General features: G+C 39.6%; 1 protein-coding gene across 1 annotated transcript; it reads left to right on the top strand.

Moving 5' to 3' along the window:
* The first annotated feature begins 35,410 nt into the window (after positions 1-35,410).
* Positions 35,411-117,936, top strand: MINDY4 (MINDY lysine 48 deubiquitinase 4). Its single transcript, XM_075144285.1, has 18 exons — positions 35,411-35,629; positions 37,636-37,755; positions 38,959-39,167; positions 42,785-43,043; positions 44,110-44,528; positions 60,069-60,127; positions 60,485-60,594; positions 61,695-61,811; positions 65,306-65,394; positions 70,049-70,150; positions 71,148-71,211; positions 72,586-72,651; positions 72,906-72,973; positions 90,698-90,761; positions 92,674-92,835; positions 107,515-107,695; positions 112,520-112,592; positions 117,393-117,936. Exons 1-18 carry the CDS (start codon positions 35,567-35,569, stop codon positions 117,439-117,441), a joined length of 2,274 nt encoding a protein of 757 aa, XP_075000386.1. The 5' UTR covers positions 35,411-35,566; the 3' UTR covers positions 117,442-117,936.
* Positions 117,937-144,179: the final 26,243 nt, after the last annotated feature.

The following is a 144,179-nucleotide window of genomic DNA, read 5'->3' on the forward strand; positions in this document are numbered from 1 at the left end:
CTAAAATGATTAACAAGAAGATATGAAAAAGGAACCACCTCTGCCACAGCTGCTGCCTGAAGGTCCCTTCCAAAGTGCCCTGCAAAATTAAACACTTCCAGGGAAGGCTGTGATGATTCCTCATCATATCAATTATTTCTATTAATTATGTCAGCGTCAGGGGTCTCAGTGAGATGGGGCTTTGTTACGCTAGTTGCTGTAGCATGCTTTAAAGAAGAGTCTGGTGCCAAAAGCTTGCAAACTAAGTAGCAAAGAGTCAAGGAGAGCAAGAAAGGGACAGTTATTCTTGTTTTATACTGGAAGACTTGAGGGGCAAAACGATTAAAGGGCTTCCGCAAAGGGTTGCAAAAAAATCTATCTTCAAGCTGAAAACAGAGTCCAGATGTCTTTGGTCTCTTTGGAGCACAGCTGCAGGCTATTTGTCCTCAATACCAATCTGGTGAAGCTTTTTTGAGTATTTTTGCTCAAGTCAGACAGAAAATTCCCTCTCTTATGTCTGCACTACAGCCTGAAGCCTTCATACAATACATGAAAGTGTCCGACAACAGCGCTTCAGCCACAACGAACAGATTGCTCACCATCACAGTCACAGCAACGTTATTACACCAGCCGTACTTACAAACCAGCCGCCGCCTCATCTAAAAGCCTTCTGCAGAAAGGAATGGCCACCCACCCACCCACCGACCATCTGAGTGTTCAAGAGGACTGGAATAGCAAATGAAGGGTTTATAACTGATTCGGTGCTAATCCTGCCAGTAAATGCAAACTGCAATGGAATTAGCACCGGTAATTTTGTCTCATCTTTACAGTCATTGTTCTCAGGGCAGCCTGAAATTTGATCTTCCAAATTTGATCATAAATTGGCCACCAATTCATCCTTGCAAGAATTATTGATTTTTCACCCCTTTTTTTCTTTTAATACAACCTGGGATTTATCACATTTCACAGCTGCAAAATTTTACTGAAATTTAAGTTATAGCAACCTATTTCCACAGAACCGTACTAAATATCTGATTCTTTTCTCTCTTATCAGAATGCTTTAAGCAACTATACTCAGGGCCTTTACAGGAGAATATCTAATTTGTCCGTTGATGCAAATCCAGTCATTCATTTTCTACATCTACATTTTCTACATCTACTCAAAAGTGACGTACAAGCTCTATAGCAGAATGAAGGTCCACGTGGTATCAAGAGAATTGTGCTTGACCAAACATTAACATCTCACTTGAACAGATCCAACATAATTAAAGTGTCCTTTTGTTTTACACTAATAACACAAGTAGTTCATATGTATTGTAACCCTCTCTACTCACATTAAATCAAAATATAAAATATGCAGGAAACATGTATTTCACAAACAGAAACGTCACGCTTGGGAATGAAACAATTTACTGCTGGCAGCTAAAGAGAGTCACTTCTCTCCCCAATGTCATTAAGCCTCCTCTACTAATGCTGCCATAACTGAATCCTGAAGATGTGCTTTGCTTTACAAGAGAGTCATGCCCTTGGTAACAGACAGGCATGCTCTGGGCTTTTAAAAACCTGTGGGTTTTTTTTAAGAATTATACCCTAGTTTGGAGCTGCAGATCCCTCCCTTACAGAAGTACATTAGGAATAGCCCACTGAAGTCAATGGGGTCCAACCAGTGAGCAGGTGACAAGATAATGGAAGAGCAGAAGCAGTTGGTGTTATTTGCACTGCAAAACTGTTAGGAGCCTGTTCCCGGACTGGAGAAGGCATAGCACATGATAGAAAGCATTTCCCCAAAAGCCTACTTTTGAAGTGGGGGAGATGACAAAAGGATGAATGATAAAATGGAAACCCAGAGGGAGACCAGGCCAGGCTGACCCTGAACAGGCCTGACATCGGACGCTTAACTAGGAACATGATCTTCTTTTCTTCTAACCAATGTAGAGATGCTGGAACCTCCTGAGGTCTCGTGTATCCTGTTGACCACACAGACCCAATTTCAGTCTCCGACTTCGGTGCCTATGTCAGCTACCAGAAAATCAGGCCAAATGACTTCCCCATATGCATAAAAAGAAGTCACTAGCAGGATGACAGGAACCTCAGTCCAGTGGATTGAAAACTGTCTGAACTGCCAAACTCAAAGGGTTGTGATCAGCGGCATGAAGCCCACGTGGAGGCCAGTCACTAGTCTGTATCCCAGGGGGTTGATACTGGGGCCAATACCGTTTAATCTATTCATTAGTGACTTGCATGTTGAGACAGAGTGCACCTTCAGCAAATTTGTAGACAATACAGACCTGGGAGGAGAAACTGGTACACCAGATGGTTGGTGGTGCGGCCATTCGGAGAGCCCTCCACAGGTTGGCGAAATGGGCAGAAAGGAATCTCATCAACTGCAGCCAAGGCGAACGCAAAGTCCTGCTCCTGGAGAGGAAAAACCCCATGTACCTGGGTGGGCTGGGGACTGGCCAGCTGGAAAGCAGCTTTGCAGAAAATGCCCTGGAGGTCCTGGGGGACACCAACCTCAAAACGTGCCAGCAATGCGCCCTTGCGGGAAAGAAGGCAGGCAGCATCGCGGGCTGCATTAGGAGGAGCATCTCCAGCAGGTTGAGGGAGGTGATCCTTCCCTTTTACTCAGTATTGGTGAGAGACATCTGGAGTGCTGTGTCCAGCTCTCCTCAGCGTCTCCTGGTGTCTACCCAGCTCCAACAGCTCTCCACCGACAGTTGCCCTGGGGAGTTTTTCAGTCACCCATGCCTATACTCAATTAGATTTTCAGCAACACTTTTGTTCACTGTGCTGATGAGACTATCGCTTGGGACATGTCAAGAAGCCTAACCCAGAAAACACCTCCCTTATCTAAAAAGGCCTTTCTCCCTCTCAGAAAAGGGCATCACTGTTGTGCATAAATGGTATTGACAGAAAAACTTTACAGTGGAAGAAAATTGCTACAACTGTGATGAAACCTGATGTTTCAAAACATTAAAAATGTAATTTCAATAATTCATAAGTTCCAAGGAACAAGTTTTTATGTTTGTGACAAAATCGGTGGTAGTTATGCCTCACAAAAGAAATAATTGATAGGATGAAATGGTTTTACACCAAGTTGTTGCTTTCAGTGGAGTGCTTGAAAATGAGATGAGATCCATCGAGACAAAAAAATAAAATCATTACACGGCAATGAAAGTGTAGCTAAGTGGTTATTTACTATTAAAAACTTCAATACTAATGACAGAATGAAAAAATTAAATTCAGAATGAGAGAGGTTTGCTACACTCTAAAGCAGCATACCCCCCTCCAAGGCTCCCTTTGCCGATGCATGGGTTAACATGCTGCTTTTTTGCACGTGTTGGTAGGCTGGGACGCACAACAGGTTTCTGCAAGGAGAACAGCGCTTGAAAGGGATGCCCAGCCCCAGCCTGTCCAAAAGGGCAGCTACAGACTTCAAAACAAGTTCTCCCAGGACACTGTGGGAGACAACTGCCCGCATTAGAAATCGCCCAAGGGTGCAGCTCAGTCTTGGCTCCCTGTTCAAGTGTGTCACAGCCCTCCCAAGCATATCCTCGTGCTAGGCCCATCCCAAAGAAGAGCACAACCCAGGGTGATAAACGTTCCAGCCATGTTTATCCAGGTCCCACGCCTGCCCCATAACCACGGGTGACAAGTGCAGTATGAAGGCTATTTATTTTGAGCACAAGGCACATAGAGGCCATCTGAGGTGATAAATTCTTCTCCCTCATTTCCCCTGCATAGGGATGCATTCACACTCCAGTTAGTGTGAAAAACAACAATCTTGCTCACCCTCGCACCGTCACTCGGGGTGAACAGTTATATTTCTGAAACCTCCCGTGGCCTGCACGGCCTCCCAGAGACTCTGCATGGCGCAGAGCACTGATGGGTCTGGGGGAAATAGAGGCAAACATCATCCAAGGGACAGAACTATCCTCAGCTTGGCTGAGAGAAGAGCAGTGTGGAAGGGGACAATCCCTCTGCTGGGGCACGATGACAAGTGGAGGGAGAAAGAGACCAACAGGCTGTACGTTGATAGGTTGTGGTCCTTTCAGCTCCTTAACAGGCTTGAAGAGCATCTTTCCGCATCCTGCCCAAGCTTCAGGGAAAGCGATGGTGCAGAATCCATTCCATTCTGCTCCGGCAAGCTGCATGTTAGCAGAAAGTTCATTTAATAGATTTTTCTTTCTGCACCTGCCTTTTCCTCTTTGTTCCCACTGAAAAGTCATAGGAAGGGCAAGGGAGCATAATCCACAGTATGACTTTCTCATGCAGGCCTGAGAACTTGTTCTACCAGTGAAACCTAATCTTACAATTTCTAGTCCACTATGCCATATCACAGTTTGAGAGAGTGATAAAGAAGTGCAGGTCTCAAGGAGAGAGACTTTGTATTTAAGTTAGTGCATCTGAGGCTGGTTTATTCTTGCTTTTATTTATTCTTTTCAATTCACTTGCTTCCACCTCCTCCAGCTCCCATTGCGATCACCGTGCTCTGCTGTCAGCTCCATGGGGCAGGCAGCCCTGAGTCTGGGCAGTTTTCACACCAAATAACAACACATCGAGAATGAGAACACAGTTCCTGAGGCAGTGACTGTTTTCTGTGTCAGGCCCTCCCAGAGCTTCTCACCAGGGCAGAGATTGGAAATTCTCCGTCATCCCAGTCCCAATTATTATAAAAGAGTGGCAGAGAGAGGAAGGCCAATTCTGATAACTGAGTCAGGAGAGCAGAAAAATTAGCTGCTCTGAGTGATTTATCATCTCAGACCACTGTTGTAATCCTTTCCAAATTCAATTACAGCTAATTAAAAATAATTCTCTCTTCTGAGTTGATCACTTACAGTTCCAAGTTACAGTTAAATCCTGCTGTAACAATGACCATAAAAATTAACACTCTAAGGAAAGTTGCAAGGTTTGCTACTGATGTAACGCTAGGGTTATACCATAATATACTTGGTTGGTAGCCCTCTGGCACGCTGGTTGGTTTTGAGTTAAGCAAGACTGGATTACAGTCCTGAGTATCCTAATCTCTCTCCTGTTGGTTTACCTGTCTGCCCAGTTGATGTCGGATTGCCTGGGAGAAGCAATGCTTGAGAAACTGCTGTTGCACTTCACACACAAGCTTCACTTGGAATTACATTATCTCATTTCTAAAGAAGTGGTGTACTGGCTCCTGTCCACTCATTTTTTGGTCTAGCACCAGCAGACATATGAATATATTATTATTAGCACACACTTAGTCCGAGGTCAAGTTCTGGTGACCAGCTCCAGCATTTGGTCTGGATAAAAATGCTCTGTACAGTCAGCAATCTTCCTCTGACATTTGGGATGCGTATAAAGCTGCTTGTTAGAACAATAATAGTGAAAAGAGAGGTAGTAACTTGGAGCCATAGGCTCAATTCTGGAAAGGGTTTTAAAAGCCAAGCATCTCTGTTCCTCGCAGAGCGTTCAGTACAATTAGATCTCATCCAATTGTCAGGAGTTAGACATTTGTAGTCTTCGATCAATCACTGTAAAACAAGGGCTCGGGAAGCAGCTACAAGACATAAAGCACCTTCCTCTGCTTACTGCCCTATAGCAATAAGTGCTTAACTCCTGGGATTCTCTATTAGCAATTCTTTTATCGCGTTATCCGGATAATAAACCAACTGCTTACACAGCTTTTACTGACAAGATCAACTACGGGATTTGCAGTAGCAGAACAAAGTTGCTGTTTGTTTTCAAACTGCCAAGGTCAACACAAGCCAGAACACCAACCACAGCAAATGTATCGCACGCAGGAAGGACGTGGTTCAGGAGGGAAAACAATTCTCTGGTGTTTTCACCCTCACCCAAAGCAAGACTTGCCAATGATTGACCCTATTACAATATTTGGAAATGGATGGTTCATCACACAGGCTTCAGAACAGAGGCCAGCGATCATTTTCAGAGTGTATCACACCCTCTGTGTTCATCAGGGCACAGAAATGCATGTCAAAAATATGATTTGCCTAGGAGGATTCATTCCTCTCTGATACATCACCTCTTGAAGGGACCAGAATATGATACTTTGAAGAAAAACAGAATACCTGACTAGACCTCCAATCCAAGAAAATAACACTTCACAGGGGAAGAAATTTCCTCTGGCTCTTGCAGAGAACAGTTAAGCCATGTTGCACATGATGTAATTATCCACATTTTTATTACCTTTTCTGTCTTAATTACTATTACAGTATGCTTGGCAAACTGGCACTTAACAGCTCACAATCACAATCTTTGACTACATTATTTCATTCATTAGATTATAAAAGCAGCCAAAGAAAGCTGCAACACAGATGCTGGTTTCTGTCCAGCTACAGTCCTCTAAGCTCACACAGCTGACTGTATGGACAGGCCTATTTACTCATTTTAAATGAATTGCCCTTCAGTTAGGCTGCACTGCATCTTTTTGGCACATTTCTACAACAGCTGAGAAACTGCAAGTATTAGTCCCTGGGTAGATAGTTGTTTTTTTTTTGCATTTTGAGGATGGGAAGAGAAAGTTACTGCACAATCTCAACATGCTGTGTCTTCACAGCAAACTTCATCCCAAAAGAGAAACAAATAGTTTGCAAGCAGAGGGTCATAGGAAGCCTCACTCGGTATGATTTTTACATCTTCTGTTCAGGTTGCCCTGCTCCAAGCAAGGCTCAGCTCTGACCAAAGCTCTTCTGCTGTCAGGGCATTCATAGGGTTCCTCTCACACAGGCTCTCTGGAAGCTAGTAATGGAGCTGATCTCCCACACCAGCACTGGGGATAGCAATTGATGTGGGCTAGGTCGTTGCCACTGACTTTCACAGAACTTGTGAAGTGAAACGCTAAGGCTTTCAGATCTCTTTCCTGCATCGTGTTCCAAATCATGTAATCCTGTTAAGGGTATTAAGGATTAACAGATAGGAAACTGAAAAAAAAACCCCATTAACAAAAAATTACCTTTCCCAAATTACATACAAAATATTGTTGTATAAATTATAGAATAGAATAGATTATTTCAGTTGAAAGGGACCTACAACAATCATCTAGTCTAACTGCCTGACCAATTCAGGGCTGACCAAGATAAAGCATGTTGTTAAAGGCATTGTCCAAATGCTTCTTAAACCCTGGCAGGCTTGGGGCATCGACCACCTCTCTAGGAACACCTCCAGTGTTTGACTACTCTCTCAGTAAAGATATGCTTCCTAATGTCCAGTCTAAACCTCCCCTGGCGCAGCTTTGAACCATAAATCACTACTTTATCACTAAAAGAAGCATAATTCTCTCAAAACACTTGACAGTCTCTGGCACGTACGGTCAGATGAGCTCTTCTCCTGGAATCACACTCATTCATCCACCCTCCAATTACTGTCAGTTTATTGTGGTGACAAAAAAAAGCAATGAAAAGAAATTCAGTCAATGCCACTGTGATACAAAAAGCATCACAAAATGAGCTTGAGCCAAAATTATCATACTTCTGGAATACAATGAAAGAAAAGATGGTACCTGGCTGCATCTTGCCTACAAAGTATATATAATCATCTCACCGAGAGTCCTAACAGGGGTGAGATAAGGTAATCCAGAGAAGGACATAGGATCAGAATTTTGCGACATATTAAGATTCCATGGCTAAACCTTCCGCCAGGTTGCTGATATTACAAAATATTTTCATGCCTCAGAGAGCAACCTCAGCTAACACCTGATATGTGACCTAGGAAACACAAATTTAAAAAAAATGCCTGCACTTTCTGTCATAGCTTTTTACATCTCTCTACTGTCTTCAACCCAGAAATCAGTCACTGGGTAGTTTTACCTTTCCTTCTTTTTTGCATCATTCAACCAGGTAAAAGAAGGAAAGTGCAGAATAAATGCACTTGTTAGAACAATAATAGTAAAATTATAGTATTATAATGCAGTTAGGGACAGATGAGACTGGGAAGTCCCAAGCCTGCACCGGCCCATGGCTGTGACATAACTACCATGTGTATAGATGATGCAACTGCCACAAGCATCCAAGCCAACCTATATGTGAGTAGTTCAGAGGGTGAGAAGCCAACGGAACAATTCATAAGAAGTTATTATCTGTTGACATCTTTCAAAGGAGGTAAGAAACCCAGAACAATGGTCAATGGACAGACTGGCATCTCCAAATAGTTCACCCAGGTCCAGTAATGCTGGAGGCAGAACAGGTGGATATCTGCTGCCATATCTCATTAATTTATATTTAATTAATTTCCGTTGCTGGATGTAGTAACTTTTGTTGTTCAAAACAGTAACTAGTAACAGGATGTTGTTCTTTCAGTGGACCAGCAGGTACTTGTCAGCAACCCAACAGTCAGATGAAGCAGCACTCTCTCATGACACACTAGTGAGAAAGTTGTTGAACTCAGACTTACATAAATGTTCTTTTGTAGTAATCATCTCGTTAAAAAGTCTCTCTTTTCTGATGGATGGAGCTTTACTACAAGCCCAGTGGCATGTGTCTGATCTTGCCATTTAGATTTACAACACTCCTTGATGAGCGTGTTTAATTTTGGATGGAAGGGTCATTTCATTTTATATTGCACCTCAGAAATAGCTGCTTCTTCCACTCTCTGCCCAGCTTCAAAGCATCATGGAAAGCTTCCTCCTTTCCTCCCGGAAGATATTTTCATAGCAGAAAAGGCCCTGTAAAACCAAATCACAAAATTATTCCATTCTTTGTTCCAAACTGTGTTTAAGTATGGTATAAATTCACTTTCCAGTAAACACACAGGCCACCATCATTGCTTTACTGATTGGGCTGTAAACTACAGGAGTTTAGACTCAGATTTCTGAGATGCATTGTCAGAACAGAGATTCACTTGTAAATAGGGAAATTTAACAAATGTTTCTTAATAAATAGTTGAGAAAAAATCCACAGTTATTGGTCTGTTCACATGCTAGAAGTGATTGATTATGGATGTATGATAATGGTAGTTCATCTTAAGAGTTTCCACAGAGACACAAATCAGCTTTAATTAAAAGATGATATGAAAAATCACTTGTTGAGATATAAGTTTGTTAATAAAACAGTGATAAATTACATGGTGGATTTAATTGGAGAGAAAGTGCTTTACCACACTTAATTCAGTTCTATTTATTTTCACACAGACTTTCTACACTTAAAGCATTTTAAGTATACCAATTTTAAAATGATTTAAGGAAAGAAAAGCCTCTAGACTTCCATTACCAATGATTCAGTAGTGGCATTCAGACAATATGGGGTGATTTAAAGGACTTAAAGTAGCACTGAGGAAGAACATCTAAAATATAGTAGCGTATTTTGAAGGATTGTAATTTTAGCAAGAGCACAGAATTTATACAAAACAAGTCTTCTGTTTAAACATTTGCACTTGAAGAAGTTTGAATACACCAAAAGGTGTCATTTTGGGTGGGTTTTTATTGTTTTTTTTCCCCTGTTGTTAATTCTATGTTGCTAAATGTACATACACTGGGAAGCAACCCCAGGCTCTCAGAGAAGCTCCTGCCGAATGGGTGGGTTCACTTCAGGAGCATTTGACTCAACTGTGTGGCATTGCTGGGGCTGTTAGACAATTCCGGTTGTAGTAAACATCTTTTCACCACTCAAAATATTGATGGTAACAGACTATGCAGCAGCTGACCGATGTTTTTAAGATGTAAATTAGAAGACACATGATGCAAGGTTGAGAACGCAGAGCTTGCTGGGGCAGCACTGGAGGACAGGAGGAGCTCAGGCCTGTCTATACTGATCACGGAAATCCTGGAATGAACCAAACCCAAGCTTCACTCCAGAAGGAGCTGATTTTTGACTCTTATAAAGGGCCTGGGAATTAACTAGCATGGTAAGTCACAGACCTTAGAAAGCAGGGAGCCAAGTTAGCCGACAGTGTAGACATGTCCTAGATTAGTACAGTGGAGTCTGTAGTGATCTGTTTTCCAAGAAAGTAAATGAGCCCATCAGGGACTGAGTGGCTGGTTGTCACTGGAAGGATCCGAGGTTTTTGAAAGATGTAGAATACCTACTTTTTGCAAGTCAATCCCCTCAGGATAACTGGCCATCTAGGGTCTGTCATTTTGTCATCCACACTTTTCATATCAAACACAATTTTTTTCAGTTCATTCTGTTCTGAGACTGATACCCCAAAAATATTCATGAGAAAGTATGCAGTTGAATTAGTGTGGGTAAATAAACCTTTACATGTTTGGGAAGGATTGTTTTTGTGCTTGATTTCTATTGCCATAGCAATTTGCAGTGGGATGGTTGGTACTGAAAAAACACTGGTTTGGTAGGGGAACTGCAACAGTAAGCAGAATTAAAAGAGCAGCAATGTCAGTATCTTAATGTCTAGACATATCAGCACCCTGTACGAGAGCAATAGCAAGACGGCATATGAGTTAGTAAATCAGAATGGTTAAATCAAAGCTGTTAACTTCTGCTTTTCTCCTTGCCTTTCCCCACAAAGAGAGGGCTCTGCCAATGTTCCTCAACTGCCCTCATCTTCCAGAGCCAGGACTGAGGAGAGCTCAGGTTCTCTTGCTTCCACAGTCTTTTGAAAATTGCAGGAGTTGTCAGACCAGACAAAAAAAGACGTGTATTAGAGAGCCACAGTAGGAATAATAATTAAAAAAAAAAAAAAAACAACTAAGCAACATACAATTCTCTTTTATGGGAAGCTGTCACTTTGAATTCACTGGTAAACAGTAAAAAACATGGTACGAACAGATACTGCAGACCTTTGTATCTCTGAGAGTTTTGTCACTGTAAGGGCTACTAATCACTACTTCAACATAAAGACAATCTTTTCTTTGAGTATGACAGGAGACCAGCTGTTACTGTTACTTCTGCAACAAGCTTACATTCTTCCTTTAACCTTCAGTAGAATATCCTGTTTGTTTAATGGTTTAATTGTTTGATCTGACCAGAGTTTGCTAAGTAAACTAAAACGAGATCCAAGAAGGAGTAATTTCAAAGTGGACAGTAAGTTCCAGCTGCTCAGTTGGTATGGTGAATCTGGCTATTGCGTCCCAGCTATTTTTCTAGACTTCCATTACCAATAAATGGAGAGACTGGCACCTCCAGGAGATGACTTATTCCACCTATTTGAGATACTTCTCTGAAACAGATGGCACAAATCACTCACTAAATGCCACCCTTCTCATGCACTGGCAAGGCAACCTAGCTCAGCCACCCAGAAGTTCAGCACCTAGTTCAAAGTCAGATGATCCCTGTTGCAAGAAGAAATCCATCCAGCTCCTTAAGTTATCTGATGTATTGTGGTGTCCTCAATCCATTGGATTCACTTTGCAGAGAAACTGCAGCACTTGCTTTCAGGGTAGAAGCTCTTAGTATAAAAGCCCTCTTATTTTGAAGGCAGCTTATTTTTGGTGCAGATTTAGTGGACGTGGAGAAGAGCCCATTATTAGCTCTCCCAGCATCTCCATTCTGCAAACAACATGAAAAAGTGCCTCCGAAGTCATTAAATACAATAAAATTATAATAACACTGACTCAAAGCTAAAAACGCCTGGCTCCAGAATCCATTTCGGTTGAAAGCAGTTTTTTGTTGAAAGCAGTACTGAAGACAGCAAGAAATTTAGCTGGGTGCTATTCTGGCTTGGCATCATTTCAAGGGGAGAAAATACCACATGTAAGAGTAACTGGGACTTCTGACTTGCCCATCAGGTTTCCCAGGAAGGGACAGATAGGCCAAAAAACCTGCTGTTTGATTTACAACTGCCATTACAACATTGTACGGTTAGGAGGAGAGTCAGAAAAAATTTTGAGCAGAGTATGACAATGGCAAGAGACAAATTTTCTACAACTTTGTATTTTATTATCTTTTTCCAATATAGGCGCTTCTAGAGTACCCTAGCACTTCAATGGTCCAAAAGTGCCGCCAGTCAACATGAGAGAGGACAGAATGCTTTGCACTAGCTACAGTAGATCAAATTCATCTCAGGGTCGACACTGCTGGAACGAACGGAGTTGTTTTGAATGACTGGGAGTGGAGAAAAAAAAAGAAAAGAAAAAGAGTCTCATTTAAATTGAACTCGGCTTGCTGACTGGCCCGAAGGATTCATCAAGGCCTTTTAACTATTTTTCTGGACCCCCTTACTTGTGCCCCCCCAGTGGTCCTTCGCTTCCCCCATTTCCTTCTCTATGTACCAAGGGGTCTTCTGCTTCATGCATCTCCAGTTCCTCTGTGCTGCTTCCCAGGAGCTGGCTTGTCCAAATGCTAAACTGGCTCTTCCTCAGTGACCAGCTGTACTTTAGATAGTGTATTTCTCAGCTGCTATTCAAACATATTCAGCAAGACTTTCCTTTTCAAGACATGATTTAGATCAAGTAATCTTTGTTTTCAGTAGTGCTGTATCATAAAATTAGGCAATTACTCTTGTAAATCTGTCAGGGCTCTAAGTAATTATCTAATTTAGAACATTTAAAATAAAAGGCAGGAAAATTCCACTCTCCTGTACGTGTTGCTTAGAGGAATTAGACTGGGGGATATGGGCATGCTGATGACGTCTATTCCACTGGGTGAGTTGGGTCAGCAGTCAAAAATCCATGAATGTATGGTCATCTTAAAATGAGTTTTTCTTTGGCTGCATTCATCCTCCTTTTCTGATCCAATTGCACCAAGTAGGAAAGATTATTGCAAGGAATCAAATTTCTGCCTTCAGCTATCTACTGGAAGGTTACAGGGAAGACAAACCCAGACTACCCTCAGAGGTGCATGGTGAAAGGACAAGAGGCAAAGGACACAAACTGCAGCAAGGAGAATTACAGGAGGATGTCAAGGAACAGCTTTTTTCAACATGAGACTGGTGCAGCACTGGGACAAGTGCCTGGAGTGTTTGTGGAATCTCTGTCCTTGGGGATTTTCAGCACTCAGCTGATGAAAACCTCAAGCCACATGATCTGACTTTGAAGTGAATCCTGCTTGGGGCAGAGGTTCAACTAGAGACCTCGAGAGATCCCTTCCAACCTAAATGGTTCTATAATTCTAACAAGCAGAGACATAATTCTGGAATTCTGTATTTCTAACAACCTTGCCAAGTAGAGGCAAGGTTGACTCAAGCAAGATCACTTCATCCTGTCAAGCTGAAACCATGTGAACAGGGTCTCTAGTGCTGTGATCACAGAAGCTCCTTCAGCATCAAGGGGGTGAAGCTAATGTTGAATCAGAATTTATTAAAAACCTGGGTAGAGCAGCTCTCCCGTGACATTTTGGGCTTAAAGGCATTGTCCTCTTAAATTGCTAGAAAATGAGGAAGAATAACTAAAAAAGCTTTAAAACAAATTACGCATGCAAACACATTCTCCTTATTCCCCCCGCAGTTATATCACTCCGAGAGGACAACACCTGGGCTCAAATCTCACTGCAAATACAGCATCTGACATGACTGAGAGCTTGTCTTCAACAGCGAAGCCTGCTGTTGCAGGAAGGCTGCTTTCTTTCCCCATCGTGGAAGCTCCATGCCTAGCTCCACACTAGCATCCACACATATTTCAAAACGTCCCCATTTTTCACGAAGCAGATGTACTGTTTCCCAGCCAGTTCTACTTGAGAGAGTCCCTATACCTCCCTCCATCTGCTCCCCAGGCCTACGCAGGCAACAAACTGTGCAACCTTGTAATGATGATCTTGGCTTTATGCCTCCACAAAAAAAAAAAAAAAAAAAAAAAAAAGTCCTCCACTTCAGCTAGTTTTAGTATCTATAATTAACTTCTATCAAAAAACATGAACATAAGACTGTAGATATTTTTGATAAAGTTTGAGTGATGATCCTAAAGAGAGCACAGGAATATTTCAGAGCCACAAATGTTTCAAAGCTACCTTATGGACGTTTGTAATTTATAACAAGCTTCTAATATCGAAGGCATGCCTTCAGTAAGAACGGAAACAGAATGATAAGCCCTTGCTAGGGCTGCTAGAAAGGCAGGATACAATTTCCATTGGAATTTTACCTTTCCCTTCCCCCAGTGAAAAATTTTGATATTTCTCCAGAACAGCAAATTCCAATACCTTTGATGGTTGGACAGACCTCAAGGTCTTCATTCGAATTAGATGAACAGGTGAACTAGGAACAGCCCTCAGGCACAAAACATTTTAAATCTAAATTTTAAATACCTCTGAATTTTGAAAGAGATTCAAGTTCAGGGACTGTCTGTTACAGAGGGAAGAACAAAACTGACATCAGAGTCAAAATACAAGTTTGATGTTATAGAAGATGAACACTCCTAACATCTGAAAGTTTTAATTGTAGGTTAACTGTAAATTACAGACTGTCTGAAGTGGAAAGATTTGGCCTTACTTTTTCTACACAACTCAGTTAAAAATCATTTTTATTTCCCCAATGTTCTCCTGAATTTCACTGTGCCTAATTTCAATTGAATGTTCTTGTTGTAATCAATTATTTTAATCCCTACTCCACTTTCCCCACTCCAATGCCACTTCTATGAAGGTTTTCACTAAACAATCCTGTAACACAAACAAAACCTCCCCACACATCTGGGTGAATGCTGGGGGAAGCAGAGGCTCTAACAATTAGACATTATTGTTAAACCACATAACGCTGATGAGAACAGTTGTTCAAAAAAGGAATAGCATTGTTAGAGGGAAAAAAACGCCCCGAAAAACAGAGCAATCAAAGGAACTGACATTCAAAGATATGTCAGCAACAACTGTAACCTTATAGCCTCTTCTCCATGCTGGAGTAAATAGATAACTGCTCATGCATAAACATAAGAAGAGCTTAGGTCTCAATAAATAAAGGATTAAACTTTGAGAACACCCACAAACAATAGGAGAAAATACAAAGACTATAGACACCTCTTTGGAAACAAGTACGCAGTATTATGCTCTGACCTCCTGCACTTACAGCCCAGTTCTGTGAAGACTCTGTCATTGAAAGCTAAAGATCCACTAGGCTTTCTCCCTCAGTCTGATTTAAAACATGGGGAAAGTAATTGGTAAAATGGTAACATCCAAACTAATCGTCTCTTCCTGAGGCTCACTTGTGCAGCAAAACCTGTGTGACCCAGGCTGATGCATGCGAGATGTAGATGAGCTGTAACTTACTTCTTCTCCGACTCAAAACACTTGCATTTCATGGACTTCACTAAACTCACTCCTTACTGAATTTCTGTGAATCTTTGTTTTTAAACTCTTTTAGGCATGGACAGATTTCCCCACCATCAGAACTGTTTTTAATATAAGAGAGAATCCAATCAAAGTGAGGTCTGCTGGGTGCCATTAAAAGTATATTTAAGAATAGAAATAAGGTTTTGCCAGACATGTCCACTGCAGATTTTCTTGCACTTTCTTTTGAAATAGCCAGTGTGGTCTGGATAGATCTAGTCTAAAAAACATCATGATTTTATCCTGTTGGTACTCCAAATTATGGAATTACCTCCAAAAGTTGGACCCCAAACCCTGCAGTAGGATCTGGATCAGTTAATCCCAATTCTGAGTCAAACGTATCTAACAAGACCGCTTGGGAGCTTGCCATAATCCACGGTTGTGGTGCAAATATCCAGTACAGTTGCCTTGTATTTGATGGTAGCAATGCTGAGGACTGAAAAAATGGCCAGGACAGCAGCCACAGAAACCATATGATTGTTCTTAACATATGCACATACACATGACTCTAAGTAAATGCCTGCAAACCTATGGCTAACTTCAGCCTTATTTTTCAATCCAAACATTAACCATTTTCAATTATTGTGTAGTTTCTGCAGATCTCAATAAACTTAATTTTTTACACAGTCTGGGTATAAAACCCAAACAAGTTTGTAAGCTGCTGGACTGGAAGTGATTCAAATTACAGTGTAAGAAACGCAATTAGGCTTGAACTCCTGCAGGAGCTTGGGACAGACATCCTTTTACATTGGCTCTCAGCAAATACCCAAGCATTCCTTTTTTAGCAGAAATACACATAAGAAATTAGTTTCAAGATCTCATGGGTACATATTTGAGGCTCCAAAGACTATATCTGTACACACACAAGTATGTTATTCATGCCAGAACTGCTCATCCAATCAAGGAACGGAAATGCTACTACTGTTTGTGGTTCATTTACCCAAATGCTCCCAAATACCACAACGGAAATTTAGAATAGTTGGGACCACTACAACAGTGAAAATATTCAAAAAATGCATGATAAAAATTCTAACATTACACTAAAAATCCTGTGCTGCTCTCAGAGGGGAAGAAAAAAACCAGGAAAGCCTATATCAAATGGGTTCCAAAACACCTGGAACTGTTCCTGGCAAAAAAACCCCAGGTTTTGGATAAGAAGTGGATGAGGATGTGTAAAAAATAGAGTTTTGCTAATTCATTATTGAGAACATTATTTAAGTCTTGTATTAAATTACACTTCAACTTCAATTAGCGAAAAAAAAAATTGCTACAATATGGAGTAAAAGGCAATATTTTGTTTAAAGTTTCTCTTTTATTTATGGTTAGGACAACATGAGGAGGCTCAGCTCTCCAAACAAGCCTCTGGAAAAAAAGAAACCATGAATCATGAGCTCGCCCTAGTGTTTTAAAGTAAGACTGCAGTGAGGAACTAAAAAATCCTTCATGTTATAATTAGCATTTTCATAAATCATTTTCCTTGTCTACCTTTTCCATAATAAAGCCAAATATTATTTGTCTAAACTCTGATTTCTTTTGTTAGTATTTAACAAATGCTTACTCATCCGGATCTCCCATTTTACAACAAACTGAACATACTCATATGTTTTGATGTGCATTTTGAAGTCAGTTATTCAATTAAGGCCAAAGCAGTAAATTACTGTTTATTTTGCAGACTACAAGTATTGCAGCATTTACCATGGAGAATCCCTAGCAAACTGTTAGTTAAGATTTTCCTCTATAGCTTCAGCATAAGACACAAGACAGAAGAAAGGAGAGGAAAAAAAAAAAAGCAATAGCTAAAAATCTGAAGCATTTCATGTGGGATTTATAAGAAATTCCCAATTCATTCATGACCTGGTTTTCAGTCCATTTACATAAATACAGTCTGCATGCAGCTACATGCTGTCTTTCTAATTTTTCCTCCTCTTCCTGTCTTTTTTATTTTTAATTCCCAATAAAACAATACATTTCAAGCACACAGTTTGAGGCCATTAATGATGATGCACTCCAGCTTAGAGGAAAAAAAAAAAACAGACACAGGGTTTTTGCAAAGCAATACTCATCACCTGTGAATTGGCAAAACGACCCTCTTCAGTCTGCCTACGAACAGGAGGACAGAAAGTACCATGAGGAGTGGGATGGCGTACGCTTCAATTTCAAAAGAAGTGTGCAGTGGGCCGCAAATTGTGGGAGAAAAGGAAAGGAAGGAGACGTCAAGCCTTTGAAAACTACAAAACAAGCCTTTGAAAACTACGGTAGGAAAAGCTTTTCAAGGACAGATGCAAAACCTTCTGCAGTTTGTTCAGTGCTAAGAAAAAAAACAGCGAGCACGTTGCCCACAGCAGGTGAATTCCTTAATAGTTAGAAGCTGGTTGCACATTTTAGGGGAAGAAAAGAGTGGTTTGCAGCGTGCAGATGCTCTCAAACAGCCACCCTGCAGAGATGGGGGGCAAACATTGTAATTTCCCTGAGACAGAACTGTGCTCCAAAGACATGCAGTTATTTATATTATCCCTTAAAAAAAGGGACAATAGGATGACACCAAGAAGAAAACTGCTTGACTGTGCCAATGTGTCACTGTCACTGTGTATATAAGAAACAGAATAGCAAAATTTGGTATGAGATGATGGTGATCAGTTCATACCTGAAGTCAAAAACCACTGCAAACACATGGCAGGAGGAAAAGCTTGAGACGGACTGAGAAATTTGAGGGCAAAACTAAACTTTAAACAAAATACTTCTGTTTGTTCTTAACAGCTTTAAAGATCTGTGAAAGGATGCTATGGTGTCCTCCTGGTTGCTCCATCTTCTTCTTAACCCCTTCCTCAAATCTCTTTCCAAAGGAAAAAAGAAAGAAAAAAAAAAAAAGAAAAAAAAAAGAAAAAAAAAGAAAAAAAAAGAAAAAAAGAAAGGGGATCTCAGTCTCAACTCAAAATCCCTTATTTCAATCTCAATCAGAACAACTGGGTTCTGCAAGAAGAGGCTGCTTGAGGGTAAAGGTTTTACAGAGGAGATACAAGACCAAGGCTAGTCTGGAGAGGAAGCCCTGCAGAATCAATAAAAGCAAGCAAAAGCGTGATGGAGTCAAGGCAACAATTTATTTTGCTGACAATAATATGCACAGAAAAATGAAACATCTCCTGTATTGTTTTGATTCATATTCTTGCATTAAACACATGTTGTATCTGAAGGGAAAAAATCTTAAAAGAGAAAAAGGATGTTTGAAAATCGACTTGACAGTCAGAGCATGTATTTTGTTCCTATAATTTTACTCTGCATTTTGTTTATCTCTCAGTCTATGTGCCAAAGCATATTATTGTTTACTACTGGTCTTGAGTTAATTATTTTCCTGACAACAGTGCCAATTCCTATTTAAATAACAAATATGCTCTTGATTTTCCACACAGACATATTGCTGTTACTAGAGATAATTCAGAAGCAGTGAAATCTTCCCAGAAAGCTTATCAGTTTCTCTGGATCTTTGAGAGCCAGAACATTCTAGAAAAAAAATTATCGACCGAACTTACAGTGCTTCTGTTAAGGTCTGCAAGTAGCTGACTGGGCACTGGCTTGAGGTTTAGTTAACTGAACAGACCATGAGAAACTACTGGACGCAACATTAGAAACCACTGAACATAAATAACAGAATGTACAGCTGAAGAAAATTATACATAGCACTGTGAAGGATGGCTGGATTTCACACATGATGAAGGGGGAGTTATGTCAGAGATGGCCAAATTCCAGAGGTAATCAGGGGGAACCGGGATCTTACAAAGCCAACAGGACCCAGGCAATGTCATATCACGTAAGGCCCAGATGACCTAGGTAACAGTATAAGAAATACCAAATTTGGATGCAAACATAGTAAAACCATGACCAATGGGGAAAAGGTAATTAAGGACGGGTTGTTCATTTAGGAGGACATAGGAGTGGAGAAAGGAAGAGGTCAAAGTGATGGGGAAAGGAAAAGCATGGGAAAATAGAGAAGGGGGAATAAATGGGGTTAGCAATGTGTAAGCAGGTCAGTACCCCTGTCTGACTGACCCTGTACCCGACCACTGCAGTCTATCTCCTTGTTAAATCCTAATCTTAACTATTTTATGTGAGCTCTCACTCTGTTCTCCGTGTCTGAGGGTGATCTAAGTGTCAGCAACTGAAGAGCAGACTGTCAGCCCCAGGAGTCTGCAGGTCTTGGTGCAAGCAGCTGGAGGCACCGGGGCTGTGGGTGCTTCACCAGGGACTGTCAATTCTGTGTGCATGTTGAGTGAGATTTGCGAACAAACTTCAAGCTTGACTACTCGTCCTACTCAAGAGGACAAGATCCACATCTGGCAAAGCCCAAGGTCTCAGCCGACAACTTGTTAAGGTCCTTGGGAAAAGCCCAGGCATGAATATTAGGTGAAAGAGCCTGTGATAATATTTGAGAGATCTGCCAAAGTGGTGTGCTTGTGAATCTAGAGAGGCAAGGCATATAAATGTCTTTTCACTAGTGGACTTCAATCCAGACCTGATGGAGAAGGGTAAAAGCACTGGGCCATCTACGTTCACGTCTATATGAGCGCTGTTGGTGTTCCTGTGGGTGCCGTTAGGAGCTCACATATACTGTCTTAGGGTACCCTAAGATGCTTTGTGCTTATCACCTTCTATCAGCTGCCCTCTTCCACTGCCATTCTTCTCTTGATGGAATCCCAGAAGAGGGAACACCTTATGAATACCTGAGTATGCCTTGGCAGGAAGAGCACCCTCACTGCTGCTTGTTGCTTAATCCCAAGAAGAATGTATAGATTTGTTCAGCAGATCTGGTGCCCTCTGTATAGCAGAGCGATTTGAGTTCAGAATGGCACATCGGACACAGCAGCCCCTTAACTCCTGTCCAGAAATAGGCATCAGCAGCTTCACTTATTGCACTGTATGAACTGCTAGGAGAGACGAGATGCCTGTTCCTTTTGGACAGAAAGAGTAGCCCTATTCTGATTATTTGACTTTTGGGATGGTGGCAGGTGGACTCAGCAAAGGCAGAATGGTCATCGCCAAAGCATTTCTATGCAGGAAAGTAGCAACAGTTCCTATGAAGGGTAGAGAAAGCACAGAGAGTCTTGCAAAGGGGTGGGAAAGACGCATTTACTGAAAGTGCAGCAGCCACCTAGATGAATATCCTTTCATATGTACCAGAGAAATTGCTATCTTTATGTGTTGTTTACATAGCCAAGAAAAATGGGCAATGCTTTAACATAATGCACTTTGTAACAGGCACTCACAAACGCTGCACAAGAGCTTCATACTTTCAGGGTCCTAAGCAAGCCATCTAAGTTACCACAGTATCAAGCCAATGGAGCTTGTTTCCATGGCAGTATGGGCTCAGGAGTACTTCTATGCCCACACAACTGCTCCAGCAAAAAAAAAGAATGCGTATCACAAAAAGGAAAAAAAGGTTTGGTTGAAGTATGTAAAATAGATGGCAGTGAAGAGAGGTTGGCTGATACGAAAAGCACCCATCCATGGCCTCTGTGTTCTCTCTCTTCTCCTGCTTCATAAATTGTAGGACAACAAAGTTCTGTAAGAGTCTCAGCAGACATCAGGACAGTTATCTAGTAAGACAGGATGAAATAAAAAGGGAAGAATACAAGAAAAATAGGCTATCAGCTACCATGTAAGAGTTGCACAAAGAATGAGCACAAAACCTACTGTTATCAGATGCTGCATGAATGCTCCAAGTACAGTCCCGCTGTTAAGCTGTATTGCTTCCATATTTCCAACAGGATAATGACGAACATTTGTTTATAACTATTTTCCAAGCATTAAGGTAAGACTACTGTCTGACTTCTGCTGCTTAACACCCTGCATTACCAAATAGTCCCAGAGATTTTGACTAAATTAGTTTTTAACTATTTAAAATGCAATATTCACAGGAGTATGACAACCTGATATTAGGAAACTAATAGCAGCATCATACCCAAAAGATACACATGTCATTACACACAGGTGCAAACAGTGAAGTATGCTTCAGGATATCCAGCAGTCTCTTAACAACAGGGCTGATGAAGAACAAGGCATCCATCACATTCCTATATGAAATATTACAACAATATTAAAAATTACACATCTGCTTACTCTCAAGGCCTCAGATGCAATTATAAAACTCAGTGGTAGAAAAGTACATATTGTTTGCTTTCATTAGTGTGCTTCTAAGAAATTTAATTCTTACCTGTGTTTCATACCTTTTCTACAACAGAAAGCTGAGGTTCCCATTAAACCAGTACTCCTTTTTCAGAGAAGCAAGACAAAAAGATGGATGAAGTTCCAAATTGAAACAATGCCATAACTCACACTTCATGAGTTATACAACGAATTACACTACTGTATTTCAAACTGTGTCTGGCATCTCTGTGATTACTTGCTCTATGTTTGTAACTCTGAAATATGCGGAACTGCACAGACATTTAGAGAAACAGCCAAGGCTACCATGCAGTATAGAAATAAAGGCTTTTTTGAAGCTCTATCGTTTGTTCCCAGTCCTTAAATTGATGGGGAGCGAAGAAAAAGCTGAAAAAAAAGCATGGTGCCCATGACTTTTCTTTTTACAAAATGAAACAGCTTTTCAATCCCACATCAAAAAAGTTCTTAAGAAAATATTAGCCAAACCACATTGGAGGAATCCAAACCACCTCCAACAAGACAGTAATTAAAACAAACCTTTTGATTTAATATACTTGTTAAACAATACCTAGCAAGATAAACAGAATCCACTTGTGGACCAGGCAGATTCTGCTGGTTTCAGTCAACAAAACAGCAGAAAGCTACCTTGACACTGAAATGTTCAGAGGGTGGTATTTTAGCATGTTTTTTCTTAAGAGTACATTCTTCCTGTATCATTTTTGACAGGCTAATTTTTGCAACACTGATTTACAGCAGTAGTCCTGAGCAGAAAAGCAGCTTTTAAGCATCAGAATTTAACATCTCATCCTTGAAAAGCTTTTCAAAATTTCTTGCCATTATTGTTTTACTCCTCCAGTCATTTCTACCTTTGATTTCTAACAGTTAAATGAAGATAGTTCCGATAAACAAGATGACACTTGTTTCAAGTCTCCTCTTTAAATGACAGATACTCAGTTGTCTGGAGGGAGATGATAGAGCAGGCTCCCATCAGACCTGTCTCTTAACTTACACCTACAAATATAAAATGGCCAGGGTGTGCAAACAGGGACTAACTGGTTAGCATAGCAGGCGGCCCAGAGGTGCAGCCCAGGAAGGTAAGTCAGTGCAATGGTGATGTTCTACATGAATGGAAGAGATCTTGACCTAGATGGGAGCCCATGAGGAAAGATGTGGCTGCATCGAGCACTGGGTCCCCCTTCTTGAGTCCAGGGCTGGGACTGCAGCAGCCTCAATAAGGCAGGTGTGCTCCGGTCAAATTACTGAATCTGGAGACCTGGTGGGAGGTCAAATGAAATGCTTGACATCTAATGACCACCCCAATAGCAATAGACATCCAAAAGACCCAGTGAAAACAGGCTCTTTCAACCATGGGATGACTAATGCGAAGTTATCAACTTTGCAAGAGTAACAGAGCCACATGTATGGGTGGGTGTGTTCCAAGATATTTAAAGAATTATATATGTTTGTAGTGTATCAGCATGAAGATGTTATAGGAAAAGAGAAGCACGGAAGAATCCTTGAGGTGAGGAATCCCATATCTAATTCCAGTTTAGCACTGGAACTGGACACTACTGATCCCCATCAGGGCAATGACAGTGACCATGAAATGCTGAGCACAGAAACTGTAAATTTTGGACTGGTAGCAATGAGAGGAGTTAAATTACCTACATACAGAATGGGTTGGTGATTCATCAGGATGAGATGCAGAAACAAAACTCCTAGAAGAACCTGCATAGGAATCCACATGAGAGATGCTATTTTGGATTTAGACTCAAGTGGTGCTTGGGAACCAGTTCAAGTGGAATCACTGGAAGAACTGTTCTTTAGCGGTGATCACAACACAATTAGGTTACTGTAGAAAAGAGCAAGTGAGTGAAGAAAGCACTAGATAAAAAATGTGAAGAAATGGAACAACGTAAAAACAAGGCTATTAGTCAAGAAAAAGATGAAAAGAACAGCCCCAAAAGCAGGAACAATCACATCTATAAACAATCTAAAAACTATACAGAATACTGGATTAGAAACTGAGATAAAACATGGACCAAAAGGGAAAAAAGGAGAAAAAAAAACCCCAATTAATTCTTGCTTGGCTCAACAGGGAGTTAAGAAGGCTGTCAGAAGGAAAAGGTCAGAATTTAAAGAAATGGAAAGCTTGCCCACATGCAGAGAACAAAAAAGCCATACAACATGGCAGGTCAAATGTAAACAAGAAATTAAGAAGATGGAAATTAATTTGAACAGCACCTTACGACGGATATTCAACTTCATAGTAAAAAGTTCTTTGAAAACATTAAAAGCAGGAGGCCAGCTAAAGAATCAACAGGACTGCTTGATGAAGAGAGCGTAATAGAGTACTTGGGGGTAGGCAAAACCACTCAGTGAATTTCTTGCACTGGTCTCTTCTGATGAAGACCTTGGGAGGATTCCCACATCTCCGACATCCTTTATAGTGAATCAACTTCAATACACAAGAAATACTGGACCAAACCAATAATGCTAATAAAACATCAGAACTGGGCAGCATTCTCTCAAATGTGAATCTGCACAACTGCTGGCAAAGGCATGCTACCTACCCTTACAAACAGCTGCTCTGCCAGAGGCCTGCAGCACTGCTAACACAATTCCCATCTACAAGCGGTCCAGAAGATATCTTAGAATTATGGGCTCATGAGTGACCTCCTTGGCAGTGACAGAGTCTGTAATAAAGAATAAATTTTGAGCACATGCGCAAATACACTCTATTTGGAAAGAACTGGTACGGATTCATAAAGGGAATATCCAGCCTCGCTAGGCTGCTGGACCTGCATGAGTGTTACGAGACAGTATTTGGGTATGGACATGATATATTTGTATTTTGAAATAACTTCTCATTAATAAGCTATGTTGCCTCAGGGTTGGAAAGAAGATATCACATCCAAGACATGACCAAAGAGCACCCACGCTCAGAACATGCTAATGCCACCTCCAGGTGATGATCACAGTGCAATACTGTGCTTCCTACAGCAACCACCCTGGGGACATTTCAAAAGCCTTTCAAGTTTCCTTGTGCAAGACTGGTTCCTACTATGTATTTTAATACTTTTCCAGCTTATCAGCAGTAATTTCCTATATTCCTGTTCACAGCAGCTCTAGAATAGAATACAGTCAACACAAACTACTTTACATTTTTAAATAAAATGAACAATTGCAGAACTGAAATGGAATTATTTCTAATGAATATCTCCACTAACAAGCCAAGTTCAAGCTAAATGCATAATTTTGCTCAAACACAAATTCTATAAATTGAAGTGGGTGTCATAGCCTTCAAGAATTTAAGCACTGCTTTAAAAGAATCTGTCAATTATTTAATAGAAATCCTTTCCTAGTACAATATTGCTGATCTATGTCTCACATCCAAGGTTAATTTAATGCTTAAAATGTAGCATTTCAAGTAGTGTTGCATGAAATAATTTATCTTGGGAAAGATGTAGCAAGGAAAGACAATTATTCATGTGAGTAAGAGAACATGAATCACAAAGGAGAGAAAATTATATCTATATAATGCAGACATGCAAAGATCAATCCATTATCCTAGGCGACACAAAGAAAGGAGATTTAAATTGTAAGGTAAAATTATAGCTACATACTGTACTTTTTCTTTTTTTTTTTTGTTTTTTTTTTTTTAAAGCAGAAAGGAATCTGGTTCAACACAGATTCTGGTCAAGTCAGTCAAGGTGCTACCATGCCATCCAGAAAACTTTTTTAAACCCACTCAGGTACATCTGTACTGTCAATACACACTCTTCCTTCCAAAGGTCTCAAATAATTGAGAACACACACACAAACACTTGGTAGTTCCACAGAGGAACCTGCACCCGTGACATTTAGACAAAGGTTAGTCCCAAGGCAAAACCAAAGAGGGTAAGTATCAGAGATAGGAGCTCCTTTCTCAGCAGGAAGAGGACCAGACATCTGACTTTTTCTTTATCAGTGAGCCTAGACGATGATTAAAAAAAAGAAAAAAAAAACCAAAACTGAGACCTCCCATGAAGTCTCAAAGGCCAGTTTCATCCTGTTTCCAAGGACATTTCAGTAAGCGGCCAAGAATCAAACCACTCCTCTAGAGTAGGCTGGTATAGCTGTCCACATTATTTTGACCAGGACTCCAAATCATTTCAGAGCCCCTACCTTGGGTTCCAGCACCTTAATGTGGAGAACCCCAGAGCCAGATGACAAGACAAAGAACCACCTCCCTATCCAGAGAGATCTGCTGCTTGCCCTAGGCTTGGATCAGGGATGCTGAGAAGAGACTGCCAAGACTCATCCAGCGCTTGGACAGTTGCTGCTCATTCACATGGGCAGCAATGATACAGTCAAGGGAGACCATGAGCACATCAAAACAAAAGGTCTGAATGACCAGAGCTCTGTGATAGATTACAGGTTACAATGGAGGAATTTAGGAACACTGCCAAGGCATATGGAGATGGTGTTAGAAAAGCCAGACCTCACCCACAGTTCTTTCTTGTAGGAGACTTTAAGGGCTGACAGCATCCTGGGCTGTATTAAAAGGAGCATGGCCTGTTAATCGAGGAAAATTGACTGAGAGAAGTCATTAATCCCCTTGGCTCTGTACTCATTAGATCACATCTACATGATTTATAGACATTTTTGGGACCCCTGGTACAAGGAAGACATTGATCAACTGGATTGAGTTCAGTAGAGGGTCACCAAGATGGTCAGGGGCTGGAGCACATGTCCTGTAAGAAGCGGCTGAGGGAACAGGGCTTGTTCAGCCTCGAGAAGAGAAAGCTGCAGGGAGGAAGAGATCTGTTAGGTTTTGTGAGAAAAGGTTCATCTTCACAAACACAAAGAAGCAGAGAGATAGTGGTAAATGGGAGAACCTGAATAATACCCTGCCCTGACTATTCTGGGCTAACACAGAAGTCATCAGCTTGAAGGAGCACAGAGGAACAAGGGAATCCCAATAACTTACCCAGACAAAAAGAGTCCCTGCTGCAGCTCATCCCAGGGCTGTCACAGGAGAGCCATCAAAGAGACAATGAAAAGGCCCTCCATCCCATCTTTCAAACTGAGGGGGATGCAGGGAAGAGCATTACAGGGTTGTTCAGAACTTACTAGGGATGTTTAGGGAAGGAACCAAAGGCAGGGGAAGGTAGGGATCGTCATTTGGGAAAGATTAGATACGTGAAGATAGAAAGGTAAGGAGTTAGAAGGGGCTGGATGTGTGTTAGCCAGGGCTGGTCAGTACATTTGTCTTTCTGCACCTGGTCAGCACAGTGTGTCCTGTCTCCTCATCAAACTTCAGTTGTAACTACTGTCCTGGGCAAGTGTCTCTCTATTCTGCAGCTGTGTGTGTATACGGAGGTCTGAGTCATCTGTGTCTTTCTCATGCTTTTAACTCATTTTTTCCCCCACACCTCTGATTGAGCTAAGGGCTGAAAAAAAGACAGGCAACAGAAAAAGAAACAACAGTTGACCTAAAAAATACTTTGGCAACAAGGAGCTCAACCAGCCTTCTTGTTTAGCACCACAAATACCAGTCAAGCCCTTTTCTGTACAAATCAGTCACTCTCCAAACCCCTTACTTAGAAAAATGCCTTTTGTTCACAAAAAGTTTATGCATTTCACATTTAGAAAATCTTTATACGTTTTACTTTCTCCTTTAACATACAATGAAATATTCTGCATTTTTACAAAAAACACAGAAACATTAGACAAGTAAAGGTCATTTTAAACAGCATACAGAACATCAGGCTTAAGTGCAGTTACGTTCTCCACAGCACAGAGCAGAGAACAAGGGGAGTCAACAAACTGCAGCACATACATAATTGTGTGCAATTATACAAGCAATACATAACTTGTTCTAATTACTTTGCATTGACATCAGACTCTATTGTATTCCAAATTCTGTACCAAAAAGATGTCAGCTAACTCCAGGTGCCTTTTAAAAGCCAGATCTATTCTACTCATTGTGCATTACTCACTCTGGAAAATAATTTACAGACACCACAATGTTCAAAAAATATTTTAAGAAGTCTTTCCAGACCTCACATTTGCTGGATTGCTGAAACTGTCACTCACATTACTGACAGTATTTCCCTTAGCCCCTAACCAGAAGAATGTTTCCGAACTGCATACATTCAGTAGCTAGTGGTGCTGAACTAACCGAATTAAACTACACGCCATGCTACCCCAGCTGCTATCTGAACAGTCGGTGAGCTCAAAGTGTCTGCCATGATTGTCACCGACTGGGACCCTGGAGCTAGTGGTATTTGTGAGTTTGACGACTAATTAAAAACAGAAGCCTATACGGCAGCCCCAGTTACTGTTGATTAACAGACCTTTACAGACAGGCGTGCCATTTCCCGAGAGTGTGACCATTCAGCAGCCCTTTGCTCAGAGACTAAGGATATGTGGGGAAGTTGCAGTTAACAGCCGCAGGAACCCCTCTGCAGCAGCTGTGGAGATGACGCGAAACTGGAGCAGGTGGGATGCAGCTGATGGCTTAAGAAAGAAGTAGTTAGGTGCACAGGCAGAAAGGTCAGAGCTCAGATAAACCACTGGAAGCTGGTGCCCCATCTAGGGGTTACATAGCATTCTGCTGCCGAATTGGACCTGGCAGCATCATCACTGACCTGGCAGCTGGTGATGATAATCAAGTTTATGGGACCATATAGATGAGGTGGCCAGGCACCCCTATGCCTCAACAGCATCACACCCTGGCAGACACTGTCACTCAATGCAACCAAAAATCATTCTGAAGACCTTGGGGAAACGGAATCTCAAGGAATAGGAATCTCAGCTGCAAGAAGCTATGCAGTTAGTTAACAACGAAGCCTGTAGTCCACCATAGTACCTCTGCAGAAAATCAAACACCCTAGACTCAGCCAGGTCATACACTACAGCCAGCCCTGGGTGTGCTTGGACCAAGAGCTGAGGCTGCATCTCTCCATCTGCAGCAGTAGGAATCCCTAAGGAGAGAGTCCCTACAACCTGAGGATCAAGATTTACCTATGGGTGGCATTTGACAACAATGAAATGAATACCTTTACACATTACAAATAGAACGGAGTACCAATAAAGTTATGTTGATACAGAAGGGAAACTACTGGTGGTGAAATGCCTACACTGTAATGAATGGACATTGTTTACCACCCACTTTGGTTTCACATGTAGCCTCAGAGCTGCTAGGCTTATCAACCTAGGGACATACCCCATAATGGTGTTGCTCTTTGCCTGTATATTGCTTACTTTGCTGTACATTGCTACTGTAGCTCTTTGGTTGCACAAGTTATGGCAAATGACTCAAACTGTTAGGATGAGTCAAGAGAACAAGTCGTATGAGGAGCGGCTGAGGGAACTGGTGTTGTTCAGTCTGGAGAAGAGGAGGCTGAGGGGAGACCTTATCGTGCTCTACAACTACCTGAAAGGAGGTTGTAGCGAGGTGGGGGTTGGTCTCTTCTCCCAAGTAACTAGCAATAGGACGAGAGGAAATGGTCTCAGGTTGCTCCAGGGGAGGTTTAGATTGGATATTAGGAAAAATTTCTTCCCTGAAAGGGTTATCAAGCATTGGAACAGGCTGCCCAGCGATGTGGTTAAGTCACCATCCCTAGGGGTATTTAAAAGACATGTAGATGTGGCACTTAGGGACGTGGTTTAGTGGTGGACTTGGCAGTGTTAGGTTTATGGTTGGACTTGATGATCTTAAAGGTCTTTTCCAACCTAAATGATTCTATTCTATAATAATCTCCATAATCTAGTCTTCAGTATGTAGTTCACAGGGGGAGGGATGCAGTTTGCAATGTTGTAGGCTGTAAGAAGCAGTGGGCCACAATAGTGACCTATGAGAGAGGACATCACAAACCACCGTGTCTCAGGCAAAATCACTTCCAGGCTGCCCTAAGACAAAACAAACAGCAGTGGAAAAACCCACTATGTGCCAAAACTTAATAGAATCAGAGAAGTACTTGAGCTTAAATACATTTAATGAAACATCTGGAACTCTTTAGGGAACTCTCAAGGGGAAAGAATACACCATGCCAGGTCAGGTATGCTTCTGAGAGAGCTCCAGCCTGTGGCTGACACCATGCTGGAGCAGAAACCACTATGTTTATTGCCTCAAACTCCCACATTGCCCATCTATTCATCGGACAAATTTTGATGGACTGAATATATCACTTGGTGAAAATAAGGGAGTATGAGACTGGGAAAGGGGAAGATGAAAGTGTTTCTCTAATTGTATTCTCTTCCCCGCCCCCTCCCCAGTGCTCAAATCACGGTCAAAGAGTGGTGGACAACAAACCAGCTCAAGTAAAACATCCCAACTATAGACTGCTTCTCCTGCACCACTGTTTCTCAAACCTGAGGAGCACTGGCCATGCAGAGCTCCAGACTCTGTTCTCTGATCAAACTGGATTGTAGAGCACACCGTGAGCAGTGGTGACACAAGATACTACACTGGTAACACTAGGGATGACTCAGCTTGTCCTGCTGTTGCAGAGAAATATTTTGGCATTATCACTACTAACTACCATGGTCAGAATATGCAGTTACAAAGATCCAGAAGGCTGTGGCTACTGTACTCCAGACTTGACAGTAAGTTTGGAGAAACACAGTAAAAATAGTCTAGCCAATGCTTTGAAGTAATTCTTTTTCGTTAATATAGCATTTGGGAACAGGACTTCCCAATGTCTGGACTATCTGTCTAAAAATAGTGCATTTTCCAGATAAATCTGCCCCGCTCGGGCAATGTGGGACTGCACCCTTCTGGTGATGTCACCACCCCTTACCCGTGATGTGGTAACCCTTGGCACTCAGCTCACCTTCCTATGAAGAGCAGATCTGCTCTTGCTGCTGACATTGGGAAAATGGATAACATCATCAGGGACTTCTAATTAAACGTTCTCCCAGCTATGCTCATGCTGAGCATAAGATACACATCCCTAGCAGGTGCCCTCCAATTCCTATTGCTGCTGATGAAGAGGAACCCAAAAGACAGTGAGGGCTTGACAGCCAGTGTCCCATGTCTCTCCATGTTGCACAGAAGAGATCCTGCCCAGACCACTTGAACATACAGGTTTTGGTGCTTCTGATTATGTGGGTAACAAGGTCACTAGCAGAAAAAGTATGTAAAGCAAGAAAGATTTTGCATAGTATAAAAATCCCCTTCCATATGATTTCACATTGAATTTCCTTACATTAATTTTCTATAGAAATAGCACATCTCCTTTCTCACTGCCTGATGCAAACTTATTCAGCTGAGGGACCCCATGACCCCAGGGGTGCTTACTTCGGGCTGCAGGGAGGTGGAGCATGTCATTGGCACCTAATTTTGCAGTGGGGCTATGTTGGGAGATCTGCCATATGCCAATGCGGCAAATGCTTTAGACCTAACCGAGCCTCCTGAGTACTTCTTAATACACGTGGATACCCAAGAAACATTGTCCCATGTGCTCAACAACTACCCGTGTAACAGTTATGTTCACTGGGTACTATAACCACTGCAGTGGACACACTAAGAATGAGACACTTCACGTAGATTATGGTGAATAAAGGTAAAACTCATAAAATCAGTATTACAAGAAGGATGTTACAGAAACTATGTTGCAGAAGCCCACTATTCTTTGGCATAACTTAATAGTAAACTCTCACCAGCACTGAAATGCAGTTTCCTGATTTCCTTCTGTTTGTATCCCATCCGAGATTGCTTTCTGTGTCCTTGCGAGACCTTGCATTGCAGCGCATGTGAATACCCACTGTCAGGATGACCCTAAGAGCTACTTCAGGGAAAATCGATCCCTGCATCACCACCTCACGTAATCTCTTTGTCAGGTTATAATCAACCTACTTTCACTAGTAAGCGTTAAATGAAACCTCAAGAACACTGTCACTGCAACAGTAGCAGCAACAACCAGATGGTACGGAGGGTACCAAAGTCACCCTCTCTGTACCGAAGTCGGTAGCTTCATCGACAAGAGCTTTTCTCGGTGCTGCAATACCGACCCACGGGCGCCAGAGTGCATTCCTGGCACTCACATTTCAGCTTGGGAAAATTAACTTCTAAGAGCTGTTAACAGAGGTATCAAAAGCTGGCTACAGGTAAACAGTGCTGTACTTTTTGTATATGCGTACCAGTATCCATCTTTTCTAAGAGAAATGGAGGGTAAAAGACTGTTAGACATTCAGAAGTAAAAGCTCTTAAGACCTGAGCTTTGTCATTGTATTTTATTACGCTATCTTTGTATTTCATTATCTGCACCTAGATTTTTTCCCCTGCACGCTACCCAGACTCTTGACGTAACTTTCCCCACAGGCTTCCTGCGGCTTCCCACTGCACTAACACCTGCAGGACTTCCTTCTGCAGTCTGTTATCCTGATCTGATCAACATGGGTTCCCTACCTCTCTCCTCCCCCCCTCCCAGGAATTAGGGAGTTCTTCCTGCTCTACAAAACCAGGTCCATGTGGAATCAGCTTGTGAGCATAAATTCTGCCATTTTTGCAGAGAACATTTAATTCCTCATAGCTAAAAATATTTTGTGCAATGTGTTTACACGGTACAGCCAGAGCTGTGCTGCAGTCACTGAGCAGTGATTATATTACACTATCCCCATGCCTTCAAATATTTCAGTGATCAGTGTATTGGGTTTATGCGGCAAGGCATAGGTATCAGGAGGGTGGAGAGTGGCTGCAGGGGTGGCCTCTGTGAGAAGAGATCAGGGGCTGCCCCCATGCTGGACAGTGCTGGTTCCAGACGGCTCCACAATGGGCTGACTGCAGGACACAGCTGAGCCCACCAGTGAAGCTGGTGGTGCCTCTGTGAAAGCGTAATTAAGAAAGGATAAAACGTTGTGCAGCAGAGTGTGAGGTGTAAGGAAAAAAAGTGTGAGAAACAACCCTCTAGACACCAAGGTCAGTGAAGAAGGAGGGGTAGGAGGTGCTCCAGGCACCAGAGCAGAAGTTCCCCTGCAGCCCATGGAGGAGACCACAGTGAAGCAGGCATTCCCTGCAGTCCATGGAGACGACCACGCCAGAGCAGATATCCACACTGCAGCCCGGGGAGAACCCCATGCTGGAACAGGGGAAAGGAGCAGCAGAGAGGAGCTGTTATGGACTGACTGCAACCCCCATACCCCATCCCTGCCACGTCACTCGATGGAGAGGACTTAGAAGAGTCAGGAATGAAGGACTGAAGTTGAGCCTGGGAAGAAGAGAGTGGGGAGAACATGTTTTCATTTTTCTCACCATCATGCTCTATTTTTTAAATTGAAAATAAATTAAATTAAATTTCCCCAAGTTGAATCTGTTTTGCCCATGATGGTAGTTGGTGTGTGATCTCCCTGTCTTTAATCTAGACCCACAGGATAGCATCTTTACTGCTAAATTGTTGTTACCAAAATCACGTTCCACTTTCATTTTGGAATATAGTTTCCTGGAATGAAGAGGGAGACAGGGGCACGTATACCATAGCAAACATTCTTTTGCGTGCCGCATCATGTTCCAGGACAACGTAAACTGCCAGTGAGTTAATGCACAGCAGACAGCCAGACTGACAACAGTAATGAACAGCCAGGCCCTTTGCATGTCCAATTTTCTGAATGGGTGGCAAATTACCTCCCCGATATCCTGAAGGCACGTGATAGTTAAGGTCCACCGCAAGGCTATCTTCATTTCCCCAAATGTCCCCAAAAGACATATGGAGAAACTAACCAAAACTTTTGCAAAATGCCATTTCCTCAAGCTGTCCAAGAGCTTATCAGAGTTCAGTATCTTCTGACCACGTTCTTTTAGATATTCCACACATGGAGAGTGTAATGTTTTATATCAAATGTACTTATTTGAAGATATTTGATGTTACATGAGATTTTTGATTTAGCAGACTGGTATAAAATATACTAACACCACAATACAAACGTAAGTTACACTTAGCAAAATATAGCAATTGCAATACGCAGTTCAATCACAATACCAGTATAATCCCCATTACCGGTCTCTATAATAATGTTCATTGTTATGACACTGGGCTACCCCGGTAACTGGGAAGAAATACGTGGGTTGAAGCCAGGTCAAGCCCGTTGCTCTCTTCAAAATGCTTTTGCTGGTTGTTTAGTTTTTATACTCTCTTTTGGGCTGAGCCATGTATACACCCTCCCCCTGCTGGTCTGTCTAACTCAGGGAGACATTCACACTCTTTTAATGAACTCAGGGAGAAATATTTACACCACCAGTTGATCCACTCAACTGTTGATAGCTGTTTATCTAAAACAAAGGCCACCCTCGCTTCTTTGCATTATTCTCTAAGCTTCCTGGGCACACCACTCTTGCCCATCTCCGACGACCATTCTTCCATTGTAGGGGTTTATTCAGTGAGTCACGTCCCACCCTTTGTCAGTCACAGAGCTGACATGCATGTGTGGCAGACTTAAGCCTGAGATTTCAGCCGATGCCCTACAAAGGGTGAAAAGGATGCCCTACAAAATTATACAAAAACCAGTTCTTGCAGATATACCATTTGATACCTCTGGACATGAAGCTAACCCATAAGCAAGCAAAACACCAGGTCTAGAAGTAGCTAAAAATAGCTCACCTGACTGGATGATTTCAAGAAAAGCAAAGCAGGGAAGAGGGAGGAGAACTGTGCTGTATGCAAAGCCTGAATGCACAGAGATCTACTCCGCAAAAAATGATGGGCCAGTCAAGAGCTTATGGGTCAGGACCAAAAGAAAGGTCAACAAAAGAGCCACTGCTGTGAGGATCTGCCACAGTCTGTTCCATTGAGAAGAAATGACTTCAGAGAACTGGAAGAAGCATCACCATCACCAGGTCCTGCTTCTCATGCAGGACTTTAAGCACCTTGACATTTCATAGAAGAGAAACGTGGCCTGGCACAACCACCCCAGGAGACTTCTAGAGTGTGCTGACAATAATGTTTTGATGTTGTGCTGGATAGACAAGTTGATGAAGTGGGGTGCTCTGCTTGATCTGCTACACATGGATATGGAAAAACTGGTGGGTGATATGAAGGTCAAATGCAAATTCCTGCAATAAGAAAGAAATAAACCCACTCAAAAATCCAGCCTAAGCGTTGGTTGTGCAAGAAAGCAACTTCACAGAAAAGGATCTTAGGGAGCAGGTAGACAAGCTGAAGAGTCACTAGGATGCACTTGCAGCAAAGGCACCTAAGCACATACTGGCATGCACTAGTAAAAGCAGAAATGGCCCTCTGTGAAGAACTCCTGAGGTTGCATATGGAATACCATGTTTTATTTTGCTTCCTCCACTACTCAGTTTAACAGAGAGACGAATGAAATGGACCAAGTACAGCAACGTATGAGTAAGGCAACTAAGGGGCTGAAGCACACGAGACGCAGGGAGCAACTGAGAGGGCAGTGTCTGCTCAGCCTTAAGAGAAAAAGACCAGGTGAGGGTCTAGATTGAATTGAATGGGGGTTAAAGAAAAGATGGAGCCAGATTCATGGGCACGTTAAAGGGGTAAGAGAAAATAATCAGAAGCTGTAGCAAGGGAAATTTTGACTAGATACGGAAAATAGTTTACCCACCCAAGAGCGGTCAAATAGTGGAAGAGGTTGCCCAGGCTGCAGAATCTCCATCCTGGGACAATACCCTGCTTTGAGCAGAGTACCCTGCTATGTGACCTCTCCAACCTAAATCAGCTCCCCAAGCCCAAAGTGTTATTCACCACAATCCCTCCCGTTAGCATACTGTATTACTTGCTAACGTAGGTGCAATCTGAAAGGAAAGATTCAATTGATGAATGCTCCCACCCTAGAGGTTGCCAGTATGAAAGATTAAGCTTAATTTAGCTGCTGCATTTTTTTAATACAAGAGCGCAATTTTACTAACACAACATATGTGTTAGAAGTTGCATTAGCACAGGAGTAATAGGTTGCAAATAACTATGTATGCTCCTTAAAAAAAAACCACACAAAAAATCCATCAGAAAACTGTCCTCTCTCTCAGATTTGAACATTCCTTTCTCAAATGTTATGATTTAAAGCAATTACCGAGAGGCTTGCTGCAGTGTTACACCATGAGCTCTTTCAATTCTAAGTCTATGATCGGCTTCCTTCCCAGGGGGAGGAGTTCTCCCTGCTTCCGATGACATGGGTCTCCACAGCAACACACCTCCAGCAAGAGCCCTGCCGCTGCCATCCCGCCCGCCCCTGCTTCAGGACTGCAGTGGTTAAAAGCCGCACCGAAGAGCTGCAATGTCGGCAGACTTGAATGATTTGTTAGATGAAATAAAGAATACGCCCCTTAAGCACACTTTGGGCTAAAAATGGACAACTCCTTTGTGGAAGAAGTGGCTGCATCACTGGTGAGAGAATTTCTCAGTAGAAAGGTAACTTGTCTCAATTTTCTCCAGCTAGTGCAATTGAGAATGACACATGAAAAATGTTAAGTGCTAAAAGATTGAGGAGGGGGGACTTCTTCCAGCCTTAAAGCAGCTAGACCTGAACCGTAACAAGCCTGTCGGGTAAGTATCTGCACTACATTTCCCACAGTGCCTTTTTATTGCTGAATATGGAAGCCAGCTTCCTCCTTGTTTGAGAAAGCCTGATTCTTACCCACACATGCGTGCAACACCCAAGATTAAATCAAGAAACGCAGTTTCAGGGTTTTTTCTCGTTAATTATCTATCATGCTATTGTCCTTGTGTTTACAAGAGGCACAAACAACTTCCCAGGACAAAGACTTTAAAAAAAAAAAAAAAAAGGCAAAATGTGTTTGTGCTAGAGAAACCGGTAACATGCTTTTTTTCCGGTTTTCAGTAATAGCTTGGCAGACAGGAGGTTTATCTGGGGCGAAGGGGACAGGGAGAAGGGGAGGAAAGAGGCCATTGTGCTTTCACAAACTTACCGCTGTAAAGGAAACTTTGTACTGTACATAGGTGTGGGGAGTGTGGGATTGAGCAGAAGAAAAGGCACCTTCTCATTTCCAGGTGAAAGTACCTACCAACTCGTATTTATGTTCAGCCCTAAGGAAATATTGCTGATCTCCAGCCCGGTCAGTCCCTCAGTGTCAGGAATGAGTTAGCTTGTATCAGAAACTAAACAGTCACTGTCTTATTAAGTGTTACACAAACTTCAATTTTCTTCATCTGTTTTGCATCCAGTCTCTAAATGCACATTTTCAATGTTTGTGAACAAAGTTGAAACATTTACCAGATGAATTTCAGATGCAGAATTCATTATTTGCCATATACTGCCAGAAGTATGAGGCTCAAGTCTGTTTGTTCAATTGATTGCAAAGATTTTTCAAATGAAAGACATTTACATTTCTGAGTTAGATACGTGTAAATGGAAAACTGAGTAAAAGCATAAAAGAAAGGGAATGCCCTGCTAGTAAAACAGACCATACAGCTTACAATAGTAACTTATACTTGAATTGCCGCATCTATTTCATACTACATACTCTGGAGTAAAAAACAAGAGGCACCGATAATCCTTTATGCTTCTGCACAAGTGTTCCCCTGCTTCCCCCAAATCTTTAACACACATCACAGCCAACTGTGAGAACCATCCTTTATTTGCCACGACTTGTCCATAGATCCCTAAATCTGAGCTGGATCTTTTCTTGTAACAATAGCCCTTCAGAGAAAAAAGAAGGACTTTCTCTCTCACAATGGTGGTCTGCTGTTGTATCACTTGAATTAGTTCGGGATCCCGCTCTGACATTTCACGATAAATCAGTCACTCCCTCCAGAAAGAGAGATGCCCATACATTTTGTCTCTGAAGTGCCCATGTATGCTGACTACAGATACAAAGTAGTTGAGGGAGTTTGAAGACCCCAAACCAGCTGATGCCATGGAGATCTGACTGATTTCCAACCTGAGACTGATCAGAATAACCTCATGATAAAGATTCTGAAACCTGTTCTGAACCCACCAAGAGATAGTGTACACCTGATATTCAGACTTTGTAGTTACCCAAGTCAGAATCACATTTATGAAAAGCTGTATCACATCTTGATGGAAAAAGCAAACTCTATTTCTGGAACAATTTGAACCAGAAGCCCAGGTATTAGCAGGGGCCTTCGTACAGACCGGTCAGTCTTATGAGGCTGTTTAGCAGCTGAAGTCACCTCCATGGAGGTCTTTTTTTTTTTCATGTTCGATAATTTCCACTTCACAGACAATATTGCCACCTCAATTATCTTCACATCTGTGGGCTATAGTAATGCAAGATTGCACCATTAAAGTATACGTTCTAAGGGTTAGCTTGTTACTAATTACTGCCATTTTAATGTATCCAGAAATTTCGTATTACATCCAACAAAGACAAGAATAAAAGCTTTGCTAAGTTGTACTGTCTCAAATACTCTGAAATCTGACACTTTCTTCTCAGGGTTTGAAGAAAACCATCACTACCATGGACCGAGAGCTTCCACGTTCTGCACTTAGCATCAATAACAGGAATGAACTTCGAAATGTCCTACATCTGCACTCCTTGTACAAACAGAACAAGGTAAGGAAACAGATCGTGCTCCCCAAAATGTGGTATCAGATACCATGAAACTAGGCCAATGAGATCAAGACTGTAGTGTATGTCCAAACCGCACAGAACTCAAGCTCGTGTCTGGTACTGCATTGCTGCAGACACACTAAGTTCCCTGAGGAATGGAGAGCTTAACATTTAGGTGAGATTGCAGCTCATGGGATGAAGCTGAGAACTTGGCAGTTCATGAACTGCAACCTCCAATAAACCAGGAGCAGTTAGTCACTTTAACACCGTTTCCATCATTATGGCCAGATTATTCAATTTTGGAAGTACCCTTACATGCCCATTTCTATTTGCAACTTTATGACACTTGGCAGATAAAATTACACTTCTAGCATTCATTATTCTTTGAAATGTAATATACACAGCAATATTTGATGACAGGGACATCAATGGATAATTTCCATTTCCAGTTCACTCATGAATAAAGGCACCATGATGCTTTTGGTAAGTGTTAGTGAAAAAAAATCTCCCAGTGTAGTTGCATCACTATAGCAGACATTGTAGCTTTTTTTTTTTTTACTTAAGCCCTAAACTTCTGTGGTGTTTTTCATTTTTGGGGGGTTTGTTTTGATTTGGTTGGTTTGGGTTTTTTTAAATGAAATGCTCATGTACACAGAACACATTTTCCAGAGTACTGTTGAAAAACAGTGTAACAAGTGGGGTGGGGTGTTGCCCTATAGTTAAGAGTCATCACAAGCACACAAATGGAGTTCTAGAGCCCACGCTTCTCATCAAGTTCTGATAAAATAAACTACACAAATACTGAAGTCAGGTACTAAAAATACTTGCTGTTCATTCTACATTCTTCTGAAGTAGACCAGGTAACATTAGAAAAAGTATATTCTAGCACAGTCACCATACTTTGCAATGCTTAGCTACAATGAGAATAAGGAATGACCGTAACATGTTGTTCGTTCTATATCATGCTTGCTTCATTTAACACAGCAACACCTTCGAGCTCTTGCCATTCTCCAGATGACATCTTCCAGTTTCCTGCATTGCTTGTACAGTCACATCTGGGATACACCCATAGGCAGCTAAGTCTAGAAAGCAGTTAATGTGTTCAGCTACTGTACAGTGCAAAATGAATATCCTATCTTAGGCCGCAGCAAGACTAACAAAGAGTTTCAGCAGTCACTGATAACTTTATTTTTTCTTTTTGGATAGGCAAAGGAGAACCCACTGAAAACACTTCTTGAAATTATTACTAATTTCTTCCTTGAGCACTGTGGGACTTCCAGAGGCATCAGTTCAACTTCTGCTCTGTCAACTCCTCAAAGCAAGAGCTCAACATCTCATCCACCCGACTTCTCGGATGAAGATCATGTGCGTGGGAGTGCCATTACGCTCGATGAAAGTGAAACTCAAGCCTACAGGTACAGCCTTATTTCCTTCTCTTTGCCCTGTCTAGTCACTATTTTCTTTTTAATTAAGTGAAATAGTGTTAGACGTTTTATCATTTGTACCTTCAGCTACACTACCTTTTATTAGTTATCCAAGCAACACAAAGCTTGAACTTCCCGACTATTAAAATCTCCTATGCAAGCCACCCTTCAAAAATGCTTTTATGTTCCCTACCAATTATGAAGATTGATAATCTCAATTACATCCTTCAGTCACTGAAGCACATAGAAATCTGAGCTTTTATGCCTTGTAAATTGGAAATATTCAAATTGAAGCATAATCTGATCAGAAACTAACCACCTGCACTCAAACTACAGGTATATTCATGCCTTAGTCAAAAGCAAGGCCTATCTTAAATTCAGTATTGTTACAAATAGTATAGGTTCAGTTATTTCCATCTTGCAAAATGCCTGAAAACAGCATGTAACCAAGTCTTTCAATTGCATTTATTAGTGCTTCAAGGTGGAGTAAACAGCCCTAACTGTGCTTCAGTAGAAAGCTTCTAAAATGGGCACAAACGAGTAATTCACGTTCCCAGCCTTGACTCTCAGGGAATTAATCTTATTCCTCATCCTAAACACAGCATGCTCAACGTAGCTAAGTCTGAGTGCCAGTGCTCGCAAAACCCTAGCACGCCCTTCCTTATAGAGAAAGCAAGCCAAGATTTTGAAAGTTGATGCTACCAGCTGAGAAGCAACACTTGAAAAGGAGGCAGTGCAAAACAAGACTTAGCTGCTTCTCTTTGTCAGATACAGGAGCTTTTGCCAGTGACTTTCTCCCTCCGTCTGATACTACCCCACCTCACGCTGCCTCAGAGCTCGTACCTGCCCCATTTTCCCCCCTTGCCCTAGACACTGCAAGTTGTTTCGTTCCCCCTGCGAGCCCCTCCAGTGCCTGCAGACCCTTCTTACCACAGCAAAAAGCTTTCTCCTACAGAGGAATCCACTAACACCCCCCTGTGACATCGAGTAGCAGCACCCAGCTGAGTTAACCGGGCAGTGCACCCCCCCCTCCTCCACCCACAAAATGGCGACCCCGCCCCCATCCCGCCGCTACTTCTAGCCGCCGTGCGCATGCGTATTGGCAGCCGAGCGCTTCCCCGCCCCGCCCGCCGCGCGGAGGCGGGAGGGTGGGGGAAAGCGCAGAGCGAGTGCTCGGCTGCTGGCCCGGAGTGGCCGTCGTTGCTCCGGAAGCGGTGCGTTGTGGGGCCGCTCTGCTTTACACCGGAGGGCACTCTATGGTCCTAGTCCTCCGCTGGCGGGAAAGACATGCGCGGTGCCGTGGTTGAGTTGACCCCCCCCTTTCCCTGCCCGTACACCCGCGCACACGTACACGGTCATTATATACACACACGAACACACAACTGCAATGAGGCAAAGTAAAGCCCCACACGCAGAAGCAACGTGTGTCGGCGACGGGAGAGGGTGGGGATGGCGCGGTGCTGTGAGGAAGGGCCCCTCGGCAGCATGGTGCGGGCACCGTCCCTCAAGGGGCGAAGTATTCCCCGTCGCTGCCCCAGCCAGCGGGGCAGGGGGGAGCCAAAAATGGCAGATTAAAGGAAAATAGGAAAGCGAAAACCAGAAATGCGCAACCTTTTGCATGTACGAGCTTGGAAACGTTACCCAGCCACACACTGAAAGCTGCCAGCTCCGGAGAGGGCAAAATCCTGTATTCCATCTAAATCCTGTGTGATTTCGTACCGATTTTCATAACTTCATATGCACCAAACTCACCGGTAATGCCTTCCTGAGGTGGGGGAGACTGAAGCTGGCTGGAAGTGCAAGGAAAGAAAAATGGGTCGACTGGGTGTGACAGGGGAATGTGGGTTTCGGGGCCTGTCCTGATACAAACCAGTATTTGTAACTGATTTTTCTTTCAAAACCAGCCAAGCACCTGACCCTCGGACACGGGAAGGCCCTCCTGGATGGGTGGCTTCATTTTTCCCTTGGATCAGGTCTTGTCCCAGCCGTGCAGTTGGTCTGCGCTTCCGCAGCGTGGCCGCAGGAGGCGGCTGCAAAGCTGCCGCAACAAGGACTGTCGTGGGCAGGTTGCCGGTTTGGTTCAGCCACGTCCTATTTCAGCCCACAAAATGAACGGGTGAGAGAAACACCATGGCAAAGCGCAGCTCCGTGATCCTGCTAGCCATTTCCATCCCCTCCGGCCACGGAAAAACCAGGCGTTACCAGGTCAATCAGCCAATGCCTGAAATTAGTTTTAATTTCAACTACCTGGATAATTTTTAACAATGCTTTCAGGAGTAGAGAGTATAATTAGATAGGTACTCTTCACTGGTTCCTTATTAAAAAGTCTTCTTTCCTTTTAACTTACCTCTTGAAGGTTTTTTGAATGTCTGTAAATGTTAAAACTGTCTCTAAGCTGACACACTGTGCCCTTTGGCAATGAGGGGTTATGTGGTCCTCGGTCAGGAGTAACAGTCCTTGGATTTCCTAATGGTCCCAGAGACTGATCATGCTCCCTTCAGTTTACGTATGCAGCGTGTCTTCACCACACGAGACATACTACAAAAACCAATTTTTAACTGGTTGAATAAAAGGAATGTTTTTGTGGTACAAGATGCTTCAACTCATGGAATTGCTCTACTATGAAATAGGATGGAGAAGAACATCCTAGAGTGAAAAACAAGTTCAAGGACAGTTATTGTAAAGAAGGCTAGCATTTTCAGCTCACACAGAATATAAATTTATCAACTGACACAAAAGAGGTCTCGGTGAAGTGGGAACTACTCAATAAAAGAACTTCCATTTAACAATGATCTAATATTATGCAGACAGTGAAACAGATCCTGATGAAGAAAATCGGACTCATCATGATTTCTCAAATGATGACTTTTTTTTTAGTAAGAGCATGATTTGTTAAAAGATATTTTTAAGGAAGAAATGCATATAGTGTTGTACAAGTGGAGTCACAGATCACTGTGAATCTCACTTGCATTTCAGAAAAGCTTGTTTATAGCATTATATATGTGTAGGAAAACAGATGCGAACAGTGAACTACACCTTGTGTTGCTACCTGGAGGACCAGGCTGAAGAATATGGAAGAGATCAAATGACAGCAACCTATTATCAAGGAAAAGCCCAAATACAAAAGTACCTGTCTTTTTGAACTGAAATAAGTGTTCTACATTTGAACAAAGAGTGAAAGGGGTCAGTAGAGTCAGTCTAAGTTACATGATAACAAAGGATATTAGCAAAAGTCTTAACAAATTTTCAAGCAGCCTACTGAGCAGATGGAGAAGGAATGGGAACTGCTGGTGGTAGCTTAGGACCTGTCTGGTATGATATATACAGTTTTCTTTCTGTTATGATATTGTACATATCAAAATAAGTAAGCACAAGATTAAAGTTTTGCACATATTATAACCAATTGTGACACATAATAATGATATTGAAAGTGTCCTGAAGACCTACATATAGATGTTTAAGTGAAAAGTGATTGTATTTGGGTACCATTGCTAGATAATAAGTAACTTAATTTGACAGCAGTGCTTTAATTAGCCAAGCAGATGTTTTCATTGATTTCATTGTGCATTATTTTGCTGTTTGAAGTTTTGCCTTTTTCTTCCTTGTAGAGACGATGTTGAGAATCCACTAGATAAAATCCTTCCATCCAGAAAACATCATCACAAAAGTGAAAAATGCCACACAGGGACAATACACAACAGCCACTTACCCTCTGATGGGGATAAGAAGTTAAAAGATAGTCGAGAAGATTTAAAAGCAGCAACGATTTCTGAGGAGCTGAAATCCACACTGAGGGAGAAGCCGAAGCCCAGGTCTGGTCTCATTGTCAGAGGAATGATGGCTGGACCAGTAGCAAGTTCACCAGAGGTGATTTTCAACACTTACAAAAAATTTGGCTTGGCCATGAATTTTATATCTAACCTTCTGCGATAAAGTCATTTGCAAATAATATTAAAATGACTTCTGCATGCTAATCCATTATATCTGCAGTCTGAGAATATGTGGTAAGTTAGGGAAGTGGTTCTGGTTAATTTAGAAATTCAAACTGTTTCAGATATAACCACTACACGCAACTACCCCCTGCATGTCTGTGATGTTAGGTTACAGAATTTCTTTATAAATCTTCTCCATTCTTGATATATCTTGACAGATGGGATTTTCCACTTTCCTAGGAAAATTGCTTTTTTACCTTAGCAACATCTACAGCTTTCAAAGTTTTCTTAGCCATGGGTATCTGTTTTACTCAGGTTTTTCCAAAACCCCACATTTAATCCGTAGCAGTTTGGAATTGAAAATTACTTTCAGTTAGAAATACGTTTCTAAATTGGTCCAATCAGACCATATTCCATCAGTAAGTGTTTTCAAAACAGAGTTCTAAAATTCTTGCCTCTTTTTTTTTTTCCTTCATGCTGCTTTTATATAGCCAGGAAATTTCCCTGTGTAAAATTAGGCTTATAATAATGAGAAGTTGAAATATTTTAAACATATCCTTCAGATAATACTGAAGAGAATATGGAAGTTAAATGAATTAGTTGGATTTTTCTAAATCTCTCTGATTTGGAAATAAAGACTAGATATCTGTAGTGGGCAGTCTTTCCAGTAAAATGTCTGATATGTCTTGGTTTCCTGAGTTGGGTACAACCCGAAAATTAAGCTTTAAGGAGGTATTTTGTTGGTGTTCTTGGGTAAAAAAAAGCAGTTTTTAGTGGTAGATAGCATCTTTAATATTGTTCAAATTTTCAGTAAAAGTGTATGTCTGTCCTATTTATTATCAATTATTTAAAAATCTGATTTACTACTAATAATAAACAAATTCGTAATAATAAACAAATTGCTTAGCCCAGAAATTAGTGATAGAGCTTTCCTTTGCCTTTCATGTTTATTTAAAGATGCTCAAATTTTAATCCATGGTTTTAATGGCACTTATTTCTAGGATCTGCAAAAAAGAAGGCTTTCAAAACGATCCACTAGCATAAGCAGCACAGCACAGTTCAAGGGTGAGGAACATGAAGAAAATTACCTGACTATCCCAAGTACTGATTTTCAAGAAAGCAAAGGATCTTCATTACAAGTGAATATGGAGTTTGCATTAAGGACTATGTCAAGCTCACACACAAGTTCAGCCTCTGAAAAACTAAGAAACATTCCCAAAGATACAGATGACTCTTTTGCCAAACTGCTGTCTGAAAGAGAGAGGACCAAGACAGAAGAAAGAAAATCAGTTCCAAGCTTTGGTACAGACAGCAATGAAAGAAGCCTTAAAGTGAGTGCCCCTCACAGACATTCAGGGGCTGGAAGAGAGAAGAGAGAAAGATCCCTCAAGAAAAATGAGAGTCGGTTGTCAGGCCACAGGTAAGAATATTTCTAAGAACATTATACTAAAACATTGAGGAAATCTGGTGGAGGACTAGGAGTGACTGATACACCTTCTGATTTCATTGAGGGGAAGTAGCTGGAAGATGTGAAGATAGTGAAAGGCAGAGAAGTTTTAAGATTTAACTTACTCACTTTTGACATGCCAAACCATTCAAGATTCCTTTCTTGATCAGTGGAGAGACCCTGGAGGTGCTGATTTCTCTTTACTGCTTCAAAAGGGAGCTAGTTACTAGTTCAGGCTTAGACCACTTAGACATCTAAGCAGTACAGGTGACTCCCACCTGTGGAGGTCATCTACAGTGTTCCACGGAGACATTGCTTGGTCCTTAGGAAATAGTGTTGATTAAATATTGCAGTAGTACGTCCAAAAAACCTCAGAGGATAGAATTAAGGAGTACCAGCCAAGTGCATACATATGTCCACATGGTTCAGTGCAGTGCTGTGTTGAGATATCCAAGCCATGCCCAAACAGGCTGGTTCAGCTACCAGCACAGTGCTCTACCATGTAGACACTGTGGTGTGTCTTTGAAGCAGGATAGCCTGTGTCATTGCAGTATTTAGACTGAGCCCAATTAGCATCCCCACGCACCATGATGCTGCAGCCACACAGCTCCTGTGTCTCAAAGTATTTTACTCAAAAGTTAGCTCAGATTTTTTTTTTTAATTGTACTGCATTGCTTCACATTGGTATAAAAGGTTTAGAAGAGCCTCCTTTAGAAGAGCTCCAAATATGTGGTTTTGGCTTTTTTCTGTTTTATACTCTTAATTGATCTTTTTTTCTATGTTTTTTTTTTATTGTGCAGAATTTGAGAGGAATGGGAGGCAAGGGATTTTGTTTATTTGAGGGTTGCTAAAGCAGTAGGACCCAGACTGCCACATCTCAAAGCTGGCTTCGTAGTGGGGCTGTGACTTGGGTTGGGTTTTGAAGTGCTTCAGGTTGAGTCATCCATGAGAGTTTAACCAGCCTGGAATTCTGAACCACCGAAGAGGCTCTAGGTTTGAGCAGTGCAGGGCAACTGTGCCCTGTCCGAGCATATATAAAATCTGCATAATAAAACTTGCTGCCTCCTTATGTAGCACTTCTCGTCAGCATCTCTCAAACAAATTTAAGCAGGAGGTGAGTATCGCTCTGCCCATACCACAGATGGGAAAACTGAAGCAGGTAGAGAGAAACCTGCATGCTACATGACAGCGTGTGAATAGTAAAGTCATGCATAGGGCCTAGGCACCCTGAGTGTTGGCCTTGTGGTGCACTCCCAGTACTAGAGGTAGAATTGGTAGAAATATTTTTGAGTTTATATCACCTGCTGCTCCATAAACTAAGGCACATGCCAATATTCCCTTCTGTGGGCCATAAAGCAGTATTTCTGTTTTACTAAATGTAACAGCAGCCAGGTTTGTTGCTATTTTTTAAGTGCTGAAAAACCTCATTAATATGCTAAAACTGCAACCACAGATTTGTTTTTAATTATTATTACTATTTTGTTTTCCTATTTAATTCTTATAAATCTTGAGACACAGTGTATTGAGGTCCTGTTGAGAACATGAGGAAGCAATGATATATTAGGTCTCTCCACATTTATGTTAGAGGCTGTGAGAGTTAACAAACTGGGGATCTACTGTAGCTGCAAATGGGCCACTTGCTTCCTGTCTGGAACCAAAAAGCAACTGAAAATAGCCACCCGCACTACACAGTTATTTACCTGTGTTAGCTAATTTCATTTGTAAAAGATTATTGAGTAACAGGTGAAAGTACTACAGTCTTAAGCCTTCAAATCCACAAGACATCAGTTCTCCATTATGTACTGTCCTGGAAAGCTGAGCTACGTCAGATAATGGCTGAACGCAGGCAATACAAGTCCCACTGTTGCTGAACTGGAACTGGTGCCTGCAGATCCATCTTTGATATTCTGCTTCCAGAAGGATTTATGAAGTCTTGCAAGACTCCATGTGAATGCAGAGAGCCAGCTCATAAGTCACTGTGGAAGCAGAAGCAACGGGGTCTGACTCGATACAACTCTTGTTTCATACAGCTTGACAGAGCGTATAAGGTAGTGCTAACCCATCACTTTGTCCTTTCCAGTTTCAGGATGGTTTATTACTTCACGCTCAGCATTAATCGAGGTAGAGAATACAGCTTCAATGGGCTTTTGACAGCTCCCCAACAAAGCTGTGAAGAACAAGTATATTCCTGGTATTTGATAATCAGTGAATGTATAGTACATTATTTATGAATGTCAAAGGCATATTGGACTGGATAAAATTCTTTTGAGAAGACTGTGTCTGACCAAGAAATCTCGTGTGCTAACTCCACTCAGCTGTAGTTGGACGTGCTGACACTTCCTAACCTTATGCAGTAATTGTGGAGTGAGCTGGGCTGAAAGGGGACTGCCCCAGTGCACCATTTTGTGCGATGTACTGTGGTACTGTGCTCCATTGCATAGTAAGTCGTTTGAAATAGTTTCCTTCCTTCAGAGGACTGGTTTGGTTTCAGCAAGAACAGAAGAGGGAGCTATTTCCTAAGCAGAGTCCATGTAATGTTTCCAAAGCAAAACGGGGACATTCCTGCCAGATGATTTGAGTTAATGCCAGTAGAGCATTCGAATTCATGCCGAGCTCTGAGCTCCTGAAATCTCTCACTGAAATCAGCAGGACTGCTGATGCTCCTGAAGTTAAGTGGAAGTAACAGAGAGTGGAAGTGAGACTCCAAATAAACATTGACCATTACAATATAAGGCTGGCTCTTGCAAGACTTTTATATCCCTTTGGCCAAATCCTGCAGTGTTTGAGAGCCTTTCAGGATTTGGCCAGAATGCTTGAGCATTTTGAGGCATGAAAAATTACAATGTAGGAGCAGATATTTGTCTGGATCCTCTTCCATTCTCTGTTACTGCTACCTGACACCTCTGACATAAATGCTAATCTAAGTATTTAGACTAGTAGCTGAAAATCTATATAGGATTAACCACATCCAGTTCATTCACACGCATCTGCAATTCTGTTTTTGTTTCCCATAGAAAACTAAAGACATACAAATCTCATTTTTCCTTCCATTTGCTGTACTTTTTCATTCTCTTTTCTCATATTAAAAAAATGCTATTGTTGCATACAGGCTGCAGGCATCCATTGTCTACATATGAGAAAAAAATGAAGGAAAACCACTGCTATGCTTCAAAAGACAAAGCTGAATGTTATCGAATGAATGCTTACAATCTGAGTGGGCAGAAATACCTAGCTATAAAAATATCCTGGGGAAGTACAGATCCACAGTATTTTGGATCATTAATGAAATGATTATTTTAATTTTAATGAAATAAATTATTGTGCTTTTTTTTCATCCACTATCTAATTCTTAGCTACTGCATGAAGTGTGTGCGGCAGTGTAACGTGTTGAGAGGCCAGATTTGTGACTTGATATTTCAGTCTTACAGTATCAACATGAAGTTAGACCTCTGAGTACCATATTTCACATAAAAGTTTGTCCTCATTAAGAATTGGTGGTTCTGTCTTTGTTCAAATAGATACCGTTTAGCTATCTTGGCGGTGAGGAGGCATTTGGATTTCTGTGATGACCCAAATTAAATGCTTACCTGCAAAGAGGGCTGTGTAATTCAAGAGTGAGCACTAAGTTTTCCAAAATGACAGACCAACACATCCACCACAGATAGGAAAAAAAATGCAAATTCATTTATTTGCATTGCTATTGCTGCAATTCCTTGTTTCTTTTTAGGAAAATGGAATCAAGTTAGTGAATCAATCAAATGGCAACTAATGATACAGATGTAGTCTTTGCTTGTTTGTTGAACTGCTACTGCTGAGAGCATCTGCTTTCAAATTCAGGTAACTGTACTGATGGCTTAAAAGGCCAGTGCTTAACTGCAGTTATTACCTAATTGCTCATAACTGTAATAAAATCCTGACTTTTAATAGAAAACCGCTTGTTATTTTTTCAGTATACTCTGGACTTAATGTTGATCACCTTGCAGACATATTGTCATTATATAATGAGCACACCGCATTCCTTTAATCACAGAAAGATAGAGGTGAAGAACAATTTGTTCACCTGGATCTTCATTTATCTACATAGTACCTGGCAATATGATGTCTAAATCCTTCCCCAGAAAAGGGAGAATCATGATCGCAAAGAATTAGAACAAAAGGATTATTTTCTTCCTTGTATTACAGGGGGAACAGAAATTTTTGTTCTGTTGGGTCAATGATAGCTCTCTATGTCTTGATTGTATTCTTTTCCATGTCACTAGGAGTTATTCCATAAAGAAAGTATAATATGCTGTAGAGTTTGCATGCCTACTCAGATGTAATTGTGAATGCAATCTATATGTCTTTTTTTTTTAGAATTCCCTTATTTTTAATTAATCCAGGAAAAAAGCAATATACGTGGCAGCAAATCTTCATGTATCCTCAGCTGTAAGGAAACAGCAGCTAATTTAATTTCTCGATTCATAGAATCGTAGAATCATAGAGTACCAGGTTGGAAGGGACCTTGAGGATCATCTAGTCCAACCTTTCTTGGCAAAAGCACGGTCTTGACAAGATGGCACAGCACCCTGTCCAGCTGAATCTTAAAAGTGTCCAATGTTGGGGAATCCACCACTTCCCTGGGGAGATTATTCCAATGGCTTATTGTTCTCATTGTGAAAAATTTTCCTCTTGTGCCCAATCGGAATCTCCTTAGAAGTACGAGTACCTTGTACCCATTACCCTTTGTCTTTTCCACGTGACTCCTTGTAAAAAGGGAATCTCCATCTTCTTTGTAGCCACCCTTTAAATACTGGAATGTGGCGATAAGGTCTCCCCTAAGCCTTCTTTTCTCAAGGCTGAACAAACCCAGTTCTCTCAGCCTTTCCTGATATGGCAGGCTTCCCAGTCCTTTGACCGTCTCTATGGCCCTTCTCTGGACCCTCTCCAGCCTGTCCACATCTTTTCTGTATAGCGGGGACCAAAACTGAACACAGTATTCCAGGTGTGGCCTGACAAGCGCTGAGTAGAGTGGGATAATGACTTCTTTATCTCTGCTGGTGATGCCCTTGTTGATGCAACCCAGCATCCTCTTGGCTTTCTTTGCCGCAGCAGCACACTGTTCGCTCATACTGAGCTTGTTGTCCACCAGGACCCCCAGGTCCTTTTCCACAGAGCTGGTCCCCAGCCAGGTAGATCCCAGCCTGTGCTGTACTCCTGGATTATGTTTTCCCGGGTGCAAGACCTTACATTTGTCTTTGTTGAACTTCATAAGGTTCTTGTTAGCCCACTCTTCCAGCCTATCCAGGTCTTCCCTTCTGAAGTGTCTACTTCCCCACTCAGTTTGGTATCATCAGCAAACTTCATCAGGGTACGCTTGGTCCCATCATCCAGATCACTTATGAAGATACTAAACAACGTTGGGTCCAATATCGATCCCTGGGGGACCCCACTTGTGACGGGTTGCCAGTTTGAAAAGGAGTTATTTACCACCACCCTCTGGGTGCAGCATCTTGTTTTGTTTATTGTACCGTATATGTTGTGGTGTTGATAATGGTAACCATGCTGGTCCCTGGAAGCTGTAGGTACAGGAGGTTGTTATAAGGACAGTATTTCAATCTGAGTTTTAAACTTACTTTTCTTGGGAGGTGGATGTCTGACTTTTCATATTCCATGGCTTTAACTTTTAATAGTTTAGATATAATGCTTCAGTGGCCACAGTACATTTCTTCTTTTCTGCCTAAACTAGTAGTAGTAGTAGTAGTACAATCATGAATATATGAAGTAAATAAGGAAGGGTGAAGGTTTGCTTTGACAGAGAAATCATGCAGCAGAAGTAATTAACAGTGAATCAGTTTGTGATACTTTCCTATGTGACTTTATCATGCAAATTGTTGATGAGTTTTCTTGTTGTATAAACTAATACAATGTATACAGCACTCCTGTTATTTTACTGTAGAACCTTCCATTTTAAGGAAATGAAAAATGTTTCTCCAAGAACATATGGAGACACATAATCCAGTAATTGTATGTTGATACCAAACTACACACACATGTGTATACAGAATTATGTCGGTAATTCCTTCGTGCTCCTTCAAAGCAACTTTATTTAACTTAACAAATTAAAAATGACATTTATGTCTCAGTGCCACTTCAGTGGAGAATTTGAAACCCCATCTATCCTTTCAGGTCATTTTGATGCTGTTGTTTATAGTTCCTTCTCAGAGGAGTAGTTCTCACTGTTCTTGTTATTGAGTCCTTGTTCCTCTTAGTAGTGTTAGTTGTGTGCAAGGCACGAGCAAAATATGGATGACTCACTACTTTTAACATTTTTTTATTTTGAGATTTTCAAGGGAATGAAAAATTACGTTTAAAGATACACAATTCAAGTGAATAATCCAAGATTCCAACTAAAAAGTTGCCATATCTGTAGTTATGATTTTGTTAAAATGCTGCAAGTTCCACGGGAACTTGGGAGAGACAATATTGAAGGTAACAAATTATTAAAAGACTTCCCCAAGTCTTTTAACCTGGGCAGAGCTTTAATGGCAGTGAGGAAAGGTTCTCTGCCACCTTTAATATCTTGAGGTGGGGTCAACCCTCCCTTGAGCAGGGGGTTGGACCAGATGACCTCCAGAGGTCCCTTCCAACCTCAACCATTCTGTGATTCTGTGATTCTCCTTAATGCTGAATCCCCTACAAGAAGGAAGTATTTCGCATTAAACTGAGCACACAAAATAAAGAATGAGGGTCTATAGTGGAATGGAATTAATGATCTTTAGGAACTGTAAAAAAAAAAACACCTGTTGAAGTTGATGCCTGACCTTGGATTAAAATCTTTCTATTGCTTTTCCACAAAATCCATGGTGATTAATGAGTTATTTGGGAAGGATAAATGGTGTTAGGTCGAGATTTCCCCATGTTTCACAGCTTGAGCAAGCAAAATTGGGGAAAGGCGAGCAAAACCACTTCACAGCAGTTGAGAAACAGTTCTTTTATCTCAGCTACAGAGTCATAGTACAGTTGTTGCTTATGCAGCCTCTAAAGTTGAAGTGCTCTCCTAATTTTCCATGCCCCTTAATTCTATCAGTTCTCAGCTGAAGAGTTTCTAAATGAGTAAATCTGAGCTGGCCAGCTGCATTCTCAGTGGGTAGTTCTGTGTAGTGGAACCACCTTATGCTGAGTTAGATGGGCAGATACTATCTGTAGACCTCAGTTTCACTTCTGGTAGTTAAGAAGAAGAAGAACATATTGCAATGTTTGAACTTCTAGTTTTCATGTATAAAGCCAACCACCCTCCCTTACCCAATTCCAAGAAAAATATCATAGAAACTAGAATCAGAGCAAGGAAGGAAGAAAAAAGTGTAAAACTGGAATCAAATACCCAAGGGAACAAAAGGACTTAGCAATCAGGACCTGAAGTTAAGGATATCTTGCCAATTTTGTAGAAACTAAAAGGGAATGGCTATCAGAAAGGCAAAAAGAAATGGGAATATTGTTACATCAGAACAAAAATTTCCTCCTGCCATTAGTGAGCAAAAGGATACAGCAGTGGATCCCATTGTCCAAAGGCAGAGATCCATAATACAGTTTCAGGAGCGAGGAAGATAATTGATTCTCCACTCATCCTTTCATTGTGAACAATCACCCTACTTATCCGGTTCTTCTAATTGCGTCTGCCATACCCTCCTTTGCCTTGCCATCAGTCTTGGCTACAAACTGAATGTGAGCTAGTGGTTTCCTTTCAGAAGTCTGCCAGTACAGATGGATATTTCAGACAGTAGGGACTGTTTTATGACTGTGTAGCTTGGCTTCACATGCCTTTTCCAACCAAAACCTAAGTATTTCTGATGCACTTCATCTCCACCACCAGGAGAGCAAGTGCCAGTGAGTTCAGAGCCAGAATTTCTCTTCCTGCAATAGTCTCTCAACTGAGTTCACCTTAGCTGGGCACTCTTTAGTGGTTCTCAAAATATCACTCATTATTTGGTAATAGGGATTTTCTAGCAGTGCTCTGCATTATAACACAAATAGGGTAGGGTTAGTGAATCGCCATGGATACCAAGTTCCTTAGTGGAACATTACTCATATTTCATAGAATCTTAGAAATTACAGATGGAAAAGACCTTTCAAGGTCATTTGTTTCTGTGGCAGATTATTCATTACTATATATATATATTTGCTGTAACACTTTTTCCAGGGTTTTGTCTATTCCAGTCTTAAACGACTCAAGTGACACCTCTCCCCTGAGAATATATTCCAGTCTTTAGCAGTCCTTAGTCTTAGGAATTTTTCCCTCATATTCACCTTGTATTTGCTTTTTTCTGCCCTGTTATCCATAGTTGAAGTTGATTTTTGACTGATCTTACTGTTCCTTGCTACATATTCACCTCTGTTAAAATACTTCTAAATATTTTTCATGTTCCTTTAGGCATTTTTTTTTTTCTAAAGCTTGTACCGTCTGCTTATATTTTTATCTTTCCTGCTCTGGAATTTTTCTGTTGTTTTTCTGTTAGGTTTTATTGATTTGTTTCATATTTCTTCCATGTATTTAAGGACCACTCTAACTTTGTGGCACTGTGACTTTCACTAATACAGGGTAAGAACAGTCACCTGCCTCTCAATGGCATGATTCTCAGCATTATAAAATCACATTAGTGCACTTGTCACTGCAGTTTACCACAGGCATATGCCTTCTTACATTGAGTTTCAAGCACATTGAATGCAAAATGTCTCCTCAGTGTTTTAGTGAGTTTTCCTCCAAAATGGCCTTTATAGTATAATTATGAAGTCAGTCTAATCTTCTGTGGTAAGGCAATATGTGTTTGTATAGAAAAGGTACCTTCCTTCAACTTCCTGCATCTCTATGTAAGACTGACAAAGAGTGAAAGACTTGGCTTTGCTTTCTGAACCACCTATGGCTTTCTTCATCCTGAATGGAGACCAGTACAGGTGAACCCATTGCGTTACTGAAAATCCCTGCCTTTTCCCTTTCATAGTTCCAACAAAAAGTCCCTGGAAATTCACTTCTATGGAGCTAGGAGATCCTTAGAGGAAACCAAAATACTAATCTTCTTCAAATAAATCCTTTAAGTCCTTTAAAAATATATGCGGGTCTTTTGTATTCTTTTAGGTGTCTGAGGCTTTCAAAATAATATTTTGAAAATGTTATGGTCCTTAAAGGATGAATATTCATGCTTTCTGTTATTAGCAGGAATAAACAAGCTCATTTTCTATGTGAGGACCAAGCCTATACCTGTCAGTTATACATGATTGAATGCCTAAAACTGCCAAGATTCTGTCACACATTTTTATCCTGCATCATTCCTGGCCACAAACTGTGCTGATTTACATTAGAATATTGGCAGAGAATGTTGGCCATGACCTTCTGAGCAAGTCCAGAGCAGGATTTGGTATTCCTTCCATCAGCTTAAGCAACAAAGCAGAGCACAAGCAATCCAGGAGGTTTCTGGACTGCACTGATGATAACTTCCTGACACAGGTGATCGGTGATCGAGGAATTTTTTCCTGTGAAGGTGGAAATGCTGGAACAGGTTGCTTAGGGAGTCTGTGGTGTCTCCATCCTTGGAGATACTCAAAACATGGCCTTGAGCGACTTGTTCTGGTTGAACCTCCTCTGAGCAGCGGGTTCGACTAGGTGAGCTCCGGAGGTCCCTTCCAACCTCAGCTATTCTGTGATTCTGAACTCATGTCAGAAATAAGAGAGCTGAAGTAGCTGCCCTCTTTTAAATATCGGCTGTCACTGAGACAGGAAAATACAGTGCCTAATGGAGGTTAGTATATGAATGTTAGATTTCGTAAAGAATACTGATCAACATTCCAGTTTTAATTGTATTTTTTAAATAAAATTGAATTTCCAACTCAAAGGAAAAATATTTCCAGCAAAGTTATGTAACGTACATTATTTACCCAACAGTAAATGATTGGCTCCAGTCTTTTCTACTATGCATTTGGGTGTAAAAATAGGTTTTCTGGGAATACTGAATTCTGTACTGTGTGCCCAGTGGGCTGTAATATTTTACTGTTATCTACAAAATCGGTGTGTCAGATGAGATTGCTTTGTCTAAAATAATACCTGGCATTTCGGTAAATAATAAAGTTTTGGTCCTGTGAGATGTTGAGCAGTTCCTAAAAGTACTCATCACTTTGATAGCCTATTTTGTGAAATGGCCATATTGTTATAAACTAGAGCCTGTTTAAAATCAGTCAAAAAACCCCAACTGATTTCAGTATATGCCAGTGTACTCAGTGACATGCAGTGTGTATGAGCAATGTCTGAGGAATTGATTAAATTTTTCCCACTATGAGAGGAAGAGGATGTATTGGGCAATGGTGGCATCTCTAGGAAATAGGAGTTTAATCAGAATGCAACATTTCAGATAAAAGAATGGAAAGGAATGCAGAGTTGAAGCAGCCTAATAGTAAGTTACCTTTGCCTGTTTCCTTCCATCTCTGTCTGTTTGTGACCTGTGCATAGCACCAGGCATTGTCCTTAAGCCACACGAAGCAGCACATGGCTTCAGCTCAGGTTTTTGTCAATGCTTCGGTGTGGCTTTGTAGGCAGGAAGCACAGTAAGAATAGTGCAGTCGGCACCTTCCCTGAGAGACTAACCAAACCCTCCTGGAGAGTGCTCAGCTGCCAGCCAGGCAATAAGTCTTTATTTGACTCTTGCAATTGGCAATCAGAAGAATGGCTGCCAAACAAAACGGGGTCATCTTTGGGGAATATGGATTTAACTAGCCCATATACAAAGAGAGAGAGAGAGATTGTAGTTGCCAAATCACTCAGTAGTGAAAACCTTCAAGTATCTGCAGTTGCATAACACCTCTTATAACATAATGCTTGGACCGGAAAAAAGAACCTAAAATAAAAGTAATAAACTATTGTGACTTTTGTTTTGTGCCAATGGATTTATGGCATCGGAGCATTCGACATAACATCTGTGTGTGCTGCCATTTGCCCTTTTAGTATTTTTCCAACACTCCATAGGAAGAAGCACTTTGCAATTACTGGAAGTGACAAATGGCTGCTGTATCATTTCTTTATTTTTGGAAAGGATGTAAAACTGGAAAGGTCCAGCCCATTGCCTAAAATGCTTTCAGTCAATTGAGAATTTGCCTTGTTCATGCAAACATAGAGGGACTCTAGATCTTCTCACATGTAAAGCAAGAACAGACAGTATACATACTATTTTGCTGGTAGAGCTTCACATCATTTCCTTTCACTGTGTCTACATACGAGCATCGGGGGGAGCACGGTAGGAAGCAGCATAAGAAATTACCTTCTCCTTAAAAACAAACAGTTGTTTGCAGGTAGCACAAGGAATTTTTGTCCCCCTATGTGTTACTCTCCCTAAGATTACTTTACCAGGAGGTAAAATCTCTCTTTGCAGTACGTGTGCTCACCAATAGGCTGTTATCTGTATTCACCTTTTTTTATAGTTAAATGAGATAAGAGAATTACCCCACTCCTCAGTGTAAGCTTTTGTCTTCTTCCAGTTTAACACTTGATATTAGCTTTAAGGAAGATAATTTATTTTGCTAATATCTGTCAGGTTACAGTGGTTTGGACGGTTAAAAATCTGAGGTTTCTGAGAGGAAATGTAAATCCACAAAAACTCCACATCCTTAAAAATAAATGGCCTAAAAGTCGAAGGCCGAAACCAGACAGAGTGGGTACTTTATGTATGACAAACAGAATGGAGGGTTGCATTCACCTCCACTGATGTGAATTGATTGAGTGTTGAAGTCTGGGAACCCTTCTCAATGCTTTACATAGTGTCTCTTAGGTGGTGTCTTGCAAGCATCTTTATTTAATGAAATTTTAGCTCTCTGTTTTGTTTTACTGATACTTGCTTATTTTGCTGGCAACTGTTTTGAGGTGCTGAATGTAATGGTCAGTTCACATGAGTGATACTGTGCTCCTTGAAAATTCCAGTTTGGGGGCGTTGCACTGGAAAATCTTTGATAGAGTACAGTATGAAAAAGGAGCTACACTTTTATTATATTAGGTCTGGTTTTATAGCTGGAGATAAATATTCAGTCATTACCTATGAGAGGGCATTCTGTTCAGGTGAGCCCAACTCATCATGCAGTTCAAACCACCTTGTAGCTCAACCCGTGATTATCATCATATTTTTTTCATAATCAAACCTTCTCAGCAAAGATGTAGTTTTTTCCTGAATTGTCACTACAGTTAATAAAATTCAGCAGGAAAAATGCAGATTCGTGTGCAAGCTTATTAGAAATGACCCTTTCAATGACAAGCTTTTCATTTACCTTTTTTATATCTGTCAATGAGCCATCTGTTCATGAATTAAGTTTTCATACTGCTAATGTGCCAATCAAATCAGATGCAGGTCAAAACTAAAAAGGAAGTTTGGAGAAATTAAGTGTATGAGCTCTGTTACCTTTGTCAACCAGACTTGCAAACATGGCAGAATTTATATTAAATCTTCTTGACAAGGTCTTTTTCCCATAGAAATATATTGCCTGGTATTGATTATGATCATTTCCTTTGCATCTTTACAATTGCTTTTAATAATTCTGTTTTTATAATTTTGCCCCAAAGCAGTGGCAAGCTGCATCGCATATAATGGCCTTGTTTACCCTTTTGCAAATAGTAACAGAGTCTAATTTTTTTCTTACCTACTCTCCGGGTCTTACTCACTATACAAAGACTGTTTTGTATGTCTGTATGTGGCATAACAGAACAAGACCAGAGGATTGCATTGCGACTTCTAGGCATCCTTCTGACACTAAATTATTATGCAGAAAAGGTATATGTCCAGTAGAAAAGCTGTTGTAATCAGGCAGTGAAAATAAGTTTTACCAACACAGTCATCTTAAAGCCACTGATGATCAGTGTTTATTTTTTAAGCGCCTTTGTTTATTTGACCTCTTGTGTATGGTAGTATAAATAGGAAAGAGTGGAATGTCCATGCATTATTGTGCCGAGAAGTGCTTTCTCTGCGAGTTCAGCTATTCTGCGCAAATTCAGTTTTCTGCAATGCATGAAGATCGGATAGGAATGTTCAAATATTTAGAGAAAGTACTGTATAGTATGTTTATAATGAAACATATTTTCTTCCTGTCCCATTTTTCTGCCATGACGGATGACTTCCCCCTTCCTAAGTATTCTAACTGTATGGGTTTACGTGTACAATAAATTTTCCTGGAACAGTAACCATCTGCTGAAATGGAAATTGCAATAAATGTCCTGACAATGTTTTGAGAAACACAAGTTCCCCTTAAGGAGGGATCCTACACCTGGAAAAATACCCCACTTAACCAGAAAACACCCTACATCAATCTTTGATGTCAGCACTTTCCTCAGTTTGATGGGAATTTCCTTGTGCCTTGAGAATTCAAAGCACTTTGCATCCCGGGCTTGGTTCTTCCTGGAATGGGTGTAGAAACAAAATCTTTTAGACTTTCCAGAAAGCAGTAATGTTACAAAAACTGGTGCCGGGTGAACTATATATGAATTGTACCATAGTGGACTTTATTTTCATTTATGGATCTTTTCAGATGAAACACTACCAAGGAGAAGTGTTTGGGACAACAATGAATCAAGGGTGCCAATTTGATGTAGGGAGTGATCTATGTGCCTAAACATAGGCATATAGGGCTATTTCATACTCTAAGGTATCCAAGATATCTAATGAAGCTAGGAGATATGATACAGTACCTATAGGAGACCCAAGCCCTTCTGAAGCAGCAACTGAGGTTGGATAGGATGCTGTAAACTGTAGTGCTGCATTCTTAAGTGTTAAGAGCTCCGTTCTTGCAAAACTAGATGGAAATGGGTTGACCTAAGAAGAAACACATTATTCTCTAAAAAACAAGAGACAATAGTGTGCAATATCAGACAAAACAAAAGTGTGGATTGTGGTTACATCTAAGTGCAGTTAAGTGACATGAATACTTGGCTGAAAAACATTTTATTGGCAAATTTAGTGTCATTGACATCCTTTCCCTGACCAGGAGAGATGAAAATACTAGCAAGTAGCTAGCAGAAAGAAATTTCAGCTGAAATTCAGTATTAGCAAAAAGCAAGGGGAGATCTGATTGTATTTTAAAATATACCACAGTCAACTATATTAAACTCTATATCACATTAAAAGTACTGTTATATTCAGTGAGAGCTCAATACTACTTTTGCCATTATACAAATTTGCTCTCAGTCCTCTTACTTATATTGACCTGCTGGGCATCCTATTTATTTTTACCTCAAGTCCCTAGTAACATGGGTGATTCATTTCTGTTCTATCTTTTCTGAATTGTGGTCATCCACATTTCATTGCATAAATCCTTTAACTTGTTTATAGAGAAAAAGAGAAGTGTTTCTTTTCTTATAGTATCAAAGACTATCAGTCAGAAAGGTGCCAAAATACTTTTAAACTGGAAAAGTCCTGAGTGTGATATGTCTGTGTTCTGTTTTTATTCATCTTTCACACACTGAAAAAGGAAATTAAGTTAATGGAAAGTATGTGATATGACAGAGGTTGTTGCTATAATAATATCGTCCATACAAAGAATGTTGCTGAGGAAATTATTCCATACTATTTTTGAAAGGACTGTCATGCAATACCTTTTTTCCAAGGCAAAGGCCAATGATGCAATATAGCTCTTTTGAAAAAAAAAAAAAAGACCATCTTTTTACAGTAGTTATTTGAAACTTTTCCTTGGTTCTGAATTCATTTTGATACAAATTCAACAGGAAGAATAAACCCATCTCATCTCCAAAAATCTAACTTTCTATTTAAGTTCTGACTTCAGAGCCAAGTTTAAATGTTTAGTCCTTTTAGTAGTTGATTATATGAATTTTTAACCTATTATTTATATAATATACAATTAAATCACAAGGGCAGTTGAACAACTGCTACCTATTAGTGGATTAAAGAATTACCCTGGGATTACAGAATTACCCTGGTAAAGGAAGCCAGTCTAACACCTATTTTATTTTATGTTCTGATAGTTTGAACTCAGAGGCAGTCACATATACATGAATATCCTCACTTAAAATTCAGGGCAGTATAAAATCGACCCCTGTATATGAGCTTGCAGGACCTGACATAGACTGAAATCACACAAATGAAATGAAACTGATGTTGACACAGGACTGAAATCCTGAATCAATTGCAGTGTATTGCTCTGTGCTGGCTGCTTTTCCTGAAGTTCAGCTTTCTTCCACTGAAAAAGTTTTTGCTCTAACACCATTTTAGTTCTTTATACAAAAATGTTAGTGAGACTGAGCTCCTTTGTTTTAAAAGCTAAAGGTGAAAGCCATTGAATATGTTTTTTATCTATCTGCATCTTTTATTATCTCTCTGTCTCTCCACACACACACACCATGTGTGTGTATATATATATAAAAATTATATAAATTTTATATTACATAAAAAATTATATCTTGGTGTGGGCATACTCCATATTTCTTCTTGTTTATTCAAACAACTTTCCTCATTAAAAGTGAACATTTTGTCATTTGTTTTTTGATTAATTTTAATGTAGGAAGTCTCCAACATCCACTTACTATAAAGAAGACCAGATGAAAGATGTCCTAGAATTAGGTAAGTTACGTCAAGCTTCAGTTTGGCTTTTGTCATCATATTCTTCAGAGCAGCTGTAACCAAATATGTACGAGTCACTTCTTTTGTAACTCTTAGTTGATTCAGAGTAATTGCATTTGCTGTTAACTTCTTGGGTAAGACTGTGTAAAAGTCTTAAGTTTGATTAAGAAGTAATCAAACAAAGGCTGGCTCATGTATTTTTTATCTGTCCTTTCTGGCTAAAACTATATTTTCTTTCTTATAAAGACGGATGACAAGAAAGTGTTAATTGTCATATTGATGACCCCCTGGCACTGAGCCTGCTGGGGGAAATAATTTTTTTCATCCAACACATTATATGATTTTTTTTTCTTTCAGTTGATGTTGAGGATGAAGAAACAACTGGAGAAGTTAGTAAGAACCCGAATCTTTCAACACTGTATATGCGTCAAGTAGTATCAAAGGCAATTGATATTTCTCTTGCAAAAGTAAGACTGACTATGATGGTAAATACAAATAGATGTGTGTGAATGTTATTTCAGTTCAGTTAGCCAAAGCTGTAATGGATTACTCTGTGTTGTACGTTTGTGTGTGATTTAACACGTGCTGTATTCATTCCTGAGTATATTCCTTATTTGGTATTCAGGTGAAAAAGTAATGTAAGGATGCCTGTCCAAAATTCAGAAAAATACCAGAAGAGCATGCCAGAACACATCAGCCCACTTGAAGCACAGATAGTAGCTTTAATTAATGAAGTTTGTATTATTTTGTTAATGCCTCTAGTCAGTTGTTCATGTGCTTATTCTCCAGTCCTTTAAATTGACAGAGGATCAGAACAAGTTTATTATTCCCCTATCACTGTTTCTCCCTTGCTTATCTTCCTTATTTTGAGCAGAGATGAAACTTTTAACATTTTCCTTCCCATTCAGACAGAGGGAAAAAAAAAAACAGAGAAAAGATAATGAGGGTGTCTTCCAAATTTATTTCTAATTCAAAGAGGTCTGAGTTACTGTACAAACACTGAGCAGTCTGTTCTATTTACTCAACTTTACTTCAGCATGAATGCAATTTCTTCAGTTTAGCTATTCCTGAACGGCAGTTGTTCAGGGCCAAGATCTGAATTTGGCATACAGCAGTCAAACGTTTGAGCAACATTTATCTCATACCAGCAACTTTGACAGGCAAAACAGGCTGCCTTTTCTCCATACGGTGTCCAGCAGGGTCCTTTACTCCCTAATGTAACCATTAGTAGGCATTGCTCTTCTAGCTGTCAAATTTAAGGCAATATTCTGTAATGCTTTCATGGGAAACTGTGCCCCAGACAATCTGCATAAACAGTTTCCTATGCTGAGCAGCACACAGCATTATGAGTTGAAGGAATATTGCAGGAAAAGGAAAAAATTGCTCCTTTTCATTTGAGTGTTGCTATTTACAGTATGTATAAAACAGAAAAGGGTGGTTATAGCGAGTTAGTCATTACCCTTCCACAGTCCTCCTTTCTTTTCTACAAATTACTGCAAGAAAATGTACCTGTGTTTTGGATTTGTTTTTAAAATGAGAACTTTTTTCTTTCTTTTTTTTTTTATAGGAATTAAAAAATCTTTTGTTTGGCTCTAGTCTTTGTTGCTTCAGTGAAGAATGGAAAATACAGAGTTTTACATTTAATAACATACCACAGTTAAAATACGGCATTGTGCAAAAAAAGGTACTGTAAATGACTTCCTTAAAGTGATCTGTGCTTTTTACACCGAGTTTACAACAGCTGTGTGTTTCAGCAGTAAAAAAAAGTCTTCTAAAGACTTGACTCTTTCTTTAACTTCTCTGGTTACCACTGGATGAGGTCACCTTGTCAAGTTTTGTTAGGAGACTTGAGATGGATAGAATATTTCTGAGGGAAACTTAAAGTAGCTAGAGAAAGTGTGCATATCTGTGTGTGTGATGGGGAGTTATTCGTCAGGAAGAAGACAAGCCACTTCAGCTGAAAGCTAGTGGTGGTAAAAGAATAAAAGGGCATAAATCAGGGGTGGAGTTTAAGAGAAAAAGGATATGTGGGGGCAATGTTTAACAACGTTAAGATGGAGCTTGATCTTCTCAAAATGGGGGGATGTAGCAAGAATTTCCTGCAGTGCGTGGGAAATCACAAGGAGATTTTTGCCTCTTAAAGGTATGGAGTTGACATGATGAGGCTCATTCCTAAAATAAAAGGAAACAAATGCCCCTGCAGTGTCACTGGCACTGGGACACTGGGACTGCTGGTGGGACCACCTTTTTTGCAGCCATGTTTCTGTAATTCTGGACTGCAGCCACAAGATGCCAGCTCCTCCCTAAAACAAGTTTTTCATCAAATCCTAAGCATCATCTACCGAGTGGCCCTTTCTAAAATCCCCTGTGGTGACCAGAGCTGCCATGACTAGGGTCAGCCTGGAAAGCATGTACCCAATCCCTAGAAATTTTGGTGCTAACAAAGATCTCTCTGACCTAGGGCATTCAGTGGGAGGCTCACTCATCTGGTGTCTATCTTGTCAACCTTGCCTGGGCACCTGACTCCTACAGACTGAGACTGCAGTGCCTCAGACTGTCCTTTTGCCTGGCCCTGTATGCCGGATGCAGTCCGTCAGCCTGGTTTCTCAGCTGGCCAATGCACAGACTCAGACCACACGTAGGGCACAAGATATGTCGCTGCCTCCAAAATCAAACAGATCCATCGTAAAAATGCATCCTCCTCAGCTGCAGCTTAATGCTTTTGTCTCTGCCCTGTGACTCTGTACATATGCTTCTGGGATAACCATGCACCAGGTCTCTCCTCTTAAGAGCAAGGATCTGAGGACTACAGTAAAGATGGAAAGAAGTAGACTCCTCTTTACTCCTCTTTACTCATCAAGCTAATGCGCTGATGCAGAAAATCTTTATCTGGCCTGAGAGAAGTAGACCATTATGTACTATACAGAAATGAGAGGAAGAGAGGCTTTGGGGCAAGGACAATGGCTAATAAACATGTCATTAGGTGTTTAATTAACTTACCTTGTCTAGTTAAATATTTCATTAGGCTGATTATCTCAGAAGAAAGCTGCTTATGTTTACATAAAACCTAGTAGAAAAAAGTTATTAAATGTTAATTTAAAGTCCAAAAGGAACAATGGCAGTAAAGTTCACTGGTCCACAGTAAATGTTACTTCGGTGTTTCCAGACCCTGCTGCTAGAGAAAGGATGTCTCATCACTTCCAGCGACTCACTGGCCGTTAAATTCCCTATCATAAATTCCACAACAGGAATGGTAAACCGGAGTGTTTTGCTTAGATCTGTTTATTTCAGATAGTTGATATACTCCTCCTCACTTCCAGAATTCATTTCAGCTGAACAATTGTTTGATTCTCTCCTACGTTAATTTTCTGTGGTGCTATACGAAGATATTTAGAATAGTTCCTATAATTTTTTTGACTGGGAGGCTTTCCCTAGTGGACTGAAATAAGCCTTGGTTTTTTCCTTAATATATTTCAGACAATTCACTCATTAGTTATCTAAGTAATTACAGAGAGGTTGTGTGTGTGTGTAATATAAATGAGAAACTGGAAGGTGTCAATATCTAAGCTATTTTCTGATCAGAGGACCTTTATTTTCTGGGTTGCATACTGTGCATACTCCATGTACCTGCAGGTCCCGTTCCCTTAGGCTTGATGCTGTACTTAGGACAACCTGAGAATTGAACTGATCTCTTTGATCACATTGCTGTGTGAAAATAGCACCACTGGCTGCACTTTTCATTCTCCTCTAGGGTTTTGAGAGAAGTTTGACAGATCCTAAACTGATTCATCACAGCCTGGTCATGATCTACAGAGGAAATCAGGGGTGCAACTGTAGCATATGACAGCCGTGTCATCCTGGGTTAATCTCAAGCTATTGAGAGTCACAGCTGTATGGCATGGGTTAAAATCAGAACACAGACTCTTCAGAAAACCTGCTGAAAAAAAGTGTTCCACACTTTCTTATCCTCATTGTTGTTCTTACTTTACCTGGGTAGACAAAGCTAGCACTAATATGTCGGCCTATATGGGATGTTGGTTTAGGGAGGACCTGTGTTAAAGTAATGGACTTACTAGTGTTGAGAATGAACCCATTTCTGAGAATGGCAGCATGTGCTGACAGACACATGGGACAGCATCTGTGGGATGTAATGTGCTGAATCCTCTGTTAAGCTGCAGTAATTCCCAGTACTACCAATGTGACCTGTGGTATTGTGGTATCTGTAACGCTAGTCTTGTGTCCTGCATAGCCTGCTCCGTTCATGCATAGATGTTCCAGACAAATGATGGCTTTTCTCTGTCTCCTCAGCAAACTACTTGAGTAAATAATATGATATGAGGCACCTGCGAGAGAACTGAGTGACAAGGGAAGGAGAGTTATGCGGGATGAAGTTTTCTAGACAAGAAGAGGGCATACCATTTACTTCTCAGGACAACTTGTGCAGCTGTCTCTGCCATATAGTTAACCCGTAGGAACAAGTCTTGGTCATGCAATGGGGTCAGGTGGGCTAGATGGCAGGGAATAAGCGAGGAGAAGGAAATACATTGCTACCCCATCCCACAGTCTTTCAAAACATCTATAAATCTATTTTCCATAAAGTTTAAACTTAATGTGGTATTTGTTGGTATTGTGATTTTTTTCCAACATGAATCATTTGAAAGATTCAAACTTCCTTTGTTTTCTTTCTCTTCCCCAGTGAGATAGTTGCCTGGTGCAGAGGGCTATACATAAAACTGAAATCTTTGTTTAGCGATATAAGTGGGAACTTGAGGGGAGGCATAGTGCTCAGAGGAGTTAGGCTTATTTTCACCCTTCGGAAAAATCATATTTGATTTCTCTCTGGAAGTTAAGGTAGACTGTGGCTCAACAGGGATCAGGAGATCTTTCATTTGTTTGCATAATCATAGAACAGATTTTTAAAAAATCTTTCCTTTGACGTTATAGATGCTAGGAATTTTCAGGAAAAAAAGGTGGGAAACACAATACCAGTTAGTAACACTGATTTTCATTGGCTTACAAAAAATTAGAGCACAGAGAGCACTAGAAAGTCATGGATGGAAAGAGAGGGATGAAAGAATGGCTTAAGCCTGAATGGAAGCACATGGCTTGCAAAAGTTTTCACCAGCATCAAACAGTGCAAATTGTTTTTCTCATGTTGTGTGCCATTATTCCCCTCAGGGTGGCCCATGTGGAGTACTGGCTGCAGTTCAAGCTTGTGTCCTACAACAGCTTATCTTTGCAGACAATAACAGGAATAAAGACACTCGGTAAGTCAGCAATTGACATTAGAAATATGTTCCATACAGAAGTAAAAAATTTTTTTCTCTGCTGCAGCCACTCAGGAGCCTTTTGAGTTTGAACTTATGGAACTTCTCTTTGTCTCTGAGAGAGAAAGAAAGTAGCGTATGATTTGCTTGTATTTACTTCCCTTTCAATCGTAGGAATTTAGAGGTTGGCATTTTATTTGTAGAATTACTTGCTTGTGATTAACCCAAGAACCTCTAAAAAAATTCAACAGCTTGAATTGAGGCCAATGAAAATTATTTAACCTTGAGATCCCATGGAGATATGGTTTCAAGGAAAATGTAGTCAAGGTTTGAAAGACCATGAAATTCATGCAGTTTTTGAGACTAAGAATCTCAGGAAGGGTGAAAAATTAAAGTTATAGCTATTTTTTTTTCTTGCTGCTGTGTTTGGTCTTTCACAGTTAAACTCCTTAATAGAATTTGAATTTAAATTCAAATTCTGTGTGTGTAGTTTCTACTTACTTTAAAGGAATATTGTTAAGTATTGCCAGTGTCAAGGAAAATTGCTTGGACTGCTATAATATTAACGTACTTGTCATTTTGTTAGAGGAACAGGGCTTATTCAATGAAATGCTGGAAAATAATGTCTAAAAAAATTACTTTATTACCAGACTTCTTGTATTCGCCTTTTGTTTTCAATAAGAAATTAAGTCCATTACAAAAGAAAAATTTCACAAAGATTTCCTGTGCTTTATAGGTACAGTTTGTTGCATAGGGATAACAGTATTTTACTGGTTTATGCTGCCACCACTTTGTGTTATTTGTGGGTGATACATTGACCCCAATTTAGTCAGAAGAAAAGCTTTCACGCTGAGATTTTTCTTGAACTTCATTACCTTACAATGTAAAAATGTTCATCATGTATAAAAATTTGGCCTTAAATATACACTTTTCTGCTTGGAACTGTTAAGGAAAGTGACAGGGTCTCTGTTGATTTTCCTTAGTTTTGTCTGACTGGCACTTAATGTGAATTCATTGTTTGGGCTGTTTTCATCAATAATGGAAAGAAACAGGCACCTGTAGAACACCATTATTTGTCTGAAGCAACCAGGATGGGAGGTGACAGTTAATCAAAGGATTACCAGGCCCTAGGGGGTCCACACAGGTGCCCAGGTCCAGGAGTACTAATGGGTAGGCAGTCCTGTTACGAGACACCTAGTAAGCCACTAGAAATGTTGAAAACCAGGCTTAGCAACTAAATACAATACTGAAAGTTTTACCATTACTACTACTATTGCTGTTGCTAGTCATTATTGGCACTGACCGCTTGCGGACCCCAAGCCAAGGGCCAAATAAACAAGATGCTATGAATTCATCACTTGAAAATTGCCTGTTTCTTGAAGTCACTTAAAGGCAATTAGCATGGACTGATAAAGAGGTAGGGTCAGTGGTATAATACATGTGCAGAGTGTAATGTCAAGTTAATTCTACAATGTTATGCAGTTTATTTTTTTTCTTCTTCTGTTCAGTTCTTTCAGTACATCACATCTGTCTGTAATTCATATCAGAGCCTGTAATTCATATCAGAGCACACTTTTTAAAAGTGCAAAAATTAGCTAGCAAAAATTTATTATTCTAATTCAGATTATAATAACAGTAGACTTTTCAAGGCAGAATGAAGCTCTTGTCCACATAAAAGAAAAAACTTGGAAACTTCCATTCAAGAGAATCAGTACATATTTAGATTTTATGACCAGGAATTCACAGAATCCACAGAATTCACCAAAGAATTATTTCTGGTTGTGAAAACCAAGAATTTGTTTCAGCTTGGAGGACAGCCTTTGATCATCTGCTCCTTGGTCCCTTTGAGTCTCAGTTCATCCTTAGTAAAAATAGAGATGTTAACCTTTTCCTCTTTCAACATGGTTCAGTGATCGTAAATGTCATAAAATTATGTGGCACCCAGATAAGTGGATTGAGGCTAGATTGTTTAAACTATAAGTGTTCTAACACATGCCAACTATAATCTATCCTGTTTACTTGGCAATATTTGGCTTTCCTATTTTTCCCCTCCTATTATCCACATGATTTAAAAAGATTTTGGTTTTACATATTTTGTATATGAAAAATGCTGCTGAAGTATGCAGAAAATCTCCAAGGAATTTCAGGTTAGCAGGTGAGCTCCTTGTCTTTACGCACAGAAATGCTAAAAGCTTCCAGGCTCCTAAAAATGAATAGCAAGATGGACTGTTTTATTCATGAGATAAACATATTTTTCTTATGATGTGTTTGCCATGGGCAGAAACTCTTAGTCAGGCAGAAAGAAAGCGAAGTCTCAGAGCTTGAAATGAGAGGATTAATTCTCTTTTCTAATTCTAACCTGAATTTTCAAATTATTAGCCACTTCACAGTAAGTGTTTGACTTCAGGCTTTTTCGATGTTCAAGAAATAATTATGTCTCCTTCTTACTCTGCTGCCTCTCTCAATCACATAAATTAGTTGCTATGCTTCCCATAAATTTCTGAGTGTCTATATTAGAACACAGGCAGAGATAAGAGAAAGTTGTGATTATATTTTTTTTTACTTGAAAACTCTTACCAATTATTTCCCATATCTCACATCCTTCAGAGAGGGAAACATTCCCTAAATGAACATTATATCCAGGCAGACATTGAACTTGAAAGTCTGTTTAATTTTTTGATGTTTGGTGTTTCTTGTTTAGTCTTTTGAATTATTAGATCTTTTACTCAAATGCTGGGAAGAGGTTCTGACGTCATCTCCCATGCTAGTAACACTCTAAGACTGATAATATCTGAATTTCAAAGACTGCCATTCTTGAAGCCACTGGAGAAAATTCTAATTCTGTGCTTCCCAGGGGCACGGATCTGTTGTCCACTTCTTCAGGCTCATGGATGTTGGGTTTTATTCTTAAATCTGCCAGTTTTCCATTATGTGACTTTTGGTCTCCTGGTCTTTTCTTTCTCCGTTAACATTTTGGAAGTTAGAATAACAGAAAGTATTAGAAAACTTCACAAAACACAGTTTGTAGGAAATGTGTTGACAGCATTGTTTACATGTTTGGGATCAATAGACTACTCTAAATATTCTGTAGTTTTTCACATCATTGTGTAAGTTCCAAGCCAAGCATCTAAGTGAAAATATTTCAAAGAAAGTGGAGCTCCACAGACCAATACTGGGTCAGTTACCATAATGTTTTAGGTCACCGCGTTGGGGCATACCTTATTAAAAAAATGCAAGCATAGTGTTTATTGAGATGATACTTTAGATAAAGTTTAGTAGTAGGTAAGAACATTATGGTGTAGATTTGTTGACAAGAGTTAAGAAATAAAAACTTAAGAAAGAAATTAAGTATGAAGGCCTTTATAAACTAAAAATCATATTTAATATATAAAACAATCCTGTTACAGAATATTAAAACAATTTTATTACAGATTTAAAGATGAATTAGCTTCTCTTGTCCATTATTTGCCAATACAGTATTGTTCCCTAAAGTACATTTCCCTGTTTTTTTGTCCAACCAATTATAAATATGTATTCTGAAAGAGCATCCACTATTTCTTATAGAAGATTAGTTTTCAGTGTATGATTATAGATCTGTGTATAATCAGTTCCTCTTGTTGATCACACCCTATTTAATCTTCTCTTGATGTTGGTCCATTGCTCTTAATAATAGTTTTGTTTTAATTGTTCCTTATAAATCAGACACCATCTTTAGTATTAATCTCCTAGAAGTAGAAATTGTGCATTTCATAGCTTAGATTCACCTGTATTACAAGGGTATTGTCATATAACATATAGACATAGGCTAGCAAGCTTACAGTTGCTTAGCTTACGTACCCTTAACAGCAGTCTAACCAACATTATGAGCAACATAAGCTCAACTAGATCCCCCAAATGCAACACACTGCTGTTAACACTTGACCTAGGTGAATTAACTTCCCTCAAATTTCTGTTTTGCTTCTGACTTTTAGAAGAGACCTACCTATTGTGCCAGAGCTACCCAGTTTGTTTTAGTAGCAATCTAAAGAGGAAGTTGTTCTAGATACAGCTCTATTCACTGGATCTGATTATCTTCAGTAGGATCTAAGGTACCTTCTTAAATGCCTAAAATGAGATTTAAGGTGGTTCACCTCAAATAATGGTTCCAGAAAGCCCATATTCCAGTGGTGACTTCAGTTGTATCTCCCTCTTTAGAACTCTTTAGGTGCTGAACAGCAGCACCACATCTTCCTGTTACCTGTTCAGTCCAGTTCTGAGAAGTCTTCAGTGCACAGTGAGTGCTCTCATGGCATTTCATTCAGATGCTTAATCCTCAGAGAAAGGTCGGATTCAACTGTACCTTTATACCTGGCATGTCTTCTCAATAATGATACTAGCTCCCTGTTCCACTCACAGTTGGCCATCCAAGTTGTCTCTTTCTTGACTATAGAAGGAACTGAGATACCTAAATGATAATTTTCTAAGGCAACTTGCCAGAGCCTCATTATTAGTTATTACAACACCTAAATAGTCTCAAAAAAACCGCTTTTGTTCTTTTAGCTACAAACCTGCTATGAATCTGTGTATATTGTAATTGGGGCAGTTTGCCCTCTAATAACTAAGCTTCCCAACACATTTTCGTACTTGTCTGTTTCTTGCATTTCCCGGACTGCAGTTGTCTTCAGCCTTCAGAAGTTCACAGGACCAAATGCCTCACCATGGCTATTGCAGACATATTGTGGCGTGCAGGAGGCAATGAAAAAGCAATTGTGGCACTGTAAGTAGGAGAAGCAGTTTTAGTTATTGTACAATGCTCCTATACTTGTGTCTGCTATATATGTACATAGTTTACAGAATGAAAGTTTTGTAAGATGTATTTAAGCAGTCTAAAATGGCTTTTGGAGAAATGCAAAATGTCATTTCTGCTGTCCCAGTAGCTGGGACAGAATAGTCAAATTCTTTGAAATTGCTGTGACAGATCCTGTGGATTTAATTGAGGCTAGGATTCCTCCAAAATCTTTACCAAGAGTTATTTTTCTAGATGCAGCATTTTATTCCAACAATTTTATATTGGAGGATATTCTATTATGGCTGGGATTAATTTCCTCTTGCTGTAGCTGCCTACTAGTTACTTAGTTCATGCTATGCAATTAGGCTGCTTGTACAGAAGACAACTAACTTTTAGATTGCTAACTTTGGCTGTACTGGATCCTACACAATATTTTTAAGTGAGTCAGGTTTTGTGAGAATAGGTCATTTCTTTTATCAGATAACTAAGATAGCTGAAAAATAACAGAGAAGCTTTTGGGCACAGAAGTCCTTCTTCAAACCTGAAATAGAAGCAGCAAATTCAAAGACATTTCAAATGATATTTTGTATATTTCCCATCTATAAAATGCTTCCTCTGTGATGATATTGTACATATGTTCTTCTGCTTGTTTTAATGTCATTGCTTTAATATTCTTTTCCAATAAAAACTGTCATTAACATCTTAAACCTTTATTTATCCTCTTTCTGTATAGAGAAACTTGTAATTCATATTGAATAGACTGAGAGAGCACAGCACAGCTAAACTATACGGTTCATTGATAAAAGTTTGTTTAATATGTAATGTGACCTTATTATGCAAAATGTCCTTTTTTAAAAAAGTTGTTAAAAATAATAATACAAAATCTTTGGCTCATCATTCAGTTCATATAACATGTTGGTTTCTCTTTAATGCCATTTTATTCCTTTTAACATGAGTTTTGGTTTTGTCTGAATATCTTCTTCAGGCCATCAGGAAGACAGCAGTTCACTCCCATAGGAAAATACAAGGCAGATGGAATCTTAGAAACTGTAAGGCTCTGTGTAATTCACAGTAACATTCTCCATATATCCTCTTTCTAGCTTTTCCTATTTTAGTACAGTGAATCTGATTTCCATTGCTCTCTTAGTGTTTTAAAGTCTTTTATGTCAAATTAGTTAGTTGTGATCCAAAAACCAATAGCAAATAACAAAATCTTGTAGTCTGTCTGGCTGTGAGTCGTCCCAGTGTTTGTGGGGAATTGGGCGCTCTGAAGTTCTTTTTGTTCCGTTCACCTTTCAAGCTTATAAACTAAGCCTACTTTTATTGACATGCATTAAAAGTGAACATGGATCCTTTCAAGTTGACCAGCATGGCTGTGAGCATCAAAAGGCAGTATTTTCTTCTTGTCTTACACAGAATTCTTTGCCTTTTTTTTCCTCCAGAAGCTCCAAAAGGCAAAATACTTTCCAGTTATGCCTTTATTTCCATCTGAAGCTCTCAAATGGCTTTGCAAACAGTGATGCCATAAGCCAGGCTCTAGTGGTTTAAGGAAATATTACTGACCTCCTAAATGGAGGAATGGATGTGTCAACAACTTTTTAGAACCAGACAGTTTTGGAACAACTGGAAGTGAAAACCTGTATAAATAGGGTGAATGTAGCAGAAAACCTTGGCTATAATATGCTCTTCCAAAAAACAAGAGAGATTATTTAATTAATATGTTAACGTAATTCTGAGCTGCTGGCTATTTTAGAGTGCAACTAACGCCATTATGCTGCCTCTAAGTACTGCTTATCAAAGGTCATGTGGACATAGCCACAGTGAGAATGTGATGGAAAGGAATATAATCCAGACTGCTTGATCTTTTCTCACATAGTATCTGCAAGACCATCGTTTTTGTCAAAATCTGGAGCTGGAAAAATAGACAAAGAATGTTGAAGTAAGGGCCTGGATCTGTGTACTCTCCTGAACTTCATGTGAAATAGGAGTATTCATGGGAGTATTCTCTGAGTATGATAAGAAGTGCTCTGATACATGCCTGCTATAGATAGCTCACCACATAGGTACAAACTCCTGAGATACTTGCCCGTTCTATGTCTTTTAAAGCTGCAGTATTCCTGTATTTCTTCTAGGAATTGTTTTTCATTGCATAAACAATGCTTAAAATTGAATCAAACTGTCTAATGAACTTAAAAACAAGAAGCAATATTTAAAAATTCAGAATATACGAAGTGCTGAGATACGATATTATACCAAGTAACAACAGTAAGAGGAAGGTCTCAGTAGATCTTTATTCCATTTTGTGAGTTCAAATCTTTCCAGTCAGATTTAAAGTTTTGGCTACTTTAGTTCAGCTTTCAGGTTATAAAAATGAGTTGTTATTGTTTCAGTTACTTTTTTTTTCTTCTTACATTTCTTCCCAGCTAATACTACATAGTGCTACAAAATATGAAGATCTGATTGTATTTCTTCAGCAGAATATTCACCAGGTACTGTGTATAAAGATATTAAACCTGTTATAGTTCAGCTGCCAGTCTTTCTGTGTTTATGAGTTTCATATGATGTCTTTTGAACGTTGTTTCAAACACTATATGAACATGTCTTGCATTTTAACAAACAGAACAACAAATTCAGTTTTAGAATACAACAATTTTTTCTGGTTTCAGTTCGACTTGCATTTCTTTAAGATTGGGCAGAAAATGTACACAACAAACAAAATAAAAACAGTCCTTTTCTTTTTCAGTTTGAAATTGGTCCCTGCGGGTGCATCCTTCTGACTGTGTCTGTCATCTTATCAAGATCTATCAATCTGTGAGTGTCTTTGTATCCCTGTTTCATAAACTGCAAAGCTAACAAGATGTGCAAAGTGAGGAAACAACCATCATGTACTTAACTCTCTGGCCTTTTTAATCTATCTTGGTGTTTGATAAATATAGGGAAGTTATGCAGATTACTCACCTAATCTTGGCTTTTTTTGTTGTATACACACACACTTGTATATGTATATATGCTATTAAAGTGGCAGTGATCAGTCCACCATATCTGATATAAATGACTTCATCTAAACATTAGGCATCATGTCTAAGGTAGTTGCCTATACTCCCTGTCTTGACAGTTGAAAACAAGGCTCGTTTAGAAGGTTATTTATTTGACATACCTTGGATATTTGTCTTAGGTAGGGATAAATAACTTGCTTGTGATGCCCCAATCTCTCTGTCAATTATAATGTTAAGGAAAGGCAGCAGAAAAAATGGATTATGCAGCTGATTTTTAGATGGTTATAAGTAAGGTATGGCAAATCTGGTCTCAGTTTATTGGTGTAATTAATATGCTGAGCTCTATCTAAGGGGTAGTCATTATAGCCTCTTTTAAAAACTCATTGAGGCTCGCCCAAGCACGGTTGCAGTTAATTGTGCTTTTATAGAGATTGAACGTATTTCTGTGGTACTGATTTCTTTGAATATCAGAGTGGGTCAGAATATAAAAGCTTTCTTCATTTTGTCAAATTCCACTTTTGTAAAAATTTCCTAGAGTTATCTGCAAGTGAAAAGAACTGTTCCCTGACAACTTGCAATAACAACTGACATGAAGAGAGCAGCTGCACTTGAAAGCAGCACGGGTTTGATTTGTGTAAGCTTTTATTTCATATATCTTTGCATTGTCTTGAAAATAAATAGAAACTTAGTCCAAATTTGTGATATGCATTCAGTTGCTCACCTACTGAGATTCCTACAAGCGTTTACAGATTGGGTTTTTTTGTTTTGTTGTCATTTCTTCCTTTCTTTTGATTACAGTAACACTACAGACCATTGTCTTAGCTCCACTTTTGCACTCTAACAAAAATGACGTGATAATTTTATAGCCTATGTCATTTATTCTCATTTTTCTGAGCTAGTTACAGCAGAGAGGTCCAGATTAGTAAAGGTATTTGAGCAAGTAATGATATATTTGGCATTTGGTAGGATCACCAAAAGCAAGCAATGATCCTAATTGCTATTGATTGCATTGCTTTACTTGCTATAAAATGGTAAACACTCTTTAATAATATAAGTAAGGAGCTTATTTTTCCATCACCTCTCAATTCTTAACAGATGGATTATGACAAGGCCAATCAATCATCTGTGTTTGTATTTGGGGGAGCTAAGTGTCTAAAGTGAACATGAAAATTCCTTATGGTGCCTATTTGCATTTTTAGGTATCTAAATATTTTTACAGTTCTGGTCCACAATGTCAGAATTGTTTATAAAATATAGCTGTATTTTGAGGAAGATTCATGACTTTCTCACAGAATTTCCTTTTAAAGTACCATTACTCTTCTAGCTTGGTACTGTGTAATACATTGCATTGGTACCTATCTTTTGTTTATAAGAAACAGGAATTTTTCTCTGTCACTAGATACAGTGGAATGTGTTTTCAGACCTTTGCATAAATTTTTTTAAAGTGCAAACTAAATTTCATTTATGTAATTTTCAGTAATAGATTTGAATGGCTGTGTCATAGTACTTCTCTTAGGATATTACAAATATCAAGACAAATAACTCACTGCTCATATCATCAAGAAATATGTACCATTTAGTGAGTGTAACAAGCATTGTAAGTAATTATTTACATAACTGGCATAGTTCTGGATGAATAGTTGAAGACAAATAAGAGTTGTTTTAGGTAATGGAATTTTCATCCAGGAATAGATCTCCCTGGGATTTTTTTTTGTCCCAGTTTTTTAACAGAAAATCAGTGGGTTTTATTAAAAAAAAAAGAAAACTCTGTGGAAGTTTGAATTGTCCTGATTTTTGTGTGCATATTCTATTGAAAAAGCTAGATAGATTATTTAATTTTAGTTGAAAAGTTGACATATTTTAGTTTCTCAAATCATGTTGAAATGCTTCTGTTTGGGTCAGTTCTTCACCATGTGCCCACAATGCTCACTCTCTGGGGTCCCTTGGTAAATCTCTCTTCTACAAATAATTGACATTTCTTGCCAGCAAGTTGAAGACTAGGGATGGAGTAGTCTTGAACCATGGTTATCATAAAACAATGTGTAAGATGCAGAGATATGTCCAATGAAACCAAACCAGAGCATTTACGTTTGGTTCAACAAAGAGAAGACTGGCATTTTGATTAACGAATATTGAAATGTTTTTTTCAATCAAAAATATTCTTCCCAATGTTTTCTGTTCCTTGAATAATTCCAGTGTTTACTGAAGCTTTCACTTCAGGATATAATTAGAAGAAAATAATAATACCTTATTTTATATGGTGGGGGAACCTTAAGTACAAATTAAAAGGCAGAGCACTGAATGTGGACTAAATGGTGAGATTGATTAACTGAAGGATAAGTACCACTGTACCAAGACCTGTGCAGTTCAACCCATCCAGAACTGATCTGGGAGTGCAGGATAATGAGACCACAAAGCTTACAGGCTTCCTCCGAGCAGTCACATCTGTGGACAGATGCTTCCCATGTCCGTACAGATGGAAGATGGCATGCAGTTGTGACCATGTGACCATAACTCGGTTGCGGTTCAGAATGATCAAGACCTGTTCGCACCTTCTTAAATCTGTGACTAAGTTCTAGCAGTTCAGAAGGATCTCATAGTGCCGACAATGGAGTAATCTCATCTAAGTTTTGCCTTCTGGAAATTATGCCAAGTCTCAGTCCTCCCAGCTCCCTCTGTAATTAGTGAAAAGAGAGAAGCTTCTCTAAGAGAGAGTCATCCAATCTGAAAATAAGTGTCAGGAAAGGTGAAGAGAATTGCTGTGGGCAGAGCCTATCTTTTGTCTTTGATTTTGGAGGGAGAACTACTAACTAAGACTCGATTTCTTAGATGTTTGCTATTTTGAGGGTAATGATCTATCTTACTTATCTTTATTTACTTTCTATGAAAATATTTGCACCTAGGCTTCCTTTATGCTCAAAAAAGAGAAAAAGATCATGATTCATTTGACTTATTTTGAATGTCCACCTTAGAATGAGATAAATCATCTCCTGAAATGCTTACTTATCTCCCCTATATGAAAAGAAAATCTAAATGACCTACTCATGTAGATGCTTTACACTGTAAACATCAAGTGGTGAAATGAATTCTGTCTTATAGTGACTGGTCAATAAAATGGGAGATGAAATTCAGTGTTAATAATGCAAAGCATTATACATGATGAAAAAACAGTCTCAACTATACTTACCTAGTGATGGGCTTTAAATAAGCTATTATAAAAAAGGAGAGAAGTTCTGGCACCACTGCTAGTAATTTAATTATCTGAAGATATCAGTTCAATTTTCTGTGATAGACAAAAAAGAAATAATGTGTTGGAAGTTATGGTGATAAGAAATGAGAACAGAATAAAAACACTGTAATGTCTTTGTATAAATACATGATCTTCTCATGTCTTTATCTTGCATGTAGTCTTGTCTCCGTAGGTCAGTAAAGACACATCAGAACTAGAACACGCTGGAAGACAAAAACAAAGTTTCCCTTTAGTGTGGCCTAGCTTCTGCATGAAGACAGATGAAATCTTTCCTTTTCAGCATTGAAGAGGAATAACTTGGATGTGATAAAAATTTAGACATGCGTTATAAGGTTGATTAAGAAGTGATTATACATTATTTCTCAGAGTCCAAAAACTTGGGGGTTGTCATGCAAATGCTCAGGCTTCGATTTTAAAACAAACCACAGTACTTTTTTTCCACAGCATAATTAACTTTCAGTATTGGGAGATGAGGCCAAAAGTATGAAGAGGTTCAAATAAATTTAGACAAATTACTGGAATGTACATGTTTCAGTACCTTTAAACCCACCTGTCTAGATGTAATCTCCATGTGCCCTGTTTTTGTGTTCTGCCTTGATGTTTGCTACTGCTGCTGCTGACTGGATGCTGGGATAGGCTGACTTTTGGTCTGGCTCCATAACTTTTACATTGTTACTGATTTTTCTTGTAAATGGAAATTCCAGATTTCATGTAGGTCTATCGGGCAGTTGTTCGAAATCACTGACCATCTAAGTATTTTTATTTAATGGGAACGCATGCCAGGAAATGCAGGGTTTTGCACTGCTTTGTAGATTTTGGTAATGAGTTTATCATACTCCATGCACTAATGATCATCACTGGTAGAACTGATAACAAATGGCCAAAGACAAGTGAGAATTCCTGAGGAAGTTGCTGAGAACGTGTTGTTGCTTCTGGTACAGGAAGGAATGCTAGTCGCTAACAATTGTAATCTCTTTTTTTTTTTACAACCGGTGAAAAATTAAAAAATAGTGGGCGTATTGTACTAGCTCAGGGGACTAATTTTCCTGAATGTGCAAAATGTGTACTAAAATCTTCATGTTGTTAAGAGCTACAAGACATTTTCCATGCACCTGGGAGAGACTGAGCTTAAAGGTGGGCTGCAAGCCCCCATGTGGGCCTCACCGTTGCATCTGAGAATGGCACATTGCATGTAGGAAAGTTATGAATACTCAGGAGTGGTTTACACTGACCCAGGAATGGCAGCTTCAGTAAACTCCACAGTCTTGCTGAAGATACAACATATACTGGAACTGCATCACAAGCTTTCTCTACTAGATGCTGTCTCATCACCTCTAACACTTGGCACCTTCCTCACTGTGCTTACTCACGCAAAACCATTGCTATATTGGGATGTGGCTGATTCTGATCCATTCATTGAAAAGCCTTCTTTAAATTTCAGCTTCTAACCAACCAGTCACACTGTCTGTTTTCATTGCCATATTTTTCTTAATCTGTGCAATAACTTTATTGTATAAAACCATACTAGAACCTGTTGTAGCAAAGAACATATTGAATGAGAAGATTCCTTAGGTCAAATTCCTTTGTGGAAAAGCAGTGTATTGCCGTTTTCAAGCTACCTGGAGAAAATAAATAGAGCCTCATCTGAATTCATTGTGTTACTCACAAATTTGCTGTCCAATAGAATCAAAACACCAGGGTTTGCAGTCTCTTTTGTCGACTTAGGGATACTTTATCACTTACTGATAGCAAATCACAAATGTAATTCTGCAGTCAGCATTGGTCATTTGAGTATCTTTTCAATTTTTTCTCTGAAGTGTTTGTGTGAGAATAAAGAAAACAATGGCTTTATCTGTGGGAAAAAAAGGAGAGTGATTTTGCAAGTCAAGAGGAGGCTGTGTACTTCATTAAGGTTGGCCACTTATAAACATAGGAAAATGCACGTCAACACCTTTTTCCTTATTGTGATGCCACAACTCTAATAACTATCCTTCTGTAGTCTTTACTGCTCCAGAAATGTGTACAGCCCTGTTTCAAAATTATTTGTGCTGTTTCCATTTCTGAGTTTGGGAGTTTTGGTTGTTTGTTTTTTTTTTTCTTTTTTGTTATTTTCAAAAGCCAATGCCTTTTTATTAAATGGAATAAATCACATTTTGATTCCTTATCAGTCTAGGACTTCTCACACCAGATAAGTCTGCCCTTAGTTATTAGTAATTTATCTAGTTCTCTGAAATCTTCTATCAATTAACAATTTTTTACTAAGGGGAATCATATAATTAAAACTATGTTGTTCTCTGCCCTTGAGCACTTATTCTTCATTCCTGTGGTACCATTTAACTGAACTAGGGAAGTTAAATTTCTTTCATCTTTCATTCTAATCCATCCTTGAAATAAACACACACAAGCATCAAATCATGTTAATAGCTGTCCAATATACCTATTCCATCTCAAAGAATATCCTTCCTGTAATAAATGAAGCTGAGCTGCACTTGGCATGTTATAGGGGAGAGAAGTTTTGACTTGTTTGAACCTCATGTGAAAGGAAAGCCTGATCACACAGGCTAAAGGATCAGTGGCTACAATCCCTCTCTGGCTATGCAGAGCATCTATCTTCAGCATTTACAGAACTAGTATAACTTGAATGAATAACTTGCTCACCTGAGGAATCTGATTTTTAAGTGCTCCGAGGATGTTGGACGAACTGTGCATTGTTATCATTATTATGCCCCGTACTATGCTCAAATATATCTGTTTGTCAACTTGGTTTTACTTCTGTAATTATTTGTCTGGTTGCAAGCCATATTCCAAGAATCTTCCTGCTTTGGTCCACTGGCAAACTGTTTTTATCAATTTTTTAAAAAATATAACAGTTCTGTCTTTACTTATCTCCACAGGACAGCATATCACTGTGAGACATACCGTTATATATGTACATTACGTATTTATAGTACAGTAATACCTATGGGCTGTAATAAAGATCAGAAGCTCTCCTTGCCAAAGAGTCAGAAAGAGTAAAGCCACATCCAGAGTCACCTCAGCATGCCACGTACTACTCCCCAATATCTCTGACCATATATGCACTAACTTACAGGGCAAACAGATGTGTTCATCCTTGTTTCACACAGGAGAAAGTTATCTCAGATTTGGTGCAGGGTAAGAGCACGTATATATGCCATTACTATGGGTCACACTCTACCTGGCCTCAAGATCAATTGTTTGCCCATAGCCACACAATTCCTGCTCTGCAGAGTTTTTGTAGAACAGAAGGGACATGTGACAAATGGGAAGCAGAAGCCTGTGGGAATTTATTTATCAGAGAGCTTCCAGATATGCATAATTTGTAGGGCATGTGCTAGAAGCATGTGAGCACATTGGTTTACTGTGGCCAGAACGAGGTGCCACAAATCGGAGAAGAAACTGTAAATTGGCTACTGAACTTTGGCATCTCTAGCCATGATGTTACCTGCCTTTCAGACATGATTTGATGGTCCATTTTCATCTGGATTATTTCATATTGCTGCAGGGACAGAGTAAGCACTTTTAATTAACCATACACTTCATTACGATAAATAATCTTAAATAATCTCAAATAACCATATTAAAATTATAAAATATTAGTGCAATTAAAACATATTGAAAGCCAAGCTCTGGGAAGACTACCTTTACTCAATAAGACAAGTTTTTATTGAGATGTGTAACAGAAAGTAGTCATCATTGTAGTAATCCCTATCAAGCCATTTTTTCTGTATCTTTTTCTGTATCTTTCTGTATCCTTTTCTGTATCATTTACTGTGAAATAACCCTGATTCTGACACGTTACTTGACTTTTAAACTCTTTCAGTCACGTAGGAAATTGAAAAAGAAAGTGATGCTCTGTTGGCGCATGAATTGCGGGTGGAACAATGGGTCCTCCACCCTCAGTCCACTTTCCTTAACTGACACCTTTTCCTGTCGCAGAGCCAAACTCTAATTTATAGTTCCCCTAAAATGCACCTACTCTCCTCATGCTATTTGGCTGGTGAAGAAAGGCTTTCTGTGAAATGACCATTTGGCTTGTCCAATGGTAAAAGCAATTACAACTTCACATAAAAGATCCAATCACGTGGGGCATACTCAGTTCTTGATGGAAATATATTTTTCTATGAGCCAGTTTTCTGGGAAAACTTTTTCAGAGGTAGTTCCCCCCAACCTTGAGAATGCCTGGGAGACCAACAGCAAGGGGAAATTACGTGTGTGTGAGCAGTTTTCACTCAGTGTTTACAGTTACGTAATATAAATACGTGTCATCATGTATTTTACAGCTTAGTCTTCTGGTGTTTGAAAAAGATAGGGAAGCAGCTATTTTAAAGGGGAAACAGCTGTCAATTACGTTACAGTGCTAAAAAACAAGCAGCTTTACCTAACTGAAAAATCCATATTTGAGAGTCTCAGATCTCTCCAAGACCCATTTGTGATTTTACAACATGGAGGAAGCGTGAGATTAGATTTACCAAGAACAGTGGGAGGAGAGCAAATAGGAGAGTTTGTGTGGGATCCAGTCCTTGGTAGGGAAGAATTGAGTCCTTGTTTGTTTGGGTAAGTGAACTTCTGTGCCTCCTGCTTGATAGGTTGCATGCAATTCGTAATCTTCAGGATCTTCCTTGTCTTTGAGGCTCTGTTGTGTGAATTAGAGGCCCTTCTAGCTGGAGTGTTCACTGGGCAAGAATTGCTTGCTACATTAATAAATATATTAATAAATGTAGAATCTTAATGAAGCACAGATTGCAGCTTCAGACGCTAAAAAGCAATAAAGAAGGGAGTTTTCTTGAAAGAAGTTAATGTTTTTCCTTCAAAGAGAGACAAGAAGACAGGGATAATAAGTGAGACAGCCTTAGCAATATTCAAAGGAGGGTGTGAGACCAAGATTTGAAGCTATGAGATTTATATTCCTTCAAGAGTGGATATGCAGTGGAATATATTGATGTATAAAATGTCACCTTATAACACTTGAGAAAGAGGGGACCCAGGGGCAAAAGAATAAAACTAGAAATGATGGTACAATGGGATTTTGAAGACAAGATACAGGAAAGGAGAGTAGGGTCTGACAGAACACAAATATGTAGACATCTGTTAAATAAGATCTGAAGATAAGGAAGCTACATAGCCTGCTAGATAAGGAATGTGATCCAGGGGGAAACATCACCACAAAGGCAAGGAAGAGGAAGAGTTGAATTAGGTTTGAAGAAGTTTGCTGCACTGCAGAACAAGGAACAAAGGTTAGTGGTAAAGGAAACCAAAAAAATGAAACCAAACTCAGCAAAAAAGGGAAGAATCAAGAAGACAAAGAGGTTGTTACACTGATTCTGTTTGACATCTTGCTAGGTAAGGGACTGGTATATTGGGAAATAATGCAAAAAAAAAAAAAAAAGGGAAAAGAACTGGGATTTGCACAAATAATGGAGAGAGATGTGTGATCCTTGTCTCCCTATTAAGAAAATTCAGGAAACCTGTTACCGGCATGGGTCCACAGAACAAAGTGGACTATATGCTGGGCAATAGCAAATTTGGTGTGGATATGAAACAGAAAGATTTCTTATGACAACAACAGAAAAAATCCAGATTGTTCCCCTGACACATCCAGTTCCTTCTAGAACAGATCAGGATAAATCATAAAGCTGGGGAACATGCCTGAAGAGAAGGAAGCTTATTAGCTCATTCTCTGGAGAATTTCTGATCTCTAAAGAAAGAGTGCAAAGGAATGAAAAAAGTGTGGTGAACAACAAATAGCTGTAGCGCTAGTGGTCTGAGTCTTGGTGTTGGAAAACACAGAAATAATGTGATTCAGATGAGGTCAGACCCAGACCTTGAGTCACAGAAATTAAACAACAAGCAATTTCCTTATCATATCAATAAAAAGATACCAGGAAAAGATGTGAAGCTTCTGTGTAGAGTGGATGTGGCTGATACTAGGAATAATGTAAAGAATGCTCCAAATCTAAATTAATATTCTGCCTTACATTTCAGTAAGGAGAACAACATGGTGCAAAGTCAGGATGGATAATTGGAATCCATGCATAGAAATTGAATTAATTGTGTGGGAGGTAGAACTGAACCTGAAAAGGTGATGGCTACACAACATGAAGGAAAAAAAACAAAGTATCTTTTTGCCTACATCTCATTCCTAAGCTTATGCAAAACTTTCTGAGCTCTCTCTTGCTTTGTCAGACTTTATGAATGGACTTGGTCCTAAAAGCTTACATGCTTTGTCATAATAATACCACTTGCCCCATTAAAACATACAGTAACCTTGCATCTCTGGTGCAGTAAGTCTGGAGAAGTGGATGCTCTCCATCTCCAAATACTGAAATAACTAACATCTAAAATCACAGATACAATGATAATGATGTTTAATAACTTTTCACAACAGAGGTCACCGTATAGCTGTGTAATTGCAAACAATACTTACATTTAAGAAAGGTGGAAAAGCAGACCAAGCAACTTAGCCTTTATCTCAGCAGGTTGAAAAGCTGTAGGCAACATTCTGAAGAGAGAGTAACTAACTACAGAGGTAAATGGAAAATGGCAGGGAATGCAGTCTGATTTTAGTGAAGATAAGTTATACAAGACTGAACTAATATTCTACTTTGAAAGAGCAGTTTTTTTAAAGTGGGAAATTAAATAGATGAATTCTACCTGAACTTCAGTAAAGCATGCAATTATAGTACCAAATGGAGAATTGTTAGTTAAACTGAAAAAAAAAATAGAATAAAGTTAGTTAATGGAGAGGTAATAAGAGGCTTTTGTATTTGATATCACGCCAAATGAGAAGTCATTTTCTAATGTGAAAATAAGAGATCATTTAAGAATTGTGATAAAGGAAAGGTACTCAGAAGAGAGTTATCAGCGTGGGGAAGGTTCCGAGATAGAGTTCCTCAGTGACCAATCTGGGATTAAACTTAGTTTTTATTCCCCACAGTAATGTTGGAAAAAGGGAGTGGTGTGCTAATGAAATGTACTGATGACTCAAAAGTTGAAAGGCACTGTCGATACAGAAGAGTAATCGTGTTGTACAAAGAGAGTTGGCTCAGCTTCATGATGAGGGTAATAAAAAAAGAATTTCTTATAACTGCAGAAACTACAAGGTCATGCAAACAGAGACTACTCACTGTTGCACTGTGGGGGTTCACAAGTTGTAAATGGCAGGATGAGGAGTTCAGAAGAGTAGTGGAGCACACAGTGACTTTGAGCCAGCATTACAAAATAACATTGGATCTATTCTTAGAGTGTATCGGCATAAATAGTTTTAGGAGGTGAAGAAATACTAACAGATTGTGCAAGGCACTGATGTGTCCTCATTGAAATACCGTGTCAAATTGGGTTCATCCATTAAAACTGGGAGAAGTGTAGGGAAAGGGAAGACCAGGGAATGAGAAATCTGTCTTGTAAAAGAAAACCAAAAGTTTTTATCTTTTCTAGTCTAAAAAACAAATTTTGAGAGGGAACATAACTATTATCTAAAAATGGGAGGGTAGCAGTTGTAAGTAAACAAGAAGGACCGAGATTTATTTAATTTAAAGAACAATATTAGTACAAAATGAAAGTGTATCACTAAACTTGGCATGTGACCCAATAAACCTAGTCAAAGTGTGACTAGATTTCCGGTTCCTAAGTTATGACTGAGAAAAGTATGGAAAGCCAAGAAAGCAACTAAGAAATAGAGTCATCTGTGAAAGGGAGTAACTGGGATGGCTGGGTTTTACCTGCCAGGTTCAGAGAACATCATCTTCCTTTCTTCTGCCTCTCCACAACTCTGCTTTATCCCATATGCGATAAGGCTGTAGTCCACACCATGGCTAATATAAACACAGACTGTTGTTCTGAGAAGTATCTGAGATATGTGGATTTAATTGCCTCTCAGTTCCATAAGACCATCCGTATAGGATCAAAGGAAAGGTGCATGTAGCCTGTTAGCCTGTATCTGAGAGTGGAAAGCTGTGGCTGCTGAAGGAAACTGCGTATAAAATGGGGTGAATATAGAGCAATTATTCTGCTGGTATATTCTCCATGTTTCCGATAGTCAGTAATTCAGAGACTTCCTAAGCTGTCAGTTGTATCCGGACCATTGAGTTTATTAGCTCTTGATGAACCTATCCTCCATGAATTTTTCTAAAACCTTTTTGAACCATTTAATTCTTTTGGCCTTTGCAACATCCTGTGGCAATGAGCTCCCCAATGTAGTTATGTGCTTTGTAAAAGAGTTTTTCCTTTCGTTTGCTTGAACTGGTTGCCCAGTAAGTCTACGCAGTGTTGCCTAGGTCATGTTATAAAAAGTAGTGAGTAAATGTTCCTTAATCATCTCCTTACCATTGAGGAGTTTTTGAACTTCTGTTGCAGTCCATCAGTTGTGTCCTTTTGTAGTGAAATGGTCCTCATCTATGTAGTCTCTTCTCATAGGAAAGCTGCTTCCTATCTTGACAGTGGTTTCTTCTGACCATCTGAACTTCCTCTGGTTCTACTGTATCTAAATGCTCAAATTCTTTTACTGTTGAGTTAAAATTTATAACAAAGTTACTATTTGAAACCAAGTGTTCATGCATTGCTTTTAATTGACTTGTCCAATTGAGGAGTCTTTTTTCAAGGCTGGCTACAGTGTTGTCATTTCTATAGCAACCTTATTTCTCAGTTTGTAATCTAAAAAAAAAATACTCAACTTGTCTGCAGTCCCGTATATTTGTGAGTATGATTTATCTGTCCAGTCTCTGGTATATAGCAATTAGATGGCCGTGCCCTAGTCATGGCAGGCTCCCTTTACTTTATGTTCATCAGATGGAGAAAAGGCATTTTCCAGTAGTTCCTTCCTCTACTCTGCAAATTATCTAAGCAAGGTCACATAAATTACCTTCAGGACGTACAAGTTTCTCTCCATGTACAAAAATGTAAAGAAGCCCAGAGTGATTAACCGATGTTTATGTGTCCATCTTTAGATATAAGAAAATTAGTGATGTGAAGCCCATCCCTAAGTGATTGATTAGCTTTGTCATCTTCCCAATCTTGGTTTTTCCCTTTTCCTCAGGAAATCAAAGCATTTCAGAAATGAACTCTTTTGATTTTAGAGGCATAAAGTATATTCATTAAAAAGACTCCAAAGATGTGAAAGAATAAGTGTGATTCTACTACAAAATAGAGTAGTAACAAAAACACTGCAATATTTTTGCCAAATTTCAGCCAGTGTACTGTCATAATGTGTACCATTCAGCTGTTTGCTAAACATAAGGTCAACATGGTTAAGCAGATCCGGGCTTAGTATTTTTGCTTAATGTGTTGCGCTCAGGAAGACATATTGCATTCAATAAGAAAGATAATTTATTTTTAAAAATGAAATAGCGGGTTGAATGTGCCAATAGATTAATCACTTTTCACATCAGATCTATCCCTCTGAAATATAAGTACTTCCTATAGTATGTTAGCACCCTGTAGTAGCAGAGCTGATGAATTAAATGTGCATGATTGCCTGAGTACATGTCCATTTTAAGAACTTTGTGAATTTAGCAGGTACGTGAAAAAAGTGATTAAAGAATGAAGCCACTTCCTTGCTTTCACTGGTTTGAATCCCAAATAGCAATCTTTTTCTTTTTTTTTCCTTTTTTTTTCAGAAGGGCTCTTCCCTTCTTTTTTGAACATTCATTTGAAAGCTTTGCAGTGTGCCAGTATAGAAAAAAATATTATGGAACATTTACACAATAAGCCAGTCACCCATCCTGTCATTTTCCACATCCCCATTGTAATTATTTGAAATCCTTCTGCTTGAAGATGAGTTTTTCTCCCTCCCAACCCAAATTCTATTTTCGGAGTAGACTTGTAATTGTGTGTTTGTTAATATAGCTGTCTGTTGCCATGAACAAAGTGAGGTCACCAATTTTCTATTACAGCTTTGCCACAGAGTTAAGGACTGTAAAACAGCTAGCACTTACTTTTTGTTTGTAATGCACCATTGTAAAATACACCATTTTTTGTTTTATATTGTTTTATTTTGTTCTGCTATCAATCCAAACAATATCTAGGGTAAATAACTGACATGAACTAACTCGTATTTTGATAGTCTGGAGTTATTCCTAATGTTAAAGTTTGTATGTGACTTTTGTATTTAATATTCAATGCTCAGGTGTTCTCCATTTAAGACTTGGCAAGAATTTTCCTGGAAGCAAATTGAAAATTAATGTGCATGAAGCATTTTTAAAATGTCTTATTTACCTAACTCAGTGTTATTTGCTAAGAAAAAGTTCACCTATTACAGATGTGAACACCTATTATGTTATATGGTAGCATCCAGTGCTCAAAATATTTATATTTTGGATTTGTATTTATGCACTTTCAAAACTTTAGTAGAGTCCATACAGATCACTGTAACTTATTTTATCAATGCACCATCAGTGCTAAGGTTTACACTGCTGTTACAATTTCTTTTAACTCTGGTATTTTTGTCCATCTGTCTTAAACCCTTAGGATAGTTTTTTATAATTTGTATATCCCAGAATGGATGAATGAATTGAAAACAAGAGGCAGATTTCTAATAAGAACTGTCATGGCTACCTTGAAGTCAGCAAGTTATGTTAGTATGGCTGTGACAATTCAGAGTAGTCAAAGATTTGGCTCAAAACATCTATACATCTTCAGTACTTTACATCCTTAACAAACACATTATTTATAACTTGAAATTAACAGTTTCAACAAGGCTGAAGATTAACACAGAAGCACCAACAGGAGCATAGAGAGAAAGTGAAATTTATAATATGTAATGATATTTTTTGGAAAGGCTATTTCAGGCATTCCTGCCCTAACACCAGCAGCATTATAAAACATGAAAAAATATGTATAATTCACACCAGATGTATTTTGTTGATTTCTGTCATGACAAAATTTCTCCAGTTGCTATAAAGGAGATATTTGCTTTGAAGCCACCTTACACATCTTTTGGTTTTGCCACATAATGACGTTCATTTTATGCAATAATAATGTGAGAAAAAAATGTTTGGTTGCATGCTGAATGAAAAGACAGTTAAGCCCCAGGATATAGATACTTCACCCTGATCACCCTGTTATGGGGGGAAGAAAAAAAAAAGATTTAAATAGAAATATTTTTAAAAAGAACAGTACAAAATTAATCAACTATGTGGAGATGAGCTTTGCCATGTTATTTAGATTCTGTGAGCATATAAAAATGCGTCCACATTTTGTCAAGATATCACAAAAGTTCTACTAAGCAATTCCAGCACTGCTGTATAGAGGATTCAGCAATTCAGGGGTGCCAGGGCTAAAACTGAAACACAGCAGGAGCTGAAACTATGACTTTAACACATTAGGAAGCATGTTAATCTGGGTGTATTCGCTGCTGTCTATCACTCGTCTTGACAGGCTGCTTCTGCCTTAGCAGGAGCCACAGCTTCACTCGCTCCATAGAGAATTCAAACTCTCTCCTCCCTGGTTTCAGTGCGGACCTAAGCCACATTACACACAGTACAACTAAAAATAAAAATCAAGCTGGGAGATATTACGGAGTGATCTGAAATTTGGCAGATCTCATTGTCACCTTTTTGTTTATGTATCAGGAAATGATTCCTGCTCAAGATTTCACTTAAGCATATTCGAACACATGCTTAATTTTATGTATTTGTCCAGGAGATTTTAAAAATCAGTATCTTGCTCTCTGATTGAATAGTCTTTTTCACAGACTTTACGGTATTACCAGGTGAGGCAAACACCAGCATTCTGCGCCAACAGTCAACATACTCCTAGCTCACTCTCCAGTTAGAATTATGTACTACCATGACACTGGAAAATACTGATAATATAGCATGAGGAAGAAATATTTACCATTAACACTGTTCTCTTTGGTAGTATCTTTTTCCTGACCTGTGATTCTGTCAAAGCAGCATGCAGAGCATTGGGTTGTAAATTAAGAAGGAAGGATTCAGTAGAGTCAAGCCTTTAACTCATTGTCTGATGATGACTGGGATACTTAAGTGTCTTCAGGCTTAAAATTAATGGGATTTTCTGTTTTAAAGTGATTTAGAAATTATAAATGGAAAATTCCATGCAGGGACAAAGTAATAGTAGTAGTAATGATTTATTCATTACATCTGTTTTGATATCTGATAGCCAAGACTCCAGAATGAACAAATGCTTCAGATTTGCTTGTCATCAATGAATGTCTTCACAGCCCAGCAGAAAACATAACACATTGTTATCGTTATCTGATATTTTTACAATGCATGAAGTGTACTTGCACTTAAAAGCTGATGCCTTTTATTATAACACAATAAATACACCTGCACAGAAGCTAGTAAGTCTTTGGCAGGTATGAATAATAATCTTAAACCCATTTAGAATAGGTGTAAATCTCGTAGCTATATGCCTGATGTTTGTTTCCTCATTAGCAGAGATGATTTGAAAGGCAGATGTTCTTCTTCTTGAAAATCTGAGATACACCTCTAAACTCCCATATTGTTTGTACCTACAGATGAAATTAGAACTTCCTCCTATTGTCTTTGTCGTATGTCCCATCGTCCCTAACTGACGCATATTGTATAGTCTACTCATTTCAAACAAGGCTATGGCGTTTTCAAGATGAAACTGTTTCTAAAACTAAAAAATGGCCAAAATCCAAAGATTATTATCACCTCATCCATTCCTTGCAATGTTGCATGAGAGAATTTTCCATATCACAGGCACACTTTCTGTGGTCTTTTCTTTGATTTCACACTAGCAAGAGATCTTATGATTGAGACTAACTTGTAAATTATCTTTAAAATAAATTTTTAAAACAGGGAATTGTGATTCAATGGCTATGACTTGATTTGAATGATTTTAAGTATCATTAGGGCTGGAAATCTTATAAATTATATATTACATTCTGATTTTGGCGTTCAAAGAAATCCCATGAGAAAATAATTATGTAAAGTTTGGGATGAAGACAGGGAATGTCTCAGCCTTTTACTTAAGAAATCAATTTTTTAACAGAGCATGTATAGCAATGTTGAAGGGAAATTTCTAGCTAGCTCAGCTCTACTCTAATCACATCAATTCAACTCTTACTTTATCACAAACAAAATCTTTTCTTTTTTTAAAATAATTGTGCAAATTGCCAGGAAACATGAATATTTGGGTGCATAGAAGATTTTACAAGTCAAATGAGAGTGAGAAGGCCAGATGTACGTAGAATAACTAAGTTTTAATTGATGATCATTCAGGCATTCTCTCTACCTTTGTAACAATACCAAAATAAGGATGTAGCCAAAACAATTGAGATAGACATATTTTATACTGAAGGGAAATAGCTTTTTTATGAACCATAGAATTAATCTGTGGAGTTATTGCCATAGCTGCCCCAGAATATAGTACACTGTTTTTTCTCAAAACTAGATTAGACATTTATTTATGTATAAAATAACGTTTGCAATTACATTATATCTGCAGGATAAAACCGATCACAGTTACAACCTTTATTTTTTCGGTCATCAACCAATCACTAATCCAATAATTCCAGGAGTTATGGGAGAGAGAACTTGATTTGTGGAGATATTACTCCATAATTATCAATAATGCAGTTTCACAGACTTTTCTCTTTAATGTCATAAAATAGAAGAAGGGACCACACAGCAGTATTATAAATGTGTACGCCTAGACTCTTTTTTTTTTTTTCCTTTTCTTCTTCTTTTCATGGACAATATAGCATATAGATCATATCATCTTCAGTTTGTGGGTATATTCCAAGTATTGATAGTAAGAATAACAAATGCATGCATTTGTGAGAACATCTTATCTGAGCACTGGAATAGGTTGCCTAGGTAGGTTGTAGAGTCTACCTCCGCAGAGATATTCAAAAACCATCTAGACATGGTTCTGGGCAACAAGCTCTAGGTGGCCCTGCTTGAGCGGGGAGGTTGGACAAGGTGACCTCCAGAGGTCCCTTCCAACCTCAACCATTCTGCGATTCTGTAATTCTGTAAGACAAGTAGTTCAATAGTTCTAATTTCTAAAGTTCTAACTAGTCATGACAATGGCTTCTTTTCTCCTCTACAGATATTTTCTTTAGTCTAGCTCTAACAAACTTTTGCTTGCCACAGGTTTAGTTGATATATACTCTTTTTTTTGCCATGCAAAAAATCACCTTGAAAGGATTCCAAAATGTAGAGCTATATTTATGGTTAGGAAACAGTTTGGGTTTTTTTTCCCCCAAGATTTAGAGGCGTTAAGTCTAATGAAAAGAAGCAGTTGTATTTAAATTTAATTGTGTTCTCCACTCCTTTTCAGGGTGCGCAATGATTTTGATGTGCTTACAAACCGATTGATTGGCAGCCATGGCTATTGTACTCAGGTACGTTAAGCGTGCGGTCTTGGGGATCTCGCACGCCTCTCCATGCAGAGCTGTGAACTGACCTCTGGGAAGAGATGGCATTTCTTATTTTAAGTTCCTTATGTTTTTCCTTTTTCCCCATAGTGTCAAGCACCTTCATCCTTTATTCTTTTTTCCTTGTCTTTTGGCATATTGTCTTTGCTTTCAGAGCCTCTGCTTTTTGGCCTGGTTGTCTGGTCTGCATGTGTCTGTACCTGTGTGTGCATGTGCTCGTACTCCTCTCATCTGCCTCTTTTGAACTCCTTAGTTGATTTTAGTGCTAAGATACCGCTGAGGCTGCAAAATGTGTTTCCTCCCTGCCATTTCAGAAAGGTGACTGAGGTTTCACGTCTGATCATACAGCTCCTCTGTAAACGGTCACTGCCCAGCTAACTGAGCTGATGCTGACTGAAGTTAACTGGTACTTCAAACTGGAGACACTGACTTATTATAGGTGTGTCTAAAAGACATGTGGCGCTTGTAAATAAGCAGTCTGAATTTCTGTCTGACTCTTAGGATGACAACTTTATGTAGTCTAAATTCCAGCTTGTGTCCTGTACCAAATGTCTCCCACTGGCTCTAGCCTGCAGAGGCATCCACCCAGTTGGAAATGCTTTGCCTTGGACACTAGGTGGAATGTAGATCCCAGAATTCTGGTTTCCCCTGAAGCTGGGACATGGGCAGTTGTGTGGTCTGAATATGGTCCACAGCTATTAAATGTACTGCCATTTTGGCTGCAAAAGGCAAGCTTCATGTTCTTCTTGTACTGTTGCTAGAAGACTTATACTGTGGTTACGCAGTGATTCCTCAAGAAAGTGGTGGAACATCAGTGGTGGATTAGAAGTCCTAAAAACATCAGTAAGAACCTATAAACTCTGGGGAGTCCTTCAGGAGAAACATGGGGCTATAAACGTGTGCAGTATTTTTAAAATCATACATCAAGTCCAAACTGGCAATACCAGTGTTACTCATGTCTTCAGGCATGGTAATTTGGACTGTTTTTTCTGGAAACTTTCTTCTTATTATTTCCCCTCATGTTTCTTGACATATGTTATTTATTAATAGTTAGCTGGCTCATTGCTGTAGCACAGTCTGCTCCTAGATATTGTTACGTGCTGTTACGTCCCAGCTGGCCTTTGTGGGATCTTATGCTAAGCAAAATGTCTATTGTCTCTGTTCCTTGAACTTTACTCACACTCACATGCGCACGCACACAAACCCCCACCGTCTCAACATGTATTTAGCCTCTGACACACCTGTACTTCTAGTTCAATTGGAGAGGGAATAATCAACAATCTGCTATAGTAAGTATGAGTACATTAGTGATATGGACCAGATATGAAGCCGTATGGGTGAATGTCTTACTGAATGAAACTTAAGTTTGTCCAGAAATAACCAGTGAGAAAAAAAAATCTTGTAACAAATCTTGTCCAATATACAAAATGCATTACTAAGCACATACAGAAATGTCAGATAGTACTGTACAGGCTTTTAATTTATATAATTCATGCTGTAGCTTTCATTGTAGAGAAAAAGGGACATCAAAATCTTTTAATTTAAAAAAAACCCCAACACTAATATGGGAAGGTTGAGAGTTGGATGTAAGAGTAAATTGATTATCAGCAGTTTGCTTCTGGAAAGATGAACATTGAAAACTCCGCTGATATTTCCTCATTTTACTTTGGGAGTAGACTTTTCCCAAAATATCTGGAAAAAAAATTATAAGCCCTCCTAATCCTAACACTAAACTTAAAGCCACCACATAAATTAAGGGTCTGGTACATGTGTAACCTTATCCTGAATCAATCCTGAATCAATCTTGTCTGATAGAGACAAGACATTTAACTACTGGGTTTTGTTTTGTTTTGTTTTGTTTTATACATGTCACAAACAGGAATTGGTGAACTTGCTTTTGACTGGTAAAGCTGTGTCCAATGTTTTCAACAATGTGATAGAGCTGGACTCTGGAAATGGCAATATCACAATTTTGAAAGGTATCACAAGCCGCAGTGATATTGGTTTGCTGTCTCTCTTCGAGCACTATGATGTTTGCCAGGTATGCTTTCCATTCTTCTGATTTTAATTAAAAAGGAAATAATTAAATTTAAAATTGTCTTGGAGTGAGTATAGCAGCTAAGAAATTATGGGATTGATTCAGTTGCTCACACAGAGGCATCTAGCGCTGTTTTAGATGCCCCAAGGCAGAATGTGGTCTCCCTTCTGGATGCAGGTTCTGTGTCACAGCTGCCACCCCTTGGTAAATTACTTGGGTAGTCTACAGCATCTCGAATCTTACATGCCTGTGTCATTTTCTAACTGATCTCCTGAAGTGGGATTCAGCTTACAGACTAACACACTGCTATTTTAAGTGGCTACTGTATAGATCTATATACGTGAACTAGGACTTGCTCAGTGCAGTCTGTGGAGCTGAAAGCTGTTCAGCTGACTAAACATAATTGTGTACTCTAGGCTGAGCTGAACAAGTTCCCCGGACTGCATTCACTAGATCTCCACTGATTATAGTGGAGTTGAGACAGCCAGCTTACATGTGGACACCTATATCTTAATCATGCATATATAAGAAACTGAATCTGGAGCTGAAACTAGTCCTAAGTATTCAGTTTTCCATGAGTTCCTATGTGATGGGGAGCCAGATTGATTGAATCCTCTACTCCATGCTGTAATGGTGGTCATATTGTATTCATAGAATCATAGAATGGTTTGGGTTGGAAGGCACCTTAAAGGTCATCTAGTTCCAACCCCCCTGCCATGGGCAGGGACACCTTCCACTAGACCAGGTTGCTCAAAGCCCCATCCAACCTGGCCTTGAACACTTCCAGGGATGGGACATCCACAACTTCTCTGGGCAACCTGTTCCAGTGCCTCACCACCCTCATAGTGAAGAATCTCTTCCTTATATCTAATCTAAATCCACCCTCTTTCAGTTTAAAGCCATTCCCCCTTGTCCTATCACAACAGGCCCTTGTAAAAAGTACCTCTCCAGCTTTCTTGTAGGCCCCCTTCAGGTACTGGAAGGCTGCTATAAGATGTCCCCGGAGCCTTCTCTTCCCCAGGCTGAACAACCCCAACTCTCTCAGCCTGTCTTCACAGGAGAGGTGCTCCAGCCCTCTGATCATCAGATTAGACTGGCCCTTTCAAACCCCTTCCCTTTGACCGGGAGGATTGATGAAAAAACTACCTGCGCTCCAGAGTCCCTTACCGCTGCTCCCAGGGCTCTGTAATCCTTGATACTCCTCAGACTGCTCCTGGCTGTATCTCTGGTGCCCCCGTGAAACAACAGCAGTGGATAATAGTCAGTGGACTGTACGAGGCTTGGTAGTCTCTCGGTGACATCCCTGATACGAGCCCCCGGTAAGCAGCACACCTCTCTAGAGAGGGTGTCCGGTCGGCAAATGGGTGCCTCTGTACCTCTCAGAAGAGAGTCACATACTGCTATCACCCGTCGCCTTTTCTTAGTTGCGCTGGTTGTTATACTGCTGTATTAGCAGTAAAAAAAAAAAAAATAGACAATTAAAATTGCTGTCAATATAAGAGAAATGTTCCCTTTAACGTGACTTTGAAATTAGTATATAAATTAAAAGATAGATTAAAAATTTCAAAATGACAGCCATTAATTTACCTCTGGAAAAAATTGTATAAGGATTTCACTGATTCTCCATCAATAGACATTGTCATCAAGATGGACATCTTTCCTAAAGACATGTTCTATCTTAAACAAACAATCTTGTGTTTCATGCAGGAATATTTCTTGAAATTCTCTTGCTTGTGTTAGTTGCTAGATTAGATAATGATAATGGTCCCATCTGGATTGCAGTCAGTGCTTCTATAAAAATTTGAAAGTGATTAGCAAAGAATTTGTTTGTAGTGATCTAATATAAATGTGTGATTGAAAACAAAGCTTGATTTTAACTGTTTCCCATATGGCTAAAGTCAGTTACATTTTCCTACTCCTGACAAATTATAATTTTTGTTATTTTTAATTAACACAGTGCTTTACATTATTCACAAGATTATAATAAGGCTTAAATTCAGTCAAGACAGCGTATCAGTGTATCCAAATCAGATTAATTCAGAACAAACAGGACTAAAAATAAATTAGCTTCTGTGTCTAGTTCAAGCTCCTTGTCCTTGTCTATAAACAAACTAACATTTAAAACCTCAAAAAATGGTTATACACCACTATAGCATTTTTTCCATTCTCTAGTGAGGAAAATGACTTCTCAGTAGCAAAATGGTAAGTGAGGTCAGTGCAGGTAAGAGCTATTTCTTTCCTATCTGCCCTCTAAAAATAAAATAAAAAGTTACCCAGAGAATCAGACAGTGTCTTCCACTTATTCTGCAAATTATATGGTGGAGGGGGTCTGTTTCTTCTGCTACTGTGCTCTTACATGGGAGTTGGACTCATGAGAAGCAATCTGTTTTCCAAGCCAGTGACTCTTAATCAGTTACAGAAACCCCAGTAGACATACTTTCCTTTTTTTCAGTCTACACTAGTTAGGGATCTGATGCAAATTGTCTTGCTTTTTATTAAGAACATCTGCAAGTGCTCCGCATTTCAGGTCGTACGTCTCAGCGCATGCTGCAATGCCTGCCTTAGGACTAGGACAAAAGTCAGATTCTGGTGGACTTTGGCCTCAAGTCAGGGGAGTCTCTACTGTGGCTTCAGCATGAGGGGCCAGATCCTGCTTTCTGTTACAAAGATAAAAGTTTAGAACAATTTAGAAAAAAAATAAATGTCACTGATAGTTTGCAGTAGTGGAACTGAGAATAGAATTTGCCTGTAAGTCTTTCAAACAGACTCTTTTCTTCCTGTCAGTGTTTCAGTAAGTAGATTCAGCATCCAATTACACTGTGGCTATGCGGATGGTAACTGAAGCCAGTAATGGAAAAGGACTGTCATTTTTGGTTGTGGTGTTTTTTTTGTTTCCAGGAGTAAGAAAATCCTGAGCATGATATATGGTGAATCATAGACATTAGAGTTGGAAAACTCCCTTTAGGTCATTCAATCCAGCCAATTTCTCAGGGTAATTCAGGATATTTTTATGTCCTGTTATATAGTAGGCTTTCTTTTAAAAATCTGTATCCATGAAGTTCCTGCCTTTCTGTTCAGATGGCCATTTATTAGTTGATTGTAGTGCATGTAACTGTGCATATTACCTTTTTTCTCACACGTCTCTACTTTAAAATATGAGGAAGTGCAAATAGAGATTTGCGGGTACCTGTGAATGTGGAGATTTTAATATCTACTACACAGCTTTGGATGTACTAATATTAAATCTGACTGTTCATTTACTTAGTTTCCTCTGATTATCATCCTTACTTCTAATCCAACCTGTCCCCTAAGCAATTCATCCCCATCCGATAGACATTTGCAAGCTGATGTAACAGTTCCTCCCTTTTTCATCAGTACATCCTGTCCAAAGTTTATTTTTATTGCTCTACTTTAGACTTCTTCCAATTTACCAATGCATTTAGGAAGAGATACGCAAGATTCCAGGCTAGATGCAGTAAATCTACATAGAGAAAGATTTCTATACTGTTTTATCTCCCTTGTCTAATATGTGGAGTATATGTATATAATCCACAATTTCCTTGGCATGTCTTCTGAGTTGAAAATACCATGAGGGCATCAGAACTGTATTAATCCTTCTGTCAAACTTCACAGTAGCAAATCAAAACAAAATGATCAGTCCCTTTTTCCTCTGTGATTTGCCTGAAGAACCCCTCTGTTGATGATCCAGTAATCTCTTTCAGTGGATCATTCCGAATGTGTTATCTTTGCTGATTGGAAAAATGTGTGCTTCATGTAATTTATCTGGAATTGTTAATGTCTAATCATCACTCTTAGTCCTAACGTATCACCATACTCAGTATATTTTTTGCAATGTAATTACTTGTTGCAAATTGTTTCACAATGACAGATGGATTCATTCAATCTAATTCATATGCAAAAATTTAGTTTCATAGTGAGTTTCCATATCTTAATGCAAAAAAGCTAAAAGTCCAATTCTTCTACTTTTCTGTAGGCAAGTTACACATCTCTGGATTTCTTTTCTTTGTGCTAAGCCCATATTTAAGCTATATTAATTCCATCTGATCATACACATTTAACTAAGAGGCCTAAATTGAGATTTTAGGTTTCCTGTGATTTCTTTAGAGCTTTTAAAGCAATAGAAACATTTCCAAAAGCTCTTCAGCCCACATAAAATTGGTGCAGGTTTTCCTCTGTTTGCTGGGCTGCAGCATGCAGCAGTTCAGCTGTAGTCTCATGGAAGCTGAGTCGTTTCTGCAGCAGGGACAAGACCTCAGAGAAAGGGATGAGGCACAGAAGTGAGCAGGACCAGTCATAGCAGTCGTGAGTGAGAAAGTCCCTGCTTTTCGGTCAGAGTCTTTGACCTAATTGCCATATTAAAATTGCAGGTGGAAAAATCTTTGAATGATGAAATGCTCTTTTCAAAACTTACTGTGATGTTAAAATTAGAAACAGATGGCAACAGGTGCTTCTTGTTATTTATACCACATCATCTAAGAGACTAACAGCGACAAAAGAGAAAAATCATCTGCATTCTCATCTGAAGAATTTAAAAGATGGTACTATTATTGTTGTTGTTATTATTATTAATAACAATAATAATATCTAGCATTTATGTGTCATTTCCTATGAATAGATCTATGTTTTTCAAAAGGTTCAAGTATCATTACCATTTTACGGGGGGGGGAACAGACAAACAAAAGTCAAAGAGCTTATCCCAATAAGTCATCCAGTGAGCTAGTGGCTGAACTGGGAAGAGAGTACAGGCCTTCTGAATCTGTCATTCTAAAGTTAGTGTGATACTGGCTGATGAATTTGGCCATCCTTCCGAAATGCTTTTTGAAACCACTTTAGGTATGTGCTGTTGTACATGAAGTAAGGGAAGCATTCAAGTTTACTTGTCTGTTTTGAACCTTGACTCTGATTCTTCTTTGTCTTCACCGATTCTTTCCTGCATTTAACCTGTCCTGCTATAGTGGTTAGAGCTGCTATCATCTGACCTCCCAAACGCATCCTACTCTGCTTCTTGACAATGTCCAAGTCTCTGCCTCGGCTGTCAGCATTTCAAGAGACTGATGCTTTTTAGTTTTTGCATTTCTGAAAAATGAAGAGAGAATGTGGCGTTGACAAAGAAGTTACATGCTCATTTTTCCTATTTCTTTTCAAAAAGAGAGGGAAACATAAATAAACAGAATTTATTCATTAAAATTCCACAGATGGGAAATATTATCTTTGGTCCTTTTGATGAAACCAGCACACTCTGTGCTATAACAAGACCTACTTGAATTATTAAATTCAGCACACATGCTCTGTCTTCTGGCACCTCACCTGTTTATTTGCCCTGTGGAACGTCCTTCCTATAACCTTCTTCGCTGGGAAATATATCTGCTAAACAGGCGCCTTTCTCAGTCAGATGGACTGGATTCAAGCCAGGTCATTGGTGGGGTTGCGGAGGGGGAGGTTTAGAAAAAGGTTTTCAACCATCTCGTTTAAGAAACCAACAACAAAAATATGCATGTGCAAAATGGAAACTGATAGGTGGTTTTAATTTTCCACTTATTTTTCAGTAGTGGGTATGCGGTAGATATTGTACCGCGTAGATGCATTCGGCAAGGGACCCTGCTATTTATGTAAGACATTTGTGAGCGCCACTGTGGGCAAAAATGTAATACATAGAAGTTTGACTGAAATAAGGCTGACAAGGCATTGGCCATTTAAAAAGTCTATTCTTCATTCCTTGTTTTTACATCTCCCTTTCTAGCCTGAAACTGAAATTTTCTTTAATGAAGTCCTATTGTCCTCCTACTTTTCCATGGGCAGTTGTTTTCCCAGAGGCTAATCACTGTTTCTGGGATATTGGCATTGATTTCTTGTCAACGTCCTTCCAAATAAAATAAAATCACAGAGTTTTTATTTAAGACAATAAGAATAACAAACCCTACATGTTTAAAAGAGTTCTGCATGCTTTGCAAACAGACAAAACAGAAAATGATAAGTCAAATATTTTCCACATGTCTCTCTAGATTATAAATACCTGCATTTGGATCTGGATTTATCCCATCTAACTTTAGGTCCCTTATAGGCTGAAAATGCTTCAGGTAAGAGTCCAGCCAACTCGTTTTATAGCTGATGAACAAGGGGGTCCAAATTTCTGGCGATACCCATCTCTTCCATGTTTGATTTTACAGACAGCCAAAACCAACTTAAGCTAGGGGCCAGCCTAAGTTAGAGGGCCTAGAAATAGATGCTGAAGAGTTAAGTGGACTGAATTCTTGTCCTATCTTCGTCATTGCAGTGAAGTAATGTATTGAAATGAATTATAAACTCCTTCGTGTGTTCTGAGGGAATGGCAAAGTGCTGAAGTCTGAATGAGGGTCTGAATATCCCTCAACATTTCTTCACTTGATGGGACATACCAGAAAAGCAGCAGAATGGAGTAAAGATAAAGAAAAGATCCTGAGGCCACCTTGGCGCCCTGACGTCTATTTGCCTTGCCACAACTGCTATTTTCTTTTACGTTGTGGCAGCATAAGAGAACTTTAGCCAAAAGCCAGCGCTTTCCAGGAGTCTTTTCTTTGGTTTGGTAGTCCTGGGATTGAAAACACATCTCTTTCTATTCGTCTTCATTAATGTTGCCCTTTTCTACAACAAAAAGGATTCAAAGCTGCAGAGAAATTATCTAGGGCTCCCATGTAGCAGTAATGTTTTCTACTACGATTTATAAATATCTGGCTAAAAACTCTTCAATTTCTGCCTAACGTGGCATAGTCATTAAATTATGCATACTCTGAATGTCAGATCTTGCGAACATTAATTTTATTTTTCTTAATCTGATTGAAATCAAGTACATATCAATGGTAATAACTTTACCCTCACAGTGTCCCCTAACTATACGCAAATACAATAGTAATGTGGCTCCCTGATGTTTTAATAGTGCTGGTGGAATAGGTGAACTGAGTCAGTGGTGTTCTTGATCACCCAAGGGCTATTGCAAGGGTATCTGTTTTTACACCATTGACACTTCAGTCTTAACACTGTTGGAACATTGTTTAATATTAATTCAGTAAAGGTCACTGCAGGGGAAAAAACACTGACAGAACAAACAATAGGCTGTGGCCTGTAACTGTGAAAGCTTTGTGTAATTATCCTTCTGTCTATTAGTCCTACTGGATTCAATACAACTAGCAATTACTCAGTTTGACAGAACCCAGACCTTTGTGAATCTCAGTAGTGCAGTCAATGATTACTTTGGAAAATAAGCATCTATAACATTTTTATTCAGGCAAACAAACTTAAAGCAGGGAATGACCGAATATCATTTTAATTAAAAAAATAAAATAAATAATAAAAAAAAAAAAAAAAAAATGTCCAACAAGCAAGAAAGTGAAATTATATTAAGTGATAACAAAACTCCTGGAGAAAAATGCCATCATATTAGCCATATCCAGTGATCCCCCTTGGTTTTGATATCATCTTCTCTTCTTCTTTGAATCATGACCACTGCATAGGAATGATAACCTAATATTTGTTTCTCTTCAAGCTAAATTGTGTGATGGAGTCCAAGAAACACAGAATCTAGGTTATATTTTTTGTTTGTTTCTTTTGGTATACACATGACAAAAGATAGACTTGTTCAATGAGAAAATAAAATCTGAATGGTGAAGTACCATACACTCATTCTGGCAGATATATTGGAATAATTCTCCAGTAATAAATATTTGTCTGCAGATTTAATTTCACCATTGTGCGAATGCACACTAAAGTCAGATGCGGAAAAAGACCACCCTTAGTGTTGAAAATGAGCCCTTTGAAGAAGGGCTTGCTTTGAAAGGTTGACATTTTCCAAAGATGAGAATTGTGTCCCTGAAATTTATGGGCATTCTTAAGGGATTTGTAAGGGAGAGGATTAGGGTTAGTGAAGTCTCCATAGGAATTGAAAACATGCAGTATGAAAAGACACCTAATTCATTCCCCCCCTAACTTCTTTTTGCCTGAAGAAGATTAATGAGCATGTTCAAAAGCAAATATTTCAATAGTAATGCATTATTACTTTTTAATGCATTATGATACTGCAAGCAACAAAAAAAAAGGGATTCTTTTTATGTTCTGCAAAGTAGAAATACAGCTGTTGAGCCCGTAACAAAAATAGTAATATTTAATAAAATAGATTCAAGTCATATATCCCTGGTTTGCCTTTGGAAGTCAGAGCCAGAATTAGACTCATAGGGCAGCATACAACAGCTGGGCCCCAAAGAAGGGCCCCATTCTCTGGCAAGCAATTGTTGGATGACACACGCTCTGACTGAGTTTAAAGGGTTTCTTCAGGAGTCAGAACACTGGGTGTTCATGCTTGTTCTTCCCTGTCCTGCTTCAAGGTCCTGTTGTATTCCAGGATCAGTACCACCAACCAGCCTGGCCAGGCAATTGAAGAAGCACTCACCACTCACCAGCTGGATCAGTTAAATGAGGGCATACTTTTAGTCCACTCAACAATTGATGCTTGAAGAAGCGGGCAAAGGAATCCTCACAATGAGGGTTGTCCTTACTTTGTCAGTAGCATGGTTCTGTATTATATTTTGTAGAAAAAATCTAGACATGTTTTGGGGAATGCTGTGGGAGCGGGAAGTTCCTTATAGGAAGTCTGGATAAAGTAACATGTTTGGGGAGAGAAAGGAATTTTAGCCTTATGGATAAAAACCATTCCATTCTGCTTGGCCTTAAAGCTGGAGTGTAGGAATAATCTGACGTATCTGGAGAGCCAGAAGCCCCTGAAAGGTGCTGATAGTGGGACAGAGTGGCCAGTGGTTTTGGGGAGAAGCAAACCTGCAGTGACCAGTCAACAGCTGGAACGCAACTTGATGTTAAAAGCAGCAGCTAATCCTTAACTAGTAGAATTGATGTAACTGAAATGAAGACGTCTCCCTTTTTATGGGAGATGAGGATTCGACCTGCAATGTTTTTATACTCTCCTTATTGTCTTGAAGTTCATGCCCTCGCCTTCATCTGCAAGCATTGTAATTGAAAACTATACATATTTGGAAAATGTTCCTACAGACCTTACTCATCTGAACAATTTGTCCTGACTTCAATAGGACTGTTCATGTGAGTAAGAATTGGAGTGGATGTGTGCTTTGAAACAGTTCTGTATCTCTCTAATCTTGTTTTGTCAAATGTTGTTTGATGAAGATTGGAAGTTACTTTAGAAGACATATGTAGGAAGAACCCATTTTTAGGAGAAAACTGGCTGTTCCTTTTTGGCTTTGATTTATCTGCATATTAAAATATGCATGTTTGTGAGACTGAATCTTTTCATCCATATCCCTCTAATCTGCCATCTTTTGTTGCATCTGCGTATTTCCTTTCTTGATAACTCCTGTTATGAGTAATTTTGTAAGCTTGTAAAAAAATTTCTTTACTTTTAAGCCAAGAATTTACATAAAAAACAAAACTGTTGTATAAAAGGCTGTTTTAAATAGATATTAGCAAAGTAATGAGTCAGGGAACAGTTACTTAATTAGCTAAAGACTTGTTATCTAACATTAGAAGAAATTCTCATTGGGGAAGATAATTGATTTTTTACTCCTATAACACTTCAGATATAAATTTTAAATCTCGATAATAAAAAAACCACACTCTCCTTATCACTTAGGATGCTGTTTAGATTTTTAATTACAACCGTGTATATGTTGGCTTCTGCCTTTTAGCAGTGTGTTAGATGATATTTGCACCTGCGTGCTCAAGATGAAGAACTGAGGGCTGTACTGTAGAAGCTGTATCTGCGAATCTGTATCTAGAAAACATGTATGAGAATTTTTCTGTTAAAAGTCTTCCAGTTTCCACTAGCACTCACGGCATATGTTGAAGCATGATTATTTAAATCCCATAATGGTAAAGGTAAAGGCAGCAATAGACAGAGACGATTTCTGTAGATTATATCACTTACCATAATACTATGCAAACCTCTTCAAAACTACCTGAGCCTCTAAACTAGCAAGGTTTCTTTGATCCACGTGTCTGTATTATGGAGACAGAAACTGATCTTATATTTCTATGCACATATATTTGCACACTTGGCTGCCATTCTTTGTTTTGCAGATTGGTAGCATACCAGCAGTGAAACATCTGTTTAGCAAAGGATACATAAAACTGGGGATAAAATAAAGATGGTTATACACAGCATCCTGCACAGCAGTGATTCTGTCCACTATACGAATAATAAGCAGAGCTGGCGTCAGAAACATTCCACTGAAAGCAAAAAGTTTTATTTTGGTTTTTAGTTTCCCTGAGCGATTTATCAAAGATACAAAACCCAAAAATTAAATGGCGGAAAAAACAGTATTATTTTGAACTTAGAATACGGTTTTCAATGACAGTAATATAGCTAATAATAAATAGCTGTTGTAGCTGAATATTAAAATCCTAGCTGGAAGAAATAAGATTTCTTTGCTATATTAAGCAATCTAATCACTGTTTTTACTCCATTATTTATTACTGAAGGGACTAATATCATTAACTGATACTACAGCTTTAAAGCAGCAGCATGCAATAGGAGGATGGTATCTGTCTCAGAACACATTAGTGTGAGGTCAGGAAAATACTACAAGATATTCACTGACCTCAGGGGATGCAGGAGACTTCCATGATTCATTTTATATCAGCATATATTAAGTTTCAAAACCATAGATACACTCCCCCAGGTTTTAAAGTCTATATATGTCTGCCTTAAAACGTATATTCCATGAGAAATAATAGATATGAGGCTAAATATACATAAAACTAGCCTCAATCCTTTGCTGGACTTGAACGTTAAAGACTATGGGGTGAAGCAGCAGAAAAAACTGATTAAACTGATAAATGGATACATGTATAGATAAAAGCAGTTACAAATCCAAAGAATTGCTGCAGTAGCCCACATTGTAAATAGCTGGTAGATTTAAGAATAATACTTTAAATCAGTAGAACAGAACAGAATAGATTATTTCAGTTGGAAGGGACCTACAAGGAACATCTAGTGCGACTGCCTGACCAATTCAGGGCTGACCAAGAGTTAAAGCATGTGGTTAAAGGCATTGTCCAAATGCTTCTTAAACCCTGGCAGGCTTGGGGCATCGACCACCTCTCTAGGAAGCCTGCTCCAAGGTTTGACCACCCCCTCAGTAAAGAAATGCTTCCACATGTCAAGTCTAAACCTCCCCAGCGCAGTTTTGAACCATTCCCACGCATCCTGTCACTGGATACCAGGGAGAAGAGATCAGCATCTCCCTCTACACTTCCCCTCCTCAGGGAAGCTGTAGAGAGCAATGAGGTCGCCCCTCAGCCTCCTTCTCTCCAAACTAGACAAGCCCGAAGTCCTCAGCCGTTCTTCAAAGGACATTCCTTCCAACCCTTCCACCAGCTTTGTTGCCCTCCTCTGGATGCATTCAAGGACCTTCACATCCTTTTTAAATTGTGGGGCTCAGAACTGCACCCAGCACTCCAGGTCAGGCCGCACCAACACCGAATACAGCAGGATAATCACCTTTTTTGACCGGCTGGTTATGCTGTGTTTGATGCACCCCAGGATGCGGTTTGCCCTCTTGGCTGCCAGGGCACACTGTTGGCTCGTATTGAGCCTGCTGTCAACCAGCACCCCCAGATCTCTTTCTGCAGGGCTGCTCTCCAGCCACTCCTCTCCCAGTTTATACTTGTGCCCAGCGTTATTCCATCCCAGGTGCAGAATCCAGCATTTCGACTTCCCATTAATTATAGCCCGATGCTCCAATCTATCTGCAAGGCCTGTTGTCCCTCAAGAGGGTCAACAACACCTCCCAGTTTGGTATCATCAGCAAACTTGCTTATGGTGCATTCAGCTCCTGCATGCAGATCGTTGATAAATATATTGAACAGGACTGGCCCTAGAATTGAACCCTGAGGAACAGCGCTGGTGACCAGTCGCCAGCCAAATGTAGCCCCGTTCACTACAACCTTTTGAGCTCTGCCCTTCAGTTCTTCACCCAGCACACCGTAAACCTGCTCATCCCACAGTTGGACAACTTGTTCAGAAGGATGCTGTGAGGGACAGTATCAAAAGCCTTATTAAAATCCAGAAAAACTACATCCACCTCCTTCCCTTCATCCACTAGGCAGGTGACCTTATCATAGAGGAATATCAAATTAGTTAAACAGGACTTTCCTTTTGCAAACCCATGTTGGCTGTTCCTGATGATTGCATTATTCTTTAAATGCCTTTCAATAGTACCCAGTATAATCTTCTCCATAATTTTTTTCCAGACTAACAGGTCTGTCATTCCCTGGGTCTTCCCTCACACCCTTTTTGTAGACTGAAATAACATTGGCTAGCTTCCAGTCAGCAGGGACCTCTCCAGACTCCCAAGACCTTTGGTAGATGATAGGGGTCCTGCCATAACATCCACTAGCTCCTTCAGAACTCTGGGATGAATCCCATCAGGCCTCATGGACTTGTGAACATTCAGCTGATACAATTTCAGTGTCCACAAATGGAAAGTCACTGTTCCCACACTTGTGGTCTTCCGACTCAGGGGACCGGGCAGCCCAAGGTCTATCATTATTATTAAAGACTGAGGTAAAAAACTCATTGAATGGCTCCACTTTTTCTTCATCCCTATTAGTCAGATGACCATCTTCAACAAGTATCAGTCCAATGTTTTCTTTAGACCTCCTCTTGCTATTAACATACTTAAAAAAGGCCTTCTTGTTACCTGAAACAACTCTGGCCAGTTTCAACTCTAACTGAGCTTTGGCCTTTTGTGTCTTCTCCCTGCATAAACAAACCACAGCTCTGTATTCTTCCTGCGAAACCTGACCTTGCTTCCAGAGATCATACAGTTTCTTTTTCCTCTTGAGCTCCACGATGAGTTCCCTGTTCAGTCAAGCTGGTCCTCTGCCCTGGTTGCTTGACTTATGACACAGTGGAATTGCCTGCTCCTGTGATTTTAAAAGGTCGTTCTTAAAAGACTGACCAGCACTTGTGGACTCCTCAGTCCTCAAAAGCAGATTCCCAGGGTACTCTGCTAAATAGTTCCCTGAATAGCTTAAAGTTTGCTCTCCTGAAGTCCAGGGTAGCAACTCTGCTGTCCTTTTTTCTCATTACACTGAAAATTTTAAACTCAACCATTTCATAGTCACTGTAGCCAAGACAGCCACCTACCATCACATCCCCCACGAGTCCTTCTCTATTCACAGATAGCAAGTCTAGGAGAGCATCTTTCCTAGTTGGCTCACTGAGTACCTGTGACAAGAAGTTATATTTCCTACAAACTTCAGCAATTTCCAAGACCTACTCGTCACAGCAGTATGATATTCCCAGTTGATGTCTGGGAAGTTGAAATCTCCCATAAGGACAAGGGCTGCTGTTCCAGAAATTTATCCTAATTGCCTGTAGAATAAGTCATCAGTGCTTACATCCTGGCTGGGCGATTGGTAGTAGATATCCAATAAAACATCTCCCTTGTTTTCCATCCCCCTAATCCTTACCCAGAGGCTCTCCACCACATCATCACTAACTGTAAGGGCTGTGCAATCAAACCTCTCACTTACTACAGTGCGACACCTCCACCTCACCTGCCCTGCCTATCCCTCCTGAACAGCCTGTAGCCCTCCATCCCAGCACTCCGATTGTGGGACTCATTCCACCAAGTCTCACTAATACCAATGATATCGTAGCTCTGGGAGCTGACCAACGCTTCCAGTTCATCCTGTTTGTTTCTCACACTGTGTGCGTTGGTGTACAAGCATTTCAGATATGCTCCTGAGCGCTCCGTGCTCCCAGGAGCAGTGTCAATGTTCCCACTAGGATTGCCACCCACAGGTGATGCCATGCCAACCCTTGGCTTACCTACTGCAATCCTGTTGGTATCCCCTTCCCCCATTGAGTCTAGTTTAAAGCTCTTGCGTATTCTAGTTTAAAGCATCTTGAGTATGAAAATCATTTCTATGCAATTTCATACAGAATATTGAGGATATTTATAAATAAGTATACTTTCAAACTTTCAAAAGGAGGGCAAAGGCTTAGAAAAAGCATCTGTTAAAGAAATCATTTGGTTTTTTCAGCTGAGAATATTTCATTTTGAAGAATAGTGAATCAAACCAGGTGCTTCTGTTATTGCTTTCTTCCAGTAGCTGAAAACATTTTACATATCTAGACTATAAAGCTAGAAGAAGATGCTAAAGTGAAGGGAATGTATTATATTCTTAATCCAAGAAAAGATTTTGGGCTCAGTTTAGTTGCCCACACAGGGGTGTCTCGTGTCATCGGAGATCCTATGAAGTCTCTTGCCTGGCTTCCAGGTACTGTTGCATAAAAGCACGGTCTCCCATTGATCTCTTGTAGTATTCCTGACCTAAACTCACTGTGGTTTTATAGCTATTGCAGAGGGCAGGGTTCCTTTTCGTTCTGATCATCTGGGATATGATCTTTTTGCTGTAAGGATACTACAGCTGGATTTCGTTACCTGTCTATAACTCAAGGCCAGTACTTGCTTTATATGCTCCATGATTTACCAGAGCTATCCTGGTCTGCTTCAGCAGCAGTATATAATAAGCCTTCATTAATGTTTGTAGACTATAATAAATAAGTGATCTTACACATCTCATGTTTTCCACAATGAATTGTTTCTCCCCCTGCCCCCCGTGATGTTCTAATGCTTTGTATCTTTCTTTTAGGTTGGTTGTTACTTGAAGACCCCTAAATACCCAATTTGGTTGGTATGCAGTGAAAGCCACTTCAGTGTGCTTTTTTGTTTGGAAAAGGATTTACTAGGTGACTGGAAAACAGAGCAGAGATTTGATCTGTATTATTATGATGGCTTGGCCAACCAGGAGGAAGAAATACGGTTAACAGTTGGTATGTACAACTCAGTAACTCTGCATTTCACCTCTGGTTGTGGTTACAGCATCACATCAGAAAGAAGAATCCAATAATACAAACAATGATGGTCTCAGGCATTAAAGATTATTTGTGTGTCTGTTTCCTAATTTCCATAATTAGTTTTGGTGATTAATTGGAAATTAGATTTCACAAGGAAATTTTGAGGATAAGCTCTTGAAAGGGTTAAAACTGAGCATGTGCTAGTTTATACAGACTGGTAAATCTTTCAGTGACACTGATTTCCAAGGAACAGATTGTGATCTGGCCTATTCATGCTCCCAGGAGTGTAAACCGTCTTTAACTACTCCCATTCTCCTTCACATCTTCTCACATCGTTTCTACAGGCAGACAGTGCAAGCATCCTGTTCCTCAGCCCTACATGGCTATAGTAAATTGAGCAGAGACGGTGAGGAAGCATGAAATCCTTGCCTCCAAAACCAGCTACTTCAGAAGATGGCAGTAATCTGCTAACAAAGTCTAGTCTCTTACCTGCTTGTAAGCATACCTGAAAACACAAGCATGCAAAAGATATTCCAACCTGTTACACTCATTCTTTCAGGAAACCCTGCCAAATTATGCAGCTGCTTTTACAGTAATTACGTACTTCTGCAAGTGGAAGGCATTTGGACAAGAAGTATTCTGATGCTTAGAAAGCTCCTACTTATTGCCAAATTAAGACATTCTTGACGACTAAATTCCTATTTGCTAATAATATCCTACTTATCTTTTGTTTTCTTTCCTTCAATATATTTATACAATCTAATCAAATTCCTTCTCAGTCTTAAGGAGCCACTCTATTTTAGTCCACTCTAAAAATAAGCTGTCTGTATTCCTTGTTTGCACCTACATTGTGGTTCTTGGACAGGATGAGTTATACGCGGGTGTTGTATGTTCTAATTGAGTCCATGTGGCAAAGCTGTTTGTATGGTGGGAGTACTGGGGGCTTTAGCATCTCACAAGATTTGGTAGTGAATTCAATCGTCTTTCTGCCTGTTATTTATTCTCTTATTTTAATTAAAATCCCTGTCATTCTATTATAGTGATCACATTATATATTATCTCAAAAAAATGCTTAACCTTTACAGGACTGTAGTTGCCAACTGGTTCCCACATGGTCTGTCTCAGATAAAAGATTCTTTGTAAGTGACACAGATGATATAGTTCAGCATAGGACTAGAGAGATCGAGACACCTTTTTTTCTGTTGTGTTTTACCATGTTACATACAGTCCAAAACAGGTGTCTTTTCATGACTAATAAATCAGGAACGTTTCCAAAATCCAGAGCTACCAAGCACTCTGAGATCCCTGGATGAGAAAGTGTTCAGAGTATGTATAAATATTTCTCTTTACTGTTCAACCTGTCATGGCAAATCTGTGTATTTCTCTTCAAAGACTAAACTTGCATTGAGAGGTAGATAGCTTTTTGTTGTGGCTATAGCCTCTTCCAGGGATGTGTTCTAGTAAATCTTTTGTTATCTGTGAAATTCTGCAAAAGGCTGTAAAATGCAAATAATTTCATCATTCCAGGGAAATGCTTTCCTAGTTCTGGCTTACAGTAATCCTTTGTTAGGTCTAGGGAAAAACTGAAATTACTTTACATCCAAAAGGTAACATAAATCATACATCTAAACCATTTCCATCAGTGCCAGATGGAAATACCAGAATGCTAAGTATTATTGGTATTTCCATTGTGGAAATATCAACAAGCTATGATGGTTAAGCAGTGTTACCTAGAGATACAACATGAGGTCCTGGGTGCTGCACAGCCACATCTCACTGGTGCTGGTTAGCACAGTTGTTTCCTTTTCACTAGAAAGAAGGTGAGTTCCTTGAAATGGGAATCTTGCTCATAATTAGGAAGATTACAATCAAGGTCACATTTCAGGAAATCTTGAAGAAATTACACTGGGCAAGAAAGGCATAAAAACCAGAAAGAAAGAGTAGAATTACATTTTGAGGGTAATAGCAATTGCCACTTTATATTGAGATTTGCCCTGCTTCTCATGCTCAAAACCATTTGCCAAAATGTAGACAAGGAATATGAAGTTCCTTCCTAAAAGCAGTGCCTGCTAGTGAGTTCAACATACTATCCTAAATCGACAAAGGTTCTTCAATCTTTTCCATTGGGGTAGAAATTTCTGATAGGCAGAGAAGGAAAACAAGCCAGTGTATTAATTAATAACCCTCTGCATTTTGCTCATCTTCTTTTGTCAGCTGTTTAGGGACTGAGTGGAGATTCTGGGATTTTTGTTATATGTCACAGAGAGCACTTGTATGAAAGAACGTGTTGTACTGCTCAGAGAGATACTGCTTCTCCTTTCTAATATATACACTTAATGCCTACCTATGTTAACATTTGCAATATGTTGTCTCCAAGTGAAGATACAGGGAATCTGTTTTAATAAATCATTCTTGTATCTTATTGGTGCATACCTTCAACTCAGTATCCTTTTAAAGGTGTTTTGAAAAAGCAGCTGAATAATTGCTGAGAAGAATATAACTGAATTTCTCAGAAGATTCTTCCAGAGCCATAGACACCATCCTCAGCCCCTTTGCAGATCCCACAGAAGGTAGCACAAGCAGTGGAATTAGCAGAGGTTCAGATACTGGAGGCAGCTTCTAGGGAAAGCTGGTATATTGATTATGACTCTTTCAGTCAGAACAGTTTTTTCCCACAGTTAAGATGAGATTGTTCCAATGTGCAAAAGTCTTCTGGAAAGTTAATTAATAAAACATCACTTCCTAAGGTTGCCATTTAAATTGTGAGCAGTATTTCTTCTCTCAGTGGTTGTCTGTTCAGATTCCACTCTTCTGAACCTGTACTCATCCTATCTCCTGAATAGCAAGTTTGTCTGTATCTGTGCTGGCACTCAGTTTCTCACTATACTTAGCTTAGAATATAAGTGAAGGTATAAGAGATCATATTCATATCGTTCTTGCTGTTGGTGACTCCAAGATGGAAGAGTGTAAGTTCAATATTGCTTGCTCCAAATGAGTTATATGAAACACTTCAACACAGTTTGTTAGTTAATTAACTTAGCTAAATGTTCCTTGCCTGCTTCCATAAGATACACCGTTAGTGACACTTTTTTCCTATTCCTTTTTATGAAAAACCTCCATTCAAACCTCCTGGTTGGAAGAACTCAAGTCTAAAAATAACAAAATTCAGGAAGTTGGCAATGACTGGGAAAGGCATCCGTGCCATATGCCTATCCTGCATTATGGTCAGGACAGTGGTTGTTGCTTCTCACTATGAGAAGATCCAGAACATTGGTATCAGGAATTCCTAGAGGGATCCAAATACATTGGAGACCTCTAACAAACCATTATAAACTCTTCAATATTAGGATAAAAGAGGCCCTTTGAAACTTAAAAGATTCCTGTGAACCTCTAAGTTGCTGAGGATCTAGGAGAAAACTGCCAGTACTTTATGTACTTTTAAATATTGCCTATTTCCTACTACTCCAGCCCTCACAGTCATTCAGAGTTTTCTGCATGTATTTATACTGACAAGATCAACAGGTAAGGGAGAGCCAGGTTCTCTCTATGACATGAGGAAACCAGATATATCTGAGACTGGCAGCTGTGAATGTAAGAGCAATTGCCTCCCATCCTGTCTACATCAGTCTCACTGAAGCAGACGCATATCCTACACTCTGTCTTGGCATCGTTTGTTGCTCACAACCTTCCTATTGGCTGGATGACAAACAGAAAAGAAGAAAAAGAAAAAAACCTAATCTGCTGCAGATTAAAATGTTTTACTCCAAAACAGGAAACAGCTGAGCAGACTGACATCTAAGCTGGTCGCAGGATGTTTTCTCTCTGGGAAGTTCAGCGACTACTTTCACTGTTGACAGATCCAGTGTCTGAGACACTGACCTCTCTGTTTTCCCCGGAACAGTGCAATTGCCTCTCCATCCCAAAGGAATGCTCAGAGCCTATGGTAGCTCTCTTATATCCAACACAACTCAGTCTTCTGTCTGTGCAGTGCTTTCTTGACGGTCAAGGGACAATCTTCTTTTCCAGGGTGAAGGAATCTTAACCCAGTTTGGACTGGACTGGGGGTTTCCTATTCAACTACCAGTGTCCTTAGTATTTGAGTAACGAAAATTGCTTTCTTCGTAATTATGACATCAGCTGCAAAAGAAAAACCTCATGACAGCCCTCCAGCATACTCTTTCACCTTCTAATCCATGTTTTGCTTGAAACCATCTCTATTGTAGTAAACTAACTTTGGTCAGGGCATGAATATGAACACTGTCCCACAATCATCCTTACTGTTAAGTAGTCAGCACAATTCTGGGCAGGTTTCTGACCCAGAACAACTAATACTGGGCACAATCTGGGGATCATTTCCAACAGCAAGTTTGCATTCAGTCACCCCCTTTCAGCCTTTAGCTTGCCATCACATGAACAGGCAGTAGACCATGAGCTAAAAGGGTTTAAGAGGTGGCAAAGCAGAGAGTGCCAGACTGTCCACTCTAAAGTCAGCTATTAAGCACACACTATTTGCGAAGAGCCGTAGTCAGGGTATCTACTCCGAGCGTTCCTGGCCCTGTCTGGGGCCACTCTGTTCAGATGGTGTGAACGAGGGCATGAGAAGGTATTCAAGTGCCAGCAGTGCTCATCTTCCAGGGTATTTCGATCCCAAGTGGATACATGCCTATTGTGGGCTAGGAGATTTACAGTGTGAGTGGTAGTTCGTCACTTCCATGGGTGGAGTTCCTAGGAGCTACTGCTGTATTCTATATGAATAGAAATATACTCCAGCCACTAATAATGTCTGATATGTCTCTGCAGACACAACTCAGATGTGCACTGAAGATAAAGAAAATGATCTTACTCCTCCACTTGAGCACTGTATTAGGACAAAGTAAGTGAAACTACAGTTTTTCATAGGGATATATTCAGTTATTGATATAAATAATATATGTAAGGCTCTGGTAAAAAATATTGCAGCAATTAATCTTGCAAAATTACTGCTTAAAAATCAGAAAGGATCTGAATAGGCCAGGCTGTGATAATATGTATTACACATTTAATTGTGTGTTATTGTAGTTAACATCAAACTGGCTAAGACGTTCACTTCATTCTTAGAGGAATCTTAATTACATCACCAAGAACTGAGCCAAATTCAGTTTGAGAGCACAACTTGATTTCAATAGATCTAAATTTAGATTCCCAAAAGTGATTGATTCCTATTGTAGAGGTATAATGAGAAAAGGAGAAAATTTCTTCCATCTCCATCAGTCTTTTCTGAAAAATATAATTGTACTGGGGACTTGGGTACCATTCTTGATGCATGAAGCCCTATGCTCAGTGGTTTCAGTTTTCTCAAACTTTGCATGTCTATGGGCAGCACAGAGTTCTTGAGAGTTAGTAGGTCATATTCTCTCCTTAAATACAAGGCTAGTTCCTGTCACGTTAGGATTTTCATGGCCTTTTTTAGGTCTATATGATATTAAATGATGGACTTTTAAGCAATTTATCCAAGTCATACTGAAGTTAATGAGAACATTTTTGGTTTGGTAATGAGACATGAAAGAAGCAAAATGGAGAAATTTAACTGGGTAGAAAAATCAGCTTTATATCAACGCCATCAGCACAACTTTGAAAGCTGCTATCTGAATATCTTTGGAGCAAGAAGTAAAAGCCTCATTGTCAAAGACCATAACATTTGTTAAATCAGCAAGCCAAGCAGCTTCAGATTTCTCTTGTAATTTCCCTCCTCTCCTTGCCGCAATTTGTCCTGTAAAAAAACACCAAAAAAAAAAAAAAGGACAATGGCTGCCAAACAGTGTGTTCATGTGGGGCTGCCTTTATAAAGTTACAGAAAAGTAGAAGTGGCATCCTGTAACATGACAGCAGTGACATAGTCCAGGCTCCCTGCACATATGTAGATTGATTCCTCTGTTCCAGTGACACATAAGCATGACTACAAACTAAAATAAATAATATATAGCTTCAGAAACCCACACCGTGGGGGTGAATAACACATGTAACTTAAAGTTGCTCTTAGAACATCTTCCATTCCTGGCATTGTATCAAAGTCATGCAGTTTTTGTAATGGTGATGTTTGTTTATTTTAAATTCCCTGCTTTAATCTACTGGAGAAGTAAATTACCAGCAAATTCCAGTGTCAATTTATTTTGTTTGTACCATTCTCAGGACTGTCTGATTTACCCTGATCAGTCTGGCTCCTTGTTTTCAGTATTCTCCATTTGCTTTGAGTGTATTTATTTAAGCATGGCCTTGCTGCTAAAGGTTTTTCGTGTTATATTTTTCCTTTTTGTTTTAAGAACTTTTTCTTCCAACTATGAAACAGTATATAAGGAAAAGTAAAACCAAACAAAACTGACCAATATTTTAACAAATTGAGAGATAAAAAAGAAATGTTTTCTATCATACAACCATGGAAAACACTCCAAAACTAATTTTTAGTAAAGCAAGCAAGCAAGCAAAGAGCCGCTACTTATTTTGACTAAGCATTCATGATGAAGCTCCTTATGAAATCTGTCTCATCAAAAAATGCAGGATAATTTCTCAGGCAGAACGGAGAAGATGATTAACTGTTGTTTCCAAATGTTGATTGGGGTTTTTGCTTTCATTCACATGACTCAGTTCTGTTTTAATCCATAAAAAGCCTTACCAATTGTTTACCCCAATACCTGAACACCACCATCCTGTAATGCATCGAGTTATATGCCTAACATCTGTCTGTTGTTTGTTCTCTTATCGTCTCCCAAAGGGAAAACTGCATATGTAATAGACTGTTTCTGTATTTAGTTTTTTTCGTTATTGTTGTTATCAGAGGAGAAGGGTTGTTTTGCTTCTGCAGGAGGAGGCGGCTCATATTTTAGTCCCTATTCTACAAAATGTCAGAAGAGCGAGATTTGAGTTTAAAGCAGGTAACGCTTCAGATGGCTAGAACAACTAGTCACCAACAGATACCACTTTAACCTGCAGGATCCCAACCAAAGAGTCCGTACAAGTACATGTGCTTTTATTGTGGCTTTCAGCCCTAGACATCTGTAGAAGCAGTCAGATTCTGACCAAGAGATGTCTGGAATGTGCATCCCTGGGTTGTTTGGGAGATGCCGTGCAGATGTCTTATCCCATTCTTCCCTGAAGAATAGTCTTATATCACAGTCACGATCCTCAGCGTCTCTGCACTGGCGGAAATAACATCTGTTAGCTCTGCCTGAGGGGAATAAAACTTTGATCTGATATTATAATCTGAATTCAGCGGTATATTTTGTCAACCCTCTAGCATCAGCTTTCCTTTGCGGTAGTGGGGCTGTATGATACATTAGTTCATCTGTTTGACTTTGAAGTGAGACATCCAGTGGAAATTTAGTGCATAAAAGGAGAGGAGGGCATGGGCATTTCATCCTGAATTATTGATGTGCTCTAAAACAATACCAAATGATTAGTACGGGAGATACTCTCTGAATGTTATTCCAGACTGAGCATTGTTCAGGGCCTGAACCAGTTCTTCTTGGGTTCCTGTTAACTCCATGACCCTTGGGTGACGTTGTAGTTGAACCAGATGGGTCAAATGTAGTTTTCATGTTGCTAATCTGATAAATCATAATTGAATCAGCAGCTAGAATCTGAGTTCCATTTGAATTGCATTGCGGCAGGATAGTTTGGGGAAATGATCAAGCTGAATTATCCAGACAGTTTTGTTTCTGTCTGTAAAGAAAAGACTTGTTCCTCACTATTTGGCACCTTTTCTTGTGCAGATTCAATAGATGAAAAAAGTTTTGAATCCATCTCCATAAGCGCAAACGGCCAAAGACTGCTTTTCAGTCTACACACAGCTTAGCAAAAATGGTTTGAAAATAAGCAGAGGAGATAAGGCTTGTTATGAAAGTTACCTTGAGTCCTGCTTCATTTTCTGTTTAAGCCCTTTATTGAAAGCCTGTTTTAAAAAAGGCCAGTTCCTCACTGCATAGCGATTAGCAACATCTTAAGCCATAACAGCAAAAATGGTATCGGCACCTGTTAGTGTTTTCACAGAGTACAGTGTAGTCTCAGAGCAGATTTCATTCAATGTCTTTTGGACTCTGTGGGGTCTCTGTGGATCCCTCTCAAAGCTTTAATCACCCTGGTGAGATAGAAGGTGGTGCCTTGGGAAGATTGTACACAAAGATAAGGGATGATTTGATGGCATTACCTGAAAAATCCAGTGGGGACAGAAGGTGGCAATTGTAATTCCCACTTGCATTTGGTTGTTCTGGGGGATTGTAATTCCCACTTGCATTTGGATATTCTGAACCTCTGGCAGGGACAGCTCTCACCACTGGTGAATGCCAGACTAGGTCAAATATCCCCAGCTAGAACATATCCTGCTTTTAGCTTCAGATGTGAGGCATCGCTGTTGTGATGAGGACAGTCTTTCTGCATTTTTTTAATTTTTATTTTCTCAGCAAAATAAAAAAAAGAAGGAAAAATTTCACAACAGCCCTCAGATGGTCACTTCCTTTGAGACTTTGCACTGAATACTGCATGAATTCAGCTTTTGGTTTTGTTTTACAGTTAATTGACTTGCTCAGCAAAAGGACTGAGCTGCCATACTCTTACTGACACATCCTTTCCTCGGTGACAGAAAGAATGTGGCACTCTGGCAACTCACTGTTGTCTCCACCCCCTCACCAATGTCTTACTACTCTGCACATGCACTCTGAGACAGATTTTCAAAACAGATATAAATACTTGTCACTGGGAATGCAATAGTTTAGTTCTCAGAAGATGAGGACCGTGAACTTGCAGCCATGAGAAATGCCACGGACAAGGGTGCAAGTCATGCAATGAATGACTCTGTACAGTCAGTTGACTCACTTCAACCCAGTGAGGTCACTGGAGAGCGTCATCCTGCTTTCACCAAGTCTTGCTTCAGATCTTTTGTCTTCTGCCAGGAAGACACATTTAGTGACAAATGGAGGCTCGATACCTTTTTTGCATTCAGTGTTGGTCACATTCCTGGAGTGGGCAGCTGAGCAGTAGCAGCCCATACAGAGCCAGGAATTAAAAACATGGCAGGTTTTTGTGCACATGGGTATGGACTCATTTGGAAACATTGTTCTCAGTATACATCTTTAGTGTTATTCTGAAGAAGGAATGAGGGCAGAGAAAAAGCAAAACCTCAGCATAGAAAAAGCAAAACATTGCCATTAAAGTGAACCATTGACTACTTCAAAGGAACCAAAGTCAGGAGCAAAGATAGCTGCTAAATGAAAAGATCCGGTCTCAGAGTCACAGAGTTCCTAATCAGAGGCCTGCCTGTTTAGGAGTGTGCAAATTGCCTAGTAACAGCTGAGACGAGCATTCTGGTTGTGTAGGGTTAATTCTTGTACTCATCTTGGGGACTGCCTACAGTCTTTGCAACACGAAGGTACTTGTTCTGAATCAACTTGCTGCTGAGGACTCTCTGTTGCCTAGAAGAGACTGGAGGAACAGTAAGGAGACTGACCTCCAAACTTGGGCACCTAAAATTAGGGGGCACAAGTACCTCAATTCTGTTCCTTTCCCTTTGAGAAGATGTGATTAGTTATCCCAAATGAGTCCATCCTAATCTCTCTAAGGTTCGTTGCGTGGTTGAGGGGTGTTGGGTTACCTTTCCAATGATCTGATTAACTGATGGATGTAAAATAATTGCTTTCATTTCTAGGTGGCAAGGAGCTGTTATTGACTGGAATGGCACAGAACCAATCTTGTGACTGACCTGACCTGCACTTTATTTGTAAAGACAAAAAGGAAACGACTGAATTAGCACATTCCTATTCCCACCAATTCAGGAAATAGGACAAGAGTTGTGCAGTATACGATGAGGAAGAATGACATGGTTTGCAGGCTGGAAGAGTTTCACCTCAATCACCTCGTGCTTCAGATATTTTGCTTATAATATAAACAACACTTACGTAAATTCCTTGCCACTGCCTTTAACATACAGCTTCTGAGAGTAGACTGAGTTTCCACCACCAAATCAAGGTTACAGATGAAGCAGTGAAGTCGTCAATGTCCCTTTGAGGTCTCTTTCTGGATCCACTCTGTATCCTGCAATTGTTTCAAAGCATCTGATGAAAGATGCTGAACCCAGATTTCTATCACTGTACATGCCTTCTCTGTAAAGCCTGGTTCTTCACCTACAAAACTCCAGTGCAAGTATAAAATATCATCCAAGAAATATATATTCACTTCTTTACCTGATATTAGTAAGTCTTGTTTTGCACTAAACAGATTGGTAACCATATGGGCTTTTCAGATAAAGCCTGACCTATACAAAGTTCTTGTTGTGCCATAAAATTTGCAGTAAGGATTGTGGTTTTGTGTTAACAGAATAATAACACTAGTACGTTCCTCATACTGGGTGCAATTGGTGTGTAACAGTGCCTCACACTGATGTAGCTCATTTTTCTTTCTGGATGAGAGAGAGCTGTATCAGTATCTTTACATTTATACCATTGTAACTACTTATACACTAGGGTTTATTTACACCAAAGTGATAGACAAAATCTGTGGTTTGCTTCTTCATAATTGCAAGAAAACAGAAGAGCTGTTAGGTTTGAAATTTAAATGCTGCCTATCTGTGATAGGTACCATTTTTAATGATTAAATGAAGTGCATGTAATGAAGTGATGTACTGTGGAGATGTATCACAAGGTACTGAAACAGCAGTTTGCATTCTGAAATGAATTTTTTAAGTGACATGTTTTGGCAACACATTATCAAAATTGGAACAAGTTACTGAACTGAAGATTGGAAAAAATGCCTTGGAAAAAAGGCAGATAAATGGTGTTTCTAGAATTATTCCTCTCTCTTGAGAGTGAGTATTTAATGAGAGTTTAATAAGGAACTTTTACTTTCGGATATTTATCATAGCACCTTCTTCCTAGTCAGTACGCAAACTCCTCTGAGTTCTGATAAACTAGTTGCTCTTTCCGAAATCAATTTCCAACAAAAATTCAATGTCCTACTGTGTGTAGTGTGGAGATGCCAAACTGACTATGCAAATACAAATCTTGGGGAATTGGCACTTGAGCTAGATTTGGAAACCAACTGAATATGAGCCTTAATGGAGTACCAGAAAGGTTTAGATAGTCTTTAAATGAACATCTGTCTCCCCGTTTGCTTCCCATTCACATCAAACTATGTATATGCGTAAAGCATTTCAGAGTTTCAGTTATTTTAATTTTATTTAATGCAGTGTAATGTAATTTGTTTGGTTTAGATCAGATAGGCAAACTTCTTTAAACTTTTTGAAATTAAGGTCTCCCACCCAGCCTCTGAGGCATAGGCAGCATCAGATCTGAGCTCATTCCTGACTCTACTACAGGGTTGTTACATGGCCTTTGGCAAACCCGTTCATCTTTGTGTATATAGGGGTATGTTTGTACTGTCAGCTATAGGTGGACTCAATATGCCTTTAAGATACACTCATCATCCATACTTCAAGCACTCCAGTTTCCCAGGAAGAGCTTGCCTCAGTGTGAGCTTCAGTGTTTCTGGGAATGGGAGATCCCAGATCCAAAGCCTTTGTTCCTCTTGAAATTTCTATGAACTATAGTCCACACTTTGTTTCATGAAGCAAATATAGTTTGATTTTCCCATCTACCTCACAGGGCATCTATAATGTAAAATAAAATTTTTTTCAGAATGCATTTGGACAGAAAATAGCGTAGAGATGAAAAATGGTGGAAGAGTTTTGCAACCAGGTTTAACAAAAAATTCCTTTCTGGATTTTCCAGTCTAGTAAACCTTCACCATTTAGTTTAAAGCACTGCTTTAAAGTATGACAGTTTGGAGATAACCTTCCACTCCCTGATAGAAGAGCAGCAAAGATAAGTGTTCATCTGGGGAAGAAGGGAGCTGCCTTGTGACAGGCCAGATTTCATCTGACTGAAATATGGATGTCTACAGTGCAGACGTGTTCAGAGGAGCTGTTCTTTGTTCAGAGGAGGGGAGATATCGGGGTGTGATGTATCTTTGCTTTAGGATGAGAAGAACTCATCAGACTGTAGGATGGTAAGATGAATATAAAGAGAACCCGAGAGGATTGCCTCAAATGGATTTCATCCATGAAGACATAAGGATTTTTCAGGGTATAAGAAAGAGTATAGATTAGTGAATAGGGCTTGGAAATAGATTGTGTTTTATGGTTTATCTTGGGGGGTAAATTAAGATGACGACAGGCTCTGAACTCTGACCCTTTTTCTAAAATAGGCTGCAAAGAACTTTGAGTCTCCTTCATCACTGGTTATGGAGAGTATTTTTGTTGAAACTTAATTTCTATGACAACAGAATCTCAGTGAGACAGATCTTTCTTACCCATTATTTGTCATTATTTCCACATATATTTGTTCTGCAAAGTCCACTGTCCACCTGTCATCTATTTAAGGTGAACTACCTCCAGATTCACCTATGCCCTCACTCACAAAGGCAAAAATAAAGCACTTGGACCACTTCACCAAACCACCACCTGTGTAGGGTAATTCCACCAAACTAGAGCACTGAGAACCTCAGCATTGCCAAGCTTCCACCATCCTTGCTCCTGGAGCCTAAAAGCAGTATTTTTCTTCTCCAGCGTTCAATGGCAGTGTCCTTACTCGGCAAGAGAGATAGCTCTTGAGATTTGCTAGGGCATCCTTCCATAAGGAGGAAATGTGCAGCCAGAATGTTCATTTAGATCTAGTTCTTCTGCAGAAAAATGCCAGAGCATTGCCTCGATCACTGTCTGCATCAAAAAGAAGACTTGCATATTTTTATTCGATATAAAGCACCAGAGGTTATTTCCCTTAAGACATTGCAGGGCTTTTTGAGCCAATCAGACAAGGCAATGCAAAATGTTATACAGCAATGCAAAAACCTTTGCACAGATCTGTGTAGAATCATATCCTGTTCCAGCAGTATGCATCTTTTTTTTTTTTTTTATTATGTTTTCCTTTTCATTGTTTCTCATTTTCTTTTTCATTGCCCAATGAATGTGACTTCCTGAAATGAACAAAGCAGCAACTGTTTGATAATTGAGCATTAAAAGACACCGGTGATATTGGCACTTGGTCTGCATGATGTCTTAATTTCATTCTCTTTTCTTCTGTGACATAAAAAAATATACTCTCTGCTGAAAATTGACCCCTTAGCTAACAACATTCATGGCATGTTGTGTATGTAGATGAATATCTAAGCAGAGGTACTATTTTGGTAAGGTGTCATATATATCACCTTTGTACAAAATGTATATTTAACTTTGTCTTGTACAGAACATCCCATACAAATAAAACATTTAAAGTAATGGTAATAGTAACAGCCCAGATTTCCTCCTCAGTTTTTTAATAATTCAGTTGCTGGTGGAAATTAATCTGGGATCTTAGATTATAAATGTTTCATGGGCCTCATCAGGTCAGGGGAATAATAACGATAAGTTAAGCCTCCTCTTCTGCGAGCAGAACTGTAGTGCAGTCGGAGTGGGACAAAGTAGCCCATGGTGACGTTGGTGGTGGTACACCGAGGCAGCTACAGGTCCTTAAACCAACTGGTCTGAAGCTAGTTTAAACCGTGAGGTGCTCTCTGACTCCATCACGTCCACCGTAATCTGTTTGAAGCCTACCCAAGCGATAGTGAAATCTGCAAAGATCTCATTACTTGTCGTCGTTTAGTCTGAGAAGAGTCGCATCATCCTGATCAAGATCAGGGGAGAGCAGTCATGTTGCAGAGTTTTATTGGGAGTCCGGGCAGGATGGGTATGTGCACACAGTGAGCAGGTTTCTTACCCATCTGCAGGTCTACTCTGCAGCAGAAAAAATGTTTTATTATTACAGCAGCAACCACTTGTGAAAAATTTGTCATTGTGGGTAAAATTCAGACTTAATTTGATGAATCTGCTGGTGTTTGTTTTTCTACATATCTGCCTTTATTATGCTGGTCAAATCTGGGAAAACTTTGAGATATGATGACTGACTATCATGAATGAATATCTGCTGTCACTATGTGTTTTGTTCCAAGGTAGAGCAAAAATGACAACTTGAGTCTGTTGTTTTTGAGTCTTCACTTTTCTTCAGCTTTCTTTTTGGTTTTGTTCCTAATATATCTAATGGGCTAATGTGAAATGGCAGGAAATGGTCACTTGAGAAATCAGAGGGAAGCTGAAGAGCTTGGAAAAATGACACAGCCATAAGCCAAGTTTTTCAGAAGTGATAAGTGGTTTAGGGGCTCCAAGGATTCAGTTGTTGAAACTGAAGTGCTTGAGGAAGGCATGATTTTGTGGTGGTGGTTGGGAGCTCCATTAAACCACAAGGACCTCAAATCACTGGTTGTTTCTGAAAATGCTGGTATCAATTTTTGAAAGGGTAAAAAAAAAATAAGTTCTTTAGAGTGCCTACATGATTTGGGGTATGATTACAAAAACGTAATGTGACACAAAATATAGATTTACATTATGTTTGTAACTCTGTTTCATTTTCCTGTTCCAGGGCAAGTTTACTATGGAGAAAACTGCCTTGAATTATTTCACATTGACCAGACCCAGTATATGGACAATTATTGTGCAGTGAGTGTTAAAAAGTAAACCCGCACCAAAGTTTGTCTTGTAATAATTTGTCCCTTCAGTTCATGCTTGTAGAAACCAAAATCTTAAGAATCAAGGACCAAAGCCTTTATGACTGATGTGCATTATTTTATTTTTCTGTTCGTCAATAAAATCATGTATGAAATCATGTATGAAACAGAGAGGTTTCTTCATGGAAAAAACATGATTGCTCCTGCATGTTTGTATTATCCAGGGCCCAGTCTGCTGCATAACCTAAGGAAAACTCATCCCATTAAAAACACTTTGTATATACTACCACTCTTCATTTATTTGTTTTCATTGGCTAAAAGATAATAAATCCAACACTAGCTCTGAAATAAGGAAGCGGTTTCTCCTTAGCAGCTTTGTTTATAAAACTAGAGAAGAAAAAAGGGCATTTTCAATCAGATATTTTATTTGTCATTTCAACCAGGGTGGGGAGGGATTGTTGTTACAGTGGAAAGCAACCTATTTTTGTGATGTCCCTCATTAACAATAGTTGTTGACTATATCAACATGGAAACAAGAACTGATTTTAAAAAGAAAAACCCTCTCAAATATGCAAAGTAACTTTTTTCAAAGATGAATATTTATCAGCAGACCAAGATTTCACGTTTCATCTGCTGTGGTTTTGTTTTTTTTTCTTTTGCTTGAAGGAATTATGTTAAACTGAAACAGTTGATACTTCATGGAAGTTGTGCTTAAAGTCACAACTTTTAGCTATTCAGAAGAATGATAGCATTGAGACTTTTGCTAGACCTCCAAGCTAGAGCACTATTTCTTTGATCTTTGGCTCAGCATCAAGGTGCGTTTCAGCTAGTGTGTGGTTTCCATGGCACTCTACACATTACCTGCTATTCACAGCGTGCTTTACATAGCACATCTTTGGTTTGCACAGATTAAAATGTCTTATAGCAACTCATGGATCTGGATGCCTCAATTTTCAAGGCCAATTTAGGAAACCTGAGATCATTTATGAAAAAATAGAGTATAATCAGTTGGCTGTAGACAGCTTGAGATGAGGTGGTCCTGTGCAAACTAGATTCAGATACTCAGAGATAGTAAATCTGGAAGCAGCAGTGTGACATTAATTTGGCTCTGAAGCTGAACTTATAAACCCTCATTCTTTTATGGAGGCTAATTGGCTGAGATACAGCAAGGCTAATGAGTTTAGATGTGACACTGATTTAATTTTCGCAGCTGGTCCACGCATTGCTTACTGGGAGATGTTTGTAACATGGTCTGTTTGCTTGATGTACCGATACCTATAAAGGCACTGGAAAGTAATGAGCATCCACAATCTCAAAATAAGGATCTTTCATGTGTCTGAAAGTGGTCATGCCCAACCAAAAGCTCCCCGCATTGTCAGTTACTCTTGGCAATAGTTATTCTACTTAGGTGCCTTCCTGCTGTAGGAAGTTTAGTCTCATCTGTGAATCTCAGGCAGGATCCACCTAATCTAAGTCAGAGATGTCTACAGGGTAGATATCTCTGTGTAAACCAGTGACCCAGGACTATCTTTTCAGCCACTGGTGAGAAACAGGCACAATATGGGCATGAGTCACCTGGCCTGTTTTAGGTGCCTACTAAGTGAATTGCATTTTTCACTTCCCTGCCAGCTGCTGGCTGGATCTCTATGGATTATGCTGACTATCGGGAGGCTAGAATGACTCTGTGTGTGAGTGATAAAGTCAGAAAAGAAGAAGAATGTGTTTAAAGACCCCTATACTTGACAAGACAAGAGAATGAGATGATGGGTTAGAGATTCCTCCTGGCTTCTGCACCATTCCTTCCTCTGTCTTCCACTTCGTGGCTTTTAGCTGCGAGATAGAGAAACATCTCTTTGAAAGAAATCACAGGACTGAGCAGCAGGAATTTGCCACCATTTGGAGAAGGAGCTGCTGATAAAATTTGGTTGCTCATGTGGGCACACAGGAGGCGTATCAGAGACCTGGAAGGTATCCTGGACATGAGATTTTGTAAGCATAGATTTCTTGTATAACAGCACTCGGACTGTGTCACAATCCTAAATCCTGATAAAACACCCAAGATATCTGTACCTTGTGTGGGTGTTCTGCTTATTTTCTTATCATTATCTTATCATTTGGCAAGGACTTCCAAATTAATCTAACAAATATTCTGGGCATTTGTAAAAATACTCCGTGTGCTGGAATTCAGCAAATATTTATTAATTGACAAAACACTAGCAAAGAATGTGTAACCAAAAAAAGAATAAAACTGCACCTCTCTGTACAATACACAAAGAATATGAGGTTAAAAGTTACATTCCGCAAACATACCTTTTGCTGAGATGTACTTGGTTTGGTACGTGTTGTGGATACGAGCCAAGGTCTCCAGATCATTGCTGCAGGGAGCATGGAAAAACATAACTTCTGGCTAAGGGAAGGCAGTCGTCCACGGTCTCCACCTGTGCAGATCTGTGTGGCAGAGTTCCCCTGAGGACGTCTGGGTTTCTGCAAGGTTATTTCCAGAGAGAAGTTAAACCCCCAACTGAAGATCACAGTTACTGAGTAGCCACTCAGTCAGCTGTGCGTATGACATGGGTCACATTAGTGAAGTTTTGGTAGGGATTAAATCCTAAACATTAAAAAAGCATGATCATAAGTGGGGGTGGAAGGTGCAACAGTAAATTAATTTTAGTAACCCAAGTAAAAGGAAAAAAATCCACCTTAAACATTGAACATGGAAGAAGCTACAAATCATTTTACTCTAGAGGTAGAGGACATCATGAATCACTGATTTTTGTCTTATTCAGATTTTTTTCTTCTTTGTGATGTAGTTTTAGGCCTACACTTCATTCACTTTATTGACCATTAAATTCAGGAGAAAAACATGCTAAGGGCCAAACTCGTGCAAATCAGCTAAATACTGTTTTCAGTGTGCTCCATATTTTTGTTTATCTCACATGGAAGATAACTGCCTTGCACTCTATTACATTTTGGCTGAGAAAAAAGTTCACGGTTTATGTCTTTATGTCTTACTGTCTATGACACATCTCCGTATTCTTGTTTTTAAGTGGCTGTAATACGTTGTTGATGTGATTTCAAATCTGCTGTCATATGTTGTTTGCGTTTGGTTAACAGAAGTAAAAGGGAAAAATGTCACAATAACAAATTGCGGCTGGTAGATGTCAGTCCTAGATAGTGTGACAAATGAGTAATGCCTTGCAATGGCGTGTGAAGAAAACCGGTCTTTTATGAGCACTTCAGCACAGAACAGTTTTATTATGACTGACATCCTTCTCAGGGCTGAATTCCTATCACGCACAATATCCTTCCTGAGTCGCTCTTGGTCAAGTCAGTTCTGCAAGAAACAATCCAGTTTTATTAAAGTTATGATTCCAGTTTTCCAACCTGACAAATACAACGCACACATTAGAATCTGCTCTACTTTTATTGGTATTATTTTTCAGGAATTTTCAATGTCAGTAGCGGATGAACATAATAGGTGAAAATCTGAAAATCAGACTTTTTTTTTTATATTATGAAATATAGCTATGGATACCCAACTATTTAGTCATCTAAGAGAGAAAATAGGTGTCTAGTGGCTGCATGCCATATGCTTTGAGAAATACGTGTGTGTATGAGTAGCAGAGGGCACAGAAAGAGGAATTAGAATGATATTTATTATATTTCTTTTAATTTTGGGTGGGATTTGTTAGATTTTATGCAACAGTGCTAAGGCATCCACTAATTTTTAACAGAACAGTGAGTTAAAAATACAGGGAAGCATCCTGAAGAGCGAGAGACTGAACAGCCATGAGACCATGTTAGGAGCTGTTGGAGTCTCCTCTAATTGGATTTAAGTTCTTCTAACAACTTGTGCTCTCCAAATACACATTGCTCCTGTGCTTCCTCCTTTTGCGTTTTCTCAACTGTTAAGAGCAATGAAAGGCACTCCATAACTTACAGTATAAAGACAGCATTAATTTTTACTCTCTCCTTGGTGTTTTGTCCACTTTACATATCCTATGTCTAATGTGTAACTGAATTAGGAAGCGTCTGGCTTTTGTGGACTCTGACAGCAAAATGTCAGTATGGCCTGAGAGGAGAAGGGTGATTTATGAGGTTTCCGGGATGCAGGGAACAGGTGACTTTTGCTTAAAGGAAAAATTATGTTCCGTGCTTAAAAAAATAATCAAATAAAAGTAAAGCCGTACGGAGAATATATGTTATCTACAATCGTTCCAGAAAGAGTTTCCTACAGAACAACCATTACAAGTCATTGTAAGTCTCTTGGGAACAGCAGTCAAAAACATCAGCAGTTAATTACTAGAACTTCCTAAATCAACCTTCTTTGGCATGACATGAAGTGAATGAAAGCAATAAAAGCAAGGAAGTGCATTGTGCTTTGTCCTGTCCAACCCCTGTTCGGACAGGCGTAGGTCACAAGCACAAATGTAACCAGGCATGAATTGTTTTTTATTTTAATTCCTGGCCTTGGGTTAAATTAAATCAGCATGCTGCAAAGGCCAAGGTGAAACGTAGGGCCAGGTCTTCAGACTGCGTAAATCCTCTGACTTCAGTTGAGTTGTACCATTGCCATACCTTCAGAGCATAGTCCCTGCTCCAGTAAAGCGTCAAAATGTACGGAAAAAGTATGCTGGTAAAATAAAGAGAGAAACTGAACAGTCCGTTCTTATTGGGGTCTTCAAAGTATTCGCTTTGAAGAATCTATGTTGGGGGGCTGCTAAATTTTATGATACACAACTCTGGGAGGTGGAGCTTTTTCTTTGCCTTGCCCCAGTTGTGGTCAGTCCTGGGGGCAGCAGAAGGGTTGTGCAGATTCTGTGGCTGCTGGAATGAGTCTGGAAGGAAGAGATTATGTACCCTCATGTTTGTTACCAGCTTTGGGAAAGGGAAAATGTTTCTTGTGGACCCTGCTTCAAAATTGATTTCTTTGCTTTAAAACCAATCTGCAAAATCTAGAATATCTGCTTGGTAAAGCAGAGTTGCTGCTGGTTTTCACTGATCTATTTGTTCTTGCCCTTGTATCTCGCAGTCGGGGTGGAGAAGATGTTTCATCAGCTGATTTGGTGAGTCTTGCAGGGAAAAGGAGATTTTGAACGGGGCAGAGTTGCAGGCATCACACATCTTTGACTCGGAGTGAATGAGAAGGAAACCCAGAGGAAAGACTGGTGTCTTAATTGGAGGGAAGGAGCCAAAGGGAAAGGCACACAATAACAAATGAGACAGAAGTTGTATATCAGGAAGAGTTTTATAGGATCTCAAAACCTTCACAGATGTGGGTGAGGAGAAGCTGGTGATTGATATAGAGTGGCTGAAAGGAAGAGAGCACAATGAGGTGTTGGCCAGACAGGGTTCCCCAGACCTTGGGAGCTTAATGCAGCCTGGGCAATGGGAAGCAGCAGAGCATGATATTTTTGGAGCAGCAGGTAGGCAAATCATGCTGGGTGCCATGCAAGGGCTGGCCAGAAGAGCAATAAACTAGGCAGCAGGCAGGATGTTTCCCTAATCCGTTAGCATATGTGATTAAGAGCTAATCACCATAAACACAAAGGCTCGTCAAAGAGTTGAGGAACTACAATAGGTGGAGGAACCCCAATAATGTAATTAGTGCCAATGGAGTACTCTGACTCAGGCACTCCTGGGGCTACCCATGGAGGGTGATCAGCCCATGGTCAGGGCTGAGACCCACCGAGATGGCTCGGTTTGGCCAAAGAAGTCCTTACCAGGTGGCCTTGAAAGCTGCGGGGTTTGCTGCCTTTACAGGAACAGGACTGGCATGCAAGGGTGGAGCATCTGAGGATTGTGTAAAACTTATTGTAGGATGTTTTTGTGGGAATTGTGAGACTGTGTGAGACATTATAGGATGTTTGAGGGAAGGACCAATCAATGGCTTGGGGAGGAGCAAGTGTGGGAAACCAGAGGGATACGGGGATAAAAGCAGATGTATAAACCAGGGCTGGCCATGCTCTGCGCTTGCTCAGCTCAGTCTGTCCTGTCTCCTTATTAAACTCCATTTCCAAATATTTTCCTGGGCAAGGGGCTTCCTAGGCTGCGTGCACGTATGGGGGGGGGTCTGAGTGCCAGCAGCTGGAGAAGGGGCCGTGGTTCACCGGGCTGGTGTGTCTGTGGAACCGGAGAAACCAGGGTGTGTGAGTGTTTCCCTAAGGAACTGCAGTCCTCTGTCTGTGTGCATGTGGGGATACCTAATTTGTTAGAGAACTTCAAACCGGACTAGCTGGCGAGAAGGGTAAGAGGTCCGGGAGCCGGGCATAAGAGAGACCATGGATGGCCCTGGGGCCAAATACTGGAGGGCCAGAGGGTTGGCAAGTTGGCTACTGGAGGGTCTGTAGGTCTGAAGCAGCTACTGGAGAGATTGTGAGTGTGCGCGCACGCCTGTGGGGAATCCACGCTGAACCTCACAGCTGGCTGAGCCCAGGGACAAGGAGCTGTGGCAGCCGCGCATCCACTTGGATCCAACTGCCTCTAACATCCGTCGTCCTGACCTGTGGTCTCCCCAGTTGTGGTCCATCTCATCCTCACTGAACCTTGGTGTTTATGGTGATTAGCTTTCAATCACATAATGCCATGTAAGCCACTAAGGGAGAGACCAAGCTTTTGGATACATATTTTAAGCTGTTAAAAAAAAGAAATAAATTTAATACTTTGGGGGGCTTTTAACAGCACTGCTGGACAACTGCAACCCCCTGAGGCCTTTCTGTGCTCTGGGAACTGGTTCCTCCATCAACAAAAGTTCCTGAAGGGGGTTGCAGGACATAGTGTGTTGAGTTCAGCAACTCGGGGAAATCTTCTCTGGTCCTTCATTCCACTGTAGGCGTATGTGCAAGTCACGTCACCACCTCTGAGGAGGTTTCAAATTTCCCCCTCCATGAGGTCATCTCTCTGACTTCTTGCTTACTAAACAGTTCAGATGATGTTTTTTCTCCATGTCTCTACAGATTTGACTTCTGTGCAATGGACCAATGGGTTTCTGATTTAATATTTCGTAGCATCTTTTCTTTAATAAAGGTGAACAGTTATGAAATGTCTTACCGGTATGTTGTGTCTCACATCCAATATTAATCACAAATCCAAAATTAAATGTCAGGTGCCTGAACTAGAATTTTATTAACTCCACGGCACCCCAGTGAAACTCTGACTAATACCAGGTTCTTCTTTGCGGTGCTTTTTAATGGCGTGTAATATAAAAAGATTCTCCTTACCAGAAAACATTCAATGTCTAGACAGATTCAAGCGCAGAGAATTTATATCATGGATAACTTTAGTCTGTGATCAAAATCCAAAGTGAAGCCACTGCCCATGGTCTTACAGTAAATGCACATCTACTCTCTTCTTCTGTTCTTCATGTTCAGAAATATGTTATGCTTAGATGTGCTTACCTGCTGTTTACCAGTGGATGACCTTTATTTTCATCTGTGGTTTGTGCTTTTCAGTTTATTGCTAAGGATTTTGAAAATAAAGGACTTTTTTTGAATGAACAAGCTAATGAATGCATTTCGATCATGGTTTGCTAGGAAGGCTCTTATACTCATGGCCAATTGTTGTGCTATATAATTCTGCAAATCATACAAAAATTTTAAGCGTGAAAATAGAGAATAACTGGAGAAACAAACCATGCAGACAGGGAAAGTGAATCCAGAAGATTTTCTCAGTTTCTGTGCCAAAATCATGGCTATCATGTTTCTTATAATCACTGTTACATTTAAAAACAAGTGTCCCTTCAGGTTAAGGTAAAATTGCATTTCATTCACTGCAGCACTAGTCTGTTTTCCATTGTATACCAAAAATGGAGCAAAATGAGGGAAAGAGCGTCGCTTTTTCATCCCCTCATGAAAGATACATGGTTTTCTTGGGCTGTGAGTGTGTGTGTGAAGTGATGGTCTGGTCTGGAGCACCCCTAACACAGATACCTGAATAACAGAATTTTGTTAAATGCTGTTTTCCTCTTGAGGTGGAAGCTGTCAATTTTAATTTTATTCTTGAAATGTTATGTCTGAACTCATCACCTTATACATCTTTTAGGGTCAGATGAACAGATGCCTCCTCCTGACCTGCCTTTTACAGCTACTTTAGGAAAACACAAATACACTTCTGTGGAGCACAGCATACAAGACGAATCATGACTTTGGAGGATGCTTCAGGGGACCTTCTGCTTGCAACTGTAACAGTACAGATTTTTTTTCAATCTCCCCCTCTTTCTACACATGGATCATAGCCAGTGGCATCTGTGTGCAGACCATAGGCTGGTGGAAAAAAAACCACAATAAAATTACGAAATCAAATGTAATTTTCTAGGCTTTTTCTCCGTGCTACTTCTGAGCTTGCAGAGGGTTTAACTACTTGTTCCAGCATCAGGATCAGTGTCATTTACGCACGAGAAGCCCTTCATGATCTCAGACCTCAGCAGGCTGTTTTCCAGCTGAGATTTTTGAGCAATTCCAGTGCAGTGTGTAGGAAACGGCCTCTGGTGACATTATTCTGCTTTCTGTGCCAGTGCCAGCCTGTGCCAAAATGATTGCTGCTATAACAAATAAACTAAACCATGCTGCAGTTGCTCTTTGTGTAAATTAGGAGTGAGAACTGTGAATGCCCCTAACATTCTCCAGAGCTGAAGTATAAAACTGCTGCTTTATCCAAAATTAACAGCATGTGGCATCCCCACTTAAGATTGTGCATGTCTTTCTGAATGCACCCATGTTGTAAATGACACTACAAGTTATTATTAACTTGCTAATATTTGACAAAAAGGCCCATTTTATTAAGCTTGGGGAAGGAAGCGAGAGAAGAGACATCTGAAATTGATAGCCTCTCAATATGAAGACATAAGTAGACAACAGCAAGCAGTTGTGCTAGGATAGAGTCACAGCACACAAAATTAATCATTTTGTTCATCGAGCCCACTGTACCTGAGGAGTTCAGGGAGGACAAATTCTTTTAATGATCCCTGAGCACAGCAAGTTACAAAGCAGAATAGCTCCAAACAAACTTCATTTGCTTAGAGCGCTGGAGCTTTAAGCTGATGTGAGAAAAACACTAAATCTCAGAAATTTTTAAGCAGTTCCATACTACTAGTTCAGAATCCCATTTAAAATAAACAGATGAACAAACTGTGATGTTCTAATTGTTTTCACTCTGAAACTCACAGTAAATATGCAAAAGGAGAGCCAACTCCATGTTGAATATTTTGGAAAATACTGCTATATGTGAAAAGAAAAAAGCAAAATTGAAAGTGAATAACCAAAACTTCCTGGTTGCACTTCTATAAATTGAAAATGAAAGAAAAAATATAATGACAACAGCAATACACGTTTGCAGTAAGGTGAAAGGAAATTCAGAGAAGAAAGAACATAACTTCAAATCAAGGACATATAGAGTACCACTGTCCAATTGTCTTATGTTTATTTATGTTCTGATATCCTTAAGGATATTCAGGAAAATCTTTGTTGACTGAGTTTTATTTTTCCTTTCCTATTTCTTAACAACATGGAGTTTGAGAATAAAACTGACACCTTCGTACTCTAACATGAAGGATCTCATTGCAAAATGAAAAAATTTTCCGATCTGAATTTTAGTGGATATTGTAAAATTAGAAATGTAACATTTCTATGAGAATTAATCAGGGAACTTCTGACTTGCCTTTAAATACTTCTCAGTATTCATCAGTATCGTGATGTCTTAAATACCTCCTGTCAATATGACCAACTAATGAGGCTGACTGCATCTCTACCCATATGCTTCTTTGAGAAAAAAAACCGTTATAACAAGGAATGAAGGAAACTAACTTTATTTAAAAGTTCAGTATCCCATTAAAAGGCTTTAAAGGTGAAATTCCGTTCTTGTTGAAATCAATGTGATTTGATTTCAAAATGAATAGGATTTCACGGGAAAAAAAAATCAGCTTTGAGGTATATGGAATCAAATAAAACTCCATAACTGAGAATGGGTTCTTAATTTAGTAGCTCCCAAAGCATAAAATAAATAAAATAGAGTGTAAGCCAACTGAAGTAGAAGATCTGTGTCTCAGTCCATTGGGCTAGCCTAGTTCAGCTGCATTCGGTTTTATAGCCACGGTGCACTGACAGTGCTAAGTTGAGGATCGTGGTCAATGATGTATGGTTCCCCACACAAATGATCATATGGCCACTTTCAGACAGATTAATTGGGTAAGCAGTTACAGATTCCTAGATAAAATATGGCCTTGATTTAAACAGAAAAATTCTGTTCATTTGATGTAAAAAAACTATAGCCATTTGACTAAAGAATAAGCCACACCAAGATATTCTTTTTATCGGTTAATTAGAGTGAAAACTTTTGCAACAGGGAATAAATTGCTACATCCATACAGTTTTTACCAAAGAAGGAAAAATGCGGAGCCATCAGCCAGGTGAAAATAATCAGTCAGGACCTGACAAACGAAGGACTGTTTACCAAGGTTCGTAGGAAAAAAAGAAAAGAAAACATTAAGAAAACTTGGAACTGAAACAACCAAATTACTGATTCAACAGAAAATAGGGATGTGAAAAAAGCGGTGCTGCTACCAAGGCAAACGTGCTGAAAAATTAGTCTGGGCCAGAGCAAACGGGACCTTTCCCTGCCCAAGGAGGCACGAGAGAATCATTACTGCCTAAACGCTCACTTAACGTTCCCTGGGAAGCAATTTATAGAGTGCACCACACGCTCTCCTCCTCTCCTTTTAGGGAAGCCGTGTGGAGTGGATAATCCTGGAGCCTTCTCATGCCAAGGAGCAAAAAGAATCATTACTCTGTATCTGCTGCATTTAATCAGCCTCTCCCTAGGCTTATTCTGTAAGAATAAGAACTGAGAAGAGAACAGAAATCTGTCACACAGATTCACTTTAATACCAGAATCCCCAAGACATCCCAGCTCCCCCCTTTTTAAAGACATTTCTGGAAAATTAATGACATTTTTAAATGGTTTTCACAATTTTAGAGCTGTCACAATAATGAGAGCTATAAGGACTGTTACAATGACAGGACTCCCTCGCTTTCTACCTTTGTGCTTAGAAACAATGGACCAGATTGATCCCATTTCCATTTAAACATCTGATTGAGATGTCTAAGTTATGATATAGTTGCCTTATGCTTCCAATAATATCCAGAGAGATATTATTTCAAAAAAATGATTGAGATTTCACATTCTTCTCTAATGATTGCATCACGTAAGCAATAAGAGCTTGTTGCCAGATAATGGAGTCCAAGCGATTTGGCTTCCATGCTTTGAATCCCAATGTTCCAGGTGTTCCTCTACTAACAACCTAGGTGAGCAAAACGTTTTACAGAATTCTCTTATTTCTACCACCTACAGCAAATTGTGCCAGTGCTGTCTGAACAATTTTCTTAAAGCACTAATATCTGAGGAAATCCCGCAAGCTAAATTGTAAATATTCAGTTGCAGACTGGAAGGGAAAACATGTTTCTGCTGCGTGACAAATATCAGAAAAGAGTCCATGCCGGTGTTAAATCACCATCAGAAAAAAAAAAACCACCACCAAAATTGGGCTTCTTGAGTTTGATGCTTTATTCCAGACTCAAACATCTCAAGAAAATTGTTCTGATTTTCAGAAGTGTTTTTCTTCCTGGACATTTACCTACCCATATATATAAGCATCTCACTTGAGATGTATGATGAAAATATGGAACCCTGCTTTGGAATTTTGAAGCATTAAGGGTTAGTAGGTAAATAATGGTTAAATTCATAATGGTTACAAAAAATCTTCTGAAAACTCAGGGTACAGCAAGCCCAGAAGATGCCTTGTAATTATTCCTTTTCCATGTCTTTCTGCTGATATTATATAATAACCAATAATCAGTAACCACAGTCTAAACTGTACATCATAGTATCTGGCACAAATCATTATTATCCCTTACTAGCTCCACAACAGTTTTGGAAATTAAATAAAAATAATATTCTCATTTCTTTTCTCATGAATCTATGGTAACTTCTCATTAGGTTTTACTTTACATGTCAGAATAAAACATGGATGAGACTCCAGGGTGCACATAGTCCTAGTTTAGTTTTATTAAAATTATTTGCATGTGTTAAGACGCATATGAAGCTTACTTGATTTTTTTTTTTTTCCTTTCCAAAATCCCTGGCATTACACCAAAGCGATGGAATTTAGAGTTCTGACCCTTAAGACTCCTGTCAGCAAACTGAGGATGTAATTTGCTTTGGGGTTATTATAGCTCTGAAAAGGCTGAGTTAGATTTAACCTGATATTGTTTGAATGAGTTTACAATTGAGTAGAAAAACAAGGATAGACTAATGGCTCATATTTTTTAATGTAGGCGTCTGAGATTTTTTTTACATCAGCATAGATCAGCACTGTTGGAACATTGGAGGGCTTTCGAGATTATTTTATTTTTCATTTGCCTAACAAACTTGGTCACAGTTGTTGAAGCTTTTTGCTCTACGTGTCTCGTAGAGAGTCTAGATACTGCTGAAAATATTAATTTTGCGATGGCAAAAGAAGATCTTACAGGGAGGCCTGAAGCTAAACAGAACTCTGTGTGCAGAGAACATCTGTCTATTCTCAACAGGTAAGTCTTGTCAAGGACCTGGAGGTTCAGCTCAGATGATTTCTCAGAAGTTCTTATTTGGGTTTGAAACTTAAATGTTCTGGAAATCAGCCTGGAACTAGCATGGTTTAAGAACAAAACAAAACAAAACAAAACAAAACTTTCTGGAAGTTACTTCTAAGGTGATGGACTTGTTCTCTGAATTTAAAATAGAACAAAGCTTGCTTAATTGTGTTGCATGGGTCTGAAATACCACGAATCCTACGCCTTCCGCATAATTCTGGCAGATTGATGTTCTGTCCTAGCCAAATCTCAGTTGTACCAAAGAGAGAAAACATGTAAGAGAAAACATTATTTCACAGAGTCTGTCAATTTTTCACTTGTCAGGAAAGGTACAGATAAAACTTAAGTGGTTTTTCATTTGTTCAAAAGCAGTTTATCATCAAAAGGATAGAGCAGAAAGGAAAGTCTATTTTTCTCTGGGACTGAATCTATACCTTGTGAATAAACTTTTAATAACGTTTCAGTTTATGGTAAAGTGATTCAAATTCTATGCTCAAATTCTATGCAATATTTGGCTTCCAGAAAGAGGGAGAGCGTGAAAGTGGGAGATTGACAGGCAAACCACAGACTGCACCTAGAAGTGCAGAAGGTTTCTTCTTGTGATTTCTGTCAAAAGAGTTTATGAAATTTCCTGTTATCAAGACTTTGGTACCTGGGGGTAATTGCAAGAGTTTGCTGCTGAATGACTACATTAAGAAGTTTGAAAATTTCATCTGGGTTTGGGGAAGAGTGCTCTTTTAGACAGATTAAAAATAATAATTAAAGAAAACAAATCAGCAAAAGCAGAGCAGATTGTAAATGAGAAATGTAGCCCAACAGAACGCTAGCAAACAGTGTTATAGGCAAGCCTTCAGCCAGACTGTCTCTGACAAAACACTTTCCCAACTGTTCAGCAACTATGTGCTTTTCTGCCAAGGCACATGAAATAGTTCATTATAAATAAATGCCTTTATCTATTGGCAAAGCTATTGAGAATGTAGGTGGGGTTACGGCACTATGTCCTACAAGTCAGAAGGGTCCAAGCCCCCACAAGAGGTGAGGTTGAGGTTGTGTGGATGGCCCTTCCTCTTCCTTGGTGAGCCCTCCATTTTCAAACCTGCCACCTTGACCTCTCCTGGCCTTTTTCCCTTTGGAAGTCACCTCCAGCTATGTCTCTCCTGTAACCTAATCTGCTTTTTCACGGTTACACGCCTCACACTACATAACATTTAATCAAAACATTCTAATTAATATGTTCTGGATTTGATCCCACCTTAGAGAAAAAGTCCAACTGATTTAAGTGGGAGGAAGATCAATCTTTGTTGTGTTCTTTTCCGTTAAGAATGTACCAAGATCTTGTGAAGCATAATCAAATAAAGCGATTTGTCTCTGACAGTCTCTCTGTCTCATGAGCCTTTAAGAGGCTGTTCAGTTCATTAAAAGCACCTTGGAAAATGTTGCTCTTGGAGACAACAAAAGGCACAAACATGATTAGCTGCAGATGAGCAATTTCTTTTTAAAAATCAGGAAATTAGAATCAAGCTTTGGAAATCTTTTTTGCTCTGTGGCACCAGCAGTTCCTTCTCAGTACACTTGGGAAGGATTATCTGCGCGATGTTGCTTTCACTGTCACGTGTTTCAAAGACACCATCGGAGTGCACCATAACCAAGCCAAGCAATACACACCTCCACCGCTCTGTCAAGAGAGTCATGTTCTTTAATGGCATTTTCCTCTCACGCACTGGTGTAATATATCGTGCTGATTTTCCAGAGCTGGAAAACCGGCAGAGAATGGCTGGGAGTGCACAAGAGCATCTGCTGGAGGAGTGACTTTGTAAAGACTGCATTCCTTCAGGGAGGTGCTCATGACTAGTGATTTGAATTAATAGAAGCCAAATCAAAAAGTGAATTGGGAAAATACAGAGGTTTTTTGGTTTATGGTAGTACCTACAGGTCCCAATCAACCTTGTGGCCCTTTGTCTTGGGCATTGTACACTTAAACTGGGTCTATGCTGTTAAATTAAAAACGACCAGGGCTGGCCTGCAATCTTCCATAGTAATCAGCTGTTAGCACCCTCCCTGAAACAGTTTTGCTCCATGTCATTTTTCTCTTTCCCAGACAATGCTCAGAGATGGTTCAAGTACTATCACAGGTCAGAGGCTGTTCCCAGTAGGCAGTATGGGTGAGGCCACGCTTTTTTTCACATGGAAGAAAGTTTAGCCATACGGCCGTGAGATGAATCACACCACTTGCCTTCAGGGCCAAGGAAGAGGTCCTGGCCTGTTTGTCATACTTGTGCTGATGTATCCTTTTGTAATAAGAGAAAGGGCTTGCCTTTAAATACTTGTAATCTCAACAGAAAAGAAAATCAAAAGGGAAAAATCAAAGAAATATTATTTTCCAGATGGTACAGAGAGATTAAAGACGTTTACTTAGTGCAACGAAGCATTATACAGACATCCCCAAGCTAGTGCTGACCTGTGGTTGATACATGTTCACCACAATAATGGATAGAATGTCTTTGTTGGCCCATCAAACTTTAGAAGTTGGCTCAAATTTCATGTAACCCAAAGACCACTGAGAAAACTGTCAATAAAAGTAGCAAAAAGACAGTTAACAAGAGACATAAAAGGAGAGGGCTTTACTATAATCCTTGTATTAAATCTGGAGTGTGACTCTATTAGGTTTGATGCCATGCAAAACCTCTACTTCTACTGAGTAGTTGCCAGTGCCATTTTCTGATGGCACCTCCCTGCCTCAGAGCTACAAGTCCCTTCAATTTTTAACAGAAGGATCACCAGACTGTAGAAGTGCCTGCAAGATTCATTCATCACCTTCAGTTTTTATCTTGTTGAATTATGAGTTTCTTCACCCTTTTAGAGATTTGAAGGAGTTTGGGTCTTGACAGAAATGAACATGAACTCTTCAATATGATAGAGGACATCTCCTTTTAGGCTTTCTGAAGATTAGACATTCATGCTCATCATGTGCCAGTCCACCCCTTCTACAGAAGGACACCTCCAATCAAAGTATATTGAGGCATCCCAATTCAGCTTCCCTTTTCCGTGGGTGGATGAATTGCCTTCCAGCCCTCCAGAAGACACACAATGAAAGTATGCCTTTGGCTTCACATGCTCAGGAAGCAAATCTCATCATCTACAGGACAAGTTTGCAGGGCTCACATGTTTTAGTCTTTATCAATTAATTAGAAACCTGGACCATTAATTGGAAAGTAACAGGTGAATCTGAGCTCCCCAATGAAATCCTCCAACCTTGTTTTTTGCAGGGTACAACTCTTTAGACCTGGGTGCAACTTCTTACTAATATAATGATAATTTCAGCAGAGCTCATAGCCGTTCATACATCGGTCTTAGCCATCTTCATGTTAATATTATTATGTTATGAGTGGAGAACTGAGACACAGAAAAGCTGCAGTGAGTCTGTTGAAGTTAGAAAGCAAGCCTAGACTGGACCAGGAGGCCTGGTGGAATGCGTAAATTAAAGTCCATTGTGGTAACTACTGGACCATCTTTCCTCTAAACGGGTTTATGACCTGGTCCTAAGGTAGTTTTAATACAAACAGTATTTCCTTGATTTTTGCCCCTTTGCCTTGAGCACTGGTAGTTTTTCCTAAAAACCTGCTGGCTGAAGACTCGTTCTATATCTCAATTGTCCACCCAGCGGAATAGTTGTGACTAAATTTATCTGCCTTTTAAGTTGTTTTTAAATTGCCTTTAGCATGTGATGTTTCCTTATCTTGGACAAGAGAAAGGAAAAAGGAAGGAGTCTATTTCTGCCATCTCTTTCCTCCTGCAAGAAATCCCCCTCCCCCTTCCCTTCTCCCTGCCTTCCAGAGCTTTTGTTAATTTAAAATTAGCCCTTTGAGATGTTCTTGGGAAAATCAGGCTCCACACAGTGAACAAGTCCCTGTGGAGAGGGCTGTTGCAGTAAACACGGGGCAGAATCTCAGTGAGTCACCTGGTTGGCGTTCCCCCACTGCGTGAGGGAGAGGAACGTAGGAAGCCCATAAAGAAACATGCCACCACCACCAGGGAATCCACGTGGGATACTTCAGCAAAATCATTTCCCATCCCATCCGGGCCTCCTACCAGCTATTCACTGCAAGCATCAGTCCAGGTAGTAATTAGCGGGCACTAGATGCCTGGCTCTGATCTCATTGCCATTGTTTGACCAAAGGAAGGATTCAAAACAAGGCTTGGGGCCAAAAATAAGTTCTGAAATGCTTTTTTAATATTCAGGTTCTCTTGCCCCCATGCTTTTTTCTTTTTTTTTTTTTTTTAAGTTTCCTTTACAGCTGATTTTTAGTGACACCCACTGGCCAAGGCTTAATTGTAATAAATCCCTGGTAGCTCTGGTTGGCTTGTAGAGAAGGTATTGGCTTGCAGTGCATCAGAACAGTCCGGTATCTCTATCTGCACACACATGCTGTTCAGACCAGCCACCCAGAAATGCTTGGAAGCCCTGTTGCTTCCAAAAATGGCTCTGTCTCAGCGTGTCCCAGTAAAGACATTGCAAGAGGGATGCGACAGACAAGCCATTCTTTGTCAGCCTTTTAATGAAAACAAGAAAGCATGTAGGATGTTTTATTCAAACCACCTGTCATGTTTGTTCACAGAAGCTGTGTGAAACAGGAAGAAAAAAAATACAGAAAATAACCTTTCTTGGCATCTTTATTATCGGTTTTGTTGACGTACAGTGGAACACATGGATGGAGGGTTTGTTTTGCAGGAGGAGGAGGATGACAAATGATAGCAGCCTGTTTCAGGGCCTTTGCAAGGTGGAAGGTTTATAGGAGCTTCTGACACCTCTTTGAGGACAGAAGGAAAAGACTATGCACCCATGAACAGGGAGGACAAATATATTTAAATCAGGGGTGATATGTGGGCAGCTTGGAAGATAAACTTCTTTCCCATCCTCTTTCTTTTCCCACTTTCCACTATACGTAGATCAAACTTCAGATTTTAGGAATCCCAAACCTTACCTTTCCAATGCTGCAGTCATGTAAAACTTCAGTGCTTGCTGTGAAATGCTGATTGCTTAAATCTTCTTCCAAACAAACAGCTTCCTCACACTAGTAAGCCCCTGTTGGCAGTGAATAAATGGAAATTTAACTCCAAAGTCTTGCTGTGCACTGTAAATGAGACACACATGGTGTCACAGCACGTATTTACACCCTATATACCCAGTGTAGCTCATACCATCAAGCCAGCTCTCATTCTGGAGGTGAAGCAACCACAGCAGCACAGATCTCAGCGCAGGGTAATTATTCTGCCAAGGGATGTTTTGGTCTGGTATATCAGACACGAACGCTACTGCGCTGGCATTCACTGCTCACAGCAAAGCAGGGATGGGAACAGGACATTGCTTTTATAGGCTGTAATAAATGTGTGGACTGTTTCTGAGCAAGTGCCCATTACTCTGGTGCTTGAAGTTTACAGCTCATGTAATAGAGTAGAAGAAATAGATACATGTTTTCTGCTCCCCCTTTACCCCACCAAACAGAAAACTTCTCTCCAGTTAAGGTTGGGTATTTTCTTGTTGTTTTAGAATTGTGTGTTTTTATGGCCTGGACACAGTTATCATGTAGTGAAAGAAACACAAAATCAATGGTAGGTCTGATATTTCGTCCAGAATAGGGCAATGGCACAGAACCAGGACATTTCATATTACGTTTTCATCTTATGTTTTCCTAGACATCTTTTACATTTACATTTTCAAAGCATCCATAAGTTCATTTTCAAAATATACCCCAAAACAAAAAAAGGCAGATGTCACCTGTCAGAACTATAATGATAAACAGTCTTTTCAAAACAAAGATTTTATCAAAATTAATAAATAACAGTGCTCAGAAGTGGAGCATATGTACACCACCAGCATAGTATTTTCTGATTTTTTAAAATTCCTTCATTTCTAAAGAATTTTTCATTAAAAAATAAATTTTGCAACTTTAACATTTCAAAACGTCAATCAAATATGAAGAAGAGAAATGAATAGAAAACCGTGCCTGAAATTAAAAAATAACGAAGAAATAAAGGGCAGTGAATAGTCGCTATGAAGTAACCAAACAGGTGAATGAACATGAAGAAGAAAACCAAAAGGCTACATAGGCTGAGACCTTGCAGTGATGAGGATATACTAATGTATCACTCTTGCTTGGTTTTGAGTGATCTCTATAGACTTTTATATTTATGTGAATAACAAAGGACTCAAATTCAGGCAGAGTAAAGAAATGCAGAACTCAACTGACTATGGCTGATTTACACCGCATTTCCATTGTGATGACTAACAGAACGTGGACTTCTATCTAAAAGAAAAATTTAATTCTACCCTAAAATAATTCTCCTTCTCCTTCCCATATCTGGTGAAAAGAGGACAAAGTAATATCTTGGTGTTTCTTTCCCCTCAAAAGATTTAACATGGAAGAGCAGCTTGCAACTATTATTGTGATGAACTCGATATTGTGCATGGTAAATGTTAAGACTGTTTAGGAATTTTAAAGCGAAGTTTTCTCAGCTTTCTAAAGATATGGTTTCCTGAGCACTGAAATTTCGTGTCACTAGCTTTTGCTGCCCAGAACTGTACAGCCCTGTATAAGGCAATGAATTCCTTTCATTTTTATCTTTGGAAACAAACAAGCAAACAAACAAACAAAAAGCAACTTTTCCCCCCTTTCACATTTTGCTTAGGGTACAGTTTCCATAATCTTTTCCTTTCAGGATGCCAGGGCCCAAGACAGACCAGTAGATAATACTTTTTCCTTCAAGTCCCTTAGAAGCTCTCTAAGAGTCATGGCCCTGTATTGGGTAATTTAATGAGATGAATCGTGCTTTTGAGGTTCAAGACAAAACACAGACAGGTTGCTGTGGTTATCTACATAGGAAAGATGAAGTTGTGACCCATGATTGGATTCCAAAAGGCATCACCAAACGTTGGCAAAAGTTCTTGGAGGCTTTTAAAGTTGCTGTTCATAGCTGGTCTCTGGCCCTAACTTGTTGATCTCAATGTGAGCACCTTTCTCAGGTCACTCTCTTGCCTTTGGTCATGCCTGGGTCTTGATAGCAATGTAAACAGCCCTGTTGAGCTCTCTGACACCTTCTTGCTCAGTCCTGCCTCACTGGTTTGTATCTCTTGGAAATCTTTCCAGGCTATGGGAGCAATGAATGTGTGATAGTTCAATGAACTGTAAGCCACCCACTTAGATTACCTTCAGTATGCTCTGAAATGTATTCAGGACTTGTCTTAACAACTTAATTTCAGTGTTTTTCTGAGGAGAATAAAGAGTTCAACCAGCTTTTAGAGGATAACACCTTATCCAGCAATGTCCAGCACAGACTTCATTTTGAAGTTAAGTAAACACAGGTGCATGCTGGAAGGTGGTTGCAACAATACATCATCTTGGTCTCCTTCCAAAAACACTTAGGCAAGAGGAACTCAACATTTTAGAGGGACCCTAGATATACCATCCCCACGCATGCCTCTGATGTTATGTATAACATGCTGTGAGCACACTGTCTTTGTTGAAGTGAACAAGCAGATGACACCTCCATTCCCTGTCTGTCGTGATTCCTCAGGATGCTTTGCTATACATGAAGAAAGGGGTGGGGAGAAAAAAAAGAAAAAAGACCAGAGCATTCCCAGGAACATCTTGAGGACTCTCAGGACAGATCAGATGGGACATGAAATCAAGCCCTTTAGCTACAAACAATAGTTATTGCTTTCTTATTGGCAAATCATTACAGATGTTCAACCAAATTGAAGAAACCTCAGCAACAGCTTGTGGAATGAAATCATGTATTCCATCAGTGAAGCTTGTTTGCTTTTTTTTTGAGGCCCAGAGAGCATTTTAAAATGCTTTAAATTGTTTACCTTGACTTAAGTCAAGATTAATTAAGTTTTCCTTGGCTACAACTGGGCACATCCAGAAACTATGGGATGAGCATGAAATAAAAGAATGCATGGTAGGTAAGTAGGCTAACTTTTCATATAACTCATAAATCCTGAGGCAGATCCCTCCAGATTGTAATATCGACTCGAAAACTATTAAAGGAAAAGGGAATCTTTTGTTCTCTTGAGGCTTTTAAGCTTTTCTTTGCAAACGCTTTTCTGAAAAGATGATATAAACTGATATTGTCACATGAATTCCAGAGAAGAAGTTAGCAAGTTCAATAGCTGCAAGGATATGTGGATTTTAAAGCTAAAAAAGACTGTTTCAATCATATGGCTTGAATGCTTCCTAATACAGGCCAGCATATCTAAGCCAGTGATTCCTGTGGTGAGTTTAATAACATCTGGTTGAGATAAGCCAAGTGTTTCTTAACTGGGTTTCATAAGAGGCCTCTTCATCTCAGCCTTCATGTCTTATCACTATGTTATTATATGAAATATTGCTGTTCTATCAATAGAATAACGGAAGGAATTTTCAGGGATGTCTCAGAGAGGGAAGCCCCTGAATTTCAGCAAACAGGGAGATTGATCTCAGACTTGAGCAACATGAAGAGCTTTAATGTATGTTTATCAAAGGGTATCTCCACAATCATAGAGATGAGGAGGTTGATAACGAGGAAGATCTCCTCTCAAGCCTTTCAAACTTGCCCAGGGTGCTCATTTTCCATACCTTGGAAAACCTAATGCATGGGGAGAATATTAGCCTGGCTTGCAAAGCAGGAACAGTTCGTTCCGAGCTGTTCAACACACTGCTCCCTCTGTTTGGTTCATGTTATCAGCACACTGGCTTTGGTTTCAAGACGCTCAAAATTAATGACTTTGCAGGCAAACAGGCTGGCTGTAGAGTTTTGCAGTGTTTTCTTCAGAGGGTGGGTTTACTTTGGAGGCCAAGTAAAGAGTTGCCAAACAGCTGCCAGAGCTGATGGATAGAAGGCAATTGCAGGAATGTCCAGAAATGTTTCATTGTTCTTTAGCTGTTTAAACAAACGGATACAGGATGAACTCCAGGTTGTGCTGGGTGTGGTCATTGGCCAAAAGGGGGGAGTTTGCAAATGTATGTGCTTTTTTTAAAAGTAATTTTGTTATTATTTCCTGTGTTTCTGCATTACTGATTGTTGGAGAATCCCAAGAATATAACAACTTTACTTTGATGTTGTTGTTGTTGATGAAAGAAATGATTCAAATTCAGAAATTAGTTTGAGAAAGGATTTGTATGAAATTGAGACCTACTGGGCATAAAGTACTTCACTGTTATATTGATTTCTGAAAGTGCTGCTGATACCACAAAAAAAAGACTATTTCTATCACAAAACAGTAACTGCACATGCAGTGGTGTCTT

Source organism: Calonectris borealis, chromosome 2, assembly GCF_964195595.1.
Source record: "Calonectris borealis chromosome 2, bCalBor7.hap1.2, whole genome shotgun sequence".
NCBI lineage: Eukaryota > Metazoa > Chordata > Aves > Procellariiformes > Procellariidae > Calonectris > Calonectris borealis.

Bases quoted from the DNA above. Each gene is read 5' to 3' on its own strand.
- MINDY4 (XM_075144285.1), top strand. From the start codon at position 35,567: ATGGACAACTCCTTTGTGGAAGAAGTGGCTGCATCACTGGTGAGAGAA. The intron at 71,212-72,585 runs GTAAGGCTCTGT...ATTTCTTCCCAG, and splicing joins CAGATGGAATCTTAGAAACT to CTAATACTACATAGTGCTAC. The intron at 72,652-72,905 runs GTACTGTGTATA...TTTCTTTTTCAG, and splicing joins TTCAGCAGAATATTCACCAG to TTTGAAATTGGTCCCTGCGG.